Consider the following 130262-nt stretch of genomic DNA (forward strand, 5'->3'; position numbering starts at 1 on the left):
TCATTCCATAATTTAATTAAATGAGGCAGGACAGTTTCTAAACAAGATTAAGTAGAAATGCTCAGTTGAAGAGTTACTTTATGTGGAACTACAGGATTCTTATAAAAAGATGCTGGAGTCTGGAGTACAGCTGGAAGGTTGCAATAATCACAAGAAGTTGTATTAGGAATATCTCAAAGGGCATTTATTATTATTATAATGGATATGGATTTGTAAGTGTAAATATGTCAATGTTGACATCTCTTTGAAGGTGATATATAAGCAGGATTATGGAGTTAGACGTGACTTGGCGTTATTTAATCCCACTCGAGTGTGCAGGAATGAATTGGGTATGTGAAATATGTACACCGTCTTAATAAATCAGACTTTAACTTTGTTATCAGAGTAAGTTTACATTTCTTAGTGGCCTGTGAGAAACAATTATGTGACTACCAGTGAATCATTCCAATCAATGAACAGACCAGGCTTTTAAAGCATACGTGAAATGTGGCCAACATTGTGTTTGCCTGTGGATTAGGACCTTGACTTTAGGAGGTTTCAGTTAGGCGATGTTTTTCCAGAGTTAAATACACATTTTTGCAAATAAGCAAGGAATAGGAATACTGGCTAATCTGGATGAAAAGTTTTAAATGTCAACTATAATTAAACACAATGTGAGGGTTTAGGATCCTGACAAAACCATATTTGTACATGGTGTAACATTAGAGACAATTTCAAAGAGCTGCGAGACAGAGATACTGTCTAGAAGGGGAAAGTAATTAGTTAAGCTGGTCTTTAAAAATTCTTACCTTTTCCTTATGGAATATAGATTAGTATACATAATCAGTACTTGCAAATGCAATGCAAGTTGTGTTATTCTTAAACAATTTCATTCTTTCATTCATTTGTTCAGCTTTTAAAAAAATACACAGGTATTGAGGTAACTTTGGAATTCAGGAAGGAGATTATTAGGCTACAAAGTAAGATTTGTAGGGATGACCTCTGTTTAACTATGAAATGTGAAGAATGCCAGAGTCAACTCAACATTCGACTCCATAAGAAATTTTCCCCGAGCGGATTCTGTATGAATGAGTTTCTATCTTATTACAGACCCCTTTCTTGAGATTCCTCTCTGTTTTTGATGAGAGTTGGGGACCTAGAAGTTTTTGTATCTTATCTTTGTGGGATTTCTGTCCTCTACTACCCTCATACACTTAATTCCTGAAATACTTATTTTGAAGTTTAGCAGTATTTGAATTAAAATCTAATCTAGAAAAAATAAAGATAGGTGTGAGGAAGGTAGTGGAAAGGAATAAGCAGAAGAGACAAGCCGACACGAGTGCTTTCAAGGCGAAAATCGTACTTTTTCGGTTGCTTGACATTAGTGTTAAACCCTAAAGAAGGACACATTAATGATAAGATAAAAACATTTTAGAGACGAGTAGGATAGGAGGCAAAGACCGTGCTAGGGTTATAATGGAACAATTGAAGAGACCTTGCTGATAGCGCTGGAAAGAAGAGCAATGCAGTTGCCAATTCTGCTCCTTGTAAACTTTTTGGTAGGTAAACGAAACAGGGCAGGTCGAACGGTCACCCTAAGCTGTTTGCTTGTGAAATCTGCCTCCAACGCAAACTTTCTGGAGTCATCAGCCAATAGCGATGTCCAAAGTCAAACCTAAGTCGTTAAGAAGTGTTAACACGTGGGAGGTGCCCAGTGCCGAGCGTGACCTCCGCAAAGTGAGCCCTCCCTCCTTCTGGCCGGGACACGCCAAGGGGCTGCTCAACAGACCCATCCATGGCGCTGTGGCGCATCTCCCTGCCCAGCTCCCGGAGACGTCCTGGTGATCTCTGAGCTCGAGCAGGCGACTCGGGGAACTGGTGCCAAACGGCTCCAGGGAAGGACTGTGCCAGGGGGACGCGGAGCCTCTGCGCGGGCACTGCCCCTGGATCTTTCTTACAGAGCCAGAGTCCCCCCCAGGAGCTCCTCACACTCTGCCTTCCGAGCCCCATCAGCTTACCTGTGTGGTTGTCGCTGTTCACACAGCCCGGATTATCTCTCACCAGTTACATTTGAACAACCATGAGCCGCTAAACAAGGCGGTATGCTGAGGCCACCCAAATACCAGTGTTGACTGCATCACCCCTAAAATACCCTTATTCCATACTTGACTTTGTTTGCCTGCCTTTGGTTAAAAAAAGATCACTTTTGAAAGAGAAGAAAACCTTGAATGAATATGAGGTCTTTATTTTATTGTTGCCAAGCATGGCTTTTGTTAAAGTTTGAAGAGTTGAGAAAATGGATAACTTTTCATCAGCTACTAATGGAAAAAAAAATCGCTTAAACATGTGACTTCCCCGACGATTAACTTAAATTTGGGAAAACTGGCTAGATTTTCCCCATCCCTCGTGTTCTGCAGTAAGTCCACGAGACAAATGCGTCGCAGCTAAGTTTGCCCTTGTTTTGTATACTGAGAAAATGAGTTGCGTGTGCAGTTTGGGTGACCCTGCCTTCGACAGCCCGGAGCTGCTTTGGCATGCTAGTTGAATTGTCGACAATAAACACAGGAAAGGAGGCCCTTAAGCTACCATTTCCACTTAAAGGCTGCCCGCTGTTTCCTCCAACTATGCATGAAAAGCAATTAAGCAAAGTCTTGTATAACTGTAGTCGGCTAAGTGAAGGCTAAGCTGCACGCTGGAACTAACAAAAGACACACAAAATGCTTACAAATCTTCTCAGAACCAAACTGTGTGCAGCGGTGCTTGTAAGAATGTGTGGCCCAATTAATGGCAAAACACTTAACTAAAAGTTAAATTGCCCCATTGCCTTTTGCCCTATAAATTGGTGTCTAGCCTTAAGCACGAGAACCCTAGCTGCATGCTTATTTTACCAAGGCAGAAACACAATGAACCAAGATATGAACCAGTCTAATAACTTTACCAGTCCTGGGCCAACGATTAATGCTAAGAATTTTCACTGAATGAATACATACCTCTTTGTTATTTCTAATTGTGGCGGTGCAAAGGTTACTAAGTTCCCACATGGGATGGTACAAAAGACACTGTACCAACACAGAGACTCTATTCCATGCCATGGAAGGAAGGAACTGCCGGCCTGGAAGCGGAGTTAAAAAAATAAAATAGAGTAAAGGTGGCATTTGCAGGCAAGTGGTTGTGACACTAAGTTACCAGCTTTTCAATCTGTGTGAAGTTATTCTCTTGTTACTAATGGCTTACGATTTTGACATATAGTGTACCACTAAAAATGACTCATAAATTTTTTAAGCTCCCAATGACATCTCAGCTTGAAGTTATTAAAATCATCCCTGGGATAAAATACCTATAAGATTCTTTTAGACCTAAAGCCATTCTCTGGTGGTATAGTGTGTGTAAAAGGGTGTGACGTCCACTTTAATCCAGGAGCGGGCCCCCCCCAAAATGGGCCCATAGAATCTGGAGGCATATTTAAAGCCATTGGTCAACATTTTATTAAAAGTAAGATTTTGAAAATAAAGTAAAAGCTCAAAGGCTGCTAATATAGAATAGTTCACCTTACAACATTGTTCCACATGAAAACAGACATTGTAAGCCTACATTTTAAAATGGAAAGTAAAAATTAATGGAAATATATACAAACTTTAAAAATCGTGATTTATCAGTTTTAAAATTAACATTAGAGCAAGCACGAGTTTGTGGGAAGTATATATGAATGTGTATGTGTGTGTGTTCATATATGTATATGGCTATTGGAAGTGAAAATATTTTCATCAGCTGATTCCAATTGGCCCTTAATTATGTTTTTAAGTTAGGGTATGACATACTGTAGTAATTTAATTGTTAAGGATTATTTTTGTTATTTCAAGTGTGGACAGTAAGTGCCTTTACTGTAGACAGCAACATCCTTTGTTCTGTCAAGTAAAAGGCAGCTGTAATAAGACTGGGTTCTTTGCTTCTGTCTCTATTTTTAGTAAATCAAGGATATGTCCTAGAAAATATTTCCTCTGATCATTTTTTCCCCTTTTCCTGACAGTGCCCAATGGAAACTAATCATCTTTAGAAAATTAAAGTCTAAATCATACAACATGTTGATTCAAAATCTGTGGATTATGAGGCTAGCATGGATTTGACATTTCAAATAACAAAACTATTGCAACTAAGAGTGCAGAATGGATAAACATGATATTAAGAATGCTGCATCACACTCACACTCACTCATGGAACTTGACCTAAGTTCACTTAGGTAAAATAGAGTGACTCTCAGGAAGAGGTTGTAAACCTAAGAGGTAAGAAAAGTTTTTCTTTCTTTTTTGGCTCTTCTCATTTTTCTTTCATTCTGGTTTGTAAGAATCTTGTGGCAAGAATTACTGGTATTCAAAACATCTACTCTGACATGACTGTCCTTGCTTATTGATTTGAAGCAGTGCAAAACCTTGAGGGGATCAAATGAGTTTCCAATTTCCATAGGCATTTAGAAATGCCTGTGATATATCCCACATGATCAGGATTGTTTTGTGTTCTTGGAACAAAGCTTGTTGGGTTCCTGGGTTCTCCTTGGGCCTCAGTGAAGGCTTTGCAATTCCTGTGTGTACTTTTGAAAATATTCGGATACCAAAGGAAAAGTTAGCAAAGAAGAGAAAGTTAGTCGTCATGAGACGCTGCCCCTAAATGTTTGCCGTCAATTAAAGCCCTGTTCAAGGTTAGGCTGGCGTTCCTCCAGCTGTGGTGTTCCCTGTAAAATAAAATATTGCCAGGTGTGGTCAATTATTTGATTTCCCTCTGAAACTCGAGAAACATGTAATCACTGTTAAAATGGTAAAAACTGATCAAGTGTGACATGCCATATAGTTCACTGATTGCAATAGCCTTGTAGGTACCAACTCTGAGCGGTACCCACTGATTAGTTTCTAGATCTCTAGAGCTGAAGCAAGAGTTGAATTAACCTTTAGTTTTCACATTAAGCTTTAGTCACATGATGGAGAATTGGTTAAAAGACCTATGGTTTATCTACCTGAGAGAACAGAATCAACTATTAAATGTTTTTGTGTGTTTAATAATGTAAGAAATGCTTATGATAATCTGAATGAATAAAGCAGGACTCAAAGTTGTATATGTAATGATTACAGTTGCATAAAAAAATCTGGGGTTAAAAAAGTCTAGAACATCAAAACAGCTTTTTTTCTGGTTTCCCTTTCTACTGGGAAAAACATTTTGATTCAAAAAGTACAATTGGCAGTCTGCATATGATTTGGAGGAAATGCAGAGGCAAAAATAAAGGAAAAAATAAAGCACTAAAAGCACCAAAATTGTAAAGAACCCAAACAAACAAAAAACCCCAAAAACAAAAAAGTGAAAAATAGAGGAATCTGAGGGCCCAGACATACACTTTCACCACTTGTGCCGAGAAGTTGAGTCCCATACTTCGTGTGCTTTGGTGATAAATTCTTGGAGATCTTAATATGCTGGATTATCTTTGGAGGAGGTAATAATGACGAAGCCATATAATTCTGTATAATTATACATAGAGTCTATATAAGAGGGTGAGTTCAGGAGCTAGTCGTAAATTCAGCATCAAGTCTGTCAGATTTCAGCCTTCTTACCTACAGTGGGGGACCAGTAGGGTTACCTACCCCGAAGGACTACTAGTCAACCAAGTAAGATGATGCACAGAAAATATTTAACATGCTGCCTTGTCACTAGTAAAAGTTCAGTGTTATCTATTTTAATGAGTTTCAAAATGTCCTCATTTGTATTTTCCAACTTATAAACTACAATCTGTAGGTTTTTTTCTTAGTAGATTTTACTTATTTACGAGAGAGAGCACACAAGCAGGGGGGAGGGGCAGAGGGAGAAACAGTCTCCCCACTGAGCAGGAGCCCAACGTGGGGCTCGATCCCAGGACCCCAGGATCACAACCTGAGTTGAAGGCAGACGCTTAACTGCCTAAGCCACCCAGGCGCCCTGCAGCGTTTTTGATTTTTGGGGTGGGATGTGGACACAATATGTAATCAGCATTAAAAACTCTTTTCATGGGCACAAAATATTTTTAAATCTCCCTGATGAATGGGACGCGTGGGTGGATGAGTCGGTTAAGCGCTGACTCTTGATTTCGGCTCAGGTCATCATCTCAGGGTCGTGGGATCAAGCCCCACGTTGGGCTCCGTGATCAGCATGGAGTCTGCTGGTTCCTTTCCCTCTACTCGTCCCCCTGTTCGCGAGCTTCTCTCTAAAATAAATAAATAAAATCTTAAAAAATCTCTCCGATGGAGATTCGAGGGTATTGCCTGTTGCTGCCTCTCTGGGTCTAAGCAATCCTATCCTTTGTTAACTTGACGAGTTTACATACATCTTTCGGGATTCGCTCCAGCGTTGCCTTCTCCGTGTTCTACTTTTGGCCCTTAAATTCTACCAAAATTTATAAAATCACTTTTTGTATTCAACAATCATGTAATTTTGGAGCAGAAAAAGTCCAGTTTTAACTTTGGCTCAATATATCCGACTAATCAGCAGACGAGAGAGACAATGGCCAAGGACTAGAGCCGAAGTTCATGTTTCAAATTCTGGGGGTCACAGTGTCATCTAACTTGAGTATAGGCTCTTGAAATCCCATCTCTTTTGTTGTATGGTATTATGTTTTATTTACTGAGGTGGAATTGACATGCAATATCAGAGGAGTTTCAGGTGTTCTGCATAAAGATACACTGAGAAGTGATCATTACAAGAAGTCTAGTGACCATCTGTCACCTTATGAAGTTAATTCAGTGTTGACTATATTTTCCAGCCTCTGCATGACCTGTTTATTCTGTAATTAGAAGTGTGTATTCCTTAATCCCTTTCACTTGCACTCCCCCATCCCCTGTGAGAACCAGCAATCTGCTGCTGTATCTCTGAGTCGGAAGCCCATCATTATTTTAAATTCCAATTTTGACTATTTTGTAGCTCCTTAGAGTTATGATTTTATTAGTAATAATGACTCAAAAGGGGAGTAGGGAGCACAAAGTCTTTGAGTTTCCTGTGTGCATTGGTCCATTTAAAGAAACCAAACTAAACATCTCCATCACAGTTCAAAGGCCCTTTGGTCATGCCTCAGAAGAGTGGCTAGGGCAAACTGGCCAGCTGTGGTGGCTTTTACCTAAGGAAGGTCACCACCTTGGTGCTACCTCAACCAAGAGGGTTCCTCACGAAGATTATATCTCTGGGTCAAGTCAAGGACTGGAACCGACCACCACCATGGCCTAGAAACTTTCTCTCCCTTTGATGCCTGGGCTAGGTGCAGTGGCCATGCTCCCCATCTGGTCTCTCTACCACCACAGGGTGTGTTTTATTTCCTACTCCTGGGCCTTTGGTCAAGTCCTCCCGGGTCCTCTGACAGGTGTCAGTCACCTGCAAGCTCAGGAGGGCTTGGAATCACTGTGTGAAAATTTGTCTACTTCTTGCCTGACTGCTTTCAGGCTCTGCACATCAATAGTTTGTGGGGGTAGGTTCAAGGTGAGCACTCTAGGACATGTCTAAAAACACTGAGAACTTAGTGTGCTCTTAAAGGTGTATAATAGTATGCATCTGACATGGACCAGTGTTCAAATCGCTTCTATGGTGTTTCCTTCCACTTTTGTTTTCCCTGAGTTTTGCAGATAACTTCAAAGACAACATTCAAAATTTTATGGAATTCTCAGCAGGTAGTTTTCACAATGAGTATCCATTCCCAGCACTGTTAAGAATATCACGAACAAAGGAACAGATGTGTTTTCACTTGGAGGATAACCACAGTGCCCTTCTCATGTATTTCCTTTATGCTCATTTGGCCTACTGCAAACACAATAAATGTTTAACATATTTTATGGTCGTTGGGCATAGAGACAAGCTGGCACTCAAGTTCCTTATAAATACCACATACCTCTTGGTGATTTCTCCTCGACTGCAGGTTGGTAAATGTTCCTGGGGTAACCAGATAATGCTCTGGATTTTTGGCTAATTGTAATTGGTTTTCTAATCAAGGTCATTCATGTAACCACAGATGAAAATACTGAAACTTGAATCCATTCGTCAACCTTTAAGTTTCTTTTTTTTAACCTTTAAGTTTCTTAAACCAAATGTTTCTACTACTTCTGACTACATGCTTTATGATTACCTAAGTTAAAGTTAAAACTCCCAAATCAAATCAGCTGATGGTAATGGAGGCGGAGTAAGTCAGAAAAGGCATAGTACCCTGGCAAAACAGTGAAATTGCCTAGAAACTCTGGGCCCCATCAGAGCCCAACTGAAACTGATTTCTAGGGGTAGGTCCCAGGAGTCTCGACATCGTAAATGTTCCCCAGGTGATTCTGATATAAGGGAGGGTTCAGTGAGAACCATGTGGCAGTGCTTACTATTATTTGTGATAGAGATTTGTGTGATTGTGTTATTTTATCTAAACATAAACTTTACTGGTGAACCCCCAAAGCAGTGTCTCATTTCCATTGGGAACATTGCAATTGGTGTTTTTTCCATTGTCTATTTTCGTCCTTATGAAAAGAAAGTGGAAAATGGCCTGATGAGGTGACATAATGCTTAAATCCACACCCGCTCTCTAACTTTTCTCCCCACAGGGTTCAGTCTACAAAATCTCCAACACTTGCTGCTATTAATAAAAACTGAATAAAATGATGCCTTTGTCTGAAGACATTAGCAGAATTGCAGTCGTGTTCCAAAGTATTGGGGGCTGAGAGGAGGGTGTGAGGAGGCCAGTTGCCGAGGGCGCAAACCTAAAGGGCTGCTCTATTTGTTAAGGGGAAAGGCACCCAGCCAGCCAGCCATGAACCACAAGGGCTCCGTCGCCAACCTAGATGTCCATGCTGCTTGAACAGTTCTGCTTACTTTAAGCAGTTCTACCACATGTGCTCAGGGATTCTAAAGACCATTTATATATTTTATTGAAACAAGTTTTAAAAAGCTGGACAAGCAGTATTGCTCTCTGCTCATGTTAACAACTATTTTAGAGTTAAGGTTATAAAGATTAAACATTCTGGACTCAAACCAGGAAACTAGCACCATATCCTCCCTCCCCACAACACCCCAACTCCCAAACCCTCCACAATCGAAAAACTATTGTCCTATTTAGTTCTTATTTGAGGATGCTGAATGTTGTAGTACCCTGGCAAAACAGTAAAATTGCCTAGAAACTCTGGGCCCCATCAGAGCCCAACTGAAACTGATTTCTAGGGGTACGTCCCAGGAGTCTCGACATCGTAAATGTTCCCCAGGTGATTCTGATATAAGGGAGGGTTCAGTGAGAACCACGTGGCAGTGCTTACTATTACACCCTCAAAGTTTAGCTCACATCAGAAACACCTGAAGAGCTCGTGAAACCCAGCTCACTGAGCCCTCCTCCTGGAGTTTCTGACTAAGTCTGGGGTGAGTCCTGAGAATTTCCCTTCTATCATGTTCCAATGCTCATCAACGCTGCTCCAGGGATCACACTTTGAGAACCGCTGCACGGATATGAATCCTGACTCATTCTGGAAAACATCCAGAAGTGCTATTGTTGTTCATGATGGAGTTTTGGAGAAGGAGATAGAGTCAGTGCCACAGAGCAAAGGTGGAGGAAAAGGACTTTAAGAAAAATGGTGAGAATGTTATAAAAATTGAACAGAGGGAGGTTTGAATTTGAAAAGTACTTCCTGGGCAGAGGAGTTTTATTAGAGAAGTTTGAGGGGAGAGAAGTTTGAGAGGAAGCTATAATGGATGTGAAAGGATTTAAAGGAGGGGTGCCTGGGTAGCTCAGTCTGTTAAGTGTTTGACTCTTGATTTTGGCTTGGGTCATGATCTTAGGGTGATGAGATTGAGCCCCGCCTCAAGCTCCATGCTCCGTGCGGAGTCTGTTTGAGATTCTCTCTCTCCCTCTACCCTTGCTGCCTACCGCCTCCACTCTCTCTCAAAATAAATAAGTAAATCTTTAAAAAAAAAAAGATTAAAAGGAAATTCTTAAAAAGTATGTTAGGGTCTTCCTTTATCTCTGGATGTGCCCAGAAATGCAAGCACAGGAGGGTTTGTGGTTGTGCCGCCTATCACTGGGGCCACCCTCTTTGGGGTGACCCATGGGTCACGTGTTTATAAGCATTGCATTCACCACACTTTTCCTTCTTCATTCCCACCTCTAGAAAACAACAACAAGTTAACATCAACAACTCCCTAGGAAACAAAAATTAGAAGGAATGGGGTTTCAAAGACTCAAAAGACTGAATTCTTGGGCCTTGAGCAAAAAGAAATTTGCTTGAGTCTAGGAGAGACTGTGTTCTGGGCCAAGATGGGGGTGAAAGAAAATGTAGAAAAATTTATCCAGTGGTTCTCATCACCCTTTGGTCAAAAGATATCCCGGGCTGTGACAGCCCACTGCACTTCAGTTATATGTGTGTGTTTGGGGGTGGGGTGGGAATGAAGAGGTGCCCAGGAAGGCCCCACAGAGGCAGGCACCTCAGGTGGAGGTGAGTGTCCCAAGCACAGGTGGGCTTCGCCTGGGTAGCTGTCAGAGTTGACACAGGGCTGGGACAAGATACATCAGGGCTGAGAGGTTCTGGGCAATGGTGCGTGCAGAAGAGGCATATGATTTGGTCAATGGAGACGGAGCATGGATGTATATATAATTAAGAGTTTTGTGGTGGGCCCATGGTACCCACCGCAAAACTCTTAATTGCTCATGACAGGAATATACACATGAAATAAAAACCAGCCACACGATCCCAATAAACCATTTGTTTCACAGTTCTATCTAGATTTACTAACTCTGCAAATTCAACAGACCAAGGTAGGTTTCACCTTTGTTTATAGTGCCCATTTTCACTACAGGAAGGATTAACGAGCAATATAAAATGACCCAAAAGCAAAATTGGAACATGGGCTCTGGCTATCAATGAACAGGTTCACTGATTTCTGAATTAGTGAAAGTGGGTGCTGTTGGGAGGGGAGAGAAGTGGAATTTGAAATTTACTTTAGAAGAATCAGATGGAATTCATTATACTTTGGTATCACAGTTAATTTTTTAGCCACAAATAATAGCAAATACTTTTGGCACCCCACGGTTAGTAGGAAACCAACTGGTTTAGCAGTCAGAAAACCTGAGATCTAGTCCGAATTTTGTTGATTTTTCTAGTCTTCTTACAGAATGATGTTCTTTAAGAGCAGTCCTGACAAAGTATCCTATGAAACAGGTGAAGAATCTGATGTTATGTCCTAGTTAGGCACCTGGTTTTTCAAGCATGAGCTAAATTTGTCCTTGCCTGTCTTCAACTCAGATTCAAATTAGAGAAAACTCAGATTTGTTGTTTCCTTGGGTTAGGGGGTGAGGCCAAAATAAGGTTTAAGAGAGCACAAAGAAATCAGTAGAGCCTTGTCCTCCAGGTAGGAATGTACAGGACAAATGTTATGACAGTTCAATTTCGGTAAACAAGAAATTTGGCAACGTTAACACAACACCACAGTAGAGTTTAGTAACTTCAGTTTCTTTTTCTTTTCTGGAGGTGGAGGGGAGTTTACATCCCTCAAAGGACATTGACTAAAATAGATGAGACTTAGACTGGAATTTTTTTTTTTTTTATAGCAAAGAGCAAACTTTCTTTCTTTGTTTCTTCTGTCGCCCTCTATTGGTTCTGATCCTGGAAGAGCAAAACAACAAAAAAACTTGAGATTCAGCCATTTATTTTATGTGAAAATTAAATATATTTGTTCCTTATTCTTGGTCCTATTTCTACCTTACCTTCAAAGGTAACGTGTCTTAGAGCTACAGTAGAAAGTTTTTTCTAAAAAATTAAAATTCTAATGGAACAAGTACAAACTCTAACTGGGTTATTAAGGATTTAATCAAGAATTTAAAATCTGATATTAATATTAGCTATTTCATGTAATTGCATTATTAAACCAATAAGAAAAAGAATTTATTATTAAATAATTAAAAATCATCCCTTACAGGTCACTTGTAGCTTATCGGTGACATTCTGCAGTCCTACTGAAACTTAATTTTCATTGGATTATTAGTATAAAATGTATCCTTCCACTAGTTCCTGGTCCCACCTCCCATCTTCTCGCAGAGCTTTCTCATTCTATTTTGCTTTCTCTTTCCTGTGTCTTAAAAATTTCCCTATGGGTTATTTTATTATTATTGTTATTAATTTTTTTAGAGAGGGAGAGTGAGAATGTGAGGGCTGGGGCAGGGGCAGAGGGAGGGAGGGAGGGAGAGAGAGAGAGAGAGAGAGAGAGAGAGAGAGAGAGAATCCCAAAGCAGGCTCCACACTGAGCCCTGAGCTTGATCTCGATCTCATGACCCTGAAATCATGACCTGAGCCAAAATCAAGAGTCTGACCCGTGACTGAGCCACCCAGGTGCCCCCCATGGGTTATTTTTGCCTCCACACATAAATATACTCAAGATGTTCCCATCCTGAAAACGATTAGGTCCTGTCTATCCACTGCTGTATCTTTCCTTGTCTTGCTGTCTCTGTTCTTTTTTTCCCTTCCTGTCCCCATTTCTCTCTTTTTCTCCAGAGCTCCCCTCCCTGCCCTCCTCCTCCCTTCTCCTCCTACAACCTCTCCCTTTCATTCACTCATTAAGTACTGTTGAGGGTGGTGGTGCCTTCGTTGTGTCTAACAATGTGGTGAGTTCTGGAAAACAGGAATGTACTGGAAAGACTGGAATGTGCCCTTATGGGGCCTAATATTTGGCAAAGAAGACAAACGTGTGATAAGCAAGTAATGCAGTAGCCTCGCCTTCACTTCTTACCTCAAATCTATTGCAACTGGGTTTGATGCTCCAGCCCAGGCTGTCAATGACCTCTCAGTTCCAAAAGCAATGAACCCTTTTTGTTCTACTTAAACTTTTAATTTCTTATCAGAGCTTATCACATTATTCTTCTGGAAGCTTCTTTCTCATTTGCTTTGTGTCCCCAGTCTTCACTGGCTTTCTTATTCTTTCTTGCCCCATAGGCCTTTATGGTAACTTTTCCTATGCTCATTAATGAAATGGGTGACATTTCATAGTGCTCAATGATTAGTCCTTTTATAATTTTTCTTCTCTGATTTCCTGAGGCAAACCTATTGCCATGCATTCTGTTGCAACCAATGCATTGGGAACTACATAATCAATCATATCTCTTTCCCAAGGATGAGTTCCATCTATTTAACTGCTTGGTAGCATCCTATCTCAACCGCAACAGGTTCCAAGTTGAACTTACTGTCTTTAAAACTGTGCTTCCTGTCTTATTTTAGAGAATCCCCATACAATCACCTAAACTAGGTGGTAATAAAGAAGAGCAGCAAGATTTTCAAGAACTGGCTTTTATATGTAAGATTCAGACTGAGATTTAAATGACAAGGAGGAGTCAATTACATAACTACCTGGGAGACAATGTATTCTAGGCACAGGAAGCAAAGGCCCAGAGGTAGAGAATGGTTCTGAGGTGTTCACAGGACAGAAAAAAGACCAATGTGACTGGAGGGTAGTGTGAAAAAGGAAGGCTAGTATCAGATGAGCTTGGGAAATTGGCAGAGATTACATCAAAGTTGTAGGTCACCAAAAAGGTTTAATTTTATTCTACATAAAATAGGATGCCATTGAGGGATTCTTCAGCCAGAGAATCACATTTGATTATACTTTATAAAGATGACTTCTACCACTCAATAAATAACAAATTGTGAGAGAGTAAGAGTACAAACATGGTGTTCAGCTAGGAGGCTCTTCAGGAACACAGGCAAGAGATGCTGAATGTTGGAAGGAGTAGTACCAGGCGAGCTGGAAGGGGGAGAAGGCAGGATATATTTTGGAAGTAGCATCAATAAGACTTGCTGACAAATTAGGTAATAGAAGGTGAGGTGAAGAAAGGCATCAAAGATTACTCCTAGGTTTTTGGTATGAGCAGCTGTGGAGCCATTTTACCAAGATGCAAAGAACACGGGAGGAAGTGGAATTTTGAACAGGGGGATGCAGATAGAAAGTTTTTTGATTATGTAAAGTATGAAATACCTTTAAGATCTCCAAAAGGAAATGTCAAGTAGGCAGTTGGATGAATGAATCTGGAACCTGGCGCAGAGATGTCAGAGCTGAGACCTAAATGTGGGAGCCTTTGACAAATAGATGGTATTTGAAGTCATGGGAATGAATATGATCATCCAACAAGTGAATGTAGGCATAGCAGAGGACAGGAGGGCTGAGGATGGAGTCCTGGATTACGCTAATATTTAGAGGTCAGGTAGGACAGAAGCTGGCAGACTAGTTACAGTGAGGAAGCAGAGACCAGGAGAATGTAGCGTCACTGAAGCCCAGAGAAGAGTTGGCTTCACTAGAGAGTCATCAGTGCTCCTGAGAGGTTAAGCAAATGGAGGGCAAAAAAGGAATGCTAGGTAGTTTGTCAATGACCTTGACAAGAGCAGTTTTGGATTAAAAGTAGTCCTGTCTTTGAAAGTGAGTTCTTCAAATTTTCCTAATATACTTTACTTGTATTATTCTTTAAGTTTACAAATGGTTGTATTAACACTGCTATGGTCCTTTATAATAGCTAATAACAGTCACTGTTAATGAAAGCTTCTTAGAATAGTGCGTGCAAAAGCACAGATATCTAGAAAATGGTCTGACCTTTTAGAAGCTGGGATTAGTTGAATATGGCTGGAGTTTATAGTATGTGAGGGAGAAAGAGCGAAAGTGAAGTTGGGACAGGTAGACAGGACAGATTAAATACAGTAATGTTTTATAGTTTTGTAGTTTTTCGGAGTTTTGTCATTTTCCTCATATAGATCTTAACATATTTTGTTAGATTTATACCCAAGTATTTCATCTTTGGGGGTGTTAATATAAATGATATTATGCTTTATTTCAAAGTCCACTTGTTCATTGTTGGTATATAGAAAAGTGATTGACTTTTGAATAGTAACCTTGTATTCTGCAACCTTGTTATAATTTCTTCTATGAATTTTCTATAAGGAGGTTTGATTTGTTGATTCTTTAGGATTTTTCTACACAGATGGGTCATGTCATCTGCAAATGAAGGCAGTTTTATTTCTCCCTTCCCAGTCTGTATGCCTTAATTTCCTTTTCTCATTGCATTACCAAGACTTCCATTACAGTGTTGGAAAGCAGTGGTGAGAGGGGAAATCTTTGTCTTGCTCCTTATCTTAGTAGAAAAGCTTACAGTTTCTCACCATTAAGTATAATGTTATCCATAAGTTTTTTGTTTAATTTTTTAAAAGTGAAGTTGAGGAGGTTTCCCTCTATTCCTAGCTTACCAAGGGTTTTTATAATGAATGGGTGATGGTTTGTTTAAAACGTTTTTTTCTGGGGTGCTGGGTGGCTCAGTCAGTTAAGCCTCCTACTCTTGATCTTGGCTCAGTTCATGACCTCAGGGTCCTGAGATTGAACCCTGTGTCTGGCTCTGCTCTGGATGGAATCTGTTTGAGATTCTCTCTTCCTCTTCCTCTGCCCCCAAACGCCTACCCCAGTGTACACATGTATGCTCTCTCTCACAAATAAATAAAAAAATCTTTAAAAAAAAGTTTTTTTCTGCATCTGTAGATAAGATCCTGTGATTTTTCTTTTTTCACCTATTGGTGTGATGGATCCCATTTACTTCTTTAACTTTTAATATTCACCCTTAATGTTATTTTTTGAATGTTGAACCTACCTGGGATAAATCACACTTAGTTATGGTATATAAATCTTTCTTATATGTTGTTGGATTTCATTTATTAATATTTTGTTGAGTATTTTTATATCTACATTCATGAGAAATACTGGTCTGTAATTTTCTTATGTCTTTGGTTTTATGGTATTATGGTAATGCTGGCCTCATAGAATGGGTTAGAAAGCGTTTTCTCTGCTTCTATCTTCTGAAAGAGATTGTAGAGAATTGGCATAATTTTTTCCTTACATGTTTAGCAGAATTCACCAGTGAACCTCTCTGGGCCTGGTGCTTTCTGTTTTGTAAGGTTATCAATTATTTCTTGAAAAGATACAGGCAGTCAGCTTGTTTATTTCCTCTTGTGTGAGTTTTGGTGGATTGTGTCTTTCAAGGAATGGTCGGTCCACTTCTAGGCTAACAAATTTGGGGGCATAGAGTTGATAGCATTCTTTTATTATCCTTTTAATCTCCATAGGATCTATAGTGATGTCCCCTCTTTTATTTCTGATATTAATTTGTGTTTTCTTTTTATCTTAGCCAGGCCTAGAAGTTTATCAACTTTATTAGTTTTTTAAAAAATGGCTTTTGGGTTTTTAAATTTTCTTTAGTTCCTGTGTTCAATGATTTCTGCTTGAATTATTTCTTCTGCTTACTTTGGAATTAATTTTCTCTTTCTGTAGTTTTCTAAGGCAGAAGCTTAGATGATTGATTTTTAGATCTTCTTTTCTAATGTATACATTCAATGCTATAAAGTTCCAAGTATGGCTTTTGCTGCATCACACACATCTTAAGTTGGGTTTGCATTTTCATTTAGTTCAAAATATTTAAAAATTTCTCTTGAGATTCCTTCTTCCACCCATGTGTTGTTTAGAAGTGTGTTGTTTAATTTTCATATATTTCAGGATTTTTCAGTTATCTTTGTTATTGATTTCTAGTTTAATTCCACTGTGGTATGAGAGTAGACATTGTGTGATTTCTATTGTTTTACATTTGTTACGGTATGTATTATGGCCTACAGTATGTTCTATCTTGGTGAATATTCCATGTCAACTTGAAGAATGTGTATTCTGCTATTTGATGAAATAGTCTATAAGTGTTTATTATCTTCAGTTGATTGATGTTGCGTTCAGCTATTTTTTATTTTTCTCCCTGCTGGATATGTCCCTTTCCAATAGGGAGGTATTAAAGTCTCCAACTATAATAAACTCACCTTGCTGTTCTATCAGTTTTTGCCACACGTATTTTGATGCTTTGTTGTTAGGCACATACGTGTGAAAAATTATTACATTTTCTTAGAGAACTGACCTCTTTGTCATTATGTAATGCCCCTCTTTATCCCTGGTAACTTTCCTTGCTCTGAAGTCTGCTCTGTCTGAAATTAATATAGCTACGCCTGCTTTCTTTTGGTGTTAGCATGGTATATTTTTCTTCATCCCTTTACTTTTAATATATAAGAAACTTTATCTTTAAAGTGCCTTTCTTGTGTGCTTGGCTGGCTGTCAGTAGAGCATGAGACTCTTGATCTCAAGGTTGTAAGTTTGAGCCCCATGTTGGGTGAAGAGTTTACTTAAAAATAAAATCTTTGAAGTGGGTTTCTTGTAAGTCAAATCACTATGCTGTACATATTAAATTTCTACAGTGCAATATAGCAATTATATTCCAATACAACAAAGGAAAAAAAAAACCCTAAAGATAACAAGTGTTGAGGATAAGGAGAAAAGGGAACCCTTGTACAGTGTTGGTCAGAATGTAAATTCTGGAGTGCCTGGGTAGCTCAGTGGGTTAAGCAGTTGACTCTTGAATTTGGCTGAGGACATGATCTTGGGGTTATGGGGTCAAGCCCTGAGTTAGGCTCCACACACAGCGTGGAGTCTGCTTGTCCCTCTCCCTCTGCTCCTCCTCCCCCCAACCCCCATCATGCACTTGCTCTCAGATAAATAAATAAATAGAATGTAAATTGGTACAGCCACTGTGGGAAAACTGTGTGGAGGTTTCTACAAAAATTAAAAATAAAACTACCTTGTGACCCAGCAGTCCCATATATAGGTATATATCCAAAGGAACAAAAATCACTACCTCAAAGAGGGGGTTAAATGGTAAAGTGAATTTCTTGTAGACAACCTATAGAATATTTAATTATTGCTATAACTTTGTCTTTAACAAATTTAAGTCTTATATGGTATTAAAGCATGTAGTAGGTACTTAATAAGTATTTGAGTTAATGAATGATATGTAATTGTCATTGACATTTTTGAATGTCATTTTTAATGAGTGTATTACTGAATGAGAATTATTAATGAATGACAAATGTCATTTAAAAATACTGGTTTTTTTTGTTGCTAACTAAAAAAAATTAGTATTGTGGTTTATGTTAATAAAAATGAATCCTTACATGAAATACATGTCGAAATATAGTTGATTCATTATTTGTGGATTCATATTTATGAATTTGCCTACTCACTAAAATGTATTTAGAACCCTAACATCAATACTCATGTTGGTTCCATGGTCATTCCCAGACATGTGCAGAGCAGCATAAAATTTGAGTGGCCTGATGCACACATTTACACCTTTGGTTGAGCAATGTGGCTCTCTGCCTTCTACTCTTAGTTCTCATACCATAAAGAAGTGTTCTTATGGTCTATTTAGTGCCATGTTTTTCACATTGGGTGCTTTGTTATTTTGCTATTTTTTTTAAAATGGCCTCCAAACATAGTGTTAAAGTGCTGTCTAGTGTTTCTAAGTACAAGGAGGCTGTCATGTACCTTATAGAGAAAACACTCATAAAGTAAGGCTATATATTCACCAGTTGTCAAAAATGTGACCAGAGTCTTACAGGAACCTAATTCTATATTCCCCTAGAAACAGTGGTTCAGTATTTGCTAATACAATGTTTGTGATGAATTTGTAGAAAAAAGAAAAAACTACACAGAAAAGTGAGAATTGACTGTATTAACTGAGGTGACTAGGGGTTGCTTAAAATAATTCAGGAAGTGCAGGAAATTGTGTTGGGGCATAGACGAAACACACAGGCAATGGGCACATGAGGGCTCATTAGACTATTTTCTCTCTTTTGGTATATGTTTGGCATTTTCAATGATAAAAAGTTATCTTTAAATCCTATTATAAGTATTTGAAGGCTTGAATTACAAATATTTTCATGAACATTTGATGCTTCTGATCAATTTCAGTACTTGACTCAAAATTTTCATAATTCTTTTAACCTTCTGTTTCCTCCAGCTCTACCCCTTTCTACTGTCGTAAGAGAAAATGAAAGGAAGTTAGAATACAATCTGAGGGCTTTGAAAATAGTTTAATTAAATTGCACAGACCCAGAACAATTATGTCTTGTGGGGTTCTGTCTGGCTCTCTAGAATAGCCGACACATTAAACAAGTAAGGTGCTGCCAGGGCTTTTATTTACATAGCTCTCTCGCCTACCTCAAGGACTCCGTGACATCCTGTGCTCTTTTGCTTTTCTGAGAATAAAGATTCTCTAAGGGAACCCTCCTACCAAGCATTAACCCTTACACACTGGGTCCAGCAGTGATTGACTGAGAGAGTTTGTTTCCCTTAAACTACAGAACATTTTCTTCTTAGTTTCGTGTTGACCTTGACCCTAAAGACAATCTCTGGACCGCCCTTGATAGATGAAGAATTTATAAACTGACCTGTGAGGTTGGCTCACAGAGAGGGAGGGATAGGCCACAAGGTCTGTTTGTTTGTCTTAATAATTAAAAAAAAAAAACAAAACACAAAACACCCAGAACTGAAAGAAACGAGAGAAATACAGGGCGGTGGGGAAAAACATAATTGTACCTTGTGCTTTCCTAATGTTTCTTGCCTGTGGGGCTCAAAATACTCTCTAAACATTAACTCAAACATCAGTAGCTCCAAGGTACAGACAGGGCAAACATTATTACCTTCCTCTGAAAGACGAGGTTAGACAGGGCAGGGAAACGACAGAGCCAAGATTAGGACTCAGAATTGGAATGCTGTTCAGCAACCAGCTAAGTTAACTCCAGGACCCCTACTCTCCCTTCACTGGGCGGGTCTTCGTTCCTCTCCTTAGTTATAATTCCACCCCTCACCACAGGCCTCTTGTGATCTCCATTCTCTTCTCAGTGAGGCCTTCCCCAACCACCCTATCGAAGTAGTATTCCTCCATCCCTCATGGCCTCCTCACTCTCTCTCCTTCTCTAGCTTTATGATTTCTTTTTGCCCTTATCATCTGGCACCTTGTCTATTCCTGGTTTCCCTTCATCGGTATGCTCCATAAGGGAATATGCACTGGTCTATCTCCAATGCCTGCTGACCCCAAAGTAGGGGCTGAGTAAATATTTATTAACTCCCTTTTAGTAAAACCTGCTTTTAGTTAAAATCCAATAGTTATCTCAAGGTGCTTGAGAAGGCTTAATATAAGACATCTTCTGGGGGGTTGCTTTCATTGTAATCGGAGAAAGCTTGCTGTGAGTTAGCCAAAGGAACAAGCTCTAATTTGTAGCAACTAATAGTTTCAAGAAAGTATTTTTGCACAGAAAGGGATCCTTTTGATGATTTCTGAGCTAAGCCCAAGGCTCGCCTTCCCAAGAGCTATCATCAGAGACAGAGTGAGAGAAAAAAAGTGGATGAGAAATATACTTTGCATACTGTACATCAGTAGTGCTGAGAAATCAGAGGGAGGCTGCTTTTAGAGCCCAGACCCGCAATCATGGATAAAGCAGAGAAATCCCTTTCCTACTGGCCTGTCTACTGATGAAGAGTTTCATGTAGTTTCCTAGTGCCAGTCTTTGAACAGTTAGGTGATATAAAGGGTGAGCCTTTTCTTACAGAAACTCATCAGGACAAATTGTAATTAGGAGCAAATCAGAACATGCATACTTCTAGTGGCTTCTGAAAGGTGCAAGTACCAGGGTAAAGTCTATTTAGATGATAATCCATATTATGGTTGTTGTGTAAGTTTACTATTTATTTTTATTTTTAAAGAGTGTGTGCACATACACGTGCGAGTGGCAGTGGGGAGGGGCAGAGGGAGAGGTAGAGAGAGAGAATCTTAAGCAGGCTCCACACCCAGTGCAGAGCCCAACACGGGGCTGTATATCATGAGCCTGAGATCACGACCTGAGCTGAAATCAAGAGGTGGATGCTTAGGGCGCCTGGGTGGCTCTGTCAGTTAAGCGTCTGCCTTCGGCTCAGGTCATGATCCCAGGACCCGATCCCAGGATCGGGTCCCCAGTCGGGCTCCCTGCTCAGCAGGGCATCTGCTTCTTCCCCTGCCCTTCCCCCCTGCTTGTGCTCTCGCTCTCAAAAATAAATAAATAAAATCTTTGGAAAAGAAAAAAGAGTCGGATGCTTAACCAGTTGAGCCACCCAGATATTCCTGTGTAAGTTTATTTTTATAAAAGTTAATATTTTCACATTGATAACTTCTAGTTGATTCTTAATTGCTGCATATATTTTGGCATTTTTTTGTGTTCTTTTGCTTTTGTTTACACCCAGCTTTGTCCAAGGAAGCATTTAAGAAAGCTTACATACAATAAAAATTAAAAATTGGTGAAAGGAAGTCGATATGAAGGAAAAGTGACTAGGACAGGTGAGAAAAGAAGAATAATGCCTAAATACTGCCCACGGGCTGAATGGGAGGAACTTTTCTGAGCACTTTGCATATGCGAATTCACTTAATCCTGACAACAACCCCACAAGATTGGTACTATTATTCTCTCCATTTTACAGATGAAGTGACCGAGGCACTGAAAAGTGATGGAGACTATAAGTAATAAGTGGTAGAGCTCTGGAGCTCAAACTTGGGCATTCTGGCTCCATAATGCTTTACTGATTTAACAATGAAGCTGCAAATAGGATAATGCACAAAGTAGAGATTGTAAGATCCTGCGGTCCTGCTAGAGACCGACCACAAATTTACCTCTAAGATTTTTGGCAGACAAAATCGAGAAGGAAAAACGATCAGTTACATGATTCACAGTGTTCAGGAGATAAAAACAAGCTAGTTGCTCAAGAGCAGCATAATTATTTCTGGATGGGAGACTAGGAAGAAAATTCTCTTATAAATTCTCACAAAGAAGTCACTATGTAATGAAGTGGACACTATTCTCCAGTAAAGCTGTCAGATTTTCATAGGGCTGCTTCTTACAACATCCTTCACTGTGTCATAATGTATAACTAATGTCAAAGCCAAATTCAGTAAAAAGCAATTCTACAGGGGTGTGGATTTCAGAAGATGTGGTCAGGTTTGTGGATCTCTGCTGGTCTGGCTTAATTTAGGAGAACATTTTAGGCTATTTAGGGGGAAGAATGGACTGTAGATTCCATAGGCCACTGTCCATAATCATTATGTCTCTCAATTGAGCTTTTGTAAAATTTTGAGTGGTAGTGAGTCTGAGGTTATTTCCTGACCAGCACCTGGAGTGCAGCTCTTCTATGCTGCTGGTTAGTATGGAGCTGTTGCAGCCAACTCAATCAGGCGAGGAAATGCAAGGATGGGGTTTGAATAAAGGGCCACCCAGTTTGCACAGGACCACATTCAAAGGCATGGAATCTGGGGCCGTGACCGCCCCCAAAATACATAGAGCCAAAGTGACTTTGTGGAAATCCAAAAGTTCCTCCTAGAGAATTTTGACCTAGAATTCTTAAAAATGTTTTTTTAATTCAAGAATAATTGACATAAATATTGGATTAGTTTTGGGTGTACAACCTAGTGATTTGATACTTATATACATTATGCAATGGTCACCACAGTAAATCTAGTTACCGTTTGTCATCACATTACAATAATTGTTATATTATTGACTGTATTGCTGACTATATTCCCTTGCTGTATATTATACCCCCAAGTCTTACTTACTTCATAACTGGAAGATTACATCTCCTAATCCTCTTCACTTATTTTCTCCATTCCCCCGCCTCCTCCTCTGGCAACCATCACTTTGTTCTCTGTATCTCTGAGTCTGTTTGTTTTGTCTTTTTTTGTTTTTCAGACTCCACATGTAAGTGAAATCGTATGGTATTTGTCTTTCTCTATCTGACTTAACTCACTTAGCATAATACCCTCTAGGTCCATCCATGTTGTCAAAATGACAAATCTCACTCTCTTTTATGGCCGAGTAATAGTCTATTGTATGTATACACCACATCTTCTTTATCAATTCATCTGTCGGTGGGCATTTAGGTTGCTTCCATATCTTGGCTATTGTCAATAATGTTACAACGAACATGGGGGTGCATATACATTTTTGAATTAGTGTTTCCATTTTCTTTGGATGAATACCTAGAAGTAGAATCGCTGGGTCGTATGGCAGTTCTATTTTCCATTTTTAGAGGAACCTCCACACTGTTTTCCACAGTGGCTGCACCAGTTTACATTCCCACCAACAGTGCATGAGGGTTTCCTATTCTCCACGTCCTTGTCAACACTTGTTATTTCTTGTCTTTTTGATACTCATCATTCTGACAGGTATGAGGTGATAACTCATTGTGGTTTTGATTTGCATTCCCCTGATGATTAGTGATGTTGAACACCTTTTCATGTGTCTATTGGCCATCTGTACATCTTTGAAAAAATGTCTGTTGAGGTCCTCTGCCATTTTTTAAAGTTAAAATTTTTTTCAATGCTGAGTTTTAGGAGTTCTTTATATATTTTGGATGTTAACCCTTCATCAGATATATCATTTGCAGGGCCGCCTGGGTGGCTCAGTCATTAAGTGTCTGCCTTCGGCTCAGGTGATGATCCCAGGGTCCTGGATCGAGCCCCGCATCGGGCTCCCTGCTCCACGGTAAGCCTGCTTCTCCCTCTCCCACTCCCCCTGCTTGTGTTCCCTCTCTCTCTCTGTGTCTTTCTCTATCAAATAAATAAATAAAATCTTAAAAAAAAAGATCTCATTTGCAAATACCTTTTCCCATTCAGTAAGTTGCCCTTTGACTTTTTAAAAAAAGATTTAATTTTAGAGAGCGAGAGAGAGAGAGAGCATGTGTGCATGTGAGTTGGGTGGGAGGGGCAGAGGAAGAGGGAGAGAGAATCCTCAAGCAGACTCCCAGCTGAGTATGGAGTCTGACACGGGGCTTGATCCCCGGACCCTGAGATCATGACCTAAGCTGAAATCAAGAGTTACGGCCCAAGTGACTGAGCCACTCAGGGCCTCAGGTTGCCTTTTGATTTTTTTTTAAGATTTTATTTATTTATTTGACAGAGACACAGAGAGAGAGGGAACACAAGCAGTGGGAGTGGGAGAGGGAGAAGCAGGCTTCCTGCTGAGCAGGGAGCCTGATGCGGGACTCGATCCAGGGACTCCAGGATCATGACCTGAGCTGAAGGCAGTCGCTTAACCAACTAAGCCACCCAGGTGCCCCGTCTTTAAACCATTTTGAGTTTATTTTTGTGTATGGTGTAAAAAAGTGGTCCAGTTTCATTCTTTTGCATATTGCTGTCCAGCTTTTTCAACACCATGTATTAAAGAGTCTGTCTTTTACCCATTGTATATTCTTGCCTCTTTTGTTGTAGATTAATTGACCATACACACATGGGTTTATTTCTGGGTTCTCTATTTTTTTTCCATTGATTTATGTGTCTGTTTTTGAGCCAGTATACCATACTGGTTTTATTACAGTAGCTTTGTAGTATAGTTTGAAATCTGGGAGCATGATACCTTTAGCTTTGTTCTTTCTCAAAACTGCTTTGGCTCTTCAGGGTCTTTTGTGGTTCCATACAAATTTTAGGATTATTTGTTCTACTATTGTGAAATATGCCATTGGTATTTTGTTAGGGATTGCAATGAATTTGTAGATTGCTTTGGGTAGTATAGACAGGTTAACAATATTAATTCTAGTATATGACAAGGTATTCCATTTATTTGTGTCTTTTCATCAGTCTCACATAGTTTCCTGAGTACAGGTCTTTCACTTTCTTCGTTAAATTTATTCTAGGTATATTTACTCTTTTTGATGCAATTGTAAATGGGATTATTTTCTGAATTTCTCTTGATAGTTTGTTATTAGTATCTAGAAATCTGTTCTATACATTGATTTTTTTTTAAATTTTTTATTGTTATGTTAATCACCATATATTACATCATTAGTTTTTGGTGCAGTGTTCCATGATTCATTGTTTGTTCATAACACCCAGTGCTCCATGCAGAACGTGCCCTCCTCAATACCCATCACCAGGCTAACCCATCCCCCTACCCCCCTCCCCTCTAGAACCCTCAGTTTGTTTTTCAGAGTCCATCATCTCTCATGGTTCGTCTCCCCCTCTGACATACTCCCCTTTTCTTCCTCTCCTGTTATCTTCTTCTTTTTCTTTTTTCTTAAAATATGTTGCGTTATTTGTTTCAGAAGTACAGAACTGTGATTCAACAGTCTTGCACAATTCACAGCGCTCACCGTAGCACATACCCTCCCCAATGTCTATCACCCAGCCACCCCATCCCTTATACATTGATTTTATATCCTGCAACTTTTACAACAATTTTACTGAATTCACCTATTCTAATAGTTTTGGGTGGAGGCTTTAGAGTTTCTTATATATAGTATGTTATCTGTGAATGGTGACACTTTTACTTCTTTTCCAATTTGGATGCTTTTTATTGCTATTTCTTGCTTAATTGATATGTCTAGGACTTAAGGTACTATGTTCAGTAAAAATGGTAAGAATGGGCATCCTTGTCTTATTCCTGATCTTAGAGGAAAAGCTTTCAGCTTTTCACTGTTGAGTATGTTACCTATGGGTTTGTCACTCATGGCCTTTACTATGGTGAGGTACATTCTATACTCATTTTGTTGAGAGTTTATCATGAATGGATGTTGTACTTTGTCAAATGCTTTTTCTACATCTACTGAGATGATCATGTAATTTATATCTTTGTTTTATTAATGTGGTGTATCACATTGATTGAATTCCACATATTAAACCATCCTTTTATCCCTGGAATAAATCCCATTTGATCATGGTTTATGATTTTTTTTAATGTATTGTTGAGGATTTTTACATCTATGTTAATTAAGTATACTGGACTCTAATTTCCTTTTCTTGTTGGGTTTTTGTCTAGTTTAGGTATCAGGGTAATTCTGGCCTCAGAATGAATTCAGAAACATTTGTTCTTCATGAATATTGTGAAGTAGTTTGATACGGGTAGGTATTAACTATTCTTTAAATGTTTGGTAGAACTGGCCTGTGAAGCCATTTGGTGCTGGAGCCATCTGGTCCTGGACTTCTGTTTCTTGGGAATATTTTGATTACTGATTCAATTTCGTTACTAGTGATTGGTCTCTTTACTTTTTCTATTTCTACCAGATTCATTCTTGGAAGATTGTATGTTTCTAGTAATTTATCAATTTCTTCAAGATTTTTCAATTTTTTTGGCATGTAACTGTTTGTAGTAGTCTTTTATGATCCTTTGTATTTCTGTGGTTTCATTTGTAACTTCCCCTCCTCAATAGCTGAGTTTATTTATTTGGGGACTTTTTTTTCCCTTGGTAGTCTTGCTAAAGATTTATCAATTTTATCTTTTGAAAGATTTAGCTTTAATTTCATTGATCTCTATTTCATTTATTTCTACTCTGATCTTTATTATTTTCTTATACTAACTTTGCACTTTGTTTTCTTTTCCTATTTCCTTCAGGTGTAAGTTTAGATTGAGATTTTTCTTCCCTTTTGAGGTGGGCCTCTATAGCTAGAAACTTCCCTCTTAGAACTGCTTTTACTGCATCCCATAGATTTTGGAGGATTGTGTCTTCATTTTCGTTTGTCTCAAGGTACTTTATTTGTTTCTTCTTTGATTTCTTCATTGACCCAATCGTTGTTCAGTAACATGTTGTTTAGTCTGCATGTGTTCATCTTTTTATTTTCCAGCTTTCTTTTTATAAACTGATTTCTAGTTTCCTACTGTTGTGGTCAGAAAAGATGCTCGATATGATTTCAATCTTATTAAATTAGTTAATACTTGTTTTGTGCCCTAACATGTGATTTGTCCTGGAGAATGTTTCATGTGCACTTGAGAAGAATGTGTATTCTGCTGTTTTCATATAGAATGTTCTCTATATATCTTTTAAGTCCATTCATTTAATGTGTCATTAAGGCCAATGCTTTCTTATTCATTTTCTGCCTGGATAATTTATCCATTGATGTAAGTGGGGTGTTAAAGTCCCCTGTTATTGTATTACTATCAGTTTCTCCCTTTGCATCTGTTAATATTTGCTTTATATATTTAGGTGCTCCTATGTTGGGTACATAAATATTTATAAGTTTTATCTTCTTGCTGGACTGATCCTTTTATCATTATGTAATTTTCTTCTTGGTCTCTTGTTATAGTCTTTGTTTTAAAGTCTATTTTGTATGATATAAGCATTACTACCCCAGTTTTCTTTTTGATTCTATTTTTATGGAATATCTTTTTCCATCCCTCCACTTTCAGTCTATGTGTATCTTTAGATAAAAGGAGAGTCTCTTGCAGGCAATATAGATGGACCTTTTTTTAAAAAAAAAAGATTTATTTATTTGAGAATGTGTGTGTGGAAGTGGGGGAGGGGCAGAGGGAGAGAAACATCAAGCAGACTACCCACTGAGCATGGAGCCCAACATATAGCTCATTCCCACAACCCATGAGATCGCGATCTGAGCCAAAATCAAGAGTCGGATGCTCAACTGACTGAGCCACCCAGGCATCCCATCGTCCACTTTTTAAAATCCATCTCAGCCATTCTCTATATTTTCTTTCAAGAATTTTGTCCGTATACATTTAAGTAATTATTGATAGATATGTATTTATTGTCATTTTGTTAACTGTGTCCTAACTTTGGTAGTTTTTCTCTTTTCTTTTGCTCTCTTCCCTTGTAATTTGATGACTTTCTTTAGTGTTATGTTGGATTCTTTCTGTTTTTTTTTTTTTTGTGTGTGTGTGTGTATCTACTACAGGTTTTTGGTTATGGTTACTGTGAAGTTCATATATAATAGCTTTTATATATAAAAGTGTATTTTAAGTTGGTGGCTATCTAGTTTGGAAGCATTTTAAAAGCACTTTTTTTTTAACCCTCATACTACCCTTATAAGGGTTATCCATTACTTTTTCAGTATGTTTGCCTTTACTAATGAGATTCTTTTTCTTTCATATATTTTCTTATTTTTAGTTGTGATATTTTCTTTCCATTTGAAGAAGTCCCTTTAATATTTTTTGTAAGGCTGGTGATAAACTCGTTTAGCTTTTGTTTGTCTGAGAAACTCTTTATCTCTCCTTTAATTCTTAATAATAACCTCACCAGGTATTATATTCTTAGTTGTAAGTTTTTCCTTTCAGCGCTTTAAATATATCATGTCACTCTCTTCTGGTCTGCAAAACTTCTCCTGAAAAATCAGCTTATAGTCATATGGGGGAATCCCTTATATGTAACAAATTGCTTTGCTCTTCTTGCAGCTTTCAAAATTCTCTATCTCTAATTTTTGACATTTAAATTATAATGTGTCTTGGTTTGGATCTCTCTGGGTGCATCTTGTTTTGGACTTGCTGTGCTTCTTAGAGCTGGAAAATTTTTTTCTTCCCCAGATTAGGGAAGTTTTCAGCTATTATTTCTTGAAACAAATTTTCTGCCCCTTTCTCTCACTTCTCTTTCTGAGATCCTTATAATGTTAACGTAAGTATGCTTGATGTTGTCCCGGAGGTCCCTTATATTAATGTTATTTTAAAAATTCTTTTTTCTTTTGGCTGTTCTGTTTAGGTGATTTCCATTACCCTGTTTCCCAGATTTCTAATCCATTCTTCTGTATTATTTAATTCATTGTGTATTCCCTCCAGTGTATTTTTCATTCCTGTTGCTATATTCTTCAGCTCTTGCTGGTACCTTGTTACATTTTCCATCTCTTTGTTAAAGTTCTTTTTCATCCATTCTTCTCCTGAGTTCAGTAAACCTCTTTATGACCATTTCTTTGAACTGCTACCTCTACCCTCCTGTTGTGGCTGGGAGTGAGTGCTGGGGCATGGTGGTGGGTTGGGCTGGCCCCAGCCTGGCTGGCTGCAGGCCCAGCCAGGACTCTTGTGGCATCCTGGTGGGTGGCGTTATTGTCCTGCTGGCTGTGAGGGCCAGCCAAGGCACAGCGTTATGTGGACCTTTTGGCAGAGCAGACCCCATAGTGTTAGCCTAAGAGGAGGATTCTAAAATGGTGTTCTTTAGTGCTGGGATCAGGCAGAATGAGAAACAAAAATGGCTGCCACCAGGGTCTCAATCCCATGGAGAAGCCCAGCTGCCTCCTTCTCCAGCCAGCATTCAAGATTAGTGAATTTCCTTCATCTATGGTCTAGGAGCTTTTCAACCTGGTGTTTTTGCACGGGTTTCTGGCTTATGCACATCCTTTAAGAGTGGGTTTTCCTTTTCCTACAATTCTATAGTTTTCCTGTAACCCTGTTAGTTTTCAAAGCCAGGTGTTTTGGGGCTCATTTCCCCTGTAAGGATCTAATGGTTGGAATGCCTGGCATAGAGCTCAAATCTCTTGCTCCACAGGAAAATGTCCTTTCCTGACTGTGGAATGCTGCATGTAGGGTGTGACTTTTTCCTTAGTAAGACTACATCTGTGCCTCTTCTATCTTGGTGCTGTCCCTTGTAGAAGCTCTGCTCTTTGAGTTTCTAGGTCCCCTTCAGAGGGAACTATTCCATATGTAGTTGTAAATTTGTTGTGTCTGTTGGAGGTGGTGAGCTCAGGATCTTCCCATGACACCACCCTGAATGGGAATCCCTCAATCTGGAATTCTTAAAGCAGATGCAATCAAATATTTGACATAGTGATAAAAAATCTCAACAAAGGACTCTTAAAAAATTAAAATTAATAAGACCAGCTTTCTTAAGCCATTGTGGAACTTCCTGAAACCACTCTGCTCATTGCCAGGACCTCAATGTATAGCTAGACTCCTGGAGAGAAGGCAGGCAAACAACCCCGAGGCAGACAGCATGGAAACAGTGACTGGAAAATGTCTGGAATACATGGGGGACGAGGGGAGCAGCAAGCAAGGAGACCCCTCTCCAGGGACAAAGGAGTGGCTGGTGCCATTTCCCTCCCTTGCCCGTCAGCATAAACACACAGCCACCTACCTGTAGTAAACAGCACAGCACCAACACTAGCTGCCCAACCTGCTTACACCAGGTTCCAACCATTGTGCTCTGTCACTACTGTCCTTCCTGGTCAAGTTTGCCTCAGTCCCAGCATGCAGGGCCCCTTTCCCAGAACACCAGTGGAAGCTTCTGCCCACACCACATCTCCTGACCAGAGAGTTCTGCAAGGCTTCAGTTCTAGGGGAAGTAGTATCATGTCTCATTTAACAAGCAGACCAGAGCATACCTAGTTAAAACTTGCCACAGTCTGGCCAAGGACCAAACACTGCCAGTGCAGGCAAGGAGAGTCTCTGCCGATGACTGGCCTGAGGGATAGAGCAGCCAGAACACAACAGCAGAGTACACACAGCACACACCAGAGACACTCTCTGAAGTGCTTGGCCCTGGACACTACCTGACCTCTTCTTCATAAAGCCATTATCTCAGGGGCAGGAAACATAACAGGCTTTTCTAACTCAGAGAAGAAGACAGAGACTTTGACGAAATGCCAAGGTGGAAGAATTAATCCCAAATGAAACAAAAAGATAAATTCACTGTTACAGATCTAAGCAAAAACAGATATAAGTAACATACCTGATGGAGAATTTAAAGCAACAATCATAAGGATACTCACTGGGCTTGAGAAGAGAATGGAAGACTTCAAGGAGGTCCTTAATGCAGAGATAAAAGAGTTAAAAAAATCAGAAATGAAAAATCCAATAACAGATTCAAAACAGACTGGATTCAATGAACACAAGGATGGAAGAAGCAGAAGAACAAATAAATGATACAGAAGATAAAATAATGGAAAATAATGAAGCTGAACAAAAGAGAATGAAGAATTATGGAACATGAGAATAGACTTAGGGAACTCAGGGACTCATTCAAATGTAATAACATTTATATTATAGGAGTCCCAGAAGAAGAGAGAGGAAAGGGGGCAGAAAACTTACTTGAGGCAATACTGCCGAAAACTTTTCTAATCTGGGGAAAGAAACAGACCTCCAGATCTAGGAGGCACAGAGAACTCCCATGAAAATCAACAAAAGCAGGCTAACACCCAGACATAAAATTAAATTTGCTAACTATAACAATAAAGAAAAAATCCCAAAAGTAGCAAGACAAAAGATGTCCCTAATTTACAAGGGAATACCCATAAGGCTAGCTGTGGATCTCTCCCAGAAACTTGGCAAGCCAAAGGGGGTGGCATGATATATTCAATGTGCTGAATGGGAAAAGTCTGCAGCCAAGAATACTCTATCAAGCAAGGCTATCATTCAGAAAAGGAGTGACAAAGAGTTTCCTCAGACAAACAAAAACTAAAGGAATTTGTGACCACTAAACCAGCCCTGCAAGAAATATTAAAGGGGGCGGTGTCTTTGAGTGGAAAAGAAGGTCAAAAAGTGACAAGGACAAGAAAGGAACAGAGAAAAATCTCCAGAAACAATGACAAAACAAGTAATAAAATGGCACTAAATACATATCTATGAATAAATACTCTGAATGTAAATGGATTAAATGCTCTACCCAAAAGACATAAGGTATCAGAATGGATAATAAAAACAAGACCCATCTATATGCTGCCTACGAGAGACTCATGTTAGATCAAAAGACACTTCCAGATTGAGAGTGAGGGGAGAATCATTTACCATGCAAATGGACATCAAAAGAAAGCTGGAGTAGCCATACTTATATCAGACTAGATTTTTAAACCAAAGACTGTAACAAGAGATGGAGAAGGGCACCATACCTTAAAAAGGGGACTATCCAACAAGAAGATCTAACAATTGTAAATATTTATGCCCCTAACATGGGAGCAGCTTTTGCTTATTATATAAACCAATTATATAAACCAATTAATAACAAATATAAAGGGACTCATTGATAACAAAAAAATAGGGGGCTTTAACACCCCACTTAAAGTGATGGACAGATCATCTCAGCAGAAAATCCAAAGGAAAAAATGGCTTTGGATGACACACTGGACCAGATGGACTTAACAGATATATTCAGAACATTTCATCCTAAGGCAGCAGAATATACATTCTTTTCAGTTACACACACACTAGGTCGCAAATCAGGCCTCAACAAGTACAAAAAGACTGAGATCATACCATGAGTATTTTTCTGACCACAACACTATGAAAGTCAACCACAAGAAAAAATTTGGAAAGACCACAAATACATGGAGGTTAAATAACATGCTGCTAAAAAATGAATGGGTCAACCAGGAAATCAAAGAAAAAATAAAAAAATACATAGGAACAAATGAAAATGAAAAACACAATGGTCCAAAACCTTTGAGATGCAGCAAAAGCAGTCTTAAGAGGGAAGTTTATAGCACTATAGGCCTACCTCAAAAAACAAGAAAAATCTCAAGAAAACAACCTAACCTTGTACCTAAACAAGCTAGAAAAAGAACAAACAAAGCCTAAAGCCAGAAGAAGGGAAATAATAAAGATTAAAGCAGAAATAAATGATATAGAAACAAACAAACAAACCCCAGTAGAACAGATCAATGAAAGCAGGAGCTAGTTCTTTGAAAAAGTTAATAAAATTGATAAACCCCTAGCCAGATTTACAAAAAGAAAAGAGAAAGGATCCAAATAAATCACAAATGAGAGAGAAAAAATAACAACTAACACTACAGAAATACAATTATAACAGAATATTATGAAAAGCTATATGCCAACAAATTGTACAACTTGGAAGAAATGGATAAATTCCTCAAAACATAAACTACCAAAACTGAAATAAATAGAAGACTTGAACAGACCAATAACCAGCAAAAAAATTGAATCAGTAATCAAAAATTTCCCAACAAACAAAAGTCCAGGGCCAGATGGCATCACAAGTGAATTCTAGCAAACATTTAAAGAAGAGTTAATACTCACTGTTCTCCAACTATTCCAAAAAATAGAAGTGGAAGGAAAATTTCCAAATTCATTCTATGAGGCCAGCATTACCCTGATACCAAAACCAGACATATACTCCACTAAAAGAGAGAACTACAGGTCAATATCTCTGATGAACATGGATGAAAAAAATCTCAATAAAATACTAGCAAATCAAATCCAACAGTACATTAAAAGAATCGTTCACCATGATGCAGTGGGATTTATTCCTGGGCTGTAAGGGGGGTTCAATATTTGCAAAATCAATCAATGTGATATACAACATTAATAAAGGGTAAGAATCTTATCCTTTTTTGAAATAAAGATTTATTTGAGAGAGAGAGAGAGAGAGACAGACAGAAATATGAGCAGGGGGTGGGGAGAGGGAGAAGCAGGCTCCCCACTGAGCAGTGAGCCCAATGCAGGCTCGATTCCAGGACCCTGGGATCATGACTTGAACTGAAGGCAGATGCTTTACCAGCTGAGCCACCCAGGTGCCCCCATATGATCCTTTCAATATTTGCAGAAAAAGTACTTGACAAAGTACAACATCCATTCATGATAAAAATCCTAAACAAAGTAGGGCTAGAGGGAACATATCTCAACGTCATAAAGGCCATATATGAAAAACGCACAGCTAATATCATCTTTGATGGGGAAAAACTGAGAGCTCTTCCTCTGCAGTCAGGAACAAGACAGGGATGTCCAATCTCACTGCTACTATTTAACACAGTACTGGAAGTCCTAGCCTCAGCGATCAAACAACAAAAAGAGATAAAAAGCATCCAAATCAGCAAGGAAGAAGTATCACTTTCACTATTCACAGATCACATGATACTCTGTGTTGAAAACCCAAAGGACCCCACCAAAAAATTGCTAGAACTGATACACAAATTCAGTGAAGTCACAGGATACAAAATCAATGTACAGAAATCTGTTGCATTTCTATAAATCAATAATGAAGCAGCAGAAAGAAAAAGCAAAGAATTGATAACATTTACAGTTGTACCCAAAACCCTAAGATACCTAGGAATAAACCTAACCAAAGATGTCAAAGATCTGTACTCTGCTAACTATAAAACACTGATGAAAGAAATGACATAAGGAAATGGAAAAACATTCCACGCTTATGGATTAGAAGAACAAATATTGTTAAAATGTCTATGCTACCTAAAGCAATCTATGCATTTAATGCAATCCCTATCAAAATACCACCAGCATTTTTCAGAGCTAGAACAAACAATACTAAAATTTGGATGGAACCACAAAAGGCCCCCAAATAACCAAAGCAATCTTGAAAAAGAGAAGCAAACCTGGAGGCATCATGATTCCAGACTTCAAGTTATATTACAAAGCTGTAGTCATCAAGACGGTATGGTACTGGCACAAAATCAGACACAGAGATCAATGGAGCAGGATAGAAAACCCAGAAATGAAGCCACAACTATATGGTCAATTAATACTCAAGAAAGCAGGAAAGAATATGCAATGGGAAAAAGTCTTTTCAACAAATGGTGCTGGGAAAAATGGACAGCAACATGCAAAAGAAAGAAACTGGACCCTTTTATTGCACCATACACAAAAATAAATTAAAAATGGGTGAAAGAACTAAATCCAAAACAGGAAACCATCAAAATCCTAGAGAACACAGCCAGTAACCTCTTTGACATCAGCTGTAGCAGCTTCTTACTAGATATGTCTCTGGAGGCAAGGGAAACAAAAGCCAAAATGAACTATTGGGACTTCATCAAGATAAAAAGCTTCTGCATAGCAAAGGAAATAATCATCAAAAGTAAGACAACCTACAGAGCAGGAGAAGATCTTTGCAAATGACATCTCTGATAAAGGGTTAGTATCCAAAATCTGTAAAGTACTTATCAAACTCAACACCCAAAAAACCAAATAATCCGGTTAAAAAAATGGGCAGAAGATAGGAATAGACATTTTTCCAAAGGAGACATACAGATGGCTAACACACATGAAAAGATGCTCAACATCACTCATCATCAGGGAAATACAAATCAAAACTACAACAAGATATCACCTCACACCCATCAGAACGGCTAAAATTAACAAGACAGGAAACAGGTGTTGGTGGGGATGCAGAGAAAGGAGAACTCTTTTGCACTGTTGGTGGGAATGCAAACTGGTGCAGGCACTCTGGAAAACAGTATGGAGATTCCTCAAAAAGTTAAAAATAGAACTACCCTATGACCTAGAAATTGTACTACTAGGTATTTGCCCAAAGGATACAAAAATAGTAATTTGAAGGGACATGTGCACCCTGATGTTTATAGCAGCATAATCAACAATAACCAAATTGTGGAAAGAACCCAAATGCCCAACGATGGATGAATGGATAAAGAAGAAGTGGTATATATACATACAATGGACTATTATTCAGCCATAAAAAAGAATGAAATCTTGCCATTTACAATGACTTGGATGGAGCTGGAGAGTATTATGCTAAGCAAAATAAGTCAGTGAGAGTAAGACAAATACCATATGAGTTCTTATGTGGAATTCAAGAAACAAAACAAATGACCATGGTGGGGGGTTGGAAGAGAGGCAAACCAAGAAACAGACTTTTAACTATAGAGAACAAACTGATGGTTACCAGAGGGGAGGTGTGTGGGACTGGGCTAAATGGGTGATGGGGATGAAGGAGGGCCCTGGTTGTGAAGAGCGTCTGCTGGTGTATGGAAGTGTTGCATCATTAAATTGTACACCTGAAACTAATATTACACTGTATGTTAACTGGAATTTAAATAAAAGCTTAACTAAAAAAATGTATAGCTAAACGTAACAATCCATTAAGATAACAGGATTGCAAATCCAGAAATTTTCAATGCGTGAATCTTCTTCATATAGAAATTTTAAAAATTTATAAAATTAAATAAAAACAAGACCGAAGTAATAACTGTATAAGCATTTAAAAAATAAAATTGTATAAAGAAGCTTAACCAGAAAAATAGGAATCCTTTCCCCCGGTCCTTTCCTCTTCTGTCTCACTTACCAGGAACTGCCATTTCATTTTTTTTTTTTTTTTTTTTTTTACGTTTTCTTTAGATGCATCAATCTTTCATATTTTGCTACATTTTCTTTATCATTTTTCTCCCTTTTTGTACATATATAGAGATTGAAAAAGATAGAAATGAATTTTTGAACTATTTGAGTGTAGTTGGCATACATCCCCTTAAATACTTCAGTGTGTGTATTCTAAATGCAAGTTGAATATCCTTTTACATCATCACAGTACACATAGCCAATTCACTGGTTCAGTATTTTAATTTATAGTTTATATTCCAGTTTCATCAATTGTCCCAACAAGGTCCCTTAGAGCATTTGTTCTCTTTTAGTGCAAGATTAGGTTTAGGGTCAAGGATAACTTGAACACTACTCCTACATTTATGAGTTCGCATTCTACTGTAAGTAAGAGCCAGCTAGATCGCTCTCTCCCTCCCCCTCCCCATCTCCTCCTCCCCCATCTCCTCCTCCCCCGCCTCCTCTTCTCCATCTCATTCTTTCCCTTCCTCCCTCTCTTGTGTGCACATCCTCCCTCGCCTTTCTATCTATCATTGGTTTTGGCTCATGGATTTCTAATGTGTTCAGTGAATTATAATTCATTACTCTTCTTATATCGATGCCACAGATTTGGACAGAGTGTGACCCTTCAAGATACCTTATGTGTCCTTATGAGGAAAGATCCTCAACATTTTTGAGAATGTCCTTACTTTCTGTCACAGAAAGATGTTCTAAGCTCACCTTGCACCTTTCCTATTGCAGCCCTGAAATTAGTCATTTTTCTAAGTGGGGAATGATATTTAAAAACTAAGACCTGAACATTATGTGTGCTTATTTTCACTGGAGTATAATTGCTTGTAGGCCTTTTAAACAGATAGAGCTAGGAAACCTATTTCTCTATCATTTATTAGCGAACTGGAGAAATTTAACAGCTCACTCATGGGGGAGAGACAGGGAGGGGTGGAAAGCCCTGATCTTTAGTATTTGCCAGTTTCCAAGGTGTAAGCATTCCCACTGGGGATGGTTTCAAGCTACCATTATGAAATCCCTAAACGTGTCTCTGGAAAGAAATGTACAATTGGCTCTCATAAGTCAGTAGGAGTGAACTCCAGTACGCCACCCTAGCTAACGAGGCTAATCTATCCATCTGCCTATCTATCCACCCATCTACCTAATTCCAGTCCAACCCCACAGGGTTTTTTCTTGACTTCACTCATTCCATATTTTAACTTCCCTTCTTCCACAGTGAGAATCCTGTCTCTCAACAACATTAACATGGTAATTCATTTGCTCACTCCTACAAAATACAAAGAATTGTTTAAGAACGGCTACATCCATATCACTACCCAAAACAAACCAGTTAAACATAGTTCAAGATTGGGCGTCTGCGTGGCTCAGATGGTTAAGCGTCTGCCTTCGGCTCAGGTCATGATCCCAGGGTCCTGGGATCGAGTCCCACATCGGGTTCCCTGCTCCTTGGGAGCCTGCTTCTCCCTCTGCCTCTCTCTCTCTCTCTCTCTCTCTCTCTCTCTCTCTCTCTGTCTCTCATGAATAAATAAATAAAATCTTTAAAAAAAATAGTTCAAGATTTATCTGCATTTGCCTAGACTGCAGGCATATAGTTGAATCAGTTTTTAAAAGTTCCTAGGATTTGTCCTCCCTTCTCCTTCAGCTTGGTTATGTAGTTTATTTGAAATATAGTTGGATTCATTTATATTTGTTTACATTAATTTGGAGGGGTTTTCATTTCAACTTTGACAATTCTATTTTTTTAATATGTAGAACATTAGCATGATTCCAAAAGTGCAGAAATGTGTGTTTCAGAAGTTTTCTTCTCCCCTCTATCTATCCCTTCTACCCCATTCTACCACACCCCATGTAGCCTTCTCATTTATCATTCTTGTGTTTCTTTTTGCAAAAATAAATAAACATGTATATTCTTATTTCCTTGTCTTTCTTAGACAAAGGTACCATACTACAGATATTCTTTTGAGCTTTGCATTGTTCTCTTTTTAATATATCTTAGAAATCACTCCCATATCAGTTTGTACAGATCTTCCTCTTAAAAAAAAAGAAAAACTTAAATGACTTTCCCAGCTACCTAGTGCTCTGAGTATAAACTATAGCTTATAAACTATAGTTTATAAAGTCAGTCTCTGAGATGTGAGCATTTAGGTAGTTTATAGTATTTTGAAATTACAAATAATGCTGCAGTGAAAAACTTCGTGCATATGTATTTTCATATTGTTGAGGTGTATCTTCAGTGTCGATTTTCTAGAAGTAGGGTTGCTGGGCAGAAGATAAATGCAGAAGTAATTTTGGTATATGTTGTGACACCTTTTTTATTCTTTTTAGTTCTTCCTCAGGGATTTAGCATGCTTATAGTGCTTTAAAATACATTAATTTCGACCTTGGCATTTGATTTCCCATCATGATAGGTGAGGATTTAGCACACTTAATGCCTTTTCTCTTCCTTCTCCTTTCTCCTGCAATCTTACCACCGCTCTCTAGACTTGGCAACTAGGAGCGGCTGGGGGAAAAGGAATGTTAGCTTCCATGATTTCCCCTAGACCCTGCCCCCCCCCACCCTGCCCTGAAATAAACACAAATAGTATACTTGCAATGTCATTGCAGCTTTAAGGCAGATCACCTAGCGTGATTTCAGTAGATGGCCCTCCAGTGTCCTAAAGCTGTGGCTGTCGCTGGCTCAGCTTCTCCTCTGGTCAAGGAAGTACCTTCAAACACCTGTTTTTGCTTTCTGCTGTAGCAATGTCACAAACTCGAGACCCAGGCTGGATCTGCACTTTTTGACCTTTATAATATTTTTCAAAGTTTTAAAGTAGTTGACAACATTTGAAATATTTTTTTAAATGTCTTGAGCTGCTTTATTCATAGTTGCCAAAAAAAAAAATGGAAATAGCCCATATGCATTTCAGTTGGTAAATGGATAAACAAATCCATTTACTTGCTTTTCACGAAATACTACTCAACAGTAAAAAGGAAAGAACTACTGATACACACCAATAGGAATGACTCTCAAATGCATTATTCTCAGTGAAAAAAAGATAGACTCAAAAGGTTATACTTGTAATTCCATTTATGATGTTAAGTATTATATGTATCATACACCACAATTATATAGGGGTGAGTAAATAGATCAGTGGTTGCCAGGAGCTAGGGTTTGGGGATGGGATACCTATAAGGGGCATCAGGGAATATTGGCAGACGATGAAATGGTTCTGTATCTTGATTGTGGTGGAGGTTATATGGCAGCATGTATTTATCAAAACTCAGAACTATACATCAAAAATAATGAATTTTGCTATATACTTAAGATATACTACAATTTTAAAAATTAAAAGGGGAATAAAAAGTAATTTAAATGATAAAGTAATTCAATAAAGAAAAAGACGTGTATGACCAAAATTGTGAAGGTGACATCTAGTGCCAGAAATTGAGAGACTTCACCAAGGCACCAAGGTCCATTTTTCATAAGAATCTGGATTCTGGCCTTACTTGGTAAATGGGAACATCTGGGTCTCTGTTTCTTCATGACCACAGTCTTTTGGAGCTGAGAAACTGCTGCCCCATTTAGATAGAGCAGGTGCTAACTGCCCTCATTTATTTTGCCTATTTAGCTACCTGACTTTGCAATCCCTGAACTACAAATTCTCTTCTCTCTCTGAAAGATAAGGATATTAGTGCTCGTACCCTTCTCTTTATCTGGGTCAGTGTATATTTTATATTGTTAAGCTGAAAAATCAATGACAGTATTTGTATTTTTATGAGAAATCTGTTTTATAAAGAACATAGCCCACTGAAAAGCCAAGTTGTTGACTGGTCACTCAAAGAAGAGTCTGAATGCATCCTTCAGTTCTATACTCCACATTTGTTTCCTATGTACTCAAGTTTTTCTCAAGCCCAGAGATATAGATGTGCCCCAGCACTTCCTCCTTCCTCCTAAGAGACTTCTTTCCCAGGTCTTCTCTTTGTAGCTCCAATTTGACCTGGATCATTTTTAGTCTTCTTGCTCAGCTATTGTCTTGTGATTTTGCTTCATTGCTCTGTTGGGTTGGAGCCATTGTTTCCTGGATTTTATGTATTTTTTGTTTATGTCTTCATTTAGTGGAGGTATACTGTCCACTAACCACCTAAGGAAAAATATCTTCATTGTCTGCTTGCTATTTGTGCCCGGTAGGTGTGTGTAGAATTTTAGAATTTTATTTTTTCCTCAGAACTTGGAAGGCTTCCTTCCACAGTCTTCCAACATATCCAGAGTTCTTATTACAGTCTGAATCTTGTTCTCCTGTAACTGTGTGTGTGTGTGTGTGTGTGTGTGTGTGTGTGTGTGTGTGTGTGTGTGTGTGTTTCTTCTCCAGAAAGTTTTAGGATCTTCTCTTTGGTTCTAAAATTTGACAGTTTCACTTTGAGTAAAAGTGAAAGTGCTTACAATGATCCACAAAGCCCTCTATGATCTGGCTTCTTATTCTGTTTCTCCTCAACCTCTATCACTCTCCCACTAGGTTACTCCTCCACTCTGGCCATAGTAGCCTCTACTCTTCCTTGAACTTGTCAAGCATGCATTGGAGCCTCTGCTCTAGCTATCCTCACTATGAATATGTTCTACCAGCAGATATCCTTGTGGCTATGTTTTTCACCTCCATCAACGTCATCTTCTCCATGAGACCTACCCTGCCTACGCTATTTAATACTGCAACTCTCCTGCTGTTGCCACCGCTCTCTTGATTCCTCTTATCCTAATCCGCGTTTTCCTCTATAACATATCTCTTTCTAACATAGTGTAATATTTACCTTTGTTAGGAGTTTATTTTCTATCTTTCCCTGCTAAAATCAAATCCTCACGAGGTCAAGAACTCTAATTTACTACCTTAAATGCATAGAACAAAGCCTAGTACCTTTTAAGTGCTCAATGAATTTTTGTTGAACAATAGGGGTTTATGTTGAACTCATGTGGCTAGATCATATGATTTCTATTCAGGCAGACCGAAGGAAAGATGACAAAAAGGATCACAGTGTTCCCTTAGGGGAAGAGTTGAACATAACATCTACGCATTTTGAAATTACAGGCATGCAATTTATCAAGAAAGAAACTGGGATGCATTTTAAACGGACCACTACAAGCCAATAGGTCTATAATTTGTGGGATGCAATGAGTTGTTCTTTCAAAAAATGAGATAGATTGAGACAATAAATCCATTGGATGGGACTTCTTTGAATATTAACTTGAAGGACCAAACAGGAAACTACCAATCAATTCTACCAGGGTTGGTAACAGCTCTAATGAAAAGTTTTTTGGGAAAAAAGATTGAATAGGTCCTTTCCGTTATTTTTGGACTTCAAAATATTATCCTGTTCCACACTCCCGAACTCCCTTACAAAGATAACCAAGCACACTACTGTAATTTTAGTTAGTTCAGTAAAAAATATATTTCAGTTGCTGCATGTAATTCTAAGGAAAACTGTGAAAGATTACAGCAGAATTTAAAGAACAATTTTTCATTGATGATTTATATACATTTGTGAAGATTGCTTATAAATGGACTTCTACATCTATTTTTCTTTTATTCATTTATTCTCCAAATAAATATTGAATGCTGAGCTCATGTGATCAAAAGTGAACAAGATACAGTTCTGGGGCAGGGAAACAGACAAACAGGCCTAAACATACAAGGTAAATGTTTGAATCCAATTTTCTGACTCTTTAGAATATCATTTAAGAGTTTAATTAAAAATTCAGATCTTTAACACTTTGCAAGTGCAAAATATAATTTAAAACCACTTTAAACATTCACTGTTGAAATGCACTTTTGGCTTTTAAATATCTATTTTATACCCATGTTGCAATCAATTAAAATGTGATATTAAAAATTCTAACTAGAAATCTTATTGCATATTATAATGATTAAATTCCTGTTTTTAAATTGTCCTGTATGTATTACATTGGAGTGTCTTGAAACACTGTGTACAGTTTGTATGTCTGTATGCTAATTTATTAAGCAGAAAAGAAATGAGAGGAAGAGCAAAATATAGTTGATTCTTGAACAACATGGGTTTGAACTGCATGGGTCCACTTACATGTGGGGTTTTTTTTTTTCAATAAATAAAGTACAGCACTGTAAATATATTTTCCTTTTGATTTTCTTAATAACATTTTCTTTTCTCTAGCTTACTTTATTGTAAGAATACAGTATATTAATACACATAATAGACAAAATCTGTTAACCGACTGTTTATCTAGTCAACAGTAGGCTATTAGTAGTTAAGTTTTGGGGGGAGCCAAAAGTTATTCATAGGTTTTTCTGACTGTAGGGGGGGGCGGTGGTTGGTGTCTGTAGGCCTCTTCATTGTTTAAGAGTCAACTGTAGACATTATTGGTGCCAGGTTTTCCTTGTCAAGAAAAATTTCCTTGAGGAGGCCAGCTTGAAGAATGTCTTGAATACAAGACATGGAGTTAAAGCAGGTTTGGCCAGTATTCTGCTAACAGGTATGGACATATGGACAAATCTGTTTTCCCCAGCTTAGTGTCAGGACACATATTAGCTTCTAGCTGGGCTGAACATTCAGGATGTGCATGTGTTTTTAAAATTTCACTGGATTGCAACCCATTTGATACTAACTTGGTCAAAATAGTATTGAAAAATATTGTGTATAAATGGCCACCTGAACACATTTCTCCCTGAAATTCTATCTCTGGAGGCTGGGTGAGGAGTTTTTATGTTAAGGCTTATTCACACCATGGCATGCCAGCTTTTGTTGCCAAAAAGTTATGATTCAGAAGGACTGAAAACTAGTCTCTGGAGTTTCTTTAATCGGAGAATTACTGCTTGGATTCAGTTTTTATGGCTTGATCCCATAACGGATGAATGGGCCTACTTCTGAGAGAACACATTTCATGGAGGGTAGATCTGTGTGTGGGTATTTATCCACTGGATTTATACAGTGTATATTTTATCCCAAAGAATGCTAAAAATATTTACTTGTTTAAATACTAGAATAATGAACAAAGGTAGAAAGAGACAGGAGGAGAGAAATATGGTTACTTGGAAAAAGTAAGATAGAAAATAAGCAAAGGCAATGTCAACAAACAAATCATATTAGCAGACAGTGTAACTGATATATTAAGCAACTAAGGTTATTTGATATTTGGTGCTGGAAAGTGTGATTATTACTATCGTAATTTAAGAAAAGGGAAAATTGTTTCATTAGATAATGGTTTTACTTTTGGCATTTTATATAGCAGATTTAAATACATCGAAATATTGCTCAGTTGTGTAAGTCCAAAATATTTACTTTGCAAATTTCTCATATTTCACATGCAGAAAGTTATGCAAACTAAGTAAATAAGCTACCAAGTATTTAGCACCCTAAAGTATTTCAGTGGCTCTTGAAGGTTATAAGTACAAAACAAATTTCTTTCGCTCTTGAAGACCTAGCAATCTACTTTGGAAGACAACATATAGGATAATTGGAGACTAATACAGGGCTGGATAAAAGCTAATGCTTTCTTATAAACAAATACAAAGTTATGTGGTAGAGAGTGAGATATTTTTAGAAATTCAGAAATTGATAGGGAATAAAGACATCAGTAAAGACTTCACAAAGGAAGATGGAGTTTGGATTTAAAGGATGAGGTGAAGGATGAAAAACTCATCCAAGCGGAACAATACCATGAAGAAGGTGTGAACATATAAATGAGGCAACTTCCCGTAAAATATATTGATATGGAAAAAGTAATAATTAAAAAACTGTAAATGTGCAAATCAAAACTACAGGGTATCACCTCACACTCATTAAGGTAGCTACTATGAAACAGAAAATAGCAAAGGTAGGTGAGGATTTACAGAAATTGGAATGCTTGTGGTGGGAATGTAAAATCATGCAGCTACTGTGGAAAACATTATGGGATTCCTCAAAAAATTAAAACCAGAATTACCATATGATCCAGCAATTCCAACTCTAGGTATATATCCAAAAAAATCGAAAGCAGGGTGTCAGAGATATTTGTACGGCCATGTTTATAGCAGCATTATTGACAATAGCCAAAAGGTAGAAGCAATCCGAGTGTCCCTTAATGGATAAAAGGAAAAACAAAATGAGGTATATACACACAATTGAATATTATTTAGCCTTAAAAAGGAAGAAAACTCTGACACATGCTGCAATATGGATGAACCTTGAGGATATCATGCTAAGTAAAATGAGCTAGTTACAAAAACACAAATCCTGTATTATTCCATTTATATGAGACACTAATGTGGCAAGTTTATAGACACGAAAGTAACATGGTGGTTGTCAGGGGCTTGGGGCAGGGGAAAATGGGGAGTTGTTGTTTAATGGGTATAGAGTTTTGGTTTTGCAAGATGAAAAAGTTCTGGAGATTGGTTACACAACCATGTGAATACACTTGACACTACTGATATGTACACTTAAGAATAATCAAGATAGTAAATTTTATGTTATGTGTATTTTGTCACTGTTTTAAAAAACTAAAAGGAATCAAGAGTTCTAAGGAAGACACTTTATAAACTTGAAACCTCCCTCCCTCCTTCCAAGTTAAAACCTAGATACACTTGATATTCTCGCAGAGAATCCAGAGATACTTCTCTAAGTCTGAAATAGTTGACTGTAGTTCTCATCTCTGGGTACAGTGAGAAAAATAATCACTAACTGTAAGAGATCATAAAGTCCCACAACTTGAAAGCCCATTCTGGAAGACTTCTAAATAGTCTACCGTTCATTGTCCCAGGAAGGAAGTTACCTGGCTTTCCCCTGAGATAAATAGAGGTCCCTGGTGCGTGGGGGCAGCTTGCTGAGTTTTGTTCTCCTCTAAGACTAAAGAACACAGATAAGACCAATACTTATGGGAGGACTTATTACTACTATTCATTGCTAACATTTCTCATTCTGAGACAGTATTTCAAGTCTCCATCCTTACTTTCTAGATATTTTTCAACTTTTAATACTTCTTAGTTATCCATTCTTATTTTTAGTTTTCTTTTTTCTCAAATAGTTACTCTTTAAAAAATTTGTTACTTATTTCTGAGATTATATTGAAATTGTATATCTTAGTTTTCTACTAATCATTACTTCAATTTGGAGGCATCTAATTTCCAAAACATTGTTTGCCTGTTAAATATATTATATGACTACATCTTTATTCCTATACCTATTTTGACTAAATTAATTTTTTTTTCCAGTTGAAGTTGTAACTGCTCATGACTACGCATGTAAGCCTTCAGTAGTGGTCTTGCATAGAAAGGCCTAGACCTAGTCTATGGCTTTGCTAGCACATTTTTGTCCTGACTCATGGACTGTTCAGTAGTAGTAGTTTATAAGTTTTCTGAACTTCTTGAACAGCAGAACTTGTACACTATTCAGAAGTCAAACACCACGTAAATTGTAGATAAAGTATGCCTACACGATTTCCTTGCACAATTTCTAGAGCCCTTAAGAAGCAGAGACCCCAGTGACTACTGGGTGATGGGGTCCCTTGCTGAAGCTTGACTTAATATGAAAAGTGGTGGTAACACCCATAACTATGAATCATCCCCTCTAGTGTTCATGTGGCCGGTGGGGATGTGACTGATTTAGAAGGATTCCCAGTTGTAGAAATACTGAGGGGTTAGGCTAAGGCTGGTGCTTAGGTGAATATATTCTCTAGCTGGTCACAGCCAATATTTTTTCAATGAATAAGAGATTTTTTTTAAGATAATTCTCTTTTGACTTGAACTTTACCATGTGCATTGGCTACCATCCCAGTTTATATTTTGTATTGCAAAATGAGACAGGTGATCATTATCAAATTACCACTATTACTAATTCCTCCAAACCACTAGTCCTATTGCAGAGTGACTACTCATTCTGACACTTTCATTCCTATTTCCATTGGAGCTCTCATTTCCTGATTTGAGTGGCTCTTTCTCTTCATTGTTTCTAAAAATAATTATTCATAGACTGTTGTGAAATCTGAAAACAATATTACAGCAAACATTTAGGTGTTTGAATCCTTCTCAATTTTCTCCTCTCAGAACAGAGAAGTTTCTTCCTTGATAGCTGTTAAACTTACTAGGACTGAGTTTGTGCCTCCAACTTGGGGCACTGTGGCTTACCTAAGATTGTTTCTGGGCCCAGTGTGTATAGGTGCATCTGTACCTCATGGTGGGATATGAAAGAAATCTTGAGAGTTGCGTCTAGTTTCTTGGAGGACTGAATTCAGGTATCAAGAGGAATGATAGGCTCTACTCAATAACACAGGGAGAGGGTAAGGAAGACGGTGCACTCCAAGGACTATGGAAGCACATTTGAAGCCAGAAGAAAGTCTGTGCTCTGCCTTAGAACACAGAAGGAAGGAGTTAAAGGGGCAAGGGCATGTATATTCCAGACTAGAATCTACGTCAGTCCATTTCACTCATTAATTACCCAACTATATACTGTAGTATCTATAGTGTCTTAGATAGACCATTTTTCTTTTTTTTTGGGGGGGGGGTCAAATTTTTATTTTTTATTTTTTAAATTTTTATTTTTTATTATTAACATAAAATGTATTATTTGTTTCAGGAGTACAGGTCTGTGACTCATCAGTCTTACACAATACACAGTGTTCACCACAACACATACCCTCCCCAATGTCCATCACCCAGCCACCTCATTCCCCCCACCCTCCTCTGCTCCAGCAACCCTCAGTTTGTTTCCTGAGATTAAGAGACTCTTTCTGTTTTTCTGCCTCTCTGGTATGTCTTCTGATATACCATGTTTCTTAAATGAGCAATATTGTTCAAATGAATCATCTGAGATGATGTACAATGCACAAAACTCTCTTAAAGAGCTATTTTAAAGGAAAGTCCCGTTTCTTAGGAATACAAGTTTTTAAATAAGAGCAGTACTTCACTAGTAACACTGAACTGATGAGCTGTAGAGATGATCCAGGACAGGAAACAGTGATTTAGGTCAGGAAAAGTTACCCCTAGAAGGAGCAACCACTGATGGTTGGCTCTTTGAAGTTGTGGTATATCTATCAAGGACAAGGGGTAGGTGCTGCCAGCCAAAGGAATGTCCTTTGGGAACAGGAGGAAAGGTGGTTTTAGGAAGATGGTGTATCTGCCCTATCAGGCAGATTCAGTTAGATCTCCCTTGCAGAAAATGGTGAACCTCTGTGTATAAAGAGGCTTCAGTTCTGTTAGTCTGGGCTGACCAGACAATCTCTAGTTAATTCTGTTTGAGAATTCAGTCTTATGCCCTGAGTAGGAAACAGGATCATAATTTTCAGGCATTCTGATAGCTTGAGCCAATTACATAGGCTCTAAATAGTGAAGTGGCTCTCAGGTTCCAAGTTGGGAGGGAGAAATGAAAAGAAAATGAATTGCACCTATTCTCTTCCAAAGTAGTCCTACTTAGTGCCAACCATTTTTATCCTGTAATTTTGCTACCTCTCCTAACACACTGATTTATCTGGCAAACAGATGATTATAAATTTGTCATTTGGAGTTCTGCATGAAATTTCAATAATATTTTAGTTATAAAGACAACATTTTGCCTTTTGAAAAACTAAACCTAGTTCTTAAATTTTATAATGGAAATTTTCAAATGGAAAAAGTAGTATTGTATAGCCAACCTCTATTTATCCATTATTCAGCTCCAGGAAGATACAGTCAATCTCGTTTCATTTAACAACCACCTCCAGCCCCTGGATTATTGTATTTTCCCTCCTCCTACCCCACCTTCCCCCAACATCTTGGTCAGGGATTATTTTAAAGCAAATTCCAGACATTGCTATTTTGTAAATATTATTAGCACACCTGAACACCATTATTCCCCCTCCCCAAATAATACTTGGTCAATATCAGATATCAGTCAGTGTTCTAAATATGCTCAAATATTCAATAAATTTTTTGCAGGGTCTGTTTCTTCAAGTCAAAATCCACATAAAGTCCACACAATCTTTTTTAAAGATTTTATTTATTTATTTGATAGAGAGATCCACAGCGAGAGAGGGAACACAAGCAGGGGGAGTGGGAGAGGGAGAAGCAGGCTTCCCGCTGAGCAGAGAGCCTGATGCGGGGCTCCATCCCAGGACCCTGGGATCATGACCTGAGCCAAAGGCAGACGCTTAACGACTGAGCCACCCAGGCACCCCTTATTTTTCTTTTAATCTATAAGTTACCCTTTCCTCTTCTTTATTCTTGCCATTTTTTTTCATTAAGAAACCATGTCATTTGTCCTGCAAAATCCTGACATTCTTGATTTTTGTTGCTTGCGTATGTATGTTTTTCTTAAAAAACACATTATCTCATTTTATCTACAGGACTACCTGATGAAGCAGGTGGAAGAGATGTTTTTGCCATTTAGTATATGAGTTGATCAGGATACAGAGAGATGAAGTAATGGACATTGCTGCTATGAACATTGGGGTGCAGGTGCCCCTTCGAATCACTATGTTTATCTCCCTTGGATACATACCTGGTAGTGCAATTGCTGGGTCATAGGGTGGCTCTATTTTTAACTTTTGGAGGAATCTCCATACTATTTTTCAGAGTGGCTGTACCAGTTTGCATTCCCACCAATAGTGTAAGAGGGTTCCTCTTTCTCCACATCCATGCTAACACCTGTTGTTTCCTGACTTGTTAATTTTAGCCATTCTGACTTGTGTGAGGTGGAATCTCATTGTTGTTTTGATTTATATTTCCCTGGTGCCAAGTGATGTGGAGCATTTTTTTATGTGTCTGTTGGTATTTGGATGTCTTCTTTGGAGAAATGAGGTACAGATGTCCCCATGTCTTCTGCTCATTTCTTGACCAGATTATTTGTCTTTGAGTGTTGAGATTGATAAATTCTTTATAGATTTTGGATATTAGCCCTTTATCTGGCAAGACATTTGCAAATATCTTTTCCCATTCCGTAGGTTGTCTTTTAGTTTTGTCGACCGTTTCCTTCGCTGTGCAAAAGCTTTTTGTCTTAATGAAGTCCCAATAGTTCATTTTTGCTTTTGTTTCCCTTGTCTTTGGAGACATGTCTAGCAAGAAGTTGCTGCGGCAGAGGTCACAGAGGTTGCTGCCTGTGTTCTTTTCTAGGATTTTGATGGATTCCTGTCTCACATGTAGGTCTTACATCCATTTGGAGTTTATCTTTGTGTATGGTGTAAAAAAATGGTCCAGTTTCATTCTTCTGCATGTGGCTGTTCAATTTTCTCAATACCATTTGTTGAAGAGACTGTCTTTTTTCCATTGGATATTCTTTCCTGCTTTGTTGAAGATGAGTTGACCATAGAGGTAAGGGTACATTTCTGGGTTCTCTATTCTGTTCCACTGATCTATGTGTCTGTTTTTGTGCCAGTACCATACTGTCTTGATGATTACAACTTTGTAATACACCTTGAAATCCGGAATTGTGATGCCACCAGCTTTGGTTTTCTTTTTCAACATTCCTCTGGCTATTCGGGGTCTTTTCTGGTTCCATACAAGTTTTAGGATTATTTGTTCCATTTCTTTGAAAAAAGTGGTTGGTATTTTGATAGGGATTGCACTGAATGTGTAGATAGCTTTGGGTAGCATAGACATTTTAACAATATTTGTTCTTCCGATCCATGAACATGGAATGTTTTTCCATTTCTTTGTGTCTACCTCAATTTCTTTCATAAGTGTTCTATAGTATTCAGAGTATAGATCCTTTACCTCTTTGGTTAGGTTTACTCTTAGGTATCTTATGGTTTTTGGTGCCATTGTAAACGGAATTTCTCTTTCTTCTGTCTTGCGGTTAGTGTATAGCAATACAACTGACTTCTGTGCATTGATTTTATATCCTGCCATGTTGCTGAATTCCTGTATGAATTCTAGCAATTTTTGGGTGGAGTCTTTGGGTTTCAACATAGAGTATCATGTTATCCGTGAAGAACGAAAGTTTGACTTCTTCGCTGATTTCGATGCCTTTTATTTCTTTTTGTTGTCTGATTGTTGAGGCTAGGACCTCCAGTACTATGTTGAATGATAGTGGTGAGAGTGGACATCCCTATCATGTTCCTGACTTTAGGGGAGAGGCTCTCAGTTTTTCCCCATCAAGGATGATATTTGCCATGAGTTTTTCACATATGGCTTTTATGATATTGAGGTATCTTCCCTCTATCCCTACACTGTGCAGAGTTTTAATCAAGAAAGGATGCTGTACTTTGTCAAATGCTTTTTCTGCATCTATTGAGAGGATCATATGGTTCTTGTCCTTTCTTTTATTAATGTGGTGTATCACATTGATCGATTTGCAGATGTTGAACCACCCTTGCAGCCTAAGAATAAATCCCACTCGGTCATGGTGAATAATCCTTTTAATGTACTGTTGGATCCTATTGGCTAGTATCTTGGTGAGAATTTTGCCATCCATGTTCATCAGGGATGTTGGTTTGTAATTCTCCTTTTTTGGTGGGGTCTTTGTCTGGTTTTGGGAACAAGGTAATGGCCTCATAGAATGAGTTTGGAAGTTTTCCTTGCATTTCTCTTTTTTGAAACAGCTTCAGAAGAATAGGTATTAATTCTTTAAATGTTTGGTAGAATTCCACTGGGAAGCCATCTGGTCCTGGAGTCTTGTTTGTTGGGAGATTGATTACTGCTTCAATTCCCTTGCTGGTTATGGGTCTGTTCAGGTTTTCTATTTCTTCCTGTTTCAGTTTTGATAGTTTACATGTTTCTGGAAATGCATCCATTTCTTCCAGATTGCCTAATTTGCTGGCATCTAGTTGCTCATAATATGTTCTTATAATTGTTTGTATTTCTTCAGTGTTGGTTGTGATCCCTTCTCTTTCATTTATGATTTTATTTATTTGGGTCCTTTCTCTTTTCTTTTTGATAAGTCTGGCCAGGGGTTTATCAATCTTATTCTTTCAAAGAACCAGCTCCTGGTTTTGTTGATCTGTTCTACTGTTCTTTTGGTTTCTATTTCATTGATTTCTGTTCTAATCTTTATTATTTCTCTTCTCCTGCTGGATTTAGGCTTTATTTGCCCTTCTTTCTCCAGCTCCTTTAAGTGTAAGGTTGTATATTTGAGACTTTTCTTGAGAAAGGCCTGTATTGCTATATACTTCCCTCTTAGGACTGCCTTTGCTGCATCCAAAGGTTCTGAATTGTTACGTTTTCATTTCCATTTGTTTCCATGAATTTTTAAAATTCTTCTTTAATTTCCTGTTTGGCCCATTCATTCTTTAATAGGATGCTCTTTAACCTCCATGTATTTGTGTTCCTTTCAAATTTTCTTGTGTGATTGAGTTCAAGTTTTTAAAACCCTGTGGTCTAAAAATATGCAGGGAAAACCCCAGGCTTTTGGTACCAGTTGAGACCTGATTTGTGGCCCAGTATGTGATCTATTCTGGAGAATGTTCCATGTGCGCTCAAGAAGAATGTGTATTCTGTTGCTTTAGGATGAAATGCTCTGAATATATCAGTGAAGTCCACCTGGTCCAGTGTGTCATTCAAAGCTCTTGTTTCCTTGTTGATCTTCTGCTTAGATGATCTGTCCATTGCTGTGAGTGGGGTGTTAAAGTCCCGTACTATTATTGTATTATTATCAAAGTGTTTAATTTTGTTATTAATTGGTTTATATAATTGGCTGCTCGCATGTTAGGGGCACAAATATTTGCAATTGTTAGAGCTTCTTGTTGGATAGACCCTTTTATTAGGATATAGTGTCCTTCTTCGTCTCTTATTACGGTCTTTGGTTTAAAATATAGTTTGTCAGATATAAGGATTGTTACCCCAGTTTTCTTTTGATGTCTATTAGCATGATAAATGGCTCCCCGCCCACTTTCAATCTGGTGGTGTCTTTGGGTCTAATGACTCTCTTGCAGATAGCAAGGGTCTTGTTTTTTTTTTTTTTGTCCAATCTGATACCCTGTGTCTTTTCATTGGAGTACTTAGTCCATTTACATTCAGAGTAATTATTGAAAGATATTAATTTAATGCCATTGTATTACCTGTAAAGTCACTGTTTCTGTATACTGTCTCTGTTCCTTTCTGGTCTTTGTTACTTTTGGGCTCTCTCTTCTCTCAAAGGATCCCCTTTAATATTTCTTGCAGGGCTGGTTTAGTGATCACCAATTCTTTATTTTCTGTTTGTCCTGGAACCTTTTTAATTCTCCTTCTATTCTGAATGACAGCCTTGCTGGATAAAGTATTCTTGGCTACATATTTTTCTCATTTAGCACATTGAATATATCATGCCAGTCCTTTGTAGCCTGCCAGATTTCTGTGGACAGGTCTGCTGCCAGCCTTATGTTTCTACCCTTGTAGGTTAAGGACCCCTTATTCTGAGCTGCTTTCAGGATTTTCTCTTTGTCTCTGAGATTTGCAAGTTTCACTATTATATGTCAAAGTGTTGACCTATTTTTATTGATTTTGAGGGCTTTCTCTGAACCTCCTCGACTTGAATGCCTGTTTCCTTCCCCAGATTAGGGAAGTTCTCCACTACAATTTGTTCAAATATGCCTTCTGTTCCTCCCCCCATTACTCTGGGACCCCTATTATTCTAATATTATTTCACTTTATGTTATCGCTGATTTCTCAAATCCTCCCTTTGTGATCCAGTAGTTTTTCTCTTTTTCTCAGCTTCCTTATTATCCATCATTTTTGTCTTCTATATCACTGATTCTCTCTTCTGCCTCATTTATCCTCGTAGTTAGAGCCTCCATTTTTTGACTGCATCTCAGTAATAGCCTTTTTTATTTCAGCCTGATTAGATTTTATTTCTTTTATTTCTACAGTAAGGGATTCTCTAGGTCTCCTATGCTTTTTCCAAGCCCAGCTAGTATCTTTATAATCGTTGTTTTGAATTCTAGTCACAACATCTTATATCCATATTGATTAAATCCCTGGCAGTGAGTGACTGCCTCCTGCTCTTTCTTTTGGGGTGAGTTTCTCAGTCTCATCATTATGTCCAGAAAAGAATAGATGAAAGAGAGAGAAAATACAAAAATAGCAACAACACCAGAAATATACAAACAAAACAAATCAGAAGAAAACAGAAATAAAAAGAGAGAGAGAGAGAGAAAAAAAACACAAGTAGAACAGAACAATAAACGATCCTGGGTGTATTTTGGTCTATTAGAAGAAACTAGATCCTAAAATAAGAAAGAAAAACTTGTATGTGTGTGTGTGTGTGTATATATATACATATTTTTATTGATATATATAATATATATTGATATATATTTTATTGATATAGTGATATATATAATATATATATTATATATATTATATATATAATATACATATTTTGTATATATATACATATACAAAATAAAATTGAATACAGCGAAAGGAAGCAAAAAAATGTAAATATATATAAATGTAAAGTAAATGTAAAAATAAAAATTAAAAAAGACTTAAAAGTAGAATTGATAGAATAAGAAAATAGCTGAAAAGAAAAAAAAACCTGAAAGACTAAAGAATAAAAAAAACAACGAATGCTGTAAACTCTCCAAGAGCTGAAGTTTTGCAGTTCTCTATGATCAGTAAACTTGGTATTAGCCGGATATTCCTGCTGGTCTTCTGGGGGAGGGACCTGTTGTGCTGATTCTCAGGTGTCTTAGCCCTGGGTGGAATTGTACCCCCCGCCCCTTGCCAGGGGGCCAGGCTCAGTGTAAGCTGCTCCAGATTGCACTATGTGGCACTGTTTTGCTCCCTGAAAGATTTCAGCACTGATGGGGAGGATGAAAATGGTGATGCCCCAATCTCTAGCCCTGGAGCTGAAAGTTTTTGTCCCCCACTCTTCAGTGTGCCCTCATAGAAAAGTAATCATTCTTGTCTCCCTGGTTTCTGTCTGCACTCTGTGTTCACCCAGCCTATGACCAAGCATTTTTTTTTTTAAGATTTTATTTATTTATTTGAGAGAGAGAGAAAAACAGCATGAGAGGGGAGAAGGTCAGAGGGAGAAGCAGGCTCCCCGCTGAGCTGGGAGCCTGATGTGGGACTTGATCCCAGGACTCCGGGATCATGACCTGAGCCAAAGACAGTCGCTTAACCAACTGAGCCACCCAGGTGCCCTAACGAAGCATTTTTATCTCAGGCATGTGACGCCATTTTGAGTCTCCAAACTTTACAGACTCCTCTGGTGTGGACCCACGCTGTTCCTCCCATAGGAGGGAGGGGGGTCTCATCATGCTTCTGTCTTTTGCTGGGCCCCTGCTTGGAGGGTGGTTGCCATACTGTGCAGCTGTTTGGGGTTTATAGCAACACCAAGCAGGAAGCTGACACCTAGACAGGCTGTTTGCAGTCACCTTTCCTGCTCTGGTCCTTGGGAACTCTGCCATACTCAGACACCCTCATTCTTTTTGTGACCCCAGGGATCCTAAGACCATGCCGTCTCACCTGGGATTCTGCCTGGCTTCACCACTGAGCACTTTTCGGGCAGGGACATCCCTCACCAGAGCCAACTTCTAAAGTTCCAATTTTGCACTTTGCTGCTTACATCACCTTCCAGTAGCTGGCTTATGGAGGCTCTCTTCCCTCACAGTTTGTCTTCCAATATATCACCTTAAATTCACTTCTCCTCACCTCCTACCTTGCAAAGTGGTCACTTTTCTATTTGTAGCATTGTAGCAATTCTTTTCTCAGATCTCAGGTTGATTTCACAGGTGTTGAGAATGATTTTGATAACTATTTAACTGAATTCCAGGGACCAGACAAAATTAGTGTCCCCTACTCCTCTGCCATCTTAACTCCCCCTGCCAAGACTTTCTTGAATTTATCCTTTCATATCATTCACTCATTTGATTATTTCTTTGTCTCATTTGCTATACTAGATTATAAACTTTGGAATTCAAAATCCTGTGTTAGTTTATTTGCAGTTTCTTACAGTCAAATGTATGTGACTGATATTCAGGATCTTTATAGTGTGAAACAAAGGCAAATGAGGCTGTGTAAATTCTCACTCACTACTGAGGAAGAAACAGCATTTTCTAGGAGTAATGAAATATCTTCTATGTCTCTGCTTATTTTTCACTGCCATCTACTGGTGCCTGATTTTTTCACTAAAATCCTTTAAGGAAATTTATCATAAGGACTTCTACACACAAAAAAATTATGAAGTCATAAAAATTATTAGAGAAAGTTCCTTTTGAAGGAATAACTGCTTTCTCGGCAGGTAAAACTACCTTAAATATACAATAAAAATCACCAACTTCTAAAAAGAAAGTTTCCATTATATCTACTACAATATCCCCTAAGCATCATAAGGGCTGATAAACTTAACAGACCATCACCTACAACTTTTAAGGCATAAAATAATTTTAATTTCTAGCCAACAATTCTTATCACAGTTGAATTACTGGCAAACTAATTTTAAACAAATTTAACAACATAGTACAATACTTCTGGTTGTTAATTAGAGTATACACTTTATATGTGTGTGTTAGGTTCTGAAAACAGGAAGACATAAGAAAGCCATGGCTTATCTTCATGGAATAAAATTGTAAAATATGGAGGGGAGGAGGTGGAAGAAATTTCTTATCATTTAGATTTTTCTAAGCTTATACAAAACACATCAACAAGATAAATTCAAAATTTCCTTAATCTCTATAATAAAATAGGTATTTTTTGCATTTTGCATTTATTATAGTTCATACAGATTGAATTAACTTCCCAAGGCCTTAATAGGATTTAGACCTTTTGATATATCTTATTACTGAGTCTGTGTTCTTTTGTGACTATTTCAGAGAGAATAAATTGCTGAAGTATTTTTAAAAATCACAATATGGTTGACATGGTAATATTCTCAGGTTTTTTAGTAAACTATATGAGATGTTGCTGTTCCAAATCTGGACATTTTATTATATAAATACACATATCACTTTTATAAATCATTAAAAAATTTTCACCCCTATAACAAAATATCAAATATAGGATTTTTAAAACATAGAACTAAGGAAAGCAAGTTTGTTGGCATTTAGTTTTCCATAATGCTTATTGTTTGTATTTCTGTGGTGTTCTCTCCTCTCTCATTCGTGATTTTATTTGGGCTTTTTTTTTTTCCTTGATAAGTCTGGCTAGAGGTTTTTCAATTTTACTGATTTTTCCTCCCCATCCCCCCCTGCCCCGAAAACTATCTCCTGGTTTCATTGATCTGTTCTATTGGTTTTTTAGTTTCTATAGCATTTATTTCTGCTCTGTTCCTTATTATTTACTTCCTTCTGCTGGTTTTAGGTTTTATTTGTTGTTCTTTTTCTAACTTCTTTAGGCATTAGGGTTAGGTTGTTTGAGATTTTTCTTGCTTTTCAAGGTAGACCTATATTGCTTTAAAATTTCCTCTTAGAACTGCTTCTGCTGTCTTAAAGGTTTTGAACCATTGTTTTCTTTTTTATTTGTTTCCATGTATTTTTTATTTCTTCTTTGATTTCCTGGTTGACACATTCATTATTTTGTAGCACTTTAACCTCCATGTGTTTGTGATCTTTCCAGATTTTTTCTTGTGGTAGTGTTATGGTCAGAAAAGATGCATGGTAGGACTTTGATCTTTCAGAATTTGTTGAGGCTTGTTTTTGTGGCCCAATATGTGATCTATTCTGGAGAATGTTCCATGTGCACTTGAAAATAATGTGTATTCTGCTGTTTTAAGATAGCATTTTCAATCTGTATTAACCATAATAAATGCAATTTTTTTTTTTTTTTTTAAGGTAGGCTCCACGTCCAGCATGGAGCCCAATGCGGGGCTTGCACTCACAACCCTGAGATCAAGACCTGAGCTGAAACCAAGAGTCAGATGCTTAACCAACTAAGCCACCCAGGCACCCATAGGATAGAATGTTCTGAATATATCTGTTAGATCCATCTGGTCCAGTGTGTCATTCAAAGCCATTGTTTCCTTATTGATTTTTCTGTTTAGATGGATCTGGCAATTGATGTAAGTGGGGTGTTAAAGTCTCCTACTAGTGTATTATTATTGATTAGTTCCCTTATGTTTGTTATTAACTGATATATTTGGGTGCTCCCTTTTTGGGTGCATAAATATTTACAATTGTTATGTCTTGTTGGACTGTCCCCTTTATTATAATGTCCTTCTTTGTTCTAAAGTCTATTTTGTCTAAGATTTGCTACTCTGGCTTTCTTTTGACATCAATTTGCATGATAGGTATTTCTCCATCCCCTCAATCTGCAGGTGTCTTTAGGTCTAAAACGAGTCTCTTGTAGGCAGCATACAGATGGATCTTTTTTTCTTGTTTTAAATCCATTCTGTCACTCTGTCTTTTGATTATAGCATTTAGTCCATTTATATTCAAAGTAATTATTGATAGATATGTATTTATTGACATTTTATTACTTGTTTTGTGGTTGTTTCTGAAGAGTTTCTCTGATCCTTTCTTGTTTTTTATGGTTTGCTGGTTTTCTTTAATGTTTGGATTTCTTTCACTTTATTCTTTGCATACTTAATGTTTTTTTTTTATTATTATATGTTAATCACCATACATTACATCATTCGTTTTTGATGTAGTGTTCCATTATTCATTATTTGCGTATAACACCCAGTGCTCCATGCGGAACGTGCCCTTTATAATACCCAACACCAGGCTAACCCATCCTCCCACCCCCTCCCCTCTAGAACCCTCAGTTTGTTTCTCAGAGTCCATCGTCTCTCATGGTTCATCTCTCCCTCTGATTCCCACCCCCTTCATTCTTCCCCTCCTGCTATCTTCTTCTTCTTCTTTTTTAACATATAATGTATTATTTGATTCAGAGGTACAGATCTGTGATTCAACAGTCTTACACAATTCACAGTGCTCACCATAGCACATACCCTCCCCAATGTCCATCACCCAGCCACCCCATCCCTCCCACCCCCCCCACCAGTCCAGCAACTCTGTTTGTTTCCTGAGATTAAGAATTCCTCCTATCAGTGAGGTCATATGATACACGTCTTTCTCTGATTGACTTATTTTGCTCAGCATAACATTCTCCAGTTCCATCCACATTGCTGCAAATGGCAAGATTTCATTCCTTTTGATGGCTGAATGATATTCCATTGTATATATATACCACATCTTTATCCATTCATCTGTCGATGGACATCTTGGCTCTTTCCACAGTTTGGCTATTGTGGACATTGCTGCTATAAACATCAGGGTGCATGTACCCCTTTGGATCCCTACATTTTTATCTTTGGGGTAAATACCCAGTAGTGCAATTGCTGGATCGTATGGTAGCTCGATTATCAACTTTTTGAAGAACCTCCATACTGTTTTCCAGAGTGGCTGCACCAGCTTGCATTCCCAACAACAGTGTACGAGGGTTCCCCTTTCTCTGCAACCCCACCAACATCTGTTGTTTCCTGACTTGTTAATTTTAGCCATCCTGACTGGTGTGAGGTGATATCTCATTGAGGCTTTGACTTGGATTTCCCTGATGCCAAGCAATGTTGAGCACTTTTTCATGTGTCTGTTGGCCATTTGGATGTCTTTGGAAAAAAGTCTGTTCATGTCTTCTGCCCATTTCTTGATTGGATCATTTCTTCTTTGGATGTTAAGTTTAAGAAGTTCTTTATAGGGGCGCCTGGGTGGCTCAGTCGGTTAAGCGACTGCCTTCGGCTCAGGTCATGATCCTGGAGTCCCGGGATCGAGTCCCGCATCGGGCTCCCTGCTCAGCAGGGAGTCTGCTTCTCCCTCTGACCCTCCCCCCTCTCATGTGCTTTCTCTCCGTCTCTCATTTTCGCTCTCTCAAATAAATAAATAAATAAATAAAATCTTTAAAAAAAAAGTTCTTTATAGATTTTGGATACTAGCCCTTTATCTGATATGTCATTTGCAAATATCTTCTCCCATTCTGTCGGTTGTCTTTTGGTTTTGTGGACTGTTTCTTTTGCTGTGCAAAAGCATTTTATCTTAATGAGGTCCCAATAGTTCATTTTTGCCCTTGCTTCTCTTGCCTTTGGCGATGTTTCTAGGAAAAAGTTGCTGTGGCTGAGGTCAAAGAGGTTGCTGCCTGTGTTCTCCTTTAGGACTTTGATGGACTCCTGTCTCACGTTTAGGTCTTTCAACAATTTTGAGTCTATTTTTGTGTGTGGTGTAAGGAAATGGTCCAGTTTCATTCTTCTGCATGTGGCTGTCCAATTTTCCCAACACCATTTGTTGAAGAGACTTTTTTCCATTGGACATTCTTTCCTGCTTTGTCGAAGATTAGTTGACCATAGAGTTGAGGGTCCATTTCTGGGCTCTCTATTCTGTTCCATTGATCTATGTGTCTGTTTTTGTGCCAGTACCATACTGTCTTGATGATGACAGCTTTGTAATAGAGCTTGAAATCAGGAATTGTGATGCCACCAGCTTTGCTTTTCTTTTTCAACATTCCTCTGGCTATTCGGGGTCTTTTCTGGTTCCATACAAATTTTAGGATTATTTGTTCCATTTCTTTGAAAAAAGTGGATGGTATTTTGATGGGGGATTGCATTGAATGTGTAGATTGCTCTAGGTAGCATTGACATCTTCACAATATTTGTTCTTCCAATCCATGAGCATGGAATGTTTTTCCATTTCTTTGTGTCTTCCTCAATTTCTTTCATGACTTTTATAGTTTTCTGAATGCAGATACTTTGCCTCTTTGGTTAGATTTATTCCTAGGTATCTTATGGTTTTGTGTGCAGTTGTAAATGGGATCGACTCTTTAATTTCCCTTTCTTCTGTCTTGTTAGTGTATAGGAATGCCACTGATTTCTGTGCATTGATTTTATATCCTGCCACTTTCCTGAATTCCTGTATGAGTTCTAGCAGTTTTGGGGTGGAGTCTTTTGGGTTTTCCACATAAAGTATCAGATCATCTGCAAAGAGTGAGAGAATGAGTTTGACTTCTTCTTTGCTGATTTGGATGTCTTTCATTTTTTTTGTTGTCTGATTGCTGTGGCTAGGACTTCTAATACTATGTTGAATAGCAGTGGTGATAGTGGACATCCCTGCCATGTTCCTGACCTTAGGGGGGAAAGCTCTCAGTTTTTCCACATTGAGAATGATATTCACTGTGGGTTTTTCATAGATGGCTTTTATGATATTGAGCTATGTACCCTCTATCCCTATGCTCTGAAGAGTTTTGATCAAGAAAGGATGTTGTACTTTGTCAAATGCTTTTTCTGCATCCATATGAGAGGATCATATGGTTCTTGTTCTTTCTTTTATTAATGTATTGTATCACATTGATTGATTTGCAGATGCTGAACCAACCTTGCAGCCAGGGACAAATCCCACTTGGTCATGGTGAATAATCCTTTTAATGTACTGTTGGATCCTATTGGCTAGTATTTTGGTGAGAATTTTTGCATCCATGTTCATCAAGGATATTGGTCTGTAATTCTTTTTGATGGGGTCTTTGTCTGGTTTGGGGATCAAGGTAATGGTGGTCTCATAAAACGAGTTTGGAAGTTATCCTTCCATTTCTATTTTTTGGACCAGTTTCAGAAGAATAGGTATTAATTCTTCTTTAAATGTTGGTAGAATTTCCCTGGGAAGCCATCTGGCCCTGGACCTTGTTTGTTGGGAGATTTTTGATGACTGCTTCAATTTCCTTAGTGATTATAGGTCTGTTCAGGTTTTCTATTTCTTCCTAGTTCAGTTTTGGTAGTTTATACATCTCTAGGAATGCCTCCATTTCTTCCAGATTATCTAATTTGCTGGCATAGAGTTGCTCATAATGTGTTCTTATAGTTGTTTGTATTTCTTTGGTGTTGGTTGTGACCTCTCCTCTTTCATTCATGATTTTGCTTATTTGGGTCATTTGTCTTTTTGGTAAGTCTGGCCAGGGGTTTATCAATCTTGTTAATTCTTTCAAAGAACCAGCTCCAGGTTTCACTGATCCGTTCAACTGTTGTTTTGGTTTCTATTTCATTGATTTCTGCTCTGACCTTTATTATTTCTCTTCTCACTTTCAATCTGGGGGTGTCTTTGGGTCTAAAATGAGTCTCTTGCAGACAGCATATCGATGGGTCTTGTTTTCTAATCCAATCTGATAGCCTGTGTCTTTTGATTGGGGCATTTAGCCCATTTACATTCAGGGTAACTATTGAAAGATATGAATTTTGTGCTGTTGTATTACCTGTAAGGTGACTGTTACTCTATGTTGTCTGTGTTCCTTTCTGGTCTATGTTGCTTTTAGGCTCTCTCTTTGCTTAGAGGACCCCTTTCAGTATTTCTTGTAGGGCTGGTTTTGTGTTTGCAAATTCCTTTAGTTTTTGTTTGTCCTGGAAGCTTTTTATCTCTCCTATTTTCAATGACAGCCTAGCTGGATATAGTATTCTTGGCTGCATATTTTTCTCATTTAGTGCTCTGAATATATATCATGCCAGTCCTTTCTGGCCTGCCAGGTCTCTGTGGATAGGTCTGTTGCCAATCTAATGTTTCTACCATTGTAGGTTACAGATCTCTTCTCCCGAGCTGCTTTCAGGATTTTCTCTTTGTTTCTGAGACTCGTAAGTTTTACTATTAGATGTCGGGGTGTTGACCTATTTTTATTGATTTTGAGAGGGGTTCTCTGTGCCTCCTGGATTTTGATGCCTGTTTCCTTCCCCAAGTTAGGGAAGTTCTCTGCTATAATTTGCTCCAATATACCTTCTGCCCCTCTCTTTTTCTTCCTCTTCTGGGATCCCAATTATTCTAATGTTATTTCGTCTTATGGTATCACTTATCTCTCGAATTCTGCCCTCGTGATCCAGTAGTTGTTTATCTCTCTTTTTCTCAGCTTCTTTATTTTCCATCATTTGGTCTTCTATATCACTAATTCTCTCTTCTGCCTCATTTATCCTAGCAGTTAGAGCCTCCATTTTTAATTGCATCTCATTAATAGTCTTTTTGATTTCGACGTGGTTAGATTTTAGTTCTTTTATTTCTCCAGAAAGGGTTTCTCTAATAATTTCCATACTTTTTTCAAGCCCAGCTAGTATGTTTAAAATCATCATTCTGAACTCTAGTTCCAAGATCGTACTAATGTCCATATCGATTAGGTCCCTGGCAGTTGGTACTGCCTCTTGTTCTTTTTGTTGAGGTGATTTCTTCCGTCTTGTCATTTTGTCCAGAGGAGAATATATGAATGAGAGAACAAAATGCTAACACCCCCAGAAAATATACACTAAACAAATCAGAAAAGACCTGAAACTGGGGGGAAAGAAAGGGAAAGAAAGAAAGAAAAAAAAAAAAAGAAGAAAAGAAAAAGAAGATAAAAAAACAAAGCAAAAAAACCAGAATATAATCAAATATGATCAGGATGGTGCATAGATCAGTGGCACACACTAGATTTTGCGCATATTTTGGTCTGTTAAAGTGTCTCCCAAAATTTTAAGGAACGAAAAACATGTATGTACAGAAATAAGGGTTAATACAATGAAGGGATGGAATATGGCTGTAAAGATGAAAATTATAAAAGATTTTATAAAAGGAATTGATAAGTTGGCTGAAAGAAGAAACAAGAGGATTGAAAAAAAGAAGGGAGAGAATGTGATCAGGCAGGAGACTAGAAAAAGCCATACACTAGAGATTCAGGGTATATTTTGATGTGTTAGAAGAAACTGTATCTCAAAATTTTAAAGAGAGAACTTATACACACACACACACACACACACACACACACACACACACACACACCCCAAAAATAAGGGTAGCTACTATGAAGGGATAGACTATGACTCTAAAAATAAAAAAAAAAGATTTTTTAAAAAAGGGATTAAGATGTTGGTTGAAAAAGGGAAAAAGAAAAATTAAAAAAAAAAAGTTAAAAAAAATTAACTTTGAAAGACTAAAGAATCATGGTAAAGAAGCCATGAATTCTATGTGCAGTATTCCTCTCTCGCTGGAGTTCTGCCGTTGTCATTGAGCAGTAAACTTGGTCTTGCCTGGCTGTTCTTGCTGATCTTCTGGGGGAGGGGCCTGTTGCCGTGGTTCCCAAATGTCTTTGCCCGAGGTGGAATTGCCCCGCCCTTGCCGGGTCCGGGTTAAGTAATCTGTTTGGGTTTGCTCTCGGGAGCTTTTGTTCCCTGCAAGCTTTCTGTACAGCTTTGGAGGACGAGAGTGAAAATGGTGGCCTCCCAATCTCCGTCCTGGAGGAGCCGAGAACTCGGGGCCCTGCTCCTCAGTGCGCCCCCAAAGAAAAGCAGTCACTCCCATCTCCCTGGTCTCTGGCCGCACTCCGTACTCACCCAGCCTGTGAACGAGCGTTTCTATCTCTGGCACCCGACTCGGTGTGGAGTCTCCAAACCCAGCAGATCCCTGCGGCCGCTCCTCCTGGGGGAGGAAGGGGAGTCTTCCCAGATCTGCCACTTGTTGGGTCCCTGCTGGAAGAGCAGTGGCCTGTGCCGCGGATCACAGTTTATGGCAACCGTGAGCTGAGAGCCCGCGCCTCGGCTCCATCTCTGCAGCCGGCTTCCCTGCTCTGATCCCTGGGAGCTCTGTGCACTCAGGCACCCCCAGTCTTTCTGTGACCCCGAGGGTCCTGAGACCACACTGTCCCAGCGAGGGTTCCACCGCCCCGCTTAGCCACTGGAGCACCATCCCTCAGCAGAGCAGACTTCTAAAAGTTCCGATTTTGTGCTGAGCTGCTCTAACACTTGCCAGAAGCGGCCAACGGAGGCCTCCTCCTCTGCCGTCTATCCTCCCAAATATTGCCTTGGATTCACTTCTCCGCACGCCCTACCTTCCAGAAAGTGGTCACTTTTGTGTTCAGAGTTGTTGCTATTCTTTTCTTCGATCTCCTGTTGAGTTTGTAGGTGTTCAGAATAGTTTGATCCCTATCCAGCTGAATTCCTGGGACCAGATGAAATCCAGGTCTCCTACTCCTCTGCCCTCTTGCTCTGCCCATCTACTTAATGGTTTTTGATATATAGTTACCAAAGGTTTATATAAAACCTCTTCTGCATAGAGCAGTCTGTATTAAGTTGATGGTTGTTTAAATTGGAACCCATTCTTTACTCTTCTCCTCCCCACGGTTTAGGTATATGGTGTATTTTACATCCTTTTGAGTTCCTTGACTGATTTTTTACAGAAATATTTTTACTCTTTTGTGTTTCCTACCTTCATGCTGTGATTTTTGGTCTGCTCTTTCCACTCAAAGAGTTCCCTTTAATATTCCAGGACTGGTTTAGTGGCCACAAACTCCTTTTTGTTTGGGAATCTCTTAACAATAGCCTTGCTGGAATAAGTATTCTTGGCTGCAGGTTTTCCTCAATCAGCACTTTGAATATACCATGCCACTCCCTTCTGGCTTGCAAAGTTTCTGCTGAAAAATCTGGTGATAGCCTTATGGGGTTTCCTTTGTATGTAACGGTGTCCCTTTGTCTTGCTGACTTCAGTATTTTTATCACTATATTTTGCCATTTTAATTACAATATGTCTTGGTGTGGCTCTACTTTTGTTTATTTTGTTGGGGGTTCTCTGTGCCTCTTGGATCTGGATATCTATTTCCTTCCACAGATTAGGTAAGTTTTCAGCTATTATTTCTTCAAATAAATTATCTGCCCCCTTTTCTCTCCTTCTGGAATTCCTACAACCCTACATTTGATGGAGTCAGAGTTCCCTCTGTATATTCTTGTTTTGCATAATTTTCCTCTCTGGTTCAGCTTAATTACTTTCCATTACTTTGTCTTCTAGGTCATTAATTCATTCTTCTGCTTCTTCCAGCCTGTTCTTTCCACTAAACATATGTCTCATTTTGTTTATTGAGCCCTTTATCTCTGTTCTATTATTCCTTATCTCTTGTGTGTTAATGGTCTCACTCATGTTCTCCACTCTTTTACCAAATCTGGATATTATCTTTATGATCATTGCTTTAAATTTTCCATCAGGTACATTACTTGTATCTGTTTCATTTAGATCTCCAGGCTGTTCTTTCATTTGGGAAAAATTCCTGTGTGTTCTCATTTTGTCTAAGTCTCTGTGCCTGTTTATCTGTGTAATGTAAGTCAGCCATGTCTCCTGTTCTTGAGGATAATGTCTTTATGAAGAATAGGTCCTGTAGTGTCATGCAGTGTAGAGTCCTTTGTTCTCCAGGTTCTGCTTTTGGGATTATCTCCAGGGTATGCTCTATGTGCTTTGCTGTTGTTCCCTGGCCACTTTATCCTTCAGGTCAGTCATCTGCAGAGGCTCTCTTTGCCTGTCACAGGTGGTGTTTGGTCCTTGGCCTGAATGTCGTGCATTTTAACTAGGTGTGCTCGTCTGTTCATGAAACGAGACCTGTCACCACCAACCACTCAATCCAAGGCCTCAGAAAACTTCTGGGTCAGGAATTGTAGTGTTCGGAGGGGTTTGGGCCATTCTTCTGGGTAGTTCCTTTGCTGCTTCTGGCAAGTGTTAGAGCAGCTGAGCACAAAATTGGAACTTTTAGAAATCTGCTCACAACCCGAGCTGAAGGTAGATGCTTAACTGAGCCACCCAGGCGCCCCAACTCTCTTTAACTTTTGTGCATCTACTATAAGTTTTGCTGTGTGGTTACCATGAGTCTTACATAGAACATCTTTAAATCTATCAGTCGATTTATGCTAACAATTTAACTTTACTCTCCTATAAAACCTTCACCGCTTTACTCTCCTTTTGTGTATCTGATATGACATTTAAATCTTTAGTATAGATTTATAAATGATGGACCCACCAGCATCACATTTAAGTATATATTTACTTTGGCCAGTGAGATTGATACTTTCATATTTTTGTATTTACTAATTAATGCCCTTTCATTTCAGCTTGAAGAAGTCCCTTTAAAATCCCTTGTTAAGTCTTGTCTAGTGGTGATAAATTCCTTTAGCTTTTGCTAATCTTTTTAATTCTGAAGGACAATTTTGCTGCATATTCTTGGCTGGCAGTTGTGAGTTCCCTCGTTGTGGCATTGTGCTGGGGGATGGGGTGTATGAGGAGATCGTGTCATAGCTTCTGCCCACTCTAATGTGGGTTTTTCTCTCATTAACCTGATGGCTAGGAGTCACTTGGCTAGTGTCTGGATTTCTTTTAGAAAGAATTGTTTTGTACACAGCTGTGGATTCAGTGTGTCCATGGGAGGAGCTAAGTTCAGGAGCCTCTTTTCTCACCATCTTCTACTGGAACCAATTCCTTTTTTTTAATTTGAGGATGTAAAATATTAAAATGTTTAGAATAGCAGTTATTTAATAAAGAGTTCTCTATCAGTAATTAGTATGGAACACTTTTTTGTGCACCTTAGCACAGATCTTTTTGAATAGGTTTTGACCTGCATCTTTTTTAACAGGACAGCAGGTACTAAGGAATGCATTCAAGTGACCAGTGTAACCAACTGATCAAGATATCATATTGGTTAGTCTGGCATTAGCCTGCAGCCATAATTTGGGTTAGTCACCTCTCACAAAATAGATCCAACTGCTAACAAGGGGATTGGGTGACAGTATAAGAATCTAAGCGCAAATTTAGTATTAAATATAAAAAAGACTCAAGTGGTGAGTCACTAAATTTGGCTGTACAGCCAGTAATACATTTCTACTTAGCCTGGTGGCTAACCTAAATTGTCATTACTCTTACTGACAATAAGCTATTCATCAGAGGAATTTAGGTGTATTTAAAAGTTTTAGTTTATGTGTAAAGTAGCATACTACTAGAAAGATTATTCTCTTCTCATCCTCAGGATCAATTATACGAATCATTTCAGGAAATTTAAAATACATTTTGTTAACTTTGTACTAATAGTCACAGTGGACTGAATATGTCTAATTTAAGACATTTATCTGAGTTTGGTAGACCTATGGCCTAATTATACAAAAAAATCTGTCTTAAAGGGCTGAAAAATATTGCCTCATTAAAGCTTTTCATATTCTAAGTATCTTTGTAAATGTGTCCCATAGGCAACAACACAGCAATTCTGATAACTGTACTTAAGAAAATTCCTGCTTTGAATACTGTTAGAAAACAAAGCACAAATTTAAAGAAAACTTTTACAATATAAAAATAATTTCATTATCCTTTATCTTAATCATATACCTTAAGTAAAAAAGATATAAAAAATCTTAAATAAAATTTGGGAAAATGGAATAGGGTAAGCATCATTAATATCAAAAACACAAACTCCAAATTGTTTTATATAGCCACATATTTAAATATCTAATTTTCAAATACAGTTGCCTGATAGAATACTCTCTGGTCTGCTAGAAATGGTGCTCTGTTCCCCAAGGGCAGTTGCACACAAAAATGGTGTTGCTGAGAGAAATGGCACGTTTTATCTGGCACTCTTCAGAGGTGCTCTACTGCACTTACATGGCTGTTAAACCCTTTAATTCTGCCCGCTGCTCTTGAGATACTCAATGACACTGTCATTTTTGCAGAAAATAGCCTCCGGCTGGGTACTGCAGGATAAATATATTATTTAATAGAACTCCCACTAGCCCTGGCTTTAGAGCCAATTCCACAGGCACATACTTAGACCAAGTTACGGGATATATAATGTTTACTCTTTTTTTTTTACTGCCTTAAGTGTTTCTCAATAGGTTTGGAATTGTATTTCTAGGTAGTAGTACAGGCAGGTACCTATAAACATATTTATGGGTTCAGTGTCAGAACTGTGAATTACAGACACTTGGGAGACAGGAACCATTCCTTGGATTCCTTCTACATATGCTTCAGTGTCCAGCACAGTGGTATTTGCATAATTGGTACATTAATTCAATAAACAGTTACCAAGACTTCTTTAGATCTTCCATCTTGGAATTATTGTGGAAAGCCAATTTTGAGATTTCTAGGCCGTGAAAATTTAACACATGAAAGGCACTTGCCATTACTAATCGTATTTCAAAAAGGTGGTATTAAAGTTAGAAATGGCAATTGGTCTGTAACCGCCCACATAAGTGAACTGGAATCCAAGGGTAGTAGGACTGAAAGGATTCAACTGAAGCAAAATGGGAGAATATGAATTAAGGTTAGACTTGAAAATAAAATTTGTCTTTGTAGATACTGCAGTGATAAAATGAGTAAATATTGGGAAGGACATAAAGTTACATTAAAAAAATAAAACTTCCAGTATAATAAAGCATAATCCTAGTAAGTTTTTGGGAAAACTTTTCTTTTTAATTTGCTGACCTCTTTTGATCAATTGGAGTTTTTAACCATTCCATACACTCTGAACTGTAACTAAACAACTGCACGTTGACATGTTTAGATGCAAGGAAAATTTTGGATTCTTTTAGTCTGAACAACTTAGAAATGAAAAGATCCCATCCTTAGATTTATATACTTGATTTTCTTATAAAAAGTTCAGTTATGCCAGTATTTGTCTGAAAATGGAATTCAACAGCAAACTAATGGAATAACTGCAGTGTCATTATGAGCTATAGTGAAACAAAACTGCAAAGTTACTTTTCCTATTTGAATAATGAAGAAATCAGACTAGTGAAAAACCACAGCTATGGGGGGTGGGGGGTGGGGGGTGGGGGGGAAGGGAGAAGGCAAATGTAAATAAAGGATCTGTATCAAAACAAAGTCCAGAAGGCAAAACCATAAATATTAGAACAGTACTTCAAAAGTCAATTACGATCACAGGGTAAAACTTTAAAAAAAGCAATTCAGAAAATAAATGAACACATATGTTTAAAATACAGAACTCTAAATACTTGATATATTTGGGATACTCTACAGTGCCCAGTTAATAGCTACAAATATTGTTTTCCTCAGGTATTTCTAGATGCTGTAGAAATCTACTGGGTTTATTTATTGTTACAAAAATTTTTCTCAATTGTGAAAAATTAAAATCAGTTCAACCTTTAGAAAGAAAATGAAAAATCGCTTCACTATAATACAGCATGAAGATAGGGTATGTTTGCCACAACTTGAGTGTGTTTTTTAAATGAAACAGAATCCATTTCATCCAATATTTCGAACAGGTGACTAAAACCAAGTTATTTCTTTTCAGGCCAGCCACAAAACTTTAAGGAATAGAGTCCAGTTTTGTACAACTTAGACATGTACCTAATAGAGCAGGATCATGTTTGAGCCAGCCAGTCTTAACAAGATCATTTCCAGGGGTCAGTAATCTATGGCCCAGGAATTGAATGTGGCTTGTGGCCTGTTTGTGTATGGCCCTGAGCTAAGAATGGTTTCTGCATTTTTTAAAGGGTTGTAAACAAAACAAAAACAGAATATGTGACAACTGTTTATGGTCTACAAAGCCTAAAATCTTTACGATCTGGCCTTTTACAGAAAAAGCTTGCAGACCCTTCATTTATACCAGTGTTGTACAGAATTCAGACAGTGCAATTACAAGTCCAAGATAATGTTCATTTACTCCCACCAAGAACGTAGTAACATCCTAAAAAGATGTCTTCTGATGTCATTTGTTAGAATTCCTTTTCTCCATCTTCAACCATCATTAAAGTTCATCCTACAATAATGTAAAAGTGATTGAAAAAGTATGAATTTTTATTAAAATGTTGATTACAGTATTTTACCTTTTAAAAAGTAATTAATGGATCACCATTAATATGAAATATACCTTGCCTAACTGTAACAATGGAAAGGAAAAGGCTATCTTTTAGTTCTTACCTGTCCATGCAGATACTACTAATTACATTTAGTCACATTGGTATGTTTTTTACCTTAATTTCAATTATGATATTCTGGTTTATGACTAATAACATTTTCTACCTCAAATGTTTAACTTGAGGTAAGAGACACACTTTAAAACCTCTTGAGGAAGCTAACATAGTCAAAACATCAGAAAAAATATTTTTGTAAACCCAAGAAAATAGAGATTTATAACTCTCACTACAGGATGTAAGGATTCTATATTGGAGTCTACAGTTCTAATATGGTTCTATAAAGCCAGACAGCTCTAGCGCTTTCCAGAAACTGTGTTCTTTTTTGCCCTTCTTTCGTTATAGGGAAAGAATCCAAAAAACCTCATATGTGGTTTTATTAAATTCCACTCAGAAAGCACTCCAGTACTCTTTGGTCTGTTGGTAAGTCCTAGAATGACAATGATTTAAAAAAGGGGGAAAAAAACAGTTCTTTCACAGAATAGCAAAGGGGTTGCACTGCCTCTTGAGAAATAAAAATTCAAGGAGGGGCAAGGATGAATATGGTTCCAATATATCCTGACTCTACCAGAAGAGAATTTGCTATACAAAATATTTTATGAGGCTCCAGTATATTTGTTCCCAACAAGTCAATGCTTTATTTATACTTGAACAAAATTTAAATAATTTATGGCCATAGTTTACAATTTTGAGCTAAATGGTTTTACTTGTCCAAATATCTAAGCTTATCAGTGTATACAGGCTATACTCGGATTGTCCTATTTTCCAAATTAAGAAACTTCAACTTTGCTATTCTTTGGAGCTTCCATTGTACCTGTTTATTGACAGATATAATGTACGGTAAGAATAGATAATATAAATATAAATCTAGAGCCAAAGTCAGCTCTAGATTTAGTCCTTACCTTATCTCTCTTTCCATGATTTTGGAGATTTTTCAATTTTTCATATATTAAGGTAGCAATCTCTTTTGCATCTCTGGCATCTATTTGCTCTCCCCAAATACTTCTCTAAAATTAAAAACAATCCTCTTATAATCTTTAGGTATCTAATCAAAACATGACATTTCTATATAAGAAATTTGATTATTCCTTAAAAGTTCTAAATGTTTGAAACTCAAATTTTTTCAAGGAAATAGCAAAAGCAGTGAACTCATAATTTACTTAAATACAATATTGTTATGGGACATGTAAAACAATTCCTTGGAAAAAATGTATTGCTAACTCCAGTTGCCTTAAAATAACTAAATTGTAAAGAAAAGGACCCAAGTTGTTCTAATCTAATACAAATCACAGGCACAGTTGAAATCTTGATCAACAACAACACTGGAAAGTAACGTATGTCTCCTGGTTCTCATCTGCTCACAGCAGGAAGGTGGTTGAAAAGCAGGGAAGGGGGCAGGTCAATATATCAGGCTTGTTTATCTTGGATCGCGAGTCATTTATTTCCTTCTTCCTGGTGGGAACTCCACACTATATGTTAGGATCTTGTTTTTGTGTGTTACTGCCCACCTGATTTGTACTTGTACTGCTGTTTACCACAATCATTGTTCTGCTTTGGTTTTCAAATCTGGCCTGGTCTTCTACCCCTGTCTCTTGGTTTGGGCAGGGATATTTGGAGTCCTAATGTCTTCTGGGCTTCTCTAAACACATGGTAACATCATCTTTTCAAACAGCTCCTTTTATGGCCTGATTAATTCTGTGACTGCTCATTATACTGATACTTACCTAACATCATTCTGAGTGAAGACCCCTATCTATGTCACCCATTTCTCAGCTGTTCTAAGAATCAAAGTAGAGTCAATGATTCCAAAGGAATGAAGATTCAGGTACTGGTATATAAGCTCCTTTTATGAGTTCTGCTTACCCCAGGCTGTTCTTAAGACAGAATTAACCTCTTTGACAAATCAAAATCCTTCACTGAAAAATCTAGATGACAATACTAGACTTCTGAAATTCATCATCCAATTTCATTATTTAACTCCAAAATATAATTTCTAATAAATAACGAGATCTTAAGCTGATGTTCTTTCTCAAAAAGTATAAAAATATTTGAAATGACTTATTTCAAATGTTTACCAGAAAACATGAATACATGGCAAATCCTTATTTAATTAGTTCTATTGTCAACAATGTCATGCTTTTACTCAGGAAGATAGCAGAAGTCATGAGTACTTTCAGTTAGCAATTATATTGGTTGAAAGATACACGCATTTATATAAATGACCATAGGGGTTATCACCTGAATTTTAAAACCCATCAGTAGATGTCTAGTTTTCTTTTGGGGGGGGAAAAACACAGTGGCCTAGAGAAGGGAGTTATAACCAAACCAAGGAACACTTTCATTTTGTAGTCTAAATTACTAATAAATATTTCTCAAGATAAATGTTCTGGTACTGGTCTATTTCAAAACTATTACGATAGTATTTTAATTTTTTTTCTTTCCTGGAAAAAATTAAAAAGGTAATATAAGTTATTTTTCTAAAAGTAGGAAATACAGAACTTCATAGAAAATAATTACCTTAAATTCTCCACTCACAGAAAACTACTAATATTCTGGTATGTCTCCTTCAGTAGTTTCTGTAATTCAGGAGTATAAAAATTTTAAGGCAGTGGATCATATAAACTCTGAGAGAGAAAAACCCTTTAAAATCACTTGATGCATATTATTGAAGTTTTTACATACAGAAATAAAATAAAAAATGACAAAGGGAGAAAAAGCTAATAAAAACATTCAGACTAATAACCTTTTCAACTTGGTCTGCTAAAGGAAAGTCACACATAGGAAGGCCTTGTACGTACCTTTGCTCTTTCGTAGGGAAAAAATTTAACAGTTGGGTAGGCTCTGATACCAGCTTTCTGGCATGTTTGAGCATAAGCCTGACAGTCTACTTTTCCAGCTTTCACTTTTCCTTTAATCATCTGAAAAGAAAGAAATATGGTTTGCCATTCTCTGTGGCATAAACTATTTTGGCAACCACAAAGCAACATGATACAAATATTTTCAAATCTTTATAATTTTAAAGACTTAAGCTTTCATCTTTTCCATCCTAATAAGATCGCTTCCAACTTTTTACTGGCTCTTTATAACACCTATTTACGCAGAACCACCTCTCCAAGAGCAAATAAACTCTTCATCTTATCAAAAAAAACTCCTTCTTGGTACCCACACCTTGTCTCTCACACCACAAACACCTCAGATTCTGTCCTCACCCACCTTCTTCCTTTCTCTGGCTCACAGGCTGAGGTAGCAACCATTCTTCTTCGTTTTGTGGAAGGCTGACAACTACACCTATAGCCTCCAGTCCCTCTCTATCAGACCCCGGACTTGCTCTTCAGGGTATGATCTTTTTGATATTGAGTAACTTTCTGCTATATTCAAGATATGGCTGCATTACAAAATAAGCTAAATACAAAGGGAGTAAAAACATTTTGTTAGAATTACTAGAGAAGAAGGAAGCATAAGAGAAGAAGATCTAGTAAGTGGAAAATGAATAACCTTTTACTTGAAGGACAATCCAGTAATTAAAATAATCTTTTATGACTCCAGGGAGCTCTGAAATCCCTTTGCTAAAGAAATCTCGATGGCTTGGGATTTTAGCTTTTGTTTTAGGCTGGTGAAACTGGAGCTTTCTCATTCTAATGAGTGTTTTATAGCCCATGGCAAAGCTCCTTGAAGCAAGGGAAGCTAACAATCTGGATTAGCTAATGAGCAGGATGATGGTGACAGAAACAACAAAAACTCAGATTGCATTCAGTTTATGCATTCAGTTAAGTTTTATAAGCATTTACTGAGTTGGACAAGACCTGTAAAACTTGCCCTCAAGAAGTTCAGTCTTATGAAGGAGACAGGTAACTAAATAAATATTTAACATCCATCGTATAAGTACACCAATGGAGTACAAGATATCAAAGTGAACTGAATGAGAAGGACAGTGAACACAGAAGTGCCAACTGAAGCTGGGTTTTGTAGGATAAGGAGAAAAAGATCCAGATGCCCAAGGTAAGGAAACGGCATTTTAGAGAGAGGGAACAGCACATACTTGTTCAACAAACCTGGAGTACTTTGTCGTGCCTGAATGGTAAGGTGTGGGGTGGGGACAGAGAGAAAGCTGAAGAGGTATGAAGGGTCCCATCCCAGACCTGCAACCAAGGATGCAAGTCCAGAAACTTGTTCACAGGAAGCCTGAGAAAGGAGTATTTCAGAAAGATGATCAGGGCAGAACTGAAGAAGGCAGACTGGCAACATGAGACTAGTTCAAAGGCACACATGTCTAGATGAGATGATGAGGGCTTGAACAGAGAGGCTAGCAGAGCAGATGGAGAGGAGATGACAGACTGGAAAGGCATGTAGGAGACAGAACTGATAGGATTGCCGCTTGCCAGGCCATCAGATGAGTAAAGGAAAGAAAAAAGGAACAAGCAGAAGAAGTGAGGTGTCTGGCTGTTCTGGTTAGGTAGATGAGTCCTCAATCAAGACAGAGATTTCAGCTAACAGCATTAATAAAGAAGGAAGAAATGTGCAAGGACTATAGTCATAGAAATGAAATGGAGTTTTAAAAAATTCACAGAAAACTTTTAAGAGAATTATATTTAAAATATAATTATATCTAATCATTTTATCTAATTTTGAAATAACTTATTTTTTTAAAGATTTTATTTCTTTCTTTGACACAGAGAGAGAGTACAAGCAGGGGGGGTGGCAGGCAGAGGGAGAGGGAGAAACAGGTTTCCCATTGAGCAGAGAACCGGACATGGGGCTCAATCCTAGGACCCAGGAATCATGACCTGAGCCAAAGGCAGATGCTCAATTGACTGAGCCACCCAGGTGCCCTAAATAACTGTTATTTTATCTAATTATTAAAACATGCATATGACTACAACTTATCTAAGTAGACAGACAAGACTTACCCTAGCCAAGAGCTCAAACTCTGGAGCAAAATTTTGGCAAGGTCCACACCAAGGAGCATAGAAATCAACCACCCAATGATTCTTCCCTTGTACAACTTTTTCATTGAAAGTCTGAGGTGTTAGATCTATGGATGCTTGAGGTAAAAATCTGTGGCAAGGAATCAAAATTATTTTTCATTATATGAAACCAAAGCAAACATCTAAAATATAATATTGAAGTTTCTAGGTTAAAAATGACTGAATTCAGAGTTATCTTGGTAAATTGTAATTCTTTACTAAGTAATTTAAAATGCTATAGTCTGTAACTACAGACATAAGAGGAAGGTAAATAGCACTGAATCTATTTTATACAATGATGCATATTTTGATTACTCACCCTAGACCCCAAATTCTCAGGGAATAAGCATCTCTATTCCAACCATTGTAACTACTGAAATAAGAAAAAAATAAGTAAGTTTTAAGTACTATTTTCTATTATTGGATATGTTCAGAAAACCATCTCTCTACAGCAATTGAAAGTTTAACTTATTGACTACATACCATTTCCCTTCTCAGATACACCTAGCTATAAATGCTGCTTATATGGCTTCCCAAATATATTTTTCTCTAGTCTCGATGTTTTTTTTGTGTGTGCTCAAGACAGCCCTGAATGTCTAGCTGCCCGCTGGACATCTCCTATAGACGCATGGGAATGGTAACAATCCAAATGTCTAAGACTTCAGTTTCAGAACCTTTACTCTGGTCATTATGTCCGTCAAATTCCTAAGTACTTTTTAAGACGCATTTCAAAAGCCACCTCATAAACGCAGTCTTTCATGATTTCCTCTCATAGCTGTAATCCTTTCCTCCTTTGCAATCCATGGCTCAGTTTTATCTTTTAAATAATATTCCTTATATTCTGCCTTGCACTTGAGTTTATTACCTCAAATGCCGTGTGGTGTTACAGAAACAGGATGGGCAGTGACACAGACTGGGCTGAATCCTCAATTACAAACCTTAGCAGCTGTGTGACGTAAGGTCTGTTAATCAGTTTACTTATCTGTATAGGAGGAAGGGCAATAATTCTTATTTCTCAGGGTGTATGTGAGGACTAGTGCAAATAACATGAGCAAAGGATCTAGTAGAGTACCTGAAACCAAATACTGACTTACTAAATGTACTTCCTCTGTTTCTCTTCTATACTAGCATGCCAGCTTCATGAATATTGGGATCATTCTTTTTTCATCTTCAGAGGTTCTCATTAGCACATGATCTTAAAACATGGTGGGCTCCCAAAAAATATTTGTTGGGTTAACTTTTATTTAGTTAAGATAACTTTTTAAGACAAGCTTATGTATTTATTTAAGTAATCTCTACAGCCAACGTGGGGCTCACACTCATGACCCTAAGATCAAGAGTCACATGCTCTTCTGACTGAACCAGCCAGGAACCCCTAAGATAACTTTTAAATTTTAACTGTTTAAATAAATGGTTATAATAAATGTCTTTAAATTTCAGGCAACACTTACTGATACTGGTAAGCTTTATTTGATTTTGGGGGGAAAAATCTTATCTCAGGGTATCTCCGAACATTTTCTTGGGCACAAAAAGAATGATACTGTTGGCAGTCTATACTGCCCACATTGATCAGTCCAGTTAATGTCTATAAAAGAGAAAAAGAGGAGATAAATAGATCAAAGTGATTAGAATAAAATTACCTCCATAACTATTTATGTTTACAATAGAGAAATTATCACTGTGAGATGCTTTTTATCAGTGATTTTCACCAAATTAAGGGTTTAAAAACATAATAGAACACTTATAGTAATGAACTGAAATTGTAGTTGGAGTTAAGACCTTACTACAATTATTACAGATTGAACAACAGCTTTCATTCATGTTCTATGTGGGGGGAAAATTAGGTTATCTCTAAAATTTAGTGTTAGAAACAAGGAACTAATGAAGGTCTCTGCAATGGTATTTCAAAGTTATTTTTCAAATAGAGACCTGCAGTGCAGCACATTGAATCATGCCTAAATTTTAAAATTTTACTGAAAAGGACACAAAATTGCATTATCTTAAATGTTAAGGTACTAGAAATCACTTTTAACTCTTTGGTTTGTTCACTTTTTCTTAGAAATATAAAACAGTGATTTCATTTTCCATTCTCTACGTAACTTTTTTCCAATCTTTCATAATTTATAACACTATTTGTATAGAAAATAAAGGGATTTTTGGGTTGACTTGGGCAGAAATTTGGTCAGATATGTACCAAGCAAGTGACACAGGAAAAAAAAAAAAAGGAGATTATCTATACCATTCACCCAACCAGACAGAAACAGAGTTGAAATCTAACTGGTATAATGAGAACTGTTATAAGTGATAATCTAGAGGTGGGTTCATCTCAGTTTCAAAATAGTTCTGTTAAACACAATCATGCTACATTTTAAGATTTAAAAGAAACTACTATACCCGGGCCATTTTTTTCCATTCTGGCATTAGGACTTGACATGGATGACACCACGGAGAATAGAAATCAACCATCCAGACTTCGTGATGTTTTCTCTGTTTAACTAGTTCATTGAAAGTGGTGGGTGTCAGGGAGATCACTGAAGGATTCATAAGATCCTAAAGAGAATATAACTTTCATTATAACAGGTATAAGAAGTTGTTCCTATAGTCTGGGCAAATTGTTGTCGCTTAGAAAAGTTCCTATTTCTGAATAATCAAAAGATACTTATGGATGTTTAAAAGATAATCTGTAGTGAATTACTTTAAAAAGGAAGAAATTATTCCTTGTTAATTTGGGCTTTGCCCATCAACCTTCTTAAATCAAGGTATATTCTTTTAAATCTATGTATCATTAAAATCATCTTAGGTAGGGAACAGAAGCAACTTTATTTAAGGTGACAGTAGATGGGACAAAAAGTTCTAAGAGGTGTCCAGATGTCTACACAGGCCATATAGTTCTGTTCCAGAATCAATGATTGGTTTGGAAATGATCCTTTAATTATTAATGGAAAGCCTATTATTCTATTTTCCTGACAGTCTGATTGGAGATACTGCTCAACCTCCCTAAAAGCTCACTTGCTCCAAATGCTGTTTTAATAAAGCTTCAGTCTACCATGACAGGGTAATACTAACAAAAAATTTCACTGGGGAAATAATAAAAAATAAGATAAAACCAAAAACCCTTTAAAAATAATTTACCTCTGTAATTTACAATACTATAAATTAATTTAAAATACCTCTATGAATTCCAAGATCTGTTCAGCAGAGTGATGTCCTTCATATTCATGAACATTGGACTGGTTGAAAACCACTGTTGTTGGATAAGCCTGAATGTTATACTGTTAGGAATGAGAATACAAATTAAAGATTTTATGCATTTTACCTATTGGTTTCAAATTTATAACCAGCTTGCTTTTAAGTAACAACAATAACACTTAAAAAACCCACTGCTAAACTGCTGGTGACTGAAAAATTTTAGCCTGGCCAAATTTGGCAAAGAAAATGGATTCACAGTTGCACTGATAAATGACCTTTTTTTATAGCTAGTCCATTAGCCATAAAATCCATGGGCAATGAAACACTGAGAAGTGTGCATAGCCATAATATGGCTAATAATGAGCATGGGCCCTTTTGACTCTGCTGAAATAAGACGGATAAGGCTGTAAAGAGCAGGCTAATCTCTTGGCTTGAATCTTTTTGAAACCACAATAATGCTCCAATTTGTCTAGCAGTAGAAGAAAAAGGAAACAAAATAGCAAGAATAAAGAAATAAATTAATAATGTGTATACAATCATATTTTAACTTAAGGAATTATGACTCATGTCCTAAGAATATGGTCGCCTTTTATTCTTCATTCAAGATAGCGTTTATGGTACAAATACTGTAATTTCCTCCTCAGAATTAACATGAACATTGGCCCAGGAAGCATTTCTTTGAAGTTTTAATTTTTATTTTTCTAAAAGTTATATCTATGTGAATTTACTGTAGCTGATCTTTGCATCCTTAAAGTTGACAAGCACTCAACAGCAAATCAGAATCTTTGATTAGGATTCAAAAATAATTTTTGCAAAAACAATGGAAATCTTTATCAAACTTTTGTAAAATGAGTGTAAATCCAAATAACTCATTAGGTATGACTGTTGTTTTGTTAATCTACTTAGTGTTTAGCATGTGTTGGGCATCTTTTTAGCACTTAAACATGTAGTTTCTTTTCCTAAAGATTTTATTTATTTGAGAGAGAAGGAGAGAGAATCTGAAGCAGATTCCATGCCAAGCGCAGAGCCTGACATTGGGCTCAATCCCATGACCATGAGATCACCTGTGTGGAAACCAAGAATCTTGACACTTAATCGACTGAGCCACCCAGGAGCCCCTTAAACATGTAGTTTCTAATCTAATCTCTACAACAACTCTATTCAGAAGCTAAAATTACCATGTCAACTTTACAGATGAGAAAACGAGGTATTGAGAGGCTATGTGACTTGGTCAAGGTCCACCAATTAGTGAGTAATGACTCCTGGCCTCTATTCCAGGTGAAGTGGACACCAGTTTTAAATCCTTATATTTTACTCAATTATCTAAAGGATATTTAATAGTTTAGATTAAAAAGCAGAAAAACTAGAAGAATTCAAATTAAGATAATCACTGTTTCACATTGTTTGTATCTTGCTTAGCTTCAATGTCACATACAAGACATTCAAAACCAAAGATTTTATTTCAGTTTTTAGTTAAATGAAATTTCAAACAGAATGAAGAGAGAAATCATCTAACAAATACCCACATATCCCTTCTCGATATTTAAGGAAGTTTAACTTCTTTTGTCACATTGGCAGACTGCTTAAGTTCTTTTTCTTGATCCCATTTCCTTTCCTCCCTGAAAGTAGGAGCAATTAATATCCTCAAATAAGTATATATCTAATCCACTAATGTCTTTATACTTTTGTGACATGCATATATATCCCTGGGCAGTAGAATGAAATGTTGGAGCATTAAAAAATTTTCTGTAATTCTATCATACTCTGTAAGCTATTCTGCAGCTTGCTTCTGTCATCTTACAATGTATTTTTGAGACTTACCCGTGCTGGTAAAGATAGATCTAATTTTAAATGCTCTATGGTATTCCATTATGTGACTGGATAATCTATCCATACTTGCTATTGTCAGATTTCTAAATTTTTGTTCATTTGATGATGGATTAATTTGATAGATTGTTGTAATTTGTACTTTCTTGATGGCTAGCTAGTTTTTGTTTGTTGGATTTCTTTTTCTAAAAAAAAAGTTTCAACTTTCTCATTTTATCTATACAAAAAAACTGACCTGTAGTCAAATATTCTGGCAGTAAGGTTTTCTGTCAGTTACATGTGCTGTAAATAGTCTGTTGTCTTAACTTCACAGTGTCTTTTTCTTTGGCAATAGTTTTATCATTTAATATAGTCAAAATCATTCACATTAATTTTTACCTTGTGTGTGTGGACTGAGAAATTCTTCCTCACACAGATGCCATAAAGATTTCACTCTACATTTACTTGTTTTTAAAACCTATCATTTTCTTTTTCTTCTCCCCCATTTTTCTTTTTCTTTTTAAAAATGTTTGCTTTTATAAAATATTTAAAATACACACAAAAGCAGACAGCAATAAACTTGCATGTACTCTCGTAGCTGTAATAATCATCCACTCATGGGCACACTTACTTTATTTATACTACCTCCTAACTCTACTCCTACACCAAAATTATTTTAAAGCAAATTCCAGATGATTTATCATTTCACCCATATTTCTGTATTTTTAAAATTCAAGGATTTTCCCCCAAGTGTAACTACACTGTCATTTTTACACTTAAAAATGAACAATTCCTGATAATTATCAGATACCCTGTCACTATTCAAATGTCAATTATCGCTTGCTCACTTTTTTGCAGTTGGTTTGGCATCCAAACAAGACCTAAACATTGCATTTGAATATGTCTTTTGAGTCTCTTTCATCTCTTTTCCCACCTTTCAGTGTATCTGAATACCAATAAATTAGGTATTTGTCTTGTAAGATCCTCTATATACTGGGACTTGCAGATTTCATGCCCATGGTGTCACTTAACATGTTCCTCTGATTCCCTACATACGGACAGATCTCAAGGTGTGATATCTGATTTAGGTTTCAGAGACTTGTTCCAAGAATATTTTATAGGTGGTATTATATACTTTCATGACAAGACATAGAATTTCTAGTTATTCCTGGAACTGAAGAATGAATATTTTATGAATTACCCTAATATTTTTATGTAAACAAAGGTTGAAAAAAACTTGTTCATTTTTAAAATTTCCATCTACTAACTATACTTGGAAGACAATTATGAGGAAATCCTGAGAATCAAACTACAGACTGCCAAAAGCCAATACTGAGTCAAAAATTATGAAGATTTTAAATAATGGAAAAATCATGTATTTTATCAAGTAAACAAAATATTTTCCCCAGTTTGATAAGTAAGACCATGTCTACATTCAACTATTTATGTTGTCTATTCATGTTTTAATCCAATCATAATTTTATATCATTTTTTGAAATATTTGTTGAAATTATTTGATTAAATAATTTACTACTCTAAACGCAGACGAGCATCTGAAATAGAGACCTTTGGCAGTATAACTTAAAAACTATTTTACAGAAGTGTTAATTAGAACAAGTATTTTATACATACCATGTTACATAGTCCCTCGTGAACTGTACAATCTAGTGTACCAAACTTAAGCTGACCGTAAAGATGTTTTGATGCTTTTCGTAACTCTGGCAATAAAGCTCGACACGGTGGGCACCACTATGAAAGAAAAAATATTCACAAGCACTGAACTAAATGAAACAAAAAAACCCCACCATTTCTGCAACAAGCAACATATACTAAGTAAGATTAAACCATACTTAGTGACAAATCTTATGCGTATGTGTGTGTGTCTATTTAATTCTTGGAGGGGCAAGTACATCCCTGCTCTCCTAGAAGGAATATGTGATAGGGGCCAAAACTCAGTAACACAATTTTGGTACTCATGGATCAAGACTATCTAGAAAATGTCTTTTTGCTATGATAAGAGAAAATGTGACAACACTGAAATTTGACAGATAAAAACAACTTACTGGGGCAAAAAAATCAACAAGCCACGGTTCCTTGTCATTGGCAGGAAAATTTTGAGGTCCAAGTGTGGTAACATGAGAATTAACACTTTCTTTGGCAAAGGCAAGTATATCATATAGAATCTTCCTTCCTTTGAAATTGAATAAAAGAAAAATTAAAATCCACATTCTGCCTTTCTATCCATAGAAACATTTCAAAGTTTTTATACTTCATATATTAAAGAAATGAAGATAAACTTATTGAACACACTGATTTTGGTGAGGGTCTAGTGTTCTGTATACTATACATAAATAGGTTTGCTTTGCCAGGAGCACCTTTCTTTGCAATGCTCCTTCATCCTCAGAGGCAGAGTAACCACTTTTTTGCAGTATTTGTGTTCTTTATACTTGAACTACTACTGCGGAACTACTAAATCTATTTCTTCAAACTTGACTTCCCTTATGAATTCAAAACCTGTATTACCAACTGCCCAGTGAAAATACTCACATGGATGTCATACAAACATTTCAAATATATTAAAATTGAAGTTGAGCTATTTCCCCCTGAACTTGCTTTTCTCACCTTCCCTATCTTGGCAATGGCATAGTCACCCACTAGGTGGATGAACATAGTGAGAACTTAAAGAATTAAGGAATAAAGAAATAAAATATCTAAAAAATGAGTCAGAGCCAAAGAATACAATAACTGACACTAAAAACACATTAGAGGGAATCAACAGCAGATTATAAGCAGCATAATGGACCAGATGGATCTGGAAGCCAGAGTTGAGGAAATCCCCCAGGCGGAACAGCAAAAAGAAAAGAGAATAAAAAATGAGCATAGGTTAGGTTAAAGGGCCTCTAGGACAGCATCAAGTGTCCTAATATTGACATTACAGAGGGTTCAGAAGGAGAAGAAAGAGAATAAAAGACAGAGAACTTCTTTGAGGAAATCAGAGGTGAAAACCTTCCCTACCGGGGGAAGGAAGCAGACACACAGATTTAGGAAGCACAGAGAAGACCAAATAAGAACTCAAGTAAATTCACACCCAGACACATTTTTAAAATGTCAGAATTAAAGAGAAAAGAGAAAATCTGAAAAAGCAAGAGCTGTGCCAACTAGTTACACACAAGGGTACCCCCATACGATTATAAGCTGGTTTTTCAGCAGAAACGTAGCAGGCCAGAAGAGGGTGGCAGGATATATTCAAAGTGCTGAAAGGAAAAAGTCTACAACCAAGAATACCCCACCCAACACAGTTCTCATTCAGAATTGAAGGAGAGATGGTTTCCCAGGCAAACAAAAGTTAAAGGAGTTCATCACCACTAAACCAGCCTTAAAAGAAATGTTACACAGACTTCTTTAAGCAGAAAAGGCCATAGTTAGAAGAAAGTTATGAAAGAAAAAAAAAAATCACTGGTAATGGCAAACATTGGTAAACATGTAGAAAATGTAGTGGATCAATCACTTATAAGGCTAGTATGAAGGTTAAAGAGAAAAGTAGTAAAATCTGTATCTACAATAATTAGTTATGGGATACACAAAAAGATATAAAATAGGAAGCCAAAAAAAGTCAGCAGGAGAGTAAAACACAGTGCTTTTTAAGATGCATTCAAACCTAAGTGACACTAACATAAGTTGTTATATATGAACCTAATGATAACCAAAAACCTGTAACAGATGCACAAAAAATGAAGAAATCCAAATATAATACTAAACAAAGTCGTCAAATCACAAGAGAAGAAAGAAACAGAGAGGAACTACAAGAAAATGGCAATACATACCTACCATCAGTAAGTACTTTAAGTGTAAATGGACCAACTGTTCCAAACAAAAGACACAGGGTAGCTGAAAGGATAACAAAAGCCAACAAAACAAAACCCCCTCTCTAGGCTACCTGTATCACTTCAGATGTAAGGACACACACTGACTGAAAGTGAAGGGATGACAAAAGATATCTCATGCAAATGGAAACAAAAGGAAAAATAGACTAGCAATACTCAAACAGACGTTACAAGAAAGACTGTAATAAGAGACAAAGAAGGACATTACATAATGATAAAGGGATCAATTCAACAAGAGGAAATAATTATAAAAATTTATAAATGTCAACACAGGAGCACCTAATACGTAGAGCAAATACTAACTGACGTAATGGGAGAAAGTGACAGTAATACAATAACACCTCACATACATCAATGAACGACAGGTCATCCAGACAGAAAATCAACAAGAAAACAGTAACCTTCAAGGACATATTAGACCAGTTTGACTTAATAGATATATACAGAACATTCTTTTCAAAAACAGAATACATGTTCTTTTCAGGGGCACATGGAACACTCTCCAAGATAATCATGTTAGGCCACAAAACAGGTCTCAATAAATTTAAGAAGACTGAAATCATACCAAGCATTTTTTCTGACCCAAGGGTATAAAACTAGAAACAAACAAAACTGGAAAAAAACACAAACACATCGAAGCTAAACATGTTCCTAACAACCGAGTTGATGAAGAAATGAAAGAAGAAAACAAAAACAATGCCTTATGACAAATAAAAATCAAACACAATGTTCCAAAATCTATGGGACCCACCAAAAGCAGTTTTAAGAGTCAAGTTTAGGGGCGCCTGGGTGGCTCAGTGGGTTAAGTGTCTGCCTTCAGCTCAGGTCATCACCCCAGGGTCTTGAATGGAGTTCAGCATCTGGCTCCCTGCTCAGCGGGGAGTCTGCTTCTCACTCTGCCTCTGACCCCACTCGTGTTCTCTTTCTCTTGCTCCCTCACTCTCTCAAATAAATAAATAAATAAATAAAATCTTAAAAAAAAAAAAAAGAGGCAAGTTTATAGAGATACAGGCCTACCTCAGGAAACAAGAAAAATCTCAATCTAACCTTACATCTTAAAGGAACTAGAAAAAGAAGAAATAAAGTCCCAAGTTAATAGAAGGAAAAAATAAAAGAGCAGAAATAAATGACCCTCTACTCAAAAACTAATAGAACAAATCAACTCAGTAAAGTAACAGGATACAAAATTAATATACCGAAATCTGTTTTTTTTTTTTTTTTTTTTGAGGGCAGGGAGGGACAGAGAAAAAGGGAGAGGGAGAATCTTAAGCAGGCTCCACACCCAGCGTTGAGCGCGATGTGGGGCTCAATCTCACGACCCTGAGATCATGACCTGAGCTGAAATCAGAAGTCCGATGCTTAACCGACTGAGCCACCCAGGCACCCCAAGAGTTGGACACTAAACTGACTGAGTCACCCAGGTTCCTCAATCTGTGCTATTTCTATAATATCAAACTATCAGAGAAATTATGAAAACAATCCCATTTAGAATTGCATCCAAAAGGATAAAATACTTAGGAATAAATGTAACCAAGGAGATAAAAGACCTGTACTCCAAAAACTACATTGTTGAAGAAATTGAAGAGGACACAAATAAATAGAAAGATATACAGTCTTCATAGATTGGAAGGATTGTTATTAAAATGTCTATATGATCTCTAAAAATCTACATATTCAATGCAATCCCTATCAAAACATCAATGGCATTTTTTACAGAGTTAGAACAAATTATCTTAAAATTTGTATGGAACCACAAAAGACCATGAAGAATCAAAGCAATCATGAAAAAAGAGAACAAAGCCAGAGGTATCGTGCTCCCTGATTTCAAGATACACTATAAAGCCATAATAATCAAAACATATGGTATTGGCACAAAAAGAGACACACAGATCAATGGAACAGAATAGAGAGAAATAAACCCATACTTATATGGTCAATCTGTGACAAAGGAGATAAGAACATACAATGGGGAAAAGACAGGCTCTTCAATAAATGGTACTGGGAAAACTAGAGCTACATGCAAAAGAATGAAACTGGACCACTTTCTTAACCATATACAAATATCAATTTAAAATATATTACAGACCTAAATATAAGACCTGAAACCATGACTCCTAAAAGAAAACACAGGCAGAAAACTCTTGGACATCTGTCTTACCAATATCTAAAAAACAAAATGAATGAAGAAGCAAAACAAAACAGAACAGACTCATAAATATAGAGAACAAACTGGTGATTGCCAGAGGAGAGGGAGGTGGGAGGAAGGGTCAAACAGTTAAGGGGATTAAGAGGTACAAACTTCCAGTAACAAATAAACAAGTCACAGGGGTGTAAAGTAGAGCACAGGGAATGGAGTTACTAATGATGTAATGTATGTAATGATGTAACAACTTGATATGATGACAGATGGTAACTAAACATCATGGTGATCATTCTGTAGTGTATATATAAAAGGGAATTATTATATAATACACCCGAAACTAATACTGTATTCCAATTATACTTCAATGAAAAAAAATTTAAAAATAGGACAGTCAAGGCAGAAAAGTGACACGAGACTGTCAATTTTACCACAGGATGATAATAGAGTAAATGAAGGAGATGATGAACTAGAAATAAAGCAGCAAACACAGAAGGGAGGGGAATCAGAATTATTTCAGAGATAAAAAAGAACAGAACTCCATTATTAAAACGTGGTAATTTTTAGCACTTTCAGGAGACAGTACAGTTTAGTGCTGTTGTAATCCTAGGCTTTGGAGTCAGACCTATTTGGATACAAAATCCACCTTGACTAGTTACTAGGTGTTGATCATAGGCAAATAATTATCCCGAGCCACTGTTTTCTCCCTTGGTGGGCTGTTGTGAAGATAAAAACATAAAGGGAAACGTACGTGAAGCCTTTAGAAAAACATCTGACTTGTAGAAAGTACTAAATAAACAGGAGTTACTGTTAGGTTCATCTTGCCAAGACTTTGCTCACATAGTTCCTTCAGCTTAGCCTCCCTTCTTGCTTTTCTCTATTTGCTTTGAGAAACTGAGCATTCAAATGTTATCTAATTCAAACATCATCTCTGGATCTATACTACACATAAGTCTCTTTATTTGATCTTATAATTTATACATACTGGCCATTACAATGTTTTTCATATTGTCTTATGATCTCCTTCTATCAACCCCACCAGATGATATTTAAAAAAATTTTTTTAAAGATTTTATTTATTTATTCATGAGAGACTGAGAGAGAGAGGCAGAGGGAGAAGCAGACTCCCCGCTGAGCAGGGAGCCCGATGAGGGACTTGATCCCAGGATCCCGGGATCACGACCCGAGCTGAAGGCAGACACTTAACCAACTGAGCCACCCAGGCACCCTGATATTTTAAATGTCTTGAGAGAACTTTGCATTCCTAAGCACATAACATCAGTCAATATCTGTTATTCACTTAGCTGTGTTATAGTTAGTAGTTTGTGTGTTTCTTTTGCTACATTTGACCTTTTTCAGGACAGGGACTATGAGGTATCCCAAATCCTCATAATTGCAACTGTACTTACATGAATGCAGAGCTGAAGTCCCATTATAAGCTGAAATGTAAAAATGTAATTATAAATTCAGGAGAGATAAAAGTAGCCATAGAAATATTTAATAGTCTAGGGGCACCTGGGTGGCTCAGTCATTAAGTGTCTGCCTTTGGCTCAGGTCATGATCCCAAGGTCCTGGGATTGAGCCCCACATCGGGCTACCTGCCAGGCGGGAAGCCTGATTCTTCCCTCTCCCACTCCCCCTGCTTGTGTTCCCTCTCTAGCTGTGTCTTTGTCAAATAAATAAATAAAATGTTAAAAAAAAATTTAGTCTAGTGGAGGAAAAATCTGGAAAATGCCCATGGCTGAGATGCTACTTTGGTACACTGGAAATGGAAACTATAGATGTTGCTTACTTTTATGAATAAGACCCCTAAATTTTGCACTAACCTGACATGTCACCAGCATTCTTGCTGAAACACTAATCAAAATAGCAGAAAAAAGTTATCTTAAAAAGAAAAGAGAATAAAATAACTAAATATAATTCAAAAAATCTTTCTCCAAAAGAAACCTATTTACTAATAGAAGCAAAGTTATTTACAGTAAGTATATTTATATAAAACAAAGTAAAAAGAACCACAAAAGACCCCAAATAGCCAAAGTGCTCTTGAAAAAGAACAAATCTAGATAGCATGCTCCCTGACTTCAAGATATAGGACAAAGCTATAGTAAACACGACAGCATGGTATGGCATAAAAACAGACACTTAGGTCAACGGGACTATAGAACAGAGACCCCAGAAATAAACCCATGCTTACATAGTCAATTAATCTTTGACAAAGGAGGCAAGATTATACAATGCGGAAAAGAGTCTCAGTAAATGGCACTAGGAAAACCAGTCAGCTACATGCAAAAGAATGAAATTCAACCACTTTCTTACACCATACACAAAAATAGACTCAAAAGGTATCAAAGACCTAAACGTGAAACCTGAAACCAAAGAAGTCCTGTAAGAAAATATAGGCAGTAATCTCTGACATTGGCGTTAGTAACAATTTTTCTAGACCTGTCTCCTCAGGCAAGGGAAACAAAAGCAAAAATAAACTATCAGGACTACATCAAAATAAAAAAATTTTGCACAGTGAAGGAAACAATCAACAAAAGGAAAAGGCAACCTACTGAATGGGAGAAGTGATTTTCAAATGATACATTATTTTTTTTAACTTTATATATAAGGATAGAGAGAGTGCACTCGAGATGGGGGGTTAGGGGCTGAGGGAAAGAGTATCTTTTTTTTTTTTTTTAGATTTTATTTATTTTAAAGATTTTTATTTATTTATTTGTCAGAGAGAGAGAGAGTGCTCAAGCAGGGGAGGGGGGCAGGCAGAGGGAGAAACAGGCTACCTGTCCATCAAGGAGCCTGATGCGGAACTTGATCCCAGGACTCTGGGATCATGACCTGAGCCGAAGGCAGACACTCAACCAACTGAGCCACCCAGGAGTCCCAGATTTATTTATTTTAGAGAGAGACGGAGAGAGTGTGTGAGCGCTGAGCAAGCAGGGGGAGGGGCAGAGGGAGAAAATCTTCAAGCAGACTCCCCGCTGACCAAGGAGCCCAACGAGGGACTCAATCTCACAACCTATGAGATCATGACCTAAGCCAAAACCAGGAGTCAGACGCCCAACCAACTGAGCCACCTAGGTGCCCCAAGAGGGAGAGAGAATTTTAAGCAGGCTCCACGCTCAGCGCAGAGCCCAACCCGGGGCTTGATTTCACAACCCTGAGATCACGATCGGAGTTGAAATTAAGAGTCGGACACTTAAGTTACTGAGACACGCAGGTACCCCTCAAATGATATATCTAATATCATCAGGGAAAAGCAAATCGAAACGACAATGAGATATCACCTTATACCCATCAGAACACCTAATAACAAAAAGACAAATAGCCAGAGTTGGCAACGATGTAGAAAAAAAGAACCCTCATGTACTGTTGATGGGAATACAAATTGGTGCAGCCACTGTGGAAAACAGTAGAGAGGTTCCTCAAAAAATTAAAAATGCCATACAATCCAGTAATTCCACTATTGAGTATGTACCCAAAGAAAACAAAAACACTAATTTGAAAAGATATATGCACCCCTGTGTTTATTTCAGCATTAATTTACAACAGCCAAGATATGGAAGCAACACAAGTGTCCACTGACAGATGGATAAAGAAGATGTGTATATGTACACAGACATACACATACACACAGATGGAGTATTGTTAGCCATGAAATAGAGTAAGATCTTGCCATTTGCGACAATATGGATAGACCTAGAATATATGCTAAGTGAAATAAGTCTGAGAAGACAAATATATGATTTCACTTACATGTGGAATCCAAAAAACAAAACAAAGTAGAAACAGACTCATAAATACAGAGAACTGGTGGTTACTCAGGGGAGAGCGATGGCAGGATGGGCAAAATGGATGAAATGGCATGGGAGTTACAGGCTTCCGGCTATGGAATGAATAAGGCATAGAGATGAAAGGTAGAGCATAGGAATATAGTAAATGGTACTGTGATTGATGCTAACTACACCTGTATGAGCACAGCATAACGTACAGAGTTGGGGAATCACTGCTTTACACCTGAAACTAATATAACACAGTGTGTCAACTACATGTCAATTAAAGAATTTTAAAAAAACAAGGTAAAAAGTACAATTAAAAAATTGCTATTTGAAAATAAATATACATTTTTATCATTTTCTCCCTTCTTACCATGATGGATTTCATATTCTTTGGTTCCTTGTCCTTTAAATACTGCTAAACATGGCTGAAACACATACAGATTACTACAGATGTCTGGGGCAGAGGAACAGTCAAACTTACCAACCTAAAGTAGAAAATTTAAATTGATGAAAACAAAATCATACGCATTCATTTTTTTAAATATTCATAAAGGAATGACATTGCTCTAACAATAGTTTCTAAACAGAAATTAACTGGCCATGAAAATAAAAGATAGAAATAATTCACATTTAACACTGAAACTCAATTTTAGTTAAGGGCAAAAAAAAAGCCTTTTAGAGTTCAAAAGCCTGAGAAAATTTTCCAGAAAATAGGAAGTTGTTTAAGAAATCCACCCTTTCGGGCGCCTAGGTGGCTCAGTTAAGCGTCTGCCTTCAGCTCAGGTCATGATTCCAAGGTCTTGGGATCAAGCCCCTCATTGGGCTCCCTGCTCCACAGGGGGACTGCTGCTCCCCCTGCTGTGGTCTCTCTCAAACAAATAAATAAAATCTTAAAAAAAAAGTTCAAGAAATCCACTCTTCTAAAAATATAGGGAGTATTTATATAAGCTTGGAATGGGGGAGAGAGAAAACGTTTTCATACCCTAAAAGCAGAAATAATAAAGCAAAGCCTGACAATTTCATACACTGTAAGGGAAACAGCATAAAGAATACTAAGAGGGAAATGATAAACCAAGAAAAAATATCTGAGGATTTCAGAGGATCCACTAAGAAGTAAAAGACAAATATCCTATCAGAAGAAAGAAAATGGGCCAGAGACAGAAAACAGAGAAAAATCATGATTTGTTAATAATCACAAAAAAACTTTTTCAACCCCACTAGGAAGCAAATAAGTGAAAATGAATATTATTAACATATCACTTTTGGCTTATCAGAATGGTTATTAAAAAAATGATAATACCATGGCTGGCACAGGTGCGGAGAAATGGTTACTGACATGTTATAAGAATATAAAATGATATAAACATTCTGGAGGACAACTGGTAATGAGGACAATTTAAGAAAAAACAACCTTGGTTAAAAAAATTCTTCATACTGCATTTTTAGAGTATGTATTCTTAATATAAAAAAATAATGAAATGATGTTAGTAAAAGAGGATTTGTTAAACAACTATGGTGTAACCATATAGTGAAATACTACCTAGACTTTAGGGAGGATGGTCTCTCTAGGATGATAAATATCTACATATGTGTTTAGTAGTGTATTTAATATATTTATATATATGTATATATTTATCATCTCTGAAGATCAGGTAGTGCTTCATACACATATATATACATCTACATATATACATATTCATATACACACAAACACACATATATATACATACACAAACTAGCATATAAGAAAATATACAACATTGTCAAATGGATAATTCTACACAAGAGAATATAGCAGTTCCCCCCTTATCAGTGGTTTCACTTTCCACAGTTTTGGTTCCCACTGGTCCAACTGTAATCCAGAAGTATATGATTCTCTTTCTCGGGTATTCTCAGGTCAGTAGTAGCTAAACACCACGTCACAGTGCCTACGTCATTCACCTCACTTCATCTCATCATGCAGGCATTTTATCATCTCATATCAGTTTACAAGGGTGAGTACAGTGCAGTACAGTAAGAGACCATTCTCACATAACTTTCGTTATAGTATATTATTGCAATTGTCCATTTTATTATTATTGTTAATCTTTTACTGGGCCTAATTTATGAATTAAACTCTATTATGGATATGTATGTATAGAAAAAAACAAGTATATATAGGGTTTGGTACTATCTGTGGTTTCAGGCATCCACTGGAGGCCTTGGAACATATCCCCTGCAGAAAAGAGGGACTACTGTATAGTGAATCCATTTTTTGGGGTTTTTCTTTTTGTTTTTAAAGACTGATTTATTTTAGGGGGAGAGAGAGAGAGAGATAGAGAGAGAGAGCGTGGAAGAGAGGGGAGAGGGGCAGAGGGAAAGGGCAAGAGCAACTCAGACTTTACACTAAGGGCAGAGCCAGACGTAGGGCTCAATCTCATGACCCTGAAATCAAGACCTGAGCCGAAACCAAGTCGGACACTTAACCAATTGCACCACCCAGGTGCCCCTACAGTGAATCCATTTTTATTAAAAAAGTTCATAAATAAAGTTACAGGTATGTCTGTTATAATAGCCATTATAATATACATTTATGTACACACATATCCTTATGCCCACATACTAAAACATATGCAGAAAAAGTTTGAAAATTACAAAGTTTATAGTAGGGCTATTAACAGTGGTGAAAATATTAAATATTTTAATTCATTTTTGTGCTTATTTATATTATCCTAATTTTTAAACTATGAGTACAAATTATTTACATAAATAAGAATTTTAAGAAGGGAAAGATATTTTTCTATGGTATGTCATTCCAGAGAACTGTCTGATACAGATATATCAAATGGCAGCTACTAAAGAGAAATGAAAGTTAACTGTTTTCAGATATCACTGTAGATTTTTAATAGAAAAACAAAATCACAACAGAAGAACAAAAGCACTTAGGGTTTTCTTAACCTAGAATTTCAAATAAGCATTTTTATGTTACCTAAAATATAATTTTATATATACTAAATTAATAAGAAAGCACACTAGCAAAGGCAGAATGCATTTTTCTTACTTGAATATGTTCATTTTTAAGTAGAGTTTTTAGTTTCTTCAACTCAGGATCATTTGAATTTTCATGTTTTCCAAAATTAAAAAATATGAGCCACCGATGATGAGCCAACCGATCCTTAGAAGTGATAAAAATGTCAGAATCAAGAAATTCTAAGGGTTCTGTTTTTTATTTCTTTGACTTAAAGTTAATTTTAGGCACCATACCCATTACTTCAAAATACTGTCTAAAATTCAGACCCATTTATGCTTATACTTTGTATTTCTCTGGAATAATGCTATGTAAATCAATTCTATATTAAAGGCTAAAAATCACTAAATTATAAAATCTAAAAGCAGACAACTGTGCCAAAAAAAAATACATAGTATTAATGATACATAGCTAAAAAGTTGGGGGTAGAGAAGTAAGCTTTTTCAGGTTTAGCAGAGTTGGGTAGGGATACAGACTTAGCTCTGGGGTCACTGAGTAGGAAAAAAACGCTTTTACTACAAACTGAGTATTTCTAAAGCTGCTTCTTAGTTCTCAGTGAACAATATAAATAGTTCTGTAAGCAAGAACATATAAAATTCCACATCAGATCAAAAGCTGCTTTGTGATCAAAATCTTGGCTTTTTTGACACTCCCACTGAGGCCCCCATTCAGAACTGGTTATGTTGTATTGAACTCCAGACCCACCCTAAAGTTGCAACTCCAGCAATTAGAGTTTAACCTAGAATAGCTAACATATATACATTAATATATAAAATCCTTGAAACTGCTTTCTAGTGATGAATAAAACAAATGCTGATTTTAAAATGTTAAGACTTGAAATGTTACCAACATTTACTACCATTTATTATTATTAACAGAAATATTACCTCTAGTGTGTTTGCCGAAAGTAGTTCAAAATCTGGAAGATTATGCATTATTTCCAAATATATTTCTTTAGCATCCAATGAATTAAGGAACTAAAATAAGAGAATCATATTGTAATCTTTTAATCAACATCCATTTATTTTAGTGTCTTTTTTCCACAGAACTCTCTTAAGAAAAAAAAAATCACAAAAGTTAAAAACAGTTTTTGAGCTATTTATTCTAAATGTTTTTTAAAAAGTATATTTTGGCAATTAATAAAAAATTGTGTAACTGGGCTGTTTCTTAAAAATACTGATGTAAAATTAAAATTCCATTATCTGGAATTTTCTTTTAATTGTGGTGTGCATTCTATAATAATCCTCACAATAACCTGGAGTAACCTCTGAATTATTGGGGAAAAAACTGTATTACGTTCAGAGCAATTTTAATGCTCATCATGTTTTGCAGAATGCCAAAGCTTTACAAACTTTTAAAAGAATTATTAATTAAAACACTAGACTATTTGATGACCCAAGACACTGCATACCCTAACCAATAACTAGTAGGAATTCAGAACTTATAACTGGAAAATTGGAATACTCTTTATTATAGAGGTTTTCAGAAATAAAGTCGAAAAACCTAACCACCTAGGGGTTTGGCAGAGTTAAACATCCTGATAAAGACCTTATCTTAAAGGTTTAAAATACAAACAAGTGAAAAAGGCCCATCTCCTTTCTAACAAATTTCCTTTATTTCTGTCCATATTTTATCCTTAGCATATTTTTCTCAACACTCTCCCTGCTCATGTAATTCTTAAAGAAGCAGCTGTTAACAATGGTCACATCAGGAAAATGTATTTGGGGGTTGACAAAACAGAGTTTAATTATGAACCACCTCTGCCTGATCATTCAGTATTACTTGAAAGGCCTGAAACTCCATTAAAAACTTAATAGCAACTTCCATGGTATTCAGAGCTTAACTGTGCCCAACATGAGAATAACCATATGGAGAGAAACAATGGGTGTAACGTAGGAATAGGAAACGGTCTTTCCTAAGTTTCTATTCTTAAAACTTATTTTTGTTCTTTTTTCTTAAATCTTTAGCATACTGTTAAAGATCTATATGAAATATTTTCTGTTACCAAAGGGCTTAAAAGGCCCAAAGTACTACATGCCATAGTACTACAGGTCATTGACATCGGTCACATTTATTAGAAAGATTTTATTAAATACTCCTGATTATTCCACTAGAACCTCATTATAAACCTGTTTGTCATATAGTAAAACTTGGTAGTTACACTTACAAAGGATACTGTATAACCTCTGAATTTCTCCCTTCCTCCCTCCCTTCCTTTTATTCATTATATACAGACATGTCCTCTATAAAACGTACATGTAAATCACTTTTAAAAGGTGTAATGTGGTGAACATTTCTCAATTACAGAACATACTAAATCAGTTGGGACAATAACTCTCTGCCTCAAAATAACCTAATTATAGCACCCAGAGTTTTCTTTATACCTAATGCAAAGTTACATACCTTTTTTGGAGATTACTTCCCAATATGTGTTTGGGGAGACAGAGTTTTAACAATTTAATATAACTTCACTATATTACAGTCACTTCACAATAAGTCAGTTTATTACAGATTGAAATTTTTTTCCTTATCAGTGGAATGCAAAAAAAAAAAAAACACTGGGTACTTTTTTTTTGGGGGGGGGGCAGATAACCACAAAATTACCCTTGATAGTATACTGGGTTTTAGAATAACATTAGGATATGAATGGTGTAAAATGCTGTTGTAAATAATACATCCCAAAACAACGAGGCCACACTGTAATGATTCACTACACTATGTGGACTTTTATCTATTTTTCTTCCCAATTACCCAGTACAATTCTGTCCACAGTAAGGGCTTGGTAAATAAATGTTTGCTGAATATACTGACTAGGAAAGAGGGAAGAGATGGATCTTCTCAAATGGATGTCAAGTATTACAACTGGAATTTATGTGGGAAAGAGAGCGTTTAAGGAAGACATAAACTACATATGACATACAAATAAATGAACTCACATTCCAACAAAACAAACCATTAAGCAGAAAAAACTGTCACTGGAATAAACAAGGCAAGATTTGCCAACAGCAAAAATGGAACTGACTTTGAGAGATAACCAAGATGTTTATATTAGACCGTACTTTTTCTCACCCAATTCAGTTTGAGGAGACCAACAGATGTCTTACTTTTCTAAAAACTTGAATGCTTTTAGAAGTGACAAGGACCATTTAATTCATCACTCCCTGTAGTTACACTTCCAGTATTACTCATTTATGTCTCCTAAGATTGCATCTGAGTTTGCAGTTTTATATCAAAAAGCAGAAAGATCTCACTAAAATATGAGACTGTAGTACTGAAAAACTTCTATTAAGGGACTAGGAATGCTCATGAACTGTGGGACAATATAAACAGAAATTTTCTATAGGGGCAATCTGGCAAAGCAAAATGAAATTAAAACTGCCATGGCTATTTCATCTAAACAGGTAACTAAAGAAGTACACAAAGATGAACAAACAACATTGTTCATTACAACATTACTTATAACCATGAAAAAGTAGGTGAGTTAAATATCGAGAGGACTGATTAAATTAAGTAACTAAGCATGTCACATTTAGCGAATGGATTGTTACTTAGGGATTGTTGATTTACCTATTTATGTGTATGTTTAGCTCTAGCAGATAGTATGTAACATACATAGGCACTATATATAGTGTCCACTTGTGTGCCAGATAATCTTCTAGGGATTTGAGATATAACAGTAAAAAAAAATTCAAACTTAAAAATGTATTGTGGGAGAAAAATAAAAATACAAAGCTAATATATTAGTGTATATTATAAGGTGATAAATGCTCTAGTTGCAGTGGAAGTGGATTTTAGAAAGATTTTAATGACAGAGCCACAGATTCTCCCAATGTAAGTTACAGAATATAAGAAAAAGAAGAGTCAACAATGACTCTAAGGTATCTGACCTGAATGATAAAGGATGGATTTTTTTATCAACTGAGATAGAGAAAACTGTGGGCAGAGCAGATTTATGGGAGAATATCAGTGGTATAGTTACGGATATCTAAGTTTGAAAAATCAGTTAACATCCCAGGGGAGATGTTGAATAGGCAGTAGAATACGTATGTCTGGAGTGGAGGTCAGAGGTCTGGGCCACAGACAGAAGTGGAGAGTTGTCAGCATGAAGTTATAATTGCACATATATGTAAGCAGAGATCTGGAAGAGTATTTATCAAGGTTTGATGGTGCTTATCTGTGGGTGATTTGGATTTACAAGAATTTTGCAACTGTCTTTATACATTTCTATACCCATACATGAATTTCTGTAATGAGTATGTGTTATCTTTGTCAACATCAAGAAAGCAGAATTAAAATACAGAAATAAAAACTAATTAAAGTTTCTCTTTTATTATTTTCTTTTGAGGTTTCCTAGGAACCTATTCAATATCCCATTATTTATCTTAGCTCCTTGATAACTAGCTTGAACCTCAGTCTTCTCATTCACAAAATTAGGGAGATGAACCATACAGATTTCCAAACTGAGTTTATAACCAGAATCTAACAGGGTGGTTTAAAAAAACAAATATTGAGTCCCAGCCAAATGTACTAATGATCTACTTTTTAGCATTAGAAAATATACACATAAATGGAAACCAATAAAAATTCATATAACCTAAGACTGTTTCCCATACTTCTGGGTTGTAAAGAGTAATGGTTTCTACCATTATAAAATAATCCTTATAGCAGATCTTAACATTAAACAGAATCCCAGAAATTACTTATTCTAAATAATGAAATGTTTATTGTAAATGGATTCATTTCCTTGTTCACTGTTTATAAAATGATGTCTTATGTTTGAATGCATGTATTCACATATATATAAAGAAATTAGTAACTCATACCAAAACACTGCTTTTCTCTTTGTTACTTAAGGTGGCTCCAGGAGGAAAATAGGCAGTTGTACTTGTTGTAATATCCAAACTTTTACAAAGGTTGTCCTGGGTGGCACAGTCCATCCATCCTACCTTAACAAGACCATCCTACAGTGGAAAGAAACAAAAAAACAGGTCACGTGTTGAGTAAAAGAGAAAGTTAAAGGAATTTAGATTTAAAAACCCCCAACTTTTCTACTGTAAATTTAAAATGTTTTTTAAAAAGTTTACACAAAAAACAAATGATGCAGATAAAATTGGTCTGATACAAAAATTCTACCTAACATATGCAGAAAACATATTTTTGAGCACACATAGATTTTTCACGATTTTCATAACTGATAAACTCCCAGGCAGCAAAGGGAGCTCCAATGAGTATTAAAGTATCAACAACATACAGATTATATTCCCCAACTTTAGTATGATGAGAGCTAAATATACAACAAAATAACAACAAAACAAAAAAAGTAAGAAATAAAGTTTGGAGGTGACACCAACACTAATATGTACCTCTTTGATTAAAGAAGAATTCATAATTATATTACAGGATATTTAGAAGTGAACAATGAAAGCACATCTCAAAACTCTAATTAGTTAGGAAGAAAAGTTTTATAGCTATGAATACATTATCAAAAAAAACCTTACAAATAAGTGAGTTAAGGAACTACAAAGAAATATTTAGAATCAATTCTTAAATGTCTTTCTTAACATGGCCATATGGTTTTACAAAATAATTGATGCTTACCAACATGCCACTGAGCCTGAGTCGTGTCTGTGAAGTCAAACAATCTAGAGGGGAAAAAAAATTATGACGTAACTTTAGCTTAAGTTTGTACTTTCGTTTGCCTTCCCCCGCAAACTACCATGTTGACTCTAAGGTAACTGACTGGACTGCACTGGTAAATAGTGACACATACACTAGGTAGATACTGAGGCCAAAGTCTCATTCCACACACGCAAACACACACGTACACACGCATGCATGCACACATTTTACCATTTTCTCGCTAGTTTCCCAGGATTTCTAGCTAAAGGGAATCTCTTTAGGATCTTCCTCTCAAATCTCTGCTCCTATCAACAATCCCCTTGATCCAAGAGACCTCATGATTTTGGAGAAATAAAATGGAATGGCTCTATTTGATAAAAGTATATAAAGAATCTTTAAAATACAAGTCTTTTACTTAATTTTAACTCCAGTAGTTAACATACAGTGTTAGTTTCAGGTGTACAATACAGGGATTCAATAATTCTATACATTATAGTGCTCATCATGGCAAGTGTACTCTTTAATCTCCATTACTTTTTTCACCCATCCCCCACCCACCACTCTGGTAACCATTAGTGTGTTCTCTCTACTTAAGAGTCTATGTCTTGGTTTGTCTCTTTTTTCCTATTTCTTAAATTCCATGTGTGAAATCATATGGTATGCTTTTTCTGACTTATTTCACTCAGGATTATAGTTTTTAGATCCATTCATATTGTTGCCAACGGCAAGATTTCATTCTTTTTTTATGGCTGAATATTCCATTATATACATATATGCCACTTCTTTATCCATTCATCTATTGATGGATATTTGGGCTGCTTCCATAATCTGGATATTATAAATAATGCTGCAATAAACACAGACGGATACAGATCTTTTTGAACTAGTGTTTTCATATTCTTTGGGTAATTACCCAGTAGAGGAATTACTGGATTATATGGTAATTCTATTTTCAACTTTTTGAGGAACCTCCATATTGCCACAGTGGCTTCACCAGTTTGCATTCCCACCAACAGTGTATGAGGGTTCCTTTTTCTCCACATCCTCACCCACAGTTGTTTCTTGTGTTTTTGATTTTAGTCATTCTGATAGGTGTCAGGTGTGAGATGCTCAACATAACTCATCATCTTCATGTGTGTTGGTCATCTGTGTGTCTTCTTTGGTGAGATGTCTATTCATGTCTCCTCCCCATTTGCAAATTGGATCGTTTTTTGTGTGTTGAGTTGTGTAAGTTCTTTATATATTTCCCATTCCATACGTTGTCTTTTAGTTTTGTTGTTTCCTTTGCTGTGCAGTTTTATTTTGATGTAGTCCCAATAGTTTACTTTTGCTTTTGTTTTCCTTGCCTCAGGAGACATATCTAGAAAAATGCTGCTATGGCTGTTGTCAGAGAAATTACTGCCTGTGCTCTCTTCTAGATTTTTATGGTTTCAGGTCTCACTTTTAGATCCTTACTTCATTTTTGTGTATGGTGTGAGAAAGTGGTCCAGTTTCCCCAACACTATTTGTTGAAGGGACTGTCTTTTTCCCACTGCATATTCTTCCTCCTTTGTTGTAGATTAATTGACCATATAGGCATGACTTTATTTATGGGCTCTCTAACCTGTTCTATTGATCTGTGTGTCTATTTTTGTGCCAGTACCATACTGTTTTACTACAGCTTTGTAGTATATCTTGAAATCTGGGATTGTAATACCTCCAATTTTGTTCTTTTTCAAGGTTGCTTTGGCTATTTGGGGTTTTTGTGGTTCTGTACAAATTTTAGGATTATTTGTTCTATTTCTGTGAAAAATGCTATTGGTATTTTGATAGGGATTGTAGTAAATCTATAGATTGATTTGGATAGCATGGAGATTTTAACAATATTTGTTCTTCCAATCCATGAGCATGGAATATCTTTCCATTTGTATCATCTTGTTTCTTTCATGTTTTATGGTTTTCAGAGTACAGGTTTTTCACCTCTTTGGTTAAGTTTATTCTTAAGTATTTCACTATTCTTGGTGTAATTCTAAATGGGATTATTTTCTTAATTTCTCTTTCTGCTGCTTCATTATTAGGGTATAGACATGCAACAGGTTTCTGTATATTGATTTTGTATCCTGCAACTTTACTGAATTCATTTATCAGTGCTAGTAGTTTTTGGTAGAGTCTTCAGGGTTTTCTTTACTAAGTATCATGTCATTTGCAAATACTGAAAGTTTTACTTCTTTCTTATTGATCTGGATGCCTTTTGTTTCTTTTTCCTGTCTGACTGCTGTGGCTAGGACTTCTAGTACTACATTGAATAAAAGTGGTAAGAGTGGACATTCTTGTCTTGGCCCTGATCTTAGGAGAAAAGCCCTTAATTTGTCACCATTGAGTATGATGTTAGCTGTAGGTTAGTAGATGGCCTTTATTATGTTGAGGTATGTTCCTTCTAAACCTATTTTTGTTCATGAATGAATGTTGTACTTTGTCAAATGCTTTTTCTGCATCTACTGAAATGATCATACGGTTTTTATCTTTTCTTTTGCTGATATAAAGTATCACATTGATTGGTTTGCTAATGTTGAATCACCCTTGCATCCCAGAATTAAATCCCACTTGATCATGGTGAATGATTTTTTTAATGTATTGTTGAAGATTTTTGCATCTATGCATCTATATTCATCAGATATTGGCCTACAGTTCTCTTTTTTTTTGTGGTGTCTTCTGGTTTTGGTATCAGGATAATGCTGTCCTCATAGAATGAATATGGAAGCTTTCCTTCCCAAGATACAATACAATCTTAAAATAACTTCTTCACCATTTTCGTGAAAATCCTTAAATAGGAATGCTAGGATACAATGAGACAGATTTACAAGCAAGGGAACTGTAGTACCACAGAGCCTATAAAGAGAGGTAAAAATCAATCTACCTGGGGTGAAAGGCAAAAGAATGTCAGAAAGTTAAAAAGTTTTTCTTAATGTGTGGAATGAACAGAAATCTGTGCATTAGGCCAAAATGAAACAAAATCCCTTAACGATAGACTAATTTAACGGTTATTTTTGCTTGAAGGCAATACTTTCCTAAGATGGGCCTTATGGGATAGGGTGAGTGGTCGATTTTAGCTGTAAGGCAATTCGTTCTCAATTCAGCAGCATGAAGTTGATAGGTAAAGTCTGGGTTAAAGACCCATGTTGGGATTAAACATATGAAATGTGTTAATGAATTGGGGGTATTCTGTAATAAGGGGGCTGATTTTTAACTAATCTCATTGTTTGAACAGAGTTTAATAGTTTGTGGTTTGGTCCCATAGAGTATTGAATTTTCAAATTAATTTACTGGTGGAAAGGTTCCTAGAAATGGAAAAATTGTCATCTTCAAATATTTTAAAAGGCAACATGTATACATTTTTGATATGTTAAGTATGAGACAAAGTCCATAATACCAAAAAAATTATTATTTTGGGAGGGTTACATGTCAACAACTATTTTTGCAAACTGCCAAATATATCTGTCTGTGGTTACCTGAAGGTATTAATTATAATGAAAATAATTACAGTGAAAAACTTGTCCGCCAAAGTCATAAATGAATTTTTAACAAATTAATAATTTTATAAATTATGTGTAAACTAATAAAAATGTAAGTATTCATTAAATAAAAAATAATTGGATACAAATTGTAGCATGAAGTACTGAATGATCAATTATAGTGGCATACTTAAGACTAACAGCTAGTCAAAGGGTACAAACTTCCTGTTATAAGCTTAACAAGTTCTTGGAATGTGATGTACAGCATGGTGATAATAACCAATAATACTAGATCATACACTTGAAAACTGCTGAGAGAGTAGATTTTAAATGTTCTCACCATGAAAAAGAAAAGGTATTTATGTGACAGGATGGAGGTGTTAGCTGATGCTATGGAGGTAATCATTTTGCAATATGTAAGTGTATCCCCAACAGGTTGTATACCCTGAAATTACATAATGTTATTTCAATAAGAAAATATCTCAATAAAAAAAATAAGAAGACTGGCACCTAAAATTTAAATATCTTGGTTTGTTCATCATAACAAAATTACCTCCTCCTTTGGAACAAAAAGTGATCAGCCAGCCAACACCAGCAGCAAAAGCAGTTTGTATGGAGTTAACAAAATTTCCTTAAAAGAAAATAAAGCAAATTTCTGATTATCTATTATTGGAATTCAGGAATTCATAAAAATCCTCTTGAAGTATATCAAATTCCTACATTGATTTTCCATTGTTTTCATCATCTAAAATCAATTATTTCATTAAGAAAGAAATTGGTGACTAAATTTGGTAACTAAGGCCCCTGTGATCTGAGCTTTGTCTACTCATTCAGTTAGCCATGTTTTTCCCCTGTTTTTTTCCACTGTACCCCACTGCCCATCTTTTTGTTAGATTCATGGCGAAGTACTGCTAGTTTACACATCACATCACAGTGATCTTTGAAGGCTTCCTCTTCATTTTCATGACAGATTGGGTCTGACTTCATTCAAGAAGTATTTTCTAATCCTTCCACTTTTCCCCATCTGAGTTCTTTTATATTCTTCATATTTCCCTAAGATTGCCTCTATCATAATAGTTACTACACTGCATTAATGGTTTACTAATGCCTTCCTTGCTAAAATAATGAGGCCCTTGAAAAAGGGATTATATATTTTATTACTGCAGCCCTAACATTTAACACAGTTTCACAGACATAACTTATATTCAGTGAATGATGAGAACATCTTACTAGATGTGAATACTATCATTTCATGGGTATCACAGTATCAGAGTATAACCTAAAGTCATTTGATCAATCAGAAGTCTAAGATTAGAGGAAAGAGTTTTTAAACTTCAAAATTACACTAGATAGGCAGGAATTGACTGCCATACAGTACAGTTATGAAAGCAATAAAACACTTGGTTAACTAAACATTCAATCGCACTTTGAAAGCTGCCATTACACCTAGCATCACATTGTATTCATTTCCCACATCTTAACTGTTTTAGTTTCTATGCAAATATGATTCATTTGTTATAAATACCAACTATTTAGCAGAGGTCAGAAAAAATGACAAAATTCCCTTCTAAAAAGATACTTTAAAAATTTCAATATTATGACCAATATATTAACACTATTACTGAAAAAAAAAATTAAAATACCAAATTCAAAGTATCCTTGAAAATCAAACAAATGAAGAAAATAAAATTACCTGTCCATAATTCTGTCACAGTGCTTCTAACATGCTGCATGGCGAAACTCACTAAACTTTCCTTTGATCTGTCACCATGATATTTCACTGCAGCCTATTATTTTTTTATAAAAAGAGAAATATCTTTTATTATTCTTCTAAAAACTCAGTAAAAATAATACCAGATACTTTTAATTTTACATTATTTTGAATACAATAAGATTTATCTCTCAATAGTACAGTGTATTTCCAAATGATATGAAGATCTCAATTGTACAGATTCCACAAAAGACATTTTAATAACACTATTTATAATAGTTTTCTAGTTTCAGTTTTATCACTAGAAAAAAAAGGGGCTATGAGAACTTTATATTCAATGAGATAATGCAGGTAAAATATTTTGTGAACTATAAAGTAAAATATGCATAATGGTTCAGTTAAGACAGAAACCAATAGTAAACATTTAATTTGGAAATAAAGAAAGGTCAAAGTAATGGCATTTAAAGTATAAGACTAGGCTCTAGTCAGATGGCGCCTAAAATCAGATTTAAAAATCAAAACAATCTACAAAATCATGTATTGTGTTTTCTCTAGTATCTTCCTTGCCATAAAGTTCCAAATTAAAAAAATGCCAACTTTACCCCTTACCATTCCAGACCTAAAAATGAAGAGGCTGGGATAACTGTTGACTCCTTTCATTCGGCAAAGCATTCTATCATCACCGCAGTTAACAGCACCAATTCGAAGTAATCCATCCACTTCTTTAGCAAAGTCTCTCCACTATGAGGAAAAAAGCACAGGTATTTCCCTGATAAGATAATTTTTCTTCCCTTGAACACTCTTCAAGCTATACATTCTTAAAGGAGGATATTTTTATCAAATAAAACCATACGTATATGAAAGTATTTGATAATTGATAGTTATCATTACTATTAATAGGAAAAAATCCTAATACATTAAAAAAAGATTAGAATAAAACTTTAGCAATCAGAATGTAAAAAATACATACTGTGGGAGCTAAATCATGGCAGTGTGAACATCCTGGGGAGTAAAAGTTCACAAACCACAGTTCTCCAGAATTAACAGCAGCATCTAAAGCATATAAAACCGAAACAACTTAGAATTATTTACTAAAGGTTTGTGCATATTTTAGTTAAAATTTTGTTGTAGTCATATATCTTTCATGCTACCTTTGTCATTTTCTGTACAGGTTTTTCTATAAAAAGAGAACATACTACAGTTGACCCTTGAACAACATGGGCTCGGATTTTTTTTTTTTTATACAGTAATGTATTTTCTCTTATGATTTTAATAATTTTTCTCCAGTTTATTTTACTGTAAGAATAACAGTATATAACATATATATAAAATATGTGTTAATCAACTGTTACATTACTGCAAGGCTTCTAGTCAACAGAAGGCTATTAGTTATATTTGGGAGAGTCAAAAGTTATATTTGGATTTTCAACTACGCGCAGGGGTCAGTGCCCCTAACCCATGCATTGTTCAAGGGTCAACTGTGTATCAACTGTCAAACTAAAAATATCTTTAAAAAAATTCCTCTGGGCACATACTTGAATAAAGAGCAACCCTGAGCTGCAAGACACTTGTCACCATGAAGCTGTGAGAAGTGGCACAAGGAATCAGCAGCCAAACCTCATACAGGAGTTTGGTGGATAAGAGAAATGAAGAAAAGAAACAGTGAGAGAGATGGAAATTTAAGTTCATCTACTATCTGAGGCACAGGTTAAATACCTGGGTCAATCAGTTCTGACAGCTACTTCAAATTCTGAAAGAATGAAATAAGAGAACTACACAATATAGTAAGGACTGTGGAGATTATATTTAATCTTTGCCCTTAAATAAGTCATTTACCTTGGAAAACTCTATTATTAGAAAAACATTAGATCAAGGTTTTTAACAGTTTAAAACACAAATACATATTTGCTAATATAATGATCTGAATACCACATGATATCCAGCCAATAACCTATTATGCATTATAATCTATAAAATGACTTGATGTAAACTCTAAGAAGAGAACATAGGCAGTAATTTCTCTGACCCTGGCTGTAGCAACATTGTTTTAGATCTGTCTCCTAAGGCAAGGGAAACAAAAGCAAAAATAAACTATTGGGACTACATCAGAATAAAAAGCTTTTGCACAAAGAAAACCATCAACAAAGAAAGCAACCTCCTAAATCGGAGGAGGTATTTACAAATGATATCTGATAAGGGGTTAATATCCAAAATACATAAGTTTATGCAACCCAACACCAAAAAAACCACATAATCTGATTAAAAATGTGCAGGGGATCTGAATATTTTTCCAAAGAAGATATACAGATGGCCATTAGACATATGAAAAGATGCTTAACATCACTCATCAGCAGAGAAAAGCAAATTGTAACCACTATGAGATATCACTTTACATCTGTCAGAACAGCTAGAATCAAGAAGAAATAACAAGTGTTGGCAAGGATGTGAAGAAAAAGGAACACTTTGTGCACTGTGGATGAGAATGTAAATTGTTATGGGGAGGCTCCTCAAAAAACTGAAAATAGAAATACCATATGATACAATAATTTCACTGGGTATTTACCTAGAGAAAACAAAAATACTAATTTGAAAGATAACATGCACCTTTTTGTTCACTGCAGCATTATTTATAATAGCCAAGATATGGAAGCAGCCCAAGTGTCCACTGATAGATTAACAGATTAAAAATGTGGTATATATACAATGGAATATTAGCCATAAAAAGGAAGAGATCCTGCCATTTGTGACAATACAGATGGACCTACAAGGTATTTTGCTAAGTGAAATAAATCAGAGAAAAACACCATATGATTTCACTTATATGTGATATCTAAAAAACAGAACAGATGAATGAACAAAAAGTAGAATCAGGCATGTAAGTACAAAATGATGGTTCCCAGCGGGGAGGAATGTGTGTGTAAAGGGTAAATGGGAAGGGAAGTGGGAGTTACCAGCTCCCAGTTATGGAATAAATAAGTCATGGGAATAAAAGATATAGTATAGACAATACAGTCTATGGTATTGTAACAGCACTGCATGGTGACAGATGGCAGCTACACCTGGGATGAGCACAGCATATCTACAGGGCTATTGAATCACTAAGCTGTACACCTGAAACTAATGTAACATTTTGTGTCAACTATACTCAAAAAAACAAAAAAAAAAAGTTTTTTTTTTAACTCTGTCAGGATGCACTCTAACATCTAAGACAAAAAAGTGAAGATAATTTGCTTTTGGTTGAAGTGTTTCTGTATAATTCCATATCAAAATCAGTTAATAGGAATTTATAAATAAAAGTTTCATAAATTATGTAAGTAATTTATTGTAAGATATTAAACCAAACATACTATTTTAAATATGTATAACTAATTCACGTTAAATAGAAACATGTACAAGACTCAATATCCACTTTCAACTACAAGACACACAGATCTGTGGAAAAAAGTTAATCTGTACATTACTGGTAAAGTGTGTAACTTAGGATTTTATCAGCTGTTCCCTGGCAATGTTTAGAAAGTCTGACCAACAGATCACTCTAAGTGGCTGAAATAATTGCCACATTGACTTAGACCACTAACTGGTAATAATTTAGGTAAAATTTTAATGAATTTAGTGAAGACTAACAGAAATGGGGTTATTTCATTAGCTATAAATAAGTATGAGATGGGTATTTACATATAAAAAGATAAAAGCAATGATTAGACAAAATAGGACTGATTATAAGTCTTAAATAAAAGTATGATATACAACAAATCTGAATGGCACTTAAATTGACACAAAACTTCACAGTGAAAAAAATCTCTATTTGGTATTTTGTTTTCATACAGCACTTCTAACGTATTTACACAGTTCCCACTGCTGTTGAGTAAAATTAAAAATATTCCTAATGCTGTGTTATTGAAGCTCAATGTTTTTATAAAACCCAGCAATGCAGAATAAAACAAGTATATTTCAGAACGTAGCTTTCAGCTTCTAAATTCTACAATTACAGTAATGTCCATTAATATCCACACAACTACAGCTAATAACTTGTTAGCCTAGAAAAATGTAAAAATAGGATGAGGTCACAAAGACATGAGGTAACAGAGATCGAAGAGTTAAGAGCATGAATTAATAAAAGAAAACTAAATGTACAAGTAGAGGGTATACAGTCAATAAGACAATTGATAAATAACTCTAATGCTAGTGGGTTTATTTAAGAAAAAAAGAGCAGCACAAGCATGGGCTTTAAGATGAACTTGGGTTGAGCGTATGTCCTGTCTCTGGTACTGTGTCGGTCAGGAAAGGTTATGCTATAGTAAAGAAATGATTCCGACTATATCATGGGCTGTCAAAGAGGTTTACTGCTACCATCTATTACATGTCTATACTGATTTGGCTGCAACTCTCCTCCGTATCACTTCACCACTCTCTATTTTCAACAATGCTATTTCTCCTGACAGAGCAAAATGGTGAACCAAATGTTGGCTCTTAAAGTTTTTGCCCAGAAGTGACATACATTACTTCTGTTCACATTTCACTGGCCAAACAAGTCATGAGATCAAGCCTGAGCTCTACAGAGTTGGGTGTCTAATTCTCCATCACAGAGAAACACATGAAGGAGAAACAATCAACACGGATGAGTATAGTAAAATATACTACAAATACTATTAGCTGAACTTAGGAATGTAATTTTTTTTTCTGAAATGCAGTTTGTAATTTGTGGAAAAAAAACACTAATATCAATACTGATGTTTATTGTGAAGATTAAATATGATAAATATTAATTGCCTGGAATAGGAACTGACGCTCACAAATTATAGCAATGTTTTATTATTCTCTTCCACTTACCTACAAAACATTCTTATAATATGACCACATATTATGTGACAACTTGGTTATAATAACTCACAAAGAGGCAGCACGGGACTCGCAGGCAGACAGCAGGGTTGTGAAATCAACAAAAGCTCCATGAAATTGCACATTAAAAAAAAAATTCTGCCACAATTTTTGTCCCTCAGAATGAAGCCTTTTAAGAGGAGGTTTATTTATTCATTGATTCATTTCAGTTATTGAGAAATAATTCACTCCCTGATGTGAATATTATGGAAAAAAATTAGGAAATTTAGGATATTAGTTAAAGGAAGTTTGTGTCATTATTCGCAATGGTAGAATTTCATCTTTCTTAGCCCAAGGAAAAGGGTTTCAAAAAACTCAATCAACGGAAAGCAATCCAGTATAGCCCATGTTCCTGAGAGTCCCCTAAACCTTAACTAAGGATCCAGTTATTGCACACACTCCCGCAAACATGGCCCAGAATGTTCAGAAGTTCACCCTATGTGGGCTGTGCTTTGCATCATTTCAGCACTGAATGGGAAGTTTTGTTAGATGTCCTTATGTCTTGTATTAACTAGGTAAGTATGTCTGGTTCACAATAACAAGACCCTGAAATTAACAATAACTACTCTCCAAAGAAGAGTTTCCTGACAAAGTCTAATTGAACAAAATCCTAGATTTCATTTTGTTAAGAGATGATGGAGATTAAAAAAAGAAAAGAAAAAGAGGCAGAGGTGCTGTGAGCTCCTTTGTAATTTCTTGAGCTTGTCTTCAAAAGGATGCCTGTATTATGCAGGTACTATTCAGAATGACTAGTGAAAGTGAGAGATGTCCTCGGTTTTGCAGATACCGTCTAGAATTTGCTTATAATGACCAGTAGCATACTTTCCTGTGACATATAAAAAGACAGTATGCACCATGTTTAACCAGAAGGACGAGAACATTAAGTGGAGTTTACTAATCACATTTTCTCTTCTGTACTATAAACTTTCTAGAGTTCACTCTTGATAAAAGTGAACTATGTAATTTGGACTAACTCTCCCACTACGACCCCAAAATTGGACAAAATATAAGTCTTCTGTTGAAAGCATCAGACAATTAACAACACAGTGAAGAATTAGGGGGCCAAAGCATGGGAGGAGGTGGAAATCAGAGAGCCAGCGTTTTCGAGAAAAGGTAGTTGATTGGCAAGAAACTGAGCAGAGCTTTCAATATATTCATGAGGCTAAAGGGATAAAAATGGAATATACGGCACATTTAAGAAAGGGTCCTCTAAACAAAGATGAACTGGAAAGTGACCAGTCCTCTCAAAGTCCAAAGCTCAGCTTTGGAATCATTTCAGTCTCTATTTGGATAAAACTGATCTGAGGTTGTTAGTGACCCCAGCCAGAAGAAAGCATAATTCCTCTCTGGTGAAAAAGAACATATATAACTTTAAAATATCTTTGTAATTATATGTGTAATTAGTTATACAAAAACAGAACTAAGTCACCCAAACCAACAGAAAGAACTGGTAATAGAAAGAGACCCACAACCAAGTAGGCTAATGTGATATTTAAAACAATTGACTGATACTATCTTGCCTCAGTTTCTTCAATTAAAACATCAGGATCAGCGTGTTTCAGCCCAGTAACAGAGTATCGTCAGAGATCAGATGCCATGCTGGCAACTATGCACTAAACCTATCAGTATTAGTTTATTATTTCTGAAAAATTCTCTCTCAGGTTTTGTGGCTTTATTTTTAACTACTCTTTGGGATTGTACATGAACTACTAGCAGTTCTTAACTGTTCCATAGTGACACATCTGAGAAAGTTTGAACCCATATGCAATATAACCATCAGGAAAATCTCTCATTTTGGGTCAAGTCATTAATTTGTCAGCTTACAAGTTTTGTTCAGTTCCTCCAATTCTCTGCCCTGCTGGTCCCAAAACACTCACTGGCAGACTAGCAGATGAGAGATAATAATAGCCATACAGGAAAGCTATAGGTTTATATAACTACATGCAGTGAAGTTATGATTCTGCCAGCTTGTGTACGAGTAGTTGTTCAAGTGTTCATGTATAAGACTACTGATAGAGGGATGCACCGAATATTGACTCTGTAGGCCTAAGCTCACCAACAGGATGTAGAGAACAAGAATAAATGCAATTCTTGGTCAGAAGAAACTGTTCAAAATCAAGTGACTAGAACACATCTTTGATAATGATAATATGTGAGAAACACTATATGCATTATTTTTTGCAGCTAGTATGCGATTTTTGTTTTCTAAATTAAATGAGATTGTAATAGAAAATAAAATTGAGATTTGAGGTAAAATATATTGATTTGAAATAGAAAAGAAAGAATAAACCCATTATACCTGTACAACCTTTGAAAGTATAAGAATCTAATCCAATAGTTAAAATTTTCTAAAATGCAATGGAAAATTATAATAGAATTGTTATTTTTATATCCACTTTCACGTAAGTCAAAATAAATCTGCTTCCAAAATAACCAGTTACCTGAAACTCTGAAATCCAAAAGCTCCAAAACTGGGAGTTTATGTGCAAGTTTGCAGCAAGCTCCCGTGGCATCCAAACCTGTCCTGAACTGATCTATTGGCTACATATTATTTTTACTCTTTTTTTTTTTTTTTGGTGTACTTACACATTTCTCTGCAGAAATATTAATGTTTTAGAAAAAAGTATACAGCCCCACGTTCTGCGAAGAACATTATTTAATCCATAGTGTATACTATTAAAATTAATAAAAGGAAATTTCACTAGAGTTGAAGGCTGGAACGAGGAGCCATACACCTCTCAGGATCAGTTACAGTAAGAACTGTCAATTACAAACCCCAACAGAATCATCAACAGAAAAGATGATCAATTACAGACTGCAGATCAATTAGAAACTGTCATCACCCTGAACTCTTGCTTTCCTCCAATGGATTTTCATTCAGAACAATCCTTCCCAATTTCCTCCTCCTTCCCCATTAAAATAACATTCCTCTCCACTGTTTCTTGAACTTGCCTATGTTTTTGCCCTAGCTTGCATGTCCCAAACTGTAATTCCCTGCTATTATTGAATAAATCTATTCTTCTGCTGGTAAAATATTTTATTTATTCTTTTATTTATTCTATTTTTTTCTTTTTGCTTTAGGAAAAAACCTCTAAGAAATGGGGTACGAGTCATCAAAATGCTTTAAGGGCATCTCCACTTCTAGGACCTCAGCCAGTTTTATGTTTAAAAACTATGGTCCTTCCTCATGCATATTTCTAACTAAATGGACCCATTTACCTAAATGTAATTTTAGAACTTCAGTGACTATTATGGTGAACTTTCGATCTCCCCAAACTTACTTTCCTCAAAACTGAACTGGACAGACATGGCTCTACAGTTGTCGAAACTGAATGGGATGCCAATATTGCTTGGTATTTTGAAGCAACCAACTGCTACCAGGAACCTAAACTTTGCCTCTGCAAAATACAATTTTTCACTAAATGAGGCAAACAATTAAAAAAAGACAAAAAGGCTTCCAAGGGCTCCTTTCCCCGTCCCTGATCTTGCCTCAGGACGCATGCAGCCCCTCATACGCAGGACCCACCACCTCCACTGCCATCATCCTCCTTCCCTTCTGCACAAGCTCCACCTCCTCTGTGCCCTTGGTTTCCTCATTTGAATTTTCTCACTGAACTTCTCTGTTCCTTAGAAACTCTCCCTGCTCCCACCTCTCCTGAACCTACTAAAACCTGCCCCTTTAGAGACTTCCGAGGATCCAAATAAACCCCAAATTTCTTAGGTTCCCTGGACTAAGACTGAATTACAAGCCATAGTTAAAAGAGTTTCCTAAAGTGAGTGAGGACCCCCATAGGTCTGCTGAAGATTTTAGCAGAGTGATTCAAACGTGCCAACCTGGTTTCTCAGATATTTATCATTTAGTCTACATGCTTGTTCACGAGGGCCAAATGCTGGATGAAATCAGCCCAGAGGAACATCCTGAAAGTGATTCTGAGAAACAGACCCCTAACTTTTGGCAAGATGTTAGAACACTCAGCTGGAAACCTCCACTGAGCAATTATAGTAGCCTTTCCTAAGCCTGTTGACTGGAACAAAATTCAGGCTTGCACACAAAAGCCTGATGAGCTGTTCATGATTATTACAATCAACTTCAAATTATCTTTAAAGAAAATTCTGATCTTGCTGTGCATGTTGAATCCACACAGGTAGCATTTAACTTTATGTTTATTAGCAGGCTGAACTGGGGTCTCTCTCTTAAAAGAACCAAGACAAAATGGGAAACCATGTCCACTCCAGATTAAATCTGGCAAACCAGCTTGCTCACACCCTAGATGAGTCACCTGAAAGACAAACCACTACAATTCTTAATTTTCAACTCCAGCAAATGAAAGCCCCTAAGCAAAGCCAAAACCTCCTAGTTTCTGCTGTTGTTGCAAAGAGTCAGGACATTGAATAAAAGATTGTTACTCTCTTAAGTGCTTCAGATGTCTTCAGCCTTCTAGCCACCTTTCCAATGCCCTCCTAATTCCCAGTAATGGGGCTGCAAGGAACTCCCAGGGATCTTCCCAATCTTCCCACTTAATCAGCTTGGAGAAACCACTCTCCAGATTGGAAATGAGTTTTTCCCTGTCCTTGACACCAGAGCTACAGTCTTGGTGCTCAACCTCACTGCTATAAAGTAAACTTGCCTCAGAGTACTAAAACAGTTCAAATAGTGGGGGTCTCTAATCAACTTCAACAGGTCCCTATCTCTGACCTATTCCCTTTTGTCTAGGCCCTTTAAGAAATATGCACCTTTCTCTCCTTAGTTCTGCCACCCCATTCATTTACCAGGTCGAGATTTCTTAGAAAAATATGCCAGAATTCCTTTCACCCAAAAGGGGGAAATAATTTTACAAGTTGACAGTGATAATTAAAATAGCCAACCAGGTGAATTAAATGACCCTTTGACATCTTTTATTTGCTCTGACAGTACCATAGCTGAGTCTGGGGATGATGATCATTTGTCCCTATTGGATCAGCTACTGTCCTCTTTTTGGGCAAGATCTTCAACTGATACTGGCAGAATCCATGGTGCATCTCCCATCAAGATTCAAACAGATCCCTCAAAAGCTCTCCCCAGAATTAATGAATACCCTACAAATAAAGAAGCCCTTCAGGGCCTCATTATTCCCTGCACTAGTGCCTATAACACACTTATTTTACCTGTAAGAAAACCTAAATAACCGAGGATGGAGGTTTGCTCAGGACCAACAAGCAATAAATAACATTGTTACCACTTGGCACCCTGTTGTTCCTAACCCCCATATGCTACTGATCTCCATTCCCACAAAAACAAATTTTTCACTATAACTTACCTATGTAGTACACGTTTCATATTCTGGTTGATAAGGCCAGCCAATTTATTTTTGCTTTCACTCTCAAAGGACAGAAATACACCTGAACAGTAATGCTCTAGGGTATCACAGAGAGTCCTTCTTACTTTTTCCAAACCTTAAAAGCTGATTTGAATGATGAAAAGTTTTCTGCAGGCTCTACTTTGTTACAGTAGATTATTTGCTTCTCTGCTGCCCTTCTTGAACCTCTTCACAGGAAGACATCTACCCCTTAAAACTTTTGGATTTAGAGGAATGTAAAGTCTCCAAAGAAAAATTGCAGTTTGCGCAAATTCAGGTTCTATAACTGATCTCAGAACAAGGGCTACATTTGGATTCAGGTAGGCTTCATTGCATCCCGAACTCCTCCCCGCCCCCCCCCAATCTAAAACTAATCTCTAATTACAAGGTTTTCTTGGACTGACCGGACACTATTGAGAGTGGATTCCAAACTTCTTTCTTCTAGCTCAACCTCTATATGCTTTACTAAAAAAGGACAAACCTGACCCTATTATTTGGAAAGAGTGGGTAGACACAGCTTTTGGTACTTTAAAGAAAAACCTAATAAAGCCCCTTGCTTTTAGACAACCAACTTCCCTTTTTCCTCTTTGTATGTGAGAGAAGGGAAGGCTTTGTCTGCATTTCCCAAACATTTGCAACAGGGGGAAACCTCTTCTTTTGATTATGGCCTTTTGGAAATAGCCTCATCATGATCCTGTGACCAAATTAATTATTTACTTGTTTTTTTCTGAAGGTTTAGAAGGTTCAGAATTCACAAGTCTTTCTTTCATCTGATGTATTATCTGACTCTGAACTCTTATCCAAATTCATGGTCTCTGAATTTGCAACCTGACAGGCTGTAGTGTTAGATAACATTTGTTTCCAAAACAGTTCTTTTGACATAACAATACTGTTTTAATACATCTTTGAGGATTTGCTATTTTTTGCAACAAATTCATTGGCTATTGCTTCATGTTTATACTTGCACTGTATGGTCCCAAATGCACTTGGTTAATTTAGTGTGCCCTTGAAATATTCACTGCTTTGCTTTCATGGCCACTTTAAACGGGGACTTCCAAGAGGCATCCATAACTCTGGGTTTGTTTCTGTTGGGAGAATTTTCTCCCCTAAGTTGGAGTGAGTACCAATAAATATTTTCAGTTAGTTACTTTCTGATCTAGGGTCTTGGTTTAGAACCATCATAAAATTTGGGAGTTAGGTTACTTCTTCTGTTTTTGCATAATATATTTTAAGTTTTGTATTTTGTTGCCTGTCAAACTTTTGTAAAAATCACGTACCCAGTAAGGAGATGATCTCCAATGCTTACAGCCTTGACAAATATGAACTACACATGAGAAGTGCCTCACCTTCCTTGTTATTCAAATGTGGCCCTAAGTGGTTTCTGATATGTACTTTCCTCGAAGTAGGATGTGAGGACCAGAAAAGGTCCTTCCTGGCATTAAGGAACAAAAGCATTAAATATGGAAAACCTGACTCTTGATCAGAGGTGCTTTCAGAAAAAGATCTTGACCAAAAGGGGGAAATGTGAAAATTAATAAAGGAAAACCTCATTAGACTAGGGAAGCTGAAAGGGGGAGCCACACCAATCAAAGTCAATTACAGGAAGAACTGTCAAATGAAGACCCTAACAGAAGAATCATCAACAGGAAAAAATGATCAATTACAGGCCCCAACAGAAAAAGACGTACATTGAATCTTCTACCAGAAACTCACTACCCCTGCAAATCAGCTAATGAGAAACTGTTACCTCTTTGAATTCTTGCTTTTCTCTAATGACTCTCATTCAAAACAACCCCTCCCAACTTCCTTCTCCATAAAATAAAGTTCCTTTTATTTGCTGGACTTCCCTGTGGTTTTACCATAGCTTGAATGTCCTGAATTACAATTTTCTGCTATTCCTGAATACACCCATTTTTGCTGGTAAAATAACTATTTTATTTTAAAAGTTAAAAATACTACATTACCATGTTAAAATCCAAAAAAATTTCTAAATTCCAAATACATCTGTCCTTAAGAGTTTTAGGTAAAAGAGTGGTCTTGGACTAGTTTTAGAAAATCATATCATCATAAACTTACCAAATTCTCTTCTATCCAATGTTATGATTTCAGGATCATCATCATAAATACCTAATTTAAAAGTAAAAATTATAAATCAACGGTTCACCATAAAAACAAATTAAAATATAAAAATAGGTTACTCTTGTTTTATCATCAAAAATCAGAGTACTGTACTAAATCTCAAAGTTGAAGAATGTGCAACAAACTAACAAAACCCGAGAGTAAATAATACCACTAGTGATGCATCTAAACAGTGATAAAAAACAAAAAATTCTGTTTCCTGATAGGGACTGTCATAGTTGTGTATAGGAGTTCCTAATATTCCCATATCTCCACAGAAAACTTCTATTATTTTTTAATTGTTTATTTTGCACTAATTATAGACTCACAGGAAGTTGTAAAAATAGCAGACTTCTATGTACCCTTCACTCAGCTTCCCCTAATGGGTGACTTATGTAGCTTTAATAAAATATCAAAACTAGGAAACTGACACTGATACGTTACTATTAACTAGACTACAGACCTCACTTCCTTCTTAAATGGTTTTTTAAATAAATTGTATCACTAAAATATTTTTTTAAGTCTTAGAAGATTTACAGAAGTAGAGACCAACTTATTTAGTAAATATAAATTGTATCATAATTAAAACCAATGTGAGATTTGTTACTATATAAAATATCAAAATACTACTACTGATGGATATAGACCAGGTGTTAGCAAACTTTTTCTGCAGAGGCCAGTTAAATAGGCCTTGTGGGACATATGGTTTTTGCCATAACTATTCAACTCTGCCCCTGAAGTGAAAGAAGCCAAAGACAATATGTAAATAAATGAGCCTAATTTTACTCTCGTAATTATCATGGTCTCATAATTCTATGATTAATAAAGCTCTATTTATAAAAAGAGGTGGCAGGCCAGATTTAGCCTGTGAAACATACATTGCTGACACCTGATACACGCTATTGCATTGCAGTGAATATAACTGAAAATGCTATTTTGAAAAAAAAAAAAGTCAGTCTTGAGAAATAAATACTCCAATATTAATTTAAAGTTATTTTATGTGGTCACTACAAAAGCATACCTCAATTCTTAGCTTGCATTTCAGGGTAACTAAAGACGAAGAGAAATCCTGGGTAAGTGAATGCTCCCTCTTGCCTTGATACCTGTGTTTATTTTACCTCCCCCCCTTCCGAATTCTGCTCCAATGTTATATTAAAAAAAAAAAAAAGAGTCAAGGTGATACATATTAACTACATAAGCTTAGTAGTGAAACAAAATTAATTTTCTAAATTTACTCAAATAAAAAACAGTATTTCATAGAGTATCGTATCATCTTACCAAAATCATAACGATAATAATTCCAGCTTTCATACTGGCCTCCTTCTTGATTATCTGCAAGTCCCTTTTCTCCATATTTGTCATACTTTTTCCGCAGATCTTCATCTTTGAGTACTTCATATGCTCTATTTATTTTTAAAAAATCACTATGTGCGTTTGGGTTATTCTATTAAAAATATTAGATATAACATTTGTTTTAGGTTCATGATCAAGTCTCTTCAAAGCCTATATGAAGATTTAATCTTGAGATTTCTGGGAGAATAGATACCAAAGTAAGGAGGAGTACGATAATGAAATGGGTTATCACGGGTTAAAATAAAGTATTTCTAAAGAACCATAATCTTCCAAAAAAAAAAGGAATAAGGAAAGTAACATAGAAATGAGAATTGATGCCTCCAAAGGCTGACAGATATGGGCTTACAGTATGTCATTCCTTCTAAGATGTGCAACTGGGAGAAACTAACAAAACCTTAGAAACATTTAATTTTGTAAATATTATACTACCCCTAAAACAATTACAAAGAAATTTTAGGTTATTTTTCCATTTGAGGCAAAACCAATATATTAACTAAAAACAATAACCCCAAAACAAAAAACAAAAGGTACATGCCCCAATCCATCAGATAATTAAACGAGACTAATATCAGAGTAAAACTCAAAACTGGATTAGAAATGTTCCTCATTTGTTACTGTTTCACAGAACTGGTTTTTGAAGAATGCTTTCATCTAGATAATAATTAGCTATAAAAGGACTACCATCTCTCTCATATGGAAACTTAAAAAATCATATTCTGAAATTTTAAAGAAAAATATGAAAAATAAAAATTCTAAATAGAGTGCAGATTCCAGGAAAATAACCACCTAATAAGAGTTCTACTGCTGAGCTTTATGCAACAAATAAATAACTCTATTTAAAAAATTCTACACAGAAAACAGAAAATTTTAACCCATACCTTTCTTCTTGATGAGTCAACTCTCGTTAAAAAGTTACATAAATTATTAAAAATACGATAGTATTAAAACATTTAGTTTTGAAAAATTACATTGAATATATAATCAAATATTTATGACCGGAATTAACTGGATTTGGCCGCTCTTAAGTTTTAATTTCTAATAATTTCTGACTCTGGTCTGGGATTTGTACGTGGGAGAAAACAGTGAAAGTTGAAGCACGCTATTATTAGCTATTACTGCCATTTTTACCAAGTTCTAAGGAAATAATTTTTGTTACAAAGTAGTTGATCCTAACTTACTTTTTTTTTTTTTAAGATTTTATTTATTTATTTGTTAGACTGAGAGAGCGCACAAGCAGGCAGAACGGCAGCCAGAGGGAAGGAGCCCGATACGGAACTCGATTCCAGGACCCTGGGATCTTGATGTGAGCTGAGGTCAGACGCTTAACTGACTGAGCCCACTCAGGTGTCCCTGATCTAACTTACTTTATTAAAAAAACTACTTAAACTACTCCACAACATTACTGTCGGCTTTGGAATTAACACCTGTAATGGAACTTGTTGTAAATCAGTTTTCAAATTAAGAGGGAATTGAATTTTAGTATCAACATTCCTTCACACTGTTCTCAACTAGACTATTTTGCTGATTCTTAGTACAAAAACTGAATTGTGATTTTTGCCATGTGATTTTTCTTAACCATTCTGAGCACTTATTTAAAATTTAAATATGTAGCAAAACTTTACTAAAATACATTAGAGATATTTAAAAAAAATTTACCTACCGGGTTTTTATCAGGATGTAGCTTCAATGCCAATTTCTTGAAAGCTTGTCTTATTTCTCTACTGCTTGCAGTTTTGGATACTCCAAGTAAACTGTAAAAATCCTGATCTGTGCCCACTAAAATGGCCATATACACTACTAGAAAACAGAGAATGACCCTTTTCAAGTCTCTGACATAGTCATTTTTATTTAACCAGACTCCCATTCTTTTTCTTATACAAGTTCTGATTTAAGTGAACATTTACACCGCTGGTTCCAGTTGATATAATATGCAAGTTTGAGAACTTCTGTTCACATTACTCCAAGAGTGAATCAAGCATCATGAAATTGTCTCCCAAAATGTCAATCTAAAGAGAGGAAACCAGATGGTTAAAAATACATTAAAAAAAAATAGCACTAACACTATTAAATAACATGGCCAGTAATACAGTCTCCATTCAATGGCAAATCACGGTGAGTGCCCAGGCTCTATTCTTTGGGAGCCCCGTCACTGCTTCCATACCCAATTTGTGAAACCACTCAAGACAGGAGATAAAAGGTAAAAGGTAGTAGGTAGTTGTAGCTAGCTGGAACACTTTAAAAACAAACAAATTCAACTATTTGCTCTGATCAGCACCAGAACACAAAGTTGGGAAAAAGCTGTTTCCTTACCTTTCCTATCTAGTTTAAGAACTGCTCTTTTGTAATACCATTTCCTTTTTGACTTTTTTTTTTTTTTGGCCACTTAAGGCTACACCGTTATCATTTTAATCAAGTTTTCACTTATAGGAAATATCCTTTGGAGGGACTAGAAGGAAGTACAGGGTCCTTTCAAAGGATATTGTTCATATAACTCTTCCAAGAATGGCATGAATTTATATTGTTATAAGAGACAACATACTTGGTATGGCCATTTTTTCCTGAGTTTTCTCAATAGTTGCTTACACTATATATAAAGACTACTTTATATAAATAGCAGAAAACTGCAAGTTAAGAGTGTAATTTTATTGCAAAGTTTACATTTGAGATCAATACAAATAGGAAAAAAAGAGAAAAGGAGGAATCAGTTATTTTGACATGCTCACCTGTATAGGGTAAATAATCTCCACTTCATCAGATCACAAAAGATCTCAAACTGCTTTGAAAAATTTAACCTTCTTAGCACTGTTTCTCTTTTCTTCATTTAATTCTAAATGTCTATTTCTAAATTTTTCTCCTTACCTGCGAATGGTCTTTGGCTCATTTCTAACTCCTCCTTTTCATGCAACTGAAACATACCTTTGTAAAGTATAGTAATGGAGAGTAACTGATCTCCAGACTAGAAAACAAGATTAGAGAGAAATAGAGAACATATTCTTAAACAGCACTTTGGGACAAGTGGTGTTCCCTGCCTAGCGGTCGTTCTCAGCGTGGGTGTGGCTGACTTGATCGCGCCGAGCTTCGGGGACAGGTGGAAGCTGCAGGTAAATCCAGTACGAAGCCTTTCTGGCTGCCATCACTCCAGAATGGGATGCGAGAGAGGGGAAAGATGGGAGACCTTGCGTGAAAGAGACTATTAAGCGTTGTTGGTGTGTGAAGTCTCCGGCGGGACATGGGAGAGAGGAGCCTGAGGAACTGAGGCTTAAGCGAGAAATTGGGAGTTTGCAGAAGCAGAGAACCGAGGTCGGAAGAAGGGTGACGATGTAGGTAATTGGAAAAAGATGGGGAGCGAGAACAAAATAAACCGGCCGCAGGGGCGGAGGGGAGGGGAGACTGAGGTGCACAGGCATTTCTCTCTCCCTTCCTGGAGAGCCCCGGCCGCCGCCGGCTCCAGCAGAGCCCCGGGCCCCGGCCCATGCCCACCTCAGTGTAGCTGGGTCGCCTCTCGCAGCTACTCTCCCATCCTCAATTCCGGGCGGCGGACCCCACCCGACCGAGCGCAAGCTGTGCGCGCGCGAACGAAGCACGCCGTCCCCGACCGCCGGGCCGCCGCGCTCGGGATGGGGGAGGTCGAGCCGCACCGGCAGCAACGAGCGTAGCGGCTCCAGTCGGCTCCTCGCGCCCCGGTCCCCACGGTGAACCGGGGCGGGGCCTGGCGCGGGGCACTGTGGGAAAGGCGTGGAGGACGCGGCCTGGGAGGACCTGCGGCAGGCTCAGCGAGCGCGGCGGCAGCAGGGTGGAGAGGGCGGTGTAGGTTTAGGTTGACGTGGCCGTCCGCGCGGAATCCGGCTCCGGCTCCGGCTCCAAGCCCGAGCCCAGAATCCTGCTCAACCCTAGACGCCTGCGCCCCGGCGCTAAAGCGACTGGCGCACGCGGCGAGCTAGACGTAGGGGCGTCCGCCCCTTCCTGCTCCAGTTGCTATGGTGACGGGGAAACCCGGAGGGCACGTTTGGGCGTTCAATTTCCGTGTGGCCCTGTTCTTAAAGGGAAGGCAGAGTTATGGAGCATTCTCCGCTTGGTGGGTGGGTGTGGCAGAGAGGGGAAATTTTGTGGAAAAAGGGTAACTTGGCCAAAGTGACACTGATTACAGGCTGAAGAGGAAACTTGGGAGAAATAAGAATATTTGTGTGTGTGTGTGAGAACAAACATTTGAGCATTCTACAGTATTGTCTGGTTTCCTAGTCGTCCAAGCTGGAAACTAGGGAGTTATCCATACTTCTCTCTCTCTCACCTTAAATTTAAATGATATGGTACAAAAACTGCATTTTTGATCCCCAACAACATAGAACAGTTGACCAACAAAATCGTTAGAGTAAGGTGGAAAGCAAAACAAAACTGGAGAATCAAGCAGGGACCAGATCATAGTGGGTTTTACGCTATGATGAAAACACAGACTTTATCTTTTTCGTGATGAAAAAGCTACTTAAAGCTTTTAAGTAAGGGACTGAGATTGTATTTGAAGCTATTGGAAAGTGAATCCAAAGGAAACCAGAAGAGAAAGGAAGAGCTTTAAGGAGAATGCTAGAGAAAGTAAATTTGGTAGGAAATGGTGATTGGCTGGATATGGGAAATAAAGGAGAGGAAGGATCTAAGGTTACTTCTGGTTTAGGTAACTGAGTACATCCCCTAAATGAGAATCTCAGGGAAAAACAAAGCGTTCTCATTTGGATATATCTATTTCAAAATTCCTACATTATGTCCAAAATAAATACATCTAGCCTAAAACTCATGGAAAGTGTCTAGACTGAAGAAAGAAAAAGGGAATTATCAACTAATCTGTGGTAGTCGGAGCCATGAGTATAAATAAGATTACCCAGAGAAAGTAGCAGAATAAAAGCTGTGAGCCAAGGATAAAATCTTGGGGAATTCTAATATCAGGAATGTTGCACGGCAAAGGAAACCATCAACAAAATGAAAAGACAGCCTATGGCATAGGAGAAAATATTTGCAGATCATATATCTAATAAAGGGTTAATATCCAAAATATATAAAGAGCTTATACAACTCAATAGCAAAAAAACCCCAAACAATTCAATTAAAAAATGGGCAGATGATCTGAATAGACACTTTTTCAGAGAAGACATACAGGTGGTCAACAAGCATATGAAAAGGTGCTCAGCGTCATTAATCATCAAGGAAATGCAAATCAAAACCACAATGGGATATCACCTCACACCAGTCAGATATTAGTCATAATATCAAAAAGCAAAAAAATAAGTGTTGGCAAGGATGTGGGGGAAAGGGAACCCTCATACTGTTGGTGGGAATGCAAACTGGTGCAGCCACTATGGAAAACAGTATGGAGGTTCCTCAAAAAATTAAAAATAGAACTACCATATGATCCAGCAATTCTACTTCTGGGTGTTTATCCTAAGAAAGTGAAAACACTAATTAGAAAAGATATATGCACCCTCATGTTTATCACAGCATTATTCACAATAGCCAAGATATGGAAACAACCTAACTATTGAATGACAGATGAACAGCTGAAGAAAATGTGGTATATATGTAAAATGGAATATTATGCAGCCATAAAAAAGAATGAAATCTTGTCATTTGTGACAACATGGATGGGTTTTGAGGGCATTATGCTAAGTGAAAAAGGACATACAGAAAAAGACAAATACTGTATGATCTTATATACAGAATCTAAAACACACACACACACACACACACACACACACACACACACACACCACACACCACACCACCAAACCTATAGAGGACAGATTGTTGGTTGCCAGAGACTGGAAGTGGGGGGTGGGTGAGATGGATGGAGAAAGCCAAAAGGTACAGTTTTCCAGTTATAAAATATATGAGTGCTGGGGATATAATGTACAGCACAGTGACTATAGTTAATAATACTGTATTGCATATTTGAAAGTTACTAAGAGAGTAGATGCTGAAACTTCTCATCACAAGAAAAAATTGTATAACTATTTATGGGAGAGATGTTAATTAGAATTATTGTGGTGATCATTTCACCATATAGACAAATATCAAATCATTATATTGTATATCTGAAACCAATATAATGTCAATTATACCTTAATAAAAATTTACAAATTAAAAAAAAGAATGTTAGCTCTATGAAGACAGGAATTTTTGTTTGTTTGAATTACTGTTGTATCCCTAGTTGCTCCTGGCACATGGTGGGTACTAAATAAATATTTCTTAAGTGAAACAAATTAATTTGAGAGCTGGACTGAAAAAGAAGAGCTCATAAAGGAGTCAAAAAAGAGTTGATCAGCCATGTACAAAAAGAACTAAACGTCAAGGAAGTTATTAAGAGTGATTCAGGTGAGACAGAATAGGAGAAGATACTTGCAAATGACATCAGATAAAGGGCTAGTATCCAAAATCTATAAAGAACTTACCAAACTCAACACCCGAAGAACAAATAATCCAATCAAGAAATGGCAGAAGACATGAACAGACATTTTTCCAAAGAAGACATCCAAATGGCCATGAACAGACACATGAAGAAGTGCTCAACATCGCTCGGCATCAGGAAAATCCAAATCAAAACCTCAATGAGATACCACCTCACACCAGTCAGAATGGCTAAAATTAACAAGTCAGGAAATGACAGATGTTGGTGGGGATGTGGAGAAAGGGGAACCCTCTTACACTGTTGGTGGGAATGCAAGCTGGTGCAGCCACTCTGGAAAACAGTATGGAGGTACCTCAAAAAGTTGAAAATAGAGCTACCCTATGATCCAGCAATTGCACTACTGGGTATTTACCCCAAAGATAAAAATGTAGTGATCCGAAGGGGTACGTGCACCTCAATGTTTATAGCAGCAATGTCCACAATAGCCAAACTATGGAAAGAGCCAAGCTGTCCATCAACAGGTGAATGGATAAAGAAGGCATGGTATAATATAATGGAATATTATGCAGCCATCAAAAGGAATGAAATCTTGCCATTTGCGACAACGTGGATGGAACTGGAGGGTATTATGCTGAGTAAAATAAGTCAATCAGAGAAAGACATGTATTATATGACCTCACTGATATGAGGAATTCTTAATCTCAGGAAACAAACTGAGGGTTGCTGGAGTGGTGGGGGGGTGGGAGGGATGGGGTGACTGGGTGACAGACACTGGGAAGGGTTTGTGCTATGGTGAGCGCTGTGAACTGTGTAAGACTGTTGAATCACAGACCTGTACCTCTGAAACAAATAATACATTATATGTTTTAAAAAAAGACGATAGTAGGAAGGGTAAAACGAAGGGGGTAAACTGGAGGGGGAGATGAACCATGAGAGACTATGGACTCTGAGAAACAAACTGAGGGTTCTAGAGGGGAGGGGGGTGGGGAATGGGTTAGCCTGCTGATGGGTATTAAAGAGGGCACGTACTGCATGGAGCACTGGGTGTTATACGCAAACAACGAATCATGGAACACTACATCAAAAACTAATGTAATGTATGGTGACTACCATAACATAATAAAATTTTTTAAAAAAGTGATTCAGGTGAGACACTAAAACTTGTTAACTGGGCCTGGCAGTTAGGTTATAACTACCACAGAAAGCACAAATTTGGTGGATGGTATGGGTGGAAGTCAAGTTGCAGTGGACTGAAGATCAAATGGGAATTGGGGAGCTGGAAAGAGAAAGTATATAGGACTCATTTGAAAGTTTGGATGAGAAGAGAAGCAGGGAAATTGTACTACAACTTGAGGGGGATGTGGTTTCAAGAGATGAAATGCTTTAGGCCTGGAAATGCTTGAATATGTTTAAATGCTGATTAGAAGCCAAGAGAGAGGGAGAGGGAGAAAGAGAGATGGAGGAAGAAGGGAAGGAGGGAGGGAGGGTGGGAGAGAATGGCTACAGATAAAGGAGAGGGGGACAGAGTCAGAGACAGAGGTGGATGGATTAAACAGTTCATTTATTCAATAAATTGTTTATTGTCCACTGGGCCAGATCCCTGGCATATTATGGTGAGCAAAGACATCGCTCTGTCCTGAAGAAGCAGTATAATGGGGGGGGCACATCAATCAGTTATAAAGACAAATCTATAATTATGAAGGGAAAATACTTCAGTGCTGTGAGAATGAATAATGGGGAATTGATACTTTCATACTGGCTTCTGTGTCCTTTTGACAATCCCCATCACTTTTTTTTTTAAAGATTTATTTATTTATTTATTTGACAGAGAGAGAGAGAGAGAGAGAGAGAGAGAGACAGCTAGAGAGGGAACACAAGCAGGGGGAGTGGGAGAGGGAGAAGCAGGCTTCCTGCAGAGCAGGGAGCCCGATGCGGGGCTCGATCCCGGGATCCTGGGATCATGACTTGAGCCGAAGGCAGACACTTAACTGAGCCACCCAGTCACCCCAGCCCTATCACTTTTTGACTGTGCTTATTTTACTGCACAATAAGATGTTCCAGACTCATTCAGTACTTTTCCTGCCTCAATCCTGATATCAACCATTTCTATGATTCCGTTTCTTCTGAAGAATGATATTTAGATAGGAAGATTTAGGTGCTAGATCTGTTCCAAGCTTTTGGGATTCTGTTACTCCCAGGCCTTCTTAGTGGACAGAAGTAAGGAATACATGTACATACACACACACACATGTTCACATTTACATATATATATATATATATATATATATATAAAACTATGAGTTCAGACTAATACCTCCAATGCCAATGCAATGTTACAGGAATCATTCCAGTTGTTCTAGTTTTCTCTTTTTCATGCGAGTAACTCTATTCCCTGAAAATGAGAAACATGGTTCCCATTATCCTTGATATATATGTACTTAATATGTATTTTTCTCCTGTATGTAAGCAATCCCCCATTGCTGATGTTGGCCCCTGTCCTGTGCATTTGCCCTCCTCATTGTGCTTGGGTTCCCACACAGTATATTGGGCCACTCTAGGTGCCCTGTTTCTTCACTCAGGTTCCAGCCTGTGCCAGCTGCCCTCCCTACAGGACACCCTGAAAGGGCTCCATTATGCAGGAACTCACACCCCCACCTCACTACCCCCACCCAATATGGACACTCTCCTCACCTTGCTTTGGCGCTGACATTGTGCCTGTCTGACCTGATGGCTTTTGGTTTGAATTCAGGGTGGGAAAGGGCCATGATTGTTTTTAATAACCATTTTAGCTACAGTTTGAAGGATGTATTCTAGGAGGACAATAGTAAGTATAGGAAAACTGGCTAGGAGACATTGCAGTGGCCCAGGTGATAGATGATGGCTTGGACTATGGTGGAGTTAGTGCAAGTGTAGAGGAATGAATAGATTGAAGAAAAAAGTAAGAGGTAATATATAGAGAGAATTTGGTGATAAACTGGTCATGGTGGGGAAGAGAAAGATACGTGGAGACACGTTTCTACTTCATATCATTGACATCAGGGATGTCCACTTGCTTCATGGAAACCAAAGCCTTACCAGCCTCAGTATAATAAATTAAAACTTGATACAATAGTTCTATCATGCATGAAATATGTTATAACAAGGACTATTTTGTGTTTTTTTTTATTCCCTCTGGGGCATTGCTACTCATCCAAGATCAGCTCATGTTTCTTCTGAAAAATAATTTTCTGTGAGCCGTTCAAGCATATTTGAGCATTTCATCCTTTATTATTGCATTTATTATATCATATAGTATTAAGTTTCATTGGTTGGTCTACTATAATGAATTCTTTGAGATCAGGAATCAGATTTTATTTACTTTTTTCCTCAGTGTCTAGCTAGAACAGTGCCTGGCACCTATTCAGGACATGCATTATGATGGAGTGAAGAATCAATATTTATCATGTGCAAAGAGGAAAGAATGGCCCTTTGTTCCTAAAGTCATTATTACCTGGCCTGGGGGGAGGAACATGAAGAACACATATTCCCATGTAGAAACATAATAAAATAAATGTCAAATGAGTGGTAAAACAATATGTTCCATAAGGAATCAATGGGCTCAAGCGCTCAGAATAGAATCAGAGTGCAATAGGGGGGTTTCTGAATTTCAAAAGACAATGCCTAATAAGTTTCGAATTTCAGAACCAGGTAAAATCTTTGAGGTCATGGAGTTCATTCTTTAAATTCATAGAGGAGGAAACTGAGGCCCAAGAAAGTTGATGAGTGACTTGCTGAAAGACACTGAAATGTAAATGGATGAAATGAGAATATAACCTATGTCTCCTATTTTCCTAGCCAGTACGAAATGATAATGATAATCATAATAACTAAAACTTAGATGTGCTTTATATGTCCCAGGCACTCTATCAAGCACTTTACTTGTATTAACACATTTAATTGTCATAACCACTCTGTGAGTCAAGTGCAATTATCATATTATTTTTACAGATGGAAAAACTGAAGCTAAATACTTAACAACGTTACACAGTTAGGAAGTGGTAGAATTTGGATTCCAGCCTGGGCAGTCTAGATCTGGAACCTACAAGGAACACCTCAATCAAGTAATTGAAGTATTTCTGATAGCACTGATTTAAGCTAAATAAGGTGTTATTTTCATATAATTTTTCATAACAACATAATCACCTGTCACAAGTGCCTGATTTGGGGGGGTAAATTTTAATAGCTTATTAGATCAGATCAAATTTGTAAGGACAAAATAGTTGATGTCTTAAAATCACTTACAGCATCTACTAACGGAATTGGTATTTGATATATGTGTTGAATTTAGTTGACTTTGTGGTTGCTTATATCTCTGTGATGATTATAATTTCATATTTCATCTCCAATAAACAGGTCAACTTTTAGCTGTAGCTGACCTATCTTTTATGCTTATTTCCCTATAACCCAATTATTTTGACACTACAGTTTGTAGTGTTAAAAAAAGTTATGTGGAAAATACCCAATAGTGCAATTGCTGGGTCTGCAGCCATCAAAAAAGTGAAATCTTGCCATTTGCAATGTGGATGGAATTAGAGGGTATTATACTAAGCGAAATAAGTCAATCAGAGAAAGACAATTATCATATGATCTCACTGATATGAGGAATTTGAGAAACAAGACAGAGGATCACAGGGAAAGGGAGGGAAACGTGAAACAAGGCGAAACCGGGGAGGGAGACAAAACAATAAGAGACTCTTAATCTCAGGAAACAAACTGAGGGTTGCTGGAGTGGTGGGGGGTGGGAGGGATGGGCTGGCTGGGTGATGGACATTGGGGAGGGTATGTGCTATGGTGAGCACTGTGAATAGTGTAAGACTGATGAATCACAGACCTGTACCCCTGAAACAAATAATACATTAAAAGTTAATTAAAAAAATAGTAATGTGGTAAGGGGCGCCTGGGTGGCGCAGTTGGTTAAGCATCTAACTCTTGGTTTTGGCTCAGGTTGTGATCTCACCGTGGGATCGAGCCCCACGTTGGGCTCCACTCTCAGTGCAAACTGCTGGAGTTTCTCTCTCCTTCTCCCTCTGCCCTTCCCCCCTCACTCTTTCCCTCTCTCTCAAACAAATAATCTTTAAAAGGAAAAAAGTAATGTGGTAATTAAACCTTTAAGCTAATAAAAGTCAAAATAAAGCAGACATAGGAATGTACACACACATATACATATGTATATATACACATATGTATATATATTTTGTAAATATTGGTTTTTCTTTGTACTATTTCCTACATAAATACTTACTAAATTGAATTGAAAGCAAATAAAAAGCAAATATGGATTGACAGTCCTAGTGAAATATTTTCTTCTTTCCATTTTACTCGATAAACAATAGGGGACCAAGAGATCAGATTATAAATTGATAAAATGTGCCTGCCAGCCTATTACATCCCAAATCTTTGCAGATGATAGAGAAATTTATTTAAAGAAAAATCCACCTCATTGTTGCAGAACATGTACCCTTCTCAGTGGACCAGAAACTTTGAGGAATCCCTAAAATGTGGAAGACAAAAGGTATTGAATGGACAAAAGAAATCACTGAACAAAGCACAAAGAAGAATGCTGTAAAATGTGAGAATGGCTTTGGATGTTTGTAAGTAAAGAAGAAAATGACATGACATTGAAGGAACTTGTAGATGTCTGTTGGTTGAGGCACTATAGTTAAGAGTAGCTATGCAGGCTGGCCCCTATGTTGGATGTCCCCAAGACTATCCCCAGGTTCGATGATTCACTAGAATGATCCATTGGAATAAGAATATAATTGTACTCATGGCTAAGATTTATTACAGGGAAAGGAAACAAAACAGAATCAGTAAAGAGAGAAGGTGCATGGGCAGAGTCCGGAGGAAACCAGGGGGAGTCACACAGGACACACAACTCCAGCAACAAGTTGTGGCAACATGTGCAAAGTGTTGTGACCACATGTCACAAGGGAAGTTCAGTAGTGACTATGCGACCAAAGTTTTTACTGGGAGCTGGACATCTAGGCATCCTTGGCTTAGCATGCAACAAAATTCTAGACCCCAGATGGAAAATAGATGTTCAGCACAAACCATATTGTTTTTAGAGTTCAGACACAGTGAGCCATGCTTGTTATTTAAGGAAAGATTTTTTACAGGAAGTTGTATATTAGCCAAGTTCCCAGACACGAGGCAAGGACCAACCTTCCAGGCAGGACTTTCCAAGAATAGCAGTCTCAGGTTTGCTGTGTCAACTCTTTCCTGGGTAGCCTCCTCTAATCACTCTGCTCCAACCAATCAGGTAGTACAGAGTGGAGGCATCTTCCGCCAGACAGGTACAGTGAGGATATGAGCATTTTCAAGGTGTCAAGGAAAGGCCCTGGTTTGCTAGGAGTAAGAAGAAGATGTCATATTCAGAAAATTAATGATTGGCACAATTCTCCCACCCACATGCTTTCCCTTCCTTTGTAAACACAAAGGAGGTCCTATAGTGCATAGGAATAGCGAGAGCAGTTAAAGAATGTACACAGAGTGGGCTGTGTGCATCCTCGGTGGTACACCATTGATTGTCTGGGGGTGGGGGCAGGGAGAAAATTTTTTAACTCTTTATTTTTAATAAAAAATAATTTAAAAATTTTAACTTGTGTTATTAGAATATCAGCTACTTGGAGTCAGGGATCCAGAACACTGATCATGACAGAGAGGGGCTAGTGTTTTCCCAATCAAAATCCCCACAGCATTAAGACCAGGATGCTTTTTCTGAATCTGATGTCTGGCTTTCTAAATGCCTGGGTCCTAGCCCAGAATGTGAAAAGCAATGGAAGACCTGTACAACAACTACTTCTTTCTCAGAAGTTTTATCACAGTCCTGGTGTGTTCGATGTCTCATCATTTGACACTGTTCACTCAACAGTTGGCGCAAAAAATTAGGGCATCTGAGCTAGCATTCCAAGGTCTGCAGATCAAAGACCTACTCTAGAAATGAGAAAAGCCAAATAGGGCAGTATAACTAGCTTCAAGGACTGAGAAGGATAATTACTAACGTTACAAGAATAGTCCTTTGAAGTTTCTTAAACAATAAATTTGCTGAGAATGTCAAGACCTGGGGAGATAGACAGCCAATATTCTATGGCTGTTATTAAGGCCTTCAGGGGAGCTGCATAAGACCTGAAGCAGAAGGATAAGGGTGAACTGGAACTGCAGGTGAAACTACTAGTTGAATATTCTGGTGGGTGCAATGTGCAAAGAAGTTTAGATAAAGTGAGGCCAAATAAATGGATCATTTCCCTAATCCACGTTCTATAACTAGAGCAATGTAGGTTGTCATGTAACCAGGGTATACACTATGTAGTACGAAATAGAGCATGTTATTAGGGTACTATGTAGAGTAAGAGGGGGAAGCATAAAGTGTGTGGTACTCATTATCATCCCCTCTGCTCCCTGCTTCCATGAAAGTGATAACCTTAAAGCAGACTAAGTGAACGAACAGAATTACTGGGTG

The 130262-nt window shown here is 37.0% G+C and overlaps 1 protein-coding gene across 2 annotated transcripts; it reads right to left on the minus strand.

The window, feature by feature from the left end:
* Positions 1-66526: 66526 nt before the first annotated feature.
* Positions 66527-120236, minus strand: DNAJC10 (DnaJ heat shock protein family (Hsp40) member C10). Of its 2 annotated transcripts, none has more exons than XM_088021622.1 (23): positions 119854-120236; positions 118034-118379; positions 116299-116464; positions 114979-115029; positions 103659-103741; positions 103298-103429; positions 102671-102764; positions 101531-101608; positions 97466-97509; positions 96691-96828; positions 92755-92844; positions 91901-92014; positions 89231-89285; positions 81124-81251; positions 80693-80809; positions 77236-77337; positions 76460-76615; positions 75517-75650; positions 74385-74438; positions 74009-74156; positions 71900-72019; positions 70004-70108; positions 66527-68947 (listed from the first exon to the last, which is right to left on the minus strand). In XM_088021622.1, the coding sequence occupies exons 2-23, from the start codon at positions 118235-118237 to the stop codon at positions 68936-68938; spliced, it is 2325 nt and encodes a 774-aa protein (XP_087877748.1). In that variant the 5' UTR covers positions 118238-118379; positions 119854-120236; the 3' UTR covers positions 66527-68935. The 2 variants fall into 2 exon arrangements, with proteins under 2 accessions (XP_087877748.1, XP_027980486.1); XM_028124685.2 differs by having other exon boundaries at positions 89231-89345.
* Positions 120237-130262: the final 10026 nt, after the last annotated feature.

The sequence above is a fragment of the Eumetopias jubatus genome, unplaced genomic scaffold, assembly GCF_037043125.1.
Source record: "Eumetopias jubatus isolate StellerSeaLion01/CBP00866 unplaced genomic scaffold, mEumJub1_p1.0 scaffold_3, whole genome shotgun sequence".
Lineage (NCBI taxonomy): Eukaryota > Metazoa > Chordata > Mammalia > Carnivora > Otariidae > Eumetopias > Eumetopias jubatus.

What these genes read in the sequence shown, in the direction of transcription:
- DNAJC10 (XM_028124685.2), bottom strand. Translation starts at nt 118,237, where the DNA reads ATGGGAGTCTGGTTAAATAAAAATGACTATGTCAGAGACTTGAAAAGG. An exon ending in AGAATATGAAATCCATCATG is followed by an intron (nt 81,252 to 89,230) that starts GTAAGAAGGGAG and finishes TCAATTTCAAAG; the next exon opens with GAAGGAAGATTCTATATGAT. An exon ending in AATAAAGCTTACCAGTATCA is followed by an intron (nt 74,439 to 75,516) that starts GTAAGTGTTGCC and finishes TTCTTATTTCAG; the next exon opens with TAGTTACAATGGTTGGAATA.